The sequence below is a fragment of the Rhinoderma darwinii genome, chromosome 1 (assembly GCF_050947455.1).
Source record: "Rhinoderma darwinii isolate aRhiDar2 chromosome 1, aRhiDar2.hap1, whole genome shotgun sequence".
NCBI lineage: Eukaryota > Metazoa > Chordata > Amphibia > Anura > Rhinodermatidae > Rhinoderma > Rhinoderma darwinii.
Genome location: NC_134687.1, coordinates 445,939,632 through 446,083,810, shown reverse-complemented (window position 1 = coordinate 446,083,810; position 144,179 = coordinate 445,939,632). Strand labels below are relative to the sequence as shown.

General features: G+C 44.4%; 3 protein-coding genes across 4 annotated transcripts; 1 reads left to right on the top strand and 2 right to left on the bottom strand.

The window, feature by feature from the left end:
* The first annotated feature begins 42,014 nt into the window (after positions 1–42,014).
* PLA2G1B (phospholipase A2 group IB) lies at positions 42,015–57,623 on the top strand. The gene is made up of 4 exons (XM_075831220.1): positions 42,015–42,099; positions 46,258–46,417; positions 47,050–47,177; positions 57,468–57,623. Exons 1-4 carry the CDS (start codon positions 42,066–42,068, stop codon positions 57,584–57,586), a joined length of 441 nt encoding a protein of 146 aa, XP_075687335.1. The 5' UTR covers positions 42,015–42,065; the 3' UTR covers positions 57,587–57,623.
* Positions 57,624–76,160: 18,537 nt separating this feature from the next.
* Positions 76,161–88,372, bottom strand: LOC142656309 (hydroxysteroid 11-beta-dehydrogenase 1-like protein A). The gene is made up of 6 exons (XM_075831213.1): positions 88,008–88,372; positions 86,627–86,757; positions 86,036–86,147; positions 80,095–80,283; positions 77,265–77,408; positions 76,161–76,406 (listed from the first exon to the last, which is right to left on the bottom strand). Exons 1-6 carry the CDS (start codon positions 88,090–88,092, stop codon positions 76,192–76,194), a joined length of 876 nt encoding a protein of 291 aa, XP_075687328.1. The 5' UTR covers positions 88,093–88,372; the 3' UTR covers positions 76,161–76,191.
* Positions 88,373–92,349: 3,977 nt separating this feature from the next.
* Positions 92,350–113,536, bottom strand: SIRT4 (sirtuin 4). 2 transcript variants are annotated; one of them, XM_075831200.1, is made up of 4 exons: positions 113,442–113,536; positions 110,571–111,100; positions 109,993–110,287; positions 92,350–92,985 (listed from the first exon to the last, which is right to left on the bottom strand). In XM_075831200.1, exons 2-4 carry the CDS (start codon positions 111,062–111,064, stop codon positions 92,806–92,808), a joined length of 969 nt encoding a protein of 322 aa, XP_075687315.1. In that variant the 5' UTR covers positions 111,065–111,100; positions 113,442–113,536; the 3' UTR covers positions 92,350–92,805. The 2 variants fall into 2 exon arrangements, with proteins under 2 accessions (XP_075687315.1, XP_075687307.1); XM_075831192.1 differs by lacking the exon at positions 113,442–113,536 and adding an exon at positions 112,900–113,414.
* Between the last annotated feature and the right edge of the window lie 30,643 nt (positions 113,537–144,179).

The following is a 144,179-nucleotide window of genomic DNA, read 5'->3' as shown; positions in this document are numbered from 1 at the left end:
GCAATTTCGTTGTTCAGGAGAGTATTTGGAAAATTTACTTACGTAAAATTTTCATTTCCTGGCGGCAGCACATACACAGGGGGTAAAATCTATTGACTGCCGAATAGTAAATGCAAAAGACCAGAGACCCGAATGAAGATGCATAGTTGCAAGCAGTAGAAATTTATTGGGTGGGATATTGTGTTGCCTTGGACTCCAGGAAATAAAAATTTCAGGGAAGTACATTTTCCAATTCCTGCTCGACCTACGGCAACATATACACAGGGGACTTATAAAGCAGTGTATCAAGGGAGGGAAGACTTAGTAGCAGCCAAAGGCTGAACACTCTGCAGAATGGACATCCAGCCAGTAGTGCTTCACGAAGTTGGATAGTGATGCCCATGTTCTTGCCTTACAGATTTGATCCAGAGAATTTGACTTTTCTGCCCATGAGGCTGTGATGGATCTGATTGAATGCACCCTCATATTAAAGGGGGAATCTTGTCCTAGATTTATAGTACTTTTTGATGAAATCTCTAATCCACCTGGCAAGAGTTGACTGGCTAGCTCTATTCTCTTTATTGGGCCCATGAAATTTAAGGAATAATGCCTCGGAACTCCTGAAGGGTAGAGAGTGCTGAAGATATGCCAGGACCGCTCTCACATGAAGTAGGTTCAGGTTTGAGGATAGCTCTGGACTCTAAAGGACTATTCCCTGATTTATGTTTGAGACAGAAGGAACCTTAGGAAGGAACCCTGGCATGGTTCTCAGGATGACAGTCAGGAAGAAATCGCAGGTATCTGACCTTAGAGGACAAGGCTTGTATTTCACCAGTTCTTCTGGCCGATTTTATGGTCACTAGAAAAAGAGGCTTAAATGAAAGACTTCACAGAGGCTTCCTCAATTGGTTCGAAGGGAGGATTACATAGGTGACTCAAGACAGTAGAAAGGTCCCATGCTGGTACGGGTCTATGGAATATAGTTAACCGTCTGATGATTCCCTTGAAGAATCTGGACACGAAGAGGTGATGAGTAAACTTTTCTTCAGAGAAGACATTAATTGCTGTTATATGAACTTTTAAGCGTGTCAGGTTTGAGGCCCTTCTTGTAAAAACTGCAGTGAAGTCACCTCAAAGAGGTCTGTTTCTCTGGAAACACCCAGATAAGAATATGTTCCAGATGCGGGAATAGACTTTGTGTTTCACTGGTTTTATTAAGTTTTTAGAGGAGAACAAATATAAGAACAATTGTCCATAAACATTGGACAAGGTACAACAAGTAATAATAATGCAGTTCGTAATGGGAACAGCATACACTGTAGTAACATCTATTACACAGTTCCTTGAGTGTAGAAGACATTGAGATCATCAATATTGTATAATCGGTGATAATAAAGTAAGTGAAGAACTCGAGATCCTGGAAAAGAAAAGAAAAAGGAGAGAAAAAAAAAGTGGAGGGGAAGAGGGGGAGGGACAAGGGAAGGGAGGTACTCCAGATACCTGACTACACCTCCACAGGGGAAAAGGTACATAAAACAAGAGTCATGGTGGCATATGGGATTTCCATGGATCCCAGATATTATCAAATTTCTCCAGAGAGTTTGAAAGGATACTGCTCAAATGGTCATTAACCATAATCCACGTCAGTTTGTACTGAAAAAGGGGAAATGAGATAGTTGGGGTTTTCCATGCTCTTGCTGTCGTTATCTTAGCAGCCAAAAGGATATACTGTATAAACTTTCTTGTGTATTTAGGGACTAATGATATCGGTCCACTCAAGACAGCAGTAACTACATCAAGAGTCAAGGAATTCCCAGTGAGAAAAAAGATGAAGCTTTGAATTTCCAACCAGAATGTGGACATTCCCACCCTGTATGAACTAATGAACCCACCTGTCCGCTTGTCTAAAGCAGTTAGGGTTGCTGGATGGAAATATGTGTGACAGTCTAAGTGGGATCATATACCAACTGTAACGTCCGTGGTCGTTGACCACAAACTCCTTCCATCCCGTCGACGCCCTTCTCTCCAGAGATGTTTGCACATGCGGCCATCCTGTTCCACAGTGACCACCAGGGTTTGCTCACGAGTCCCTGCAATGCCTGAGCGTTGTTGTCATGCCCTAGTTTGTCTAAGCAAATGGTCTCCTAGTGTTTCCCAGTTCCCAGTGTTTCCCGTTCCTGCTACCTGTAACCTGTATGCCGTGCTATCCGGGTCAAGTACCGTGTTGAGCTGAAGTCGTGCTGTGCTGTATACCACGCCTGTTTTGCTACACCATGCCTGGAGCCTGCCTAGTCCCAGCCGAACCTGTCTTGCTAGTGTCTGAGCTACCACAGGTACACTATACTAACTATAGACTGTGACCTGTGTCCTGTTGGCCAGCTGCCATACCGTCAAGGCGGTATAGCCCAGTGGGTCCACGTACCCAATGTGACAGTACGCTCAGGCCATGGACCCTGCTGGTCAATCCAAGACCATGATTACGTCACAAGAGATGCGGGTGGATATGCTAGAACTCCGGTCTCAACAGGACCAACTCCTCCAGACCTTGAACATTATTGCACGTCGGCTGGAGGTGCAAGCTGCCGATCCGCCTACTACACCTCCTGGCAGTACTGATCCTCGGACTACACCTCCTGGCAGTGCTGATCCCCGATTTTCTTTGCCACTTCCTGACCGCTGTGATGGAGACGCAAGGACCTGCCGTGGATTTTTGAACCAGTGCCAGATCCACTTTAGCCTGTATGCAAGGGAATTTTCGTCTGATGGGCGAATCCTATTTGGGAGAGACAAGGACCAGAGACCCGTGACTTCCAGGGGTTTCTCCGGACATTTCGCACAGTGTTTGAGGAGCCTGGACGAGACTCGTCTGCAGCTGCATCCTTGCTGAACCTACGCCAGGGAGACACCTGTGGGCGAGTACGCCATCCGATTCCGTACCCTGGCAGGAGAACTGTTGTGGAACAATGAGGCCCTGGTGGCTACATTCTGGCAGGGACTGTCTCCTAAGATTAAGGACGAGCTTGCAGCCCGAGATCTACCGTCTACCCTGGATGACTTCATCCTTCTGGCCACTCGGATTGATAGAAGGATCCGAGAACGGCTCCAAGAAGCTCATTGGGAGAAAGGACTCCCTAGTCCAGTCCCTACTTTGCAGAAATCCCTGCTGTTCTCAGATGCCGATCCTCCTAAGGAGTCTGTAAGAACAGACCAGTTTAAGCTATCTACCCAGGAAAGACAACGCAGACGCATCTTGGGACTCTGTCTACATTGCAGCCTCGGAGGCCATCTTGTGCGTCTGTGTCCCCAAAAGCCCCAGAGCCTAGGGTTGGTGGGAGAGACATCCTTGGGTAAAGAAGGACTTTCGTCTAAATTGTCCATTCCAGTGACCATAGTGTCCGGCAAGAAAACGCATGGGGTCTCTGCGTATCTGGACTCTGCATCCGCTGCTAATTTCATTCGTAGAAACATGGTGGATCTTCTCCAATTACCCACTACCCCTCTGGAGAGGCCGTTGACTGTTGCATCTGTAAATGGACTACCTCTGCCAGACTCAATTATAGCTGTAACCAAGCTGCTGAGGCTCCAAGTGGGAGCCCTCCACTCCGAGCTCCTCTCGTTCTTTCTCCTGCCCAAGGCCGTCAACCCCGTGCTGCTGGGTCTGCCTTGGCTCCGACTACATGCCTCAGTCCTGGACTTGAATTCTGGAGAGGTTCTCCAGTGGGGCTCCGAGTGTCTCAACCGTTGCCTGGTACAGATTAGTTCGGCTCAGCCTCCTCTGCCTCAAGCCTTGGCAGGACTGCCTGGTCATTATTCTGCATTTTCGGACATCTTCAGCAAGATAGAGGCGGAGACGCTGCCCCCACAACGGGCATATGACTATCCTATCGACCTAGTTCCTGGTGCTTCCCTTCCCCGTGGTAGGGTATATCCTCTTTCCTTGCCAGAGACTTCATCCTGTCCATGTCCGCCTATGTTAAAGAGAACTTGGAGAGGGGCTTCATACGGAAGTCTTCCTCCCCGGCAGGAGCCGGGTTCTTCTTCGTCAAGAAAAAGGATGGTTCCCTGCGTCCTTGCATCGACTACTGGGGTCTCAACCAGATCACGGTGAAAAATAGGTATCCGTTGCCATTGATCTCTGAACTGTTTGATTGTATACGTGGTGCCAAGATTTTTTTCTAAACTAGACTTGTGTGGGGCTTACAACCTAATCCGGATTCGCCGGGGTGACGAATTTAACACCCGTGACGGACACTATGAATATCTAGTAATGCCCTTCGGCCTGTGTAATTCTCCGGCGGTCTTCCAGGAGTTCATTAATGACATCTTCCACGACCTCCTCTATGTTTGTGTTGTGGTCTATCTTGATGACATCTTGATTTTTTTCTCCAGATCCAATGACTCATCGGAGACATGTCTGTCAATTTTTGCTGCGGTTAAGGGAGAATCGCCTGTACGCCAAGTTCGAGAAGTGCGTATTTGAGAAAGATGCTCTACCCTTCCTGGGCTACATCATCTTGAATCAAGGTCTCAAGATGGATCCTGAAAAGGTAAAGTCTGTCCTGGAATGGCCACGCCCTCAAGGCTTGAGGGCCATACAACGCTTCCTGGGATTCGCCAATTTCCACAGACAATTCATTCCAAACTTCTTCTCACTGACATCTCCTATCTCTAACCTCACCAAGAAAGGCATGAACGCCAAGGTTTAGACTCCAGAAGCAGAGTCCACATTTATTAGCCTGAAGAGTGCCTTCACGTCAGCCTCTATCCTCCATCATCCAGATGTTTCTCGACAGTTCTCGTTGGAGGTGGACGCCTCCTCTGTCGGTGCTGGTGTACTCCTGTTCAAGAGAGGTTCCAAGGGCAAGTCAATGGTATGTGGCTATTACTCTAAGCTCTTCTCTTCCGCAGAACGCAACTACTCAATTGGGGATCGGAAGTTACTGGCCATCAAATTGGCTCTGGAGGAGTGGAGACATCTATTAGAGGGCGCAGTTCATCCCATCTTGATATTTACGGACCACAAGTACCTCACTTATCTCCAGACGGCCCAACGTCTGAATTCTCGTCAGGCCAGGTGGTCGCTGTTCTTTGCCCGGTTCCAGTTTGAGCTCCACTACCGTCCGGCTGACAAGAATATGACGGCCGATGCCTTGTCCAGGTCATTCGAGACAGAGGACACTATGGAGTCTCCACAGAGTATCATTATGCATCATCCCTGTCAACCCTCTGCAAGTTTGAGACATTCCCCCGGGGAGGACTTTTGTGCGTCTGGCGGACAGAAGAAGAATCCTTTGTTGGGGACACAGTTCCAAATTGGCAGGTCACGCGGGCGCCCGTAAGACCCGAGACCTGATCGCTCGTCAGTTCTGGTGGCCCACACTGCCCAAAGACATCACGGACTTTGTCTCCTCCTGCACGGTGTGCGCAGCAAATAAGGTTGCCCACTTCAATTCGGCGGGCCTGCTCCAGCCGTTGCCTGTGCCCGATGCCCAATGGCAACATATTGCTATGGACTTTGTCACGGACCTGCCTCTCTCTGCTGGTTGCAGTACGGTCTGGGTGGTGGTGGACCGATTCTCAAAAATGGCTCATTTCGTTCCACTGACCGGCCTACCGTCTGCTTCACGCATGGCCAATCTCTTCGTCCAACACATCTTCCTTCTGCACAGCTTGCCTCTACACATTGTGTCGGATCGGGGGGGGGGTTCAGTTCACCTCTAAGTTCTGGAGAGCCCTCTGCGTACTCCTTGGTGTGAAGTTGGACTTTTCCTCTGCCTACCATCCCCAGTCCAATGGTCAAGTCGAGAGAATAAACTAGATTATGGAGAACTTTCTACGACACTTTATCTCCAGGCAGCATGATGACTGGGTGCAGCTGCTTCCTTGGGCTGAGTTTTCCTACAACAACCATACTAGCGAGTCCACCGCTCAGAGTCCATCCTTCATTGTCTATGGCCAACACCCTCGTATACCTCTTCCTGTTTCCACTACGTCCCAGGTGCCTGCAGCTGACTCTGCATTCAGGGACTTTCTACAGATCTGGCAGCAAACTCGATCTTCTATTCTGCTGGCCGCATGAAGAGAAAGGCAGACACAAGAAGACGAGAGCCTCCCCAGTTCCTTCCAGGTACCAAGGTCTGACTGTCCTCTAGGAATATCCGGCTGAGGGTGCCATCGTACAAGTTTGCTCCCAGGTTCCTTGGACCCTTCAAGATTCTGCAACAAATCAACCCTGTTTCCTGCAAGCTTCGGTTGCCTCCTACCCTCAAGATCCCCAACTCCTTCCATGTCTCCCTGCTGAAGACGGTGATCTTGAACCGCTACTCCAAGACTTCCAATTCTGCAGTGGCTCCCAGTGGTTCATCAGAGACTTTTGAGGTTAAGGAGATCCTGGACACTAAAAAAGTAAGGGGAAGAACCTTCTATTTAGTAGATTGGAAGGGGTTTGGTCCAGAAGAGAGGTCCTGGGAGCCAGTAGAGAATCTCAATGCTCCTACCTTCATTAAGAGGGTTCTCTCTCGTTCTGGTCCCAAGAGGAGGGGGCGTAAGAGGTGGGGATACTGTAACGAACTCCTTCCATCCAGTTGATGCCCTTCTCTCCAGAGATGTCTGCACATGTGGCCGTCCTGTTCCACAGTGACCACCAGTGTGCGCTCGCGAGTTCAGTCCAGATTTAAGGAGCCAAAGCGCACACAGGTGGGAAATTGAGCTGATTGCTCCCAGAGCACCCTGGGCTATAAGAAGGGCTGTGCCCCTCCCTGCAATGCATGAGCATTGTTGTCGTACCCTAGGTAGTCCAAACAAATGGTCTCCTAGTGTCTCCCAGTTCCCAGTGTTTCCCGTTCCTGCTACCTGTAACCTGTATCCCATGCTATCCTGGTCAAGTACCGTGTTACATAGTTACATAGTTTGTACGGTTGAAAAAACACACATGTCCATCAAGTTCAACCAAGGGATGGGAAAGAGGAAGTGGGATGGGAAAGGGGAAGTAAAAAATTTCTACACATAGGAGCTAATATTTTTTTGTTCTAGGAAATTATCTAAGCCTTTTTTAAAGCCATCTACTGTCCCTGCTGTGACCAGCTCCTTTGGTAGGCTATTCCATAAATTCACCATTCTCACAGTAAAGAAGGCTTGTCGCCTCTGCAGGTTGAACCTTTTTTTCTCCAGACGGAGGGAGTGCCCCCTTGTTTTTTGAGGGGGTTTTACATGGAACAGGATTTCACCATATTTTTTGTATGTGCCATTCATATATTTATATAAGTTAATCATGTCCCCCCTTAGTCGTCTTTTCTCAAGGCTAAATAGGTTTAGTTCTTTTAATCTTTCCTCATAACTTAGATTCTCCATGCCCCTTATTAGCTTCGTTGCTCTTCTTTGTATTTTTTCCAACTCCAGGGCATCCTTTCTATGAACTGGAGCCCAGAACTGGACTGCATATTCTAGATGAGGCCTCACTAATGCTTTGTAAAGTGGTAATATTACCTCCCTGTCCCGCGAGTCCATGCCTCTTTTGATACACGACAATATTTTGCTGGCCTTTGAAGCAGCTGATTGACACTGCATGCTGAAATTTAGTTTATGATTTACAAGTACACCCAGATCCTTCTCAACAATTGACTCCCCCAGTGTAGCTCCCCCTAGGACATATGATGCATGCAGGTTGTTGGTACCCAGATGCATAACTTTACATTTATCTACATTAAACTTCATTTGCCAAGTGGACGCCCAAACACTTAGTTTGTTTAAATCTGCCTGCAATTCACAAACATCTTCCATAGTCTGAACTATATTCCATAGCTTGGTGTCATCTGCAAAAATAGAAATAGTGCTATTAATCCCATCCTCTATATCATTAATAAATAAGTTGAATAATAGTGGTCCCAGCACTGAACCCTGGGGTACACCACTTATAACTGGGGAACATTCAGAGTAGGAATCATTGACCACAACTCTCTGGATACGGTCCTTGAGCCAATTCTCAATCCAATTACAAACTATACTTTCTAAACCTATAGTCCTTAATTTACCCATTAGATGTCTATGAGGGACAGTGTCAAATGCCTTTGCAAAGTCCAAAAACACTATCCACAGCGGCCCCTCTGTCTAGACTTCTGCTTACCTCTTCATAAAAACAAATCAGGTTGGTTTGACAGCTTCTGTCCTTTGTAAAACCATGCTGGCTGTCACTTATAATACTATTTATTGTCACATAATTCTGTATATAGTCCCTCAATAGCCCCTCAAACATTTTCCCCACAATTGATGTTAAGCTTACTGGTCTATAATTACCCGGCGAAGACCTAGTGCCCTTTTTGAAAATAGGCACCACATTTGCCCTGCGCCAGTCCCTTGGCACTATACCACTCATGAGAGACTCTCTAAATATTATGAAGAGGGGGACAGAAATAACTGAACTAAGCTCTTTAAGAACTCTAGGGTGTAACCCATCTGGTCCCGGGGCCTTGTGTACATTTATTTTATTTAATTTAGCTTGGACCATATCTACATTCATCCAATTTAGTATATCAACTGATATATTAACAGCACTGGCACTGGCTACATCAGCTGCTCCTTCTTCTGTTGTATATACAGAGCGGAAGAACCCATTTAGTAACTCTGCCTTCTCTTGATCCCCTGTGACCAACTCCCCATTACCATTATCTAGGGGTCCTACATGTTCAGACCTTGGCTTTTTTGCATTTATATGCTTGAAGAATTTTTTAGGATTTGTTTTACTATCCTTGGCCACCTGCCTTTCATTTTGTATTTTTGCTGATTTTATTACATTTTTACAGATTTTATTAAGCTCTTTATATTTTACAAAGGCTACAGCTGTACCCTCAGATTTGTATTTATTAAATGCCCTTTTTTTGTCATGTATTGCCCCTTTCACAGAAGGTGTAAGCCATGTGGGGTTTAATTTTAGTCGTTTATACTTGTTACCTGTAGGAATACATTTTGCACTATAATTACCCAAGGTAGATTTGAAAATCTCCCATTTATCATTTGTCCCATTATTTGACATTAGTTCTTCCCAGTCTATATCCTGAATTGCAGCCCTCATCCTGGGGAAATTGGCTTTCTTAAAATTAAATGTTTTTGCCCTCCCAGCCTGCGTTTGTTTTTTACAGTATAGGTAAAATGTAACTATATTATGATCACTGTTACCGAGGTTTTCACGAACATTGACATTCCCAACAAGCTCTGCATTATTAGAAATGACCAGATCCAACAGAGCTTCACCTCTAGTCGGGTCTTCCACAAACTGGCCCATAAAATTTTCCTGTAACAGGTTGAGGAAATGTCTCCCCTTTGCAGTTGAAGCCGAACCATGACACCAATTAATATCCCGGAAATTAAAATCTCCCATTATCACAACAGTACCCGCCTGTGCAGCCCGCTCCATCTGTTTATATATTTGACCTTCCATCTCCTCAGTTATATTGGGGGGTCTATAGATTACACCAAAAGTAATTTTTTCAGTGTTTACTTCCCTTTGTAATTCCACCCACAAGGTTTCAACCTCCTCACAGTCTTAACCCTCTAATGTCTCATTTACACTCACCTTCATATCGCTTCTCACATACAGACATACACCACCGCCTTTCCTATTTGCCCTGTCTTTCCGAAACAGTGTAAAACCCTGTAGATTTACAGCCCAGTCATGTGAAGAGTCCAGCCATGTTTCAGCAACACCAACTATATCTATATCTTCTTCCAGTATTAAGGCCTCCAGCTCCCCCATTTTGCTCGCTAGACTTCTGGCATTTGTGAACATACACTTTAACTTGCCTTTAACTGTTTCAATTTCACTATCAGAAATGTGATTATTTGACATTTGGGCCTTTTTATTTTCACTGCTGTTTTGTAACGAAAGGATCTCCTTATCTTGTTGCATAGTCCTCTCCATTGAGGGGTGTAGTTTCCAAAATTGGGTCACTTCTGGGGGGTTTCCACTGTTTTGGGCCCACAGGCACCCAGAAACCAATCCAGCAACATCTGCACTCCAAATGGTGGTCCTTCCCTTCTGAGCCCTGCCGTTTGCCCAAACAGCAGTTTATGACCACATATGGGGTATTGCCGTACTCGGGAGAAATTTCTTTACAAATGTTGGGTTCTTTTTTTCCTTTATTTGTTGAGAAAATGAAAAAATTTGCGCTAAAGCTACGTCTTATTGAAGAAAAAGGACTGTTTTTATTTTCACTGCCCAATTCTAATAAATTCTATGAAACATCTGTGGGGTCAAAATGCTTACTACACCCCTAGATGAATTCCTCAAGAGGTGTAGTTTCCTAAATGGAGTCCCTTTTTGGGCATTTTCATTGTTTTGTCCCCTCAGGGGCTTTGCAAATGTGACCTGGCCTCCGCAAACCATTCCTGCTAAATGTGATCTCAAAAAGCCAAATAGTGCTCTTTCCCTTCTAAGCCCTGCCGTGTGTCCAAACAGCCGTTTATTACCACATGTGGGGTATTGTTTTACTCGGGAGAAATTGCTTTACAAATTTTGTGGTGCTTTTTCTCCTTCAGTCCTTCTGTTAGGGATCTGCCAGGTACTTCATCTAGCTACACTCCTGGGATTAATCAATCCACACCTGAGGCCAGACCTGTTCGATTGACACCTTCTCCCACCAACCAGGGTGGCAGGCTCAGGAGTGGGAGAGCCTATCGCGGCCTGGTCTCTCGGAGTTAGCTCCGCCCCCTGCCCTTTATTACCTGCCCTGTGCTCTCCCTCAGTGCTTGTAATTCTTTTGGATTCCTGGCCCCACTGCTGCTTGCTCCAGCCTGCTTCTGCCGTGCTTCTGCCTTGCTGCAGTTCTGCTTGACCTGCTTGCTTGCCCTGGCTTGCTTCTGTCTCCGTGCCCGGTCAGGTGTACTCACTTCGTCCTGGTCCTGACTGTTCGTTCGCCGCCCCGTTTCCTCGTGGCGTTCCGTGGCTACTGCCCCTTCCCTTGCGTGTTCCCTGTTTGTCTTCCTGTGCACTTAGCCAGCGTAGGGACCGCCGCCCAGTTGTACCTCGTCGCCTAGGGCGGGTCGTTGCAAGTAGGCAGGGACAGGGCGGTGGGTAGATTAGGGCTCACTTTCCCTTCACCTCCTTCCTGCCATTACATAATTACAAGCCCTTACCTAGTCTACCATTTCTCCTACGCTGACGCTATCATAGACCCCCTTGAGACCCTGACCCAGCAGATGCAGGGCCTCTCCCTACAGGTCCAGGCCCTGGCCCAAAGGGTCAATCAGGGTGACGCTGCTTTAGTAGTACCCCTCACCTCACCTCTAGAACCCGACCTCAAGTTACCTGACCGGTTTTCAGGGGACCGTAAGACGTTTCTCTCCTTCCGGGAGAGTTGCAGACTGTATTTCCGCCTAAAGCCCCACTCCTCAGGTTCCGAGAACCAGCGGGTGGGTATCATCATATCCCGACTCCAGGAAGGGCCCCAAGAGTGGGCCTTCTCCTTGGCTCCTGACGCCCCTGAACTTTCCTCTGTTGATCGTTTTTTCTCTGCCCTCGGACTCATTTACGACGAGACTGACAGGACTGCTTTAGCCGAGAGTCAGCTGGTGACCTTACGTCAGGGTAGAAGACCGGTTGAGGAATACTGTTCTGATTTTAGGAAGTGGTGCGTAGCTTCTCAGTGGAACGATCCGGCCCTAAGGTGCCAGTTTAGGTTAGGATTATCTGACGCCCTGAAGGATCTGCTGGTTAGCTACCCCTCGCCTGACTCCCTTGACCAGGTTATGGCCCTAGCAGTACGACTTGACCGACGTCTCAGGGAACGTCAGCTAGAACGCTTCAGTGTGCTCCCCTCTGACTTTTCTGCGATTCCCCCCGAGGTCCCGTCTCCTCGCCCCTCCACGGAGGACTCGGAGGTACCTATGCAACTCGGGGCCTCCATGTCCCCTCGACAACGTAGGGAGTTTCGCAGAATGAATGGTCTCTGCTTCTACTGTGGGGACGACAAGCATCTACTGAACACCTGTCCCAGGCGCAAGAATAAGAAGCCGGAAAACTTCCGCGCCTAAGTGATCATCGGGGAGGTCACTTGGGCGCACAGGTATTTCCCGTTAATGTGAGACGCAATAAAATTTTGCTTCCCTTTCAGGTCTCGTTTGCTGGCCGGTCTGCCACGGGCAGTGCTTTCGTGGATTCTGGCTCATCTGCTAATATCATGTCTGTGGAATTTGCTATGTCTCTAAAGATGCCTTGTATTGATTTACCTTATCCTATCCCTGTAGTAGGAATCGACTCAACACCCCTTGCTAATGGTTATTTTACTCAGCATACTCCTGTTTTTGAACTCCTGGTTGGCTCCATGCATTTGGAGCAGTGCTCTGTACTGGTGATGCAGGGATTATCGTCTGATCTGGTTTTAGGCCTTCCCTGGTTGCAGTTGCATAATCCCACATTTGATTGGAATACTGGGGATCTCACCAAATGGGGTAATGAATGTCTTATGTCATGTCTTTCTGTTAACTCTATTTCTCCCCGGGAGGAGGTAAACACACTTCCTGAGTTTGTTCAGGACTTCGCCGATGTGTTTTCTAAGGAGGCCTCCGAGGTGTTGCCCCCCCATAGAGATTACGATTGCGCTATCGATTTGGTGCCTGGTGCCAAGCTTCCTAAGGGTAGGATATTTAATCTTTCATGTCCTGAACGTGAAGCGATGAGGGTGTATATCCAAGAATGCCTGGCCAAGGGTTTCATTCGCCCCTCGACTTCTCCTGTAGGTGCTGGCTTCTTCTTCGTGGGGAAGAAGGATGGTGGTCTTAGGCCGTGCATTGATTATCGTAACCTGAATAAGGTCACCGTAAGGAACCAGTACCCACTTCCTTTGATTCCGGATCTTTTTAATCAGGTTCAGGGAGCCCAATGGTTTTCTAAGTTCGATCTACGGGGGGCATATAACCTTATCCGCATCAAAGAGGGGGATGAGTGGAAAACTGCGTTCAACACACCCGAGGGTCATTTCGAATACCTGGTCATGCCCTTTGGGTTGTGTAATGCCCCTGCTGTCTTCCAGAATTTTATTAATGAAATCCTGAGAGAGTACCTGGGTAATTTTCTTGTTGTGTACCTTGATGACATACTGGTGTTTTCCAAGGACTGGTCCTCCCACGTGGAGCATGTCAGGAAGGTGCTCCAGGTCCTTCGGGAGAATAATCTGTTTGCTAAGACTGAAAAATGTGTCTTTGGGGTACAGGAGATACCATTTTTAGGGAAAATCCTCACTCCTCATGAATTCCGCATGGACCCTGCCAAGGTTCAAGCTGTGGCGGAATGGGTCCAACCTGCCTCCCTTAAGGCGTTACAGTGTTTTTTAGGGTTCGCCAACTATTACAGGAGATTTATTGCCAACTTCTCGGTCGTCGCTAAGCCTCTTACGGACCTTACCCGCAAGGGTGCCGATGTCCTCCATTGGCCCCCTGAGGCCGTCCAGGCCTTTGAGACTCTCAAGAAGTGCTTTATCTCGGCCCCCGTGCTGATTCAGCCCAACCAAGAGGAGCCATTTATTGTGGAGGTTGACGCTTCCGAGGTGGGAGTGGGGGCCGTCCTGTCCCAGGGTACCAGCTCCCTCACCCATCTCCGCCCCTGTGCTTACTTCTCTAGGAAGTTTTCGCCCACGGAGAGTAACTATGATATTGGCAACCGCGAACTTCTAGCCATTAAATGGGCTTTTGAGGAGTGGCGGCACTTCCTGGAGGGGGCCAGACACCAGGTAACGGTCCTTACGGATCACAAGAATCTGGTTTTCCTAGAATCGGCCCGGAGGCTTAATCCTAGACAAGCTCGGTGGGCACTATTCTTTACCAGATTTAATTTCTTGGTTACCTATAGGGCTGGGTCCAAGAATATTAAGGCTGACGCTCTGTCACGTAGTTTCATGGCCAATCCTCCTTCCGAGAAGGATCCCGCTTGTATTTTACCCCCTGGTATAATCGTCTCTGCCACGGATTCTGATTTAGCTTCTGATATCGCGGCTGATCAGGGTGCAGCTCCCGGGAACGTCCCTGGGGACAAACTGTTTGTTCCCCTGCAATACCGGCTGAGGGTACTCAGGGAAAACCATGACTCCGCTCTATCCGGTCATCCTGGCATCTTGGGCACCAAACACCTCATTACCAGAAACTATTGGTGGCCTGGGTTGCCTAAAGATGTTAGGGCTTACGTCGCCGCTTGTGAGGTTTGCGCTAGGTCCAAAACCCCTAGGTCCCGACGTGCGGGCCTACTACGTTCCTTGCCCATTCCCCAGAGACCTTGGACCCATATCTCCATGGATTTTATCACCGATTTGCCTCCATCTCAGGGCAAGTCGGTGGTGTGGGTGGTAGTCGACCGCTTCAGCAAGATGTGCCACTTTGTGCCCCTTAAGAAGCTACCTAACGCCAAGACGTTAGCTTCTTTGTTTGTGAAACACATCCTGCGTCTCCATGGGGCCCCAGTCAATATCGTTTCTGACAGAGGGGTACAATTTGTTTCCTTATTTTGGAGAGCTTTTTGTAAAAAGTTGGAGATTGATCTGTCCTTCTCCTCCGCCTTCCATCCCGAAACCAATGGCCAAACGGAAAGGACCAACCAATCCCTGGAACAATATTTAAGGTGTTTCATCTCTGACTGTCAATTCGATTGGGTCTCATTCCTTCCCCTTGCTGAATTTTCCCTGAATAACCGGGTCAGTAACTCGTCAGGGGTCTCCCCGTTTTTCTGTAATTTCGGGTTTAACCCTAGGTTCTCCTCCGTCTCCCCTGGTTGTTCCAATAATCCTGAGGTAGAGGAGGTTCATCGGGAACTGTGCACTGTCTGGGCCCAGGTTCAGAAGAACCTAGAGGCGTCCCAGAGCGCACAAAAGATTCAGGCGGATAGTAGACGTTCTGCTAACCCCCGGTTTGTCGTCGGGGATTTGGTCTGGTTGTCGTCCAGGAACTTGCGCCTTAAGGTCCCGTCCAGGAAGTTTGCTCCCCGATTTATTGGACCTTATAAGATCATTGAAGTCCTCAACCCTGTATCCTTCCGTCTGGAGCTCCCCCCATCCTTTCGCATACATGACGTCTTCCATGCCTCCCTCCTTAAACGCTGCTCCCCGTCCTGGTCCCCCTCGAGGATACCTCCTGTTCCCGTTCTCACCCCTGAGGGGGTGGAATTCGAGGTGGCCAAGATTATGGACAGTAGGATGGTCCAGGGCTCCCTCCAGTACCTGGTCCATTGGAGAGGATACGGGCCGGAGGAGAGGACTTGGGTACCTGCCCGTGATGTTCACGCTGGGGTATTGATCAGGAGGTTCCACCTCCTCTTCCCCACTAAACCGGGTCCCCTTAGTAAGGGTCCGGTGGCCCCTCATAAAAGGGGGAGTACTGTTAGGGATCTGCCAGGTACTTCATCTAGCTACACTCCTGGGATTAATCAATCCACACCTGAGGCCAGACCTGTTCGATTGACACCTTCTCCCACCAACCAGGGTGGCAGGCTCAGGAGTGGGAGAGCCTATCGCGGCCTGGTCTCTCGGAGTTAGCTCCGCCCCCTGCCCTTTATTACCTGCCCTGTGCTCTCCCTCAGTGCTTGTAATTCTTTTGGATTCCTGGCCCCACTGCTGCTTGCTCCAGCCTGCTTCTGCCGTGCTTCTGCCTTGCTGCAGTTCTGCTTGACCTGCTTGCTTGCCCTGGCTTGCTTCTGTCTCCGTGCCCGGTCAGGTGTACTCACTTCGTCCTGGTCCTGACTGTTCGTTCGCCGCCCCGTTTCCTCGTGGCGTTCCGTGGCTACTGCCCCTTCCCTTGCGTGTTCCCTGTTTGTCTTCCTGTGCACTTAGCCAGCGTAGGGACCGCCGCCCAGTTGTACCTCGTCGCCTAGGGCGGGTCGTTGCAAGTAGGCAGGGACAGGGCGGTGGGTAGATTAGGGCTCACTTTCCCTTCACCTCCTTCCTGCCATTACACCTTCTGGAAATGAGAAAAAATTAGCTAAACCTACATTTTCTTTGAAAAAATGTAGATTTTTATTTTCAGGGCCTACTTCCAATAATTTCTGCAAAAAAACTGTGGGGTCAAATCGCTCACTATACCCCTAGATAATTTCCTCAATGGGTGTAGTCTCCAAAATGGGGTCACTTGTGGGGGGGTTTCCACTGTTTTTTCCCCTCAGGGGCTTCGTAAATGTGACATGGCCTCCGCAAACCATTCCTGCTAAATGTGGACTCCAAAAGCCAAATGGCACTCCATCCCTTCTAAGCCCTGCCGTGTGTCCAAACATCCATTTATTACCACATGTGGGGCATTGTTTTACTCGGGAGAAATTGCTTTACAAATTTTACGGTGCTTTTTCTCCTTCAGTCCTTGTGGACATGAGAAAAAATTAACTAAACCTACATTTTCTTTGAAAAAATGTAGATTGTCATTTTCAGGGCCTACTTCCAATAATTTATGCAAAAAACCTGTGGAGTCAAAACACTCACTATACCCCTAGATCATTTCCTCAATGGGTGTAGTTTCCAAAATGCGGTCACTTGTGGGGGGTTTCCACTGTTTTGTTCCCTCAGGGGCTTCGTAAATGTGACATGGCCTCCGCAAACCATTCCTGCTAAATGTGAACTCCAAAAGCCAAATGGCACTCTTTCACTTCTAAGCCCTGCCGTGTGTCCAAACATCCGTTTGTTACCACATGTGGGGTATTGTTTTACTCGGGAGAAATTGCTTTACAAATTTTGCGGTGCTTTTTCTCCTTTAGTCCTTGTGGAAATGAGAAAAAAAAACGCTAAACCTACATTTTCTTTGAAGAAATGTCGATTTTAATTTTCACGGCCTACTTCCAATAATTTCTGTAAAAAACCTGTGCGGTCAAAATGCTCACTACACCCCTAGATAATTTCCTTGAGGTGTGTAGTTTCCCAGATGGGGTCACTTTTGGGGGATTTTTACTGTTTTGGCACTGCAAGAGAACTTCAAACCTGACATGGTGCCTAAAATATATTCTAACAAAAATAAGGCCCCAAAATCCCCTAGGTGTTCCTTTGCTTCTGAGGCCGGTGCTTCAGTCCATTAGCACGCTACAGCCACATGTGGGATATTTCCTAAAACTGCAGAAACTGGGCAACAAATATTGAGTTGCATTTCTCTGGTAAAACCTTCTGTGTTATAAAAAAAATTGTATTAAAAATTTATTTCTGCAAAAAAATATGAAATTTGTAAATTTCACCTCTACTTTGCTTTAATTCCTGTGAAATGTGTAAAGGGTTAAGACATTTTCTAAATGCTGTTTTGAAGACTTTGAGGGGTGAAGTTTTTAAAATGGGGTGACTTTTTGGGGGTTTCTAATATATAAGGCCCTCAAAACCACTTCACAACTGAACTGGCCCCTGTAAAAATAGCCTTTTGAAATTTTATTGAAAATGTGAGAAATTGCTGCTAAAGTTCTAAGCCTTGTGAGGTCATAGAAAAATAAAAGGATGTTCAAAAAACGATGCCAATCTAAAGTAGACATATCGGGGATGTTAATTAGCAACAATTTTATGTGGTATAACTGCCTGTCTTACAAGCAGATACATTTAAATTGAGAAAAATGCTAATTTTTGCAATTTTTACGCTAAGTTTTGGTGTTTTTCACAATTAAATACTGAACATATCGAGCAAATTTTGCCAGTAACTTAAAGTGCAATGTGTCATGAGAAAACAATCTCAGAATCGCTTGGATAGGTGAAAGCATTCCGGAGTTATTACCACATAAAGTGACACATGTCAGATTTGAAAAATGAGGCTCTGTCAGGAAGGTCAAAAGTGGCTAAAGAGGGAAGGGGTTAAAATTAAGTGTTTTTGCCCTCCCAGCCTGTGTTTGTTTTTTACAGTATAGGTAAAATATTACTATATTATGATCACTGTTACCAAGGTTTTCACGAACATTGACATTCCCAACAAGCTCTGCATTATTAGAAATGACCAGATCCAACAGAGCTTCACCTCTAGTCGGGTCTTCCACAAACTGGCCCATAAAATTTTCCTGCAACAGGTTGAGGAAATGTCTACCCTTTGCAGTTGAAGCCGAACCATGACACCAATTAATATCCCGGTAATTAAAATCTCCCATTATCACAACAGTACCCGCCTGTGCAGCCCGCTCCATCTGTTTATATATTTGACCTTCTATCTCCTCAGTTATATTGGGGGGTCTATAGATTACACCAGAAGTAATTTTTTCAGTGTTTACCTCTCTTTGTAATTCCACCCACAAGGTTTCAACCTCCTCACAATCTTCACCCGCTAATGTCTCATACACACTCACCTTCATATCGCTTCTCACATACAGACATACACCACCACCTTTCCTATTTGCCATGTCTTTCCGAAACAGTGTAAAATCCTGTAGATTTACAGCCCAATCATGTGAAGAGTCCAGCCATGTCTCAGCAACACCAACTATATCTATATCTTCTTCCAGTATCAAGGCCTCCAGCTCCCCCATTTTGCTTGCTAGACTTCTTGCATTTGTGAACATACACTTTAACTTGCCTTTAAATGTTTCACTTTCAGTATCAGAAATGTGATTATTTGACATTTGGGCCTTTTTATTTTCACTGCTGTTTTGTAACGAAAGGATCTCCTTATCTTGTTGCCTAGTCCTCTCCCCACCGTTTGTTTCTTCCCCCACCAATATAGTCTGACCCCTCTCTAACCTAACTACCCCTTTATTTTCTGTGTTGAGCTGAAGTCGTGCTGTGCTGTATACCACATCTGCTTTGCTACACCACGCCTGGAGCCTGCCTACTGCCTAGTCCCAGCCAAGCCTGTCTTTCTACTGTCTGAGCTACCACAGGTACACTATATGAACTATGGACTGTGACCTGCGTCCTGTTGGCCAGCTGCCATACCGTCAAGGCGGTACGGCCCAGTGGGTCCACGTACCCAACGTGACACCAACGCATAAGGACTTTATATCCTGTCTCAGTTAACGTTGTGTTAATAGAAAGTTTAGAAGTAGTATAGGCCATCTCTCTCCACTGGGACACCTCCAACACTTTTCCCATCTCCTCCTCCCATTTCAACATATAAGGCAACTTCCCTCCCGGGAAACTAATTTATTTCAGCATATAGATAGGATATTTTTCCCAAAGCAGAAGAGGACCAACATAACCTTTTCAAAGGCATCATAGTAGAGATATCGTCATGGTTGGATTTACAAGTTTGGAGAAAGTGTCTATTCTGGTGGTATCGGAACACTTCAGAGGGAGGAAGTGCATGAGAATCCTGAAAGAAATTCCAAAGATCTCATGTCAACCCCCACTAAAAGTCCTTACTTCTATAAAAGCCGTTGTTAATCCACCACCGAAAAGGCCATCGGCTGGAGACCTGGCGAAAAATCTGGATTACAACAAATAGTAGCCAGCGGCATATGAGGAAAGAGATGTTTATGCAGTTTCAGTCGGGTATCCCACAGAGCCAACATCTGTGACAGAACAGGAACTAATATAGTAGTCTATCCTGAGGTGCGGGAATAGACTACGGAGTTACTTTGTTTCCTAGAGGCTGGTAGAGTGTTGAAACCTCTTTAGAAAGGACCTTGGATTTTAAGAAGCTTTGCTCAGCCTTCAAGCTTTCAGGAGCACGTATTCAAGATTGGGATGCAGAAACCCTTGTTAGAACAGTAGATTCTTGTGTGATGGCAGCTTCCCTGATCTTCCTCTTGAGAAAGCTAACATGACTGGAAACCATGCCCCTCTGGGCCAATGGGAAACGATGGCTTCCACCTTTTCGTCCTGAATCTTCCTCATGACTTGAGGAATTAACGGAGGAAACACATAAATAAAAGGTCCTCTCCCAGGATATGGATAGGCCATCTATGGCTACAGGATAGTATCTATTATAAAATGTATTGTAGACAGAGCATAAGTTGATGGTCTTGATGTTGGATCTGGTTGCCATGACATCCACCTGAGGATTTCCCATTCTAGCTGTGATCTGTAAGAATACCTTCTGACTGGGGCTCCATTCCCCCAGACGTAAGGAATATCAGCTTAAAGGTAATGTGTTTTTTTTTTAGTTAAACAATTAGTGTATGGGTGATTAAACATTGTTCTAATTTTTTTAATTTTTTCACGAGTCAGGAAATATTATAAATTAGATTCTAATTTATAATATTTCCCAGCGCTGGTCACTAGATGGAGCAATTCCCAAAATTGCAGCATTGCATGTGGTAAAGCAACCACATTGCTTTATGCTGCAAAATTTGAGAAAACTCACTCGCTCTAGTGAGCTCTCAGAATCCCCCCTCCTTTATCCTGGCTAGTGCCGGGAGAAACGAGGGGATTGAACGGTCAAACCTCCTACACTGTGTGTCGCCATTTTTTGAGCTAACACACAGTGTAGTAGGTTAACATACAGTAGTAAACACACAGTAAAAGTGCACAAGTCCGGAAGCCGCGACCGGAAGTAGTAATCTTACTGTCCGGCCGCGACTTCCGGTCCACAAGAAAATGGCGCCGGACGTCGCACAGTTCAATTTGGACTGTGTGGGAGTGGCGCATGCGCCGTTCCCACACAGACGGCGTACAGCATAGTGGATGGAACGGGCCCCGTTCGCATTCACTATGGGACTGTAGCTGCCGTATTCCATGTCTGTATGTGTCGTTAATCGACACATACAGAGATGGAAAAAAAAATGGCAGCCCCATGGACAAGAAAAAGTGAAAAAATAAAAAAAAGTAAAACACAAACACACAAATAAATTAAAAAATGTTTAATAAAACACTAAAAGCAAATTGATCGAAAAAAAATTTTTTCCGTGACACTGGTCCTTTAACCAGTCTGCTCTGGTGTTGAAGTCGCCTCTGATGTGGATGGCTGAAATAAACAGGAGGTGGTTTTCTGCCGATTCCTTGATTTAACTGCATTCCTGTATCATATAAGCACTTCTGGTACCTCCCTGTTTGTTCAGACAGAACACAGTCGGAAGGTTGTCAGATTAGATCTGGACTGGCTGCTGGTGTAGGAGTTGCTGGAATTTAAACAGGGCTAACTTGACTCTCTGATTTCTTTGAGGTTGGAGAATAAGGACATTTCCCTTCTGGACCATTTCATTTGTACCTAGTGTGTCGCTGCATAGGTACCCAAGCCCGAACCGGAGGCATCGATAGTGAGGGCTATCAAATGGGGAGCCATGAGGAAACGTCCCCTGGAGAAATAATATAGCAGACAAACACCCCTTGAGATCTAACTTGGCCTTGGCCGAGATCAGCATAATGAGATCCAGAGATTGGGCATTTCTGTTCCAGAGCTTTAAGATATTTGACTGGAGAATTCTGATGTGGGCTTTGGCCCACGGGACCGCCTCGATAGTAATTGATAGTAATTGATAAGGAACCCATAACTTTGAAGCATCTGAGGTGTGGTATGAAGTTGATCCTGAAGAACTACCTGAGAAGGGGCTCTGATGAGCCATTCCTCAAAGCCGTTAACCAAATGAGCCGTTCACCAAAATGCCTTTCGTTCTGAGGGCTGCTGATAGTACCACAGCCACCTTGGTAAATACCCTGGGTGCAGAGGCAATCCTGAAGGGTAGGCAGGAAAACTGGAAATTAAGAATTTGACCCTGAATAAGAACTGTAATGCGAAGGAACTTCCTATGAGCTTCAAGGACTGGAATATGTAGGTGCGTATCCATGAGGTCGATAGTAGCCATCATATCGTTGGGCTCAAGGATGTTGATTGGATGTTTACCATCCTGAATTTCCGTTTGATAAACTTGTTCAAATATGTCAAACCTATGACCAACCGCCATCTTCCTCCCGCTTTGGGAACAGAGAATATTGGGAAGTGCACTCTTTGGCCTCTTTCTAGTGGTAGAACTTCTTCCAAAGCCATTTTTTGTATAAATTCCTGTAGGAGCTAAAGGACCATGGCGTTTTTTGTTTTTATTTAACGGGAATCGATCCGGTGGACGAGTTTCTAACTCCAGGGCGTACTCCCACTGGATAGTTGAGGAGACCCAGACGTCTGATGAAGTTTTGAACCACTTACCTGTAAAGGTGTGGAGTCTGTCCCCTCCAGGTGGATCAAGTAGCCTGGCCTCATTGGCAATGACTTTTCTGGTCAGAGGACTTCTTGGTCTTGAAGTTTTGATCTCTGTTTTATCTGGAACGCCTCTGTCTATGTCCTAGGTGGTCTTTTCCTTTAGCCACTAAGGGATCTCAATTTTATCTCCCGGGGGAAGAAGAGAAAGACATTCCTTTGTCTTCATTTAATATTTCAGTATGCCTTTCAGTTCAGTACCCAAGAGGGATAATGGAAAAAAGTAGCGAGCAGAAATTATTCTTTCCTCTGGTTTTCCCTAATCGTTTTTAAAGCAATCGGTGGAATAAAAAAAAAACCAGTTGTCCATCAAAACCAGAAAGTAAAAAATAACAAAAGTGCTCTTTTTTTGATTTGTCTTTGAAAGACTCAATAGATTTTTTTTTTGTTTGTTTGTTTTTTTACAGCCTTAATCAAGTCAGGAATTTTCTCCTTTTTGACTAAGAGGAGTTATTATTAGATGTATCAGCTTGGATAGGAGGGGGCGCTCTTGCTCTTTTCCTGGAGCTAATGCAGACCTCATACCCTGAAAGGTTTCACAGCTGATTTTTAGAACAATGTACCGAGCCCATGTTCTTCAGCAACAGGGTGCATCAGATATACACACAAGGAGCAAATACCATGTTCCCAGTCTTGCTGACAATTGCTGCATATAGTATATTGTGCTTTGCTTCTTCCTGCTTTAAGAAGGGGAGGCCATCTGAACGATAAGGAGGCACAGATTTAATAAAGCAGGGTATTTCACAGAGGAGGACGCAGGAAAAAAATACCATGCAGGCACATTTAGGCTGGGTTCACACGACCTATTTTCAGACGTAAACGAGGCGTATTATGCCTCGTTTTACGTCTGAAAATAGGGCTACAATACGTCGGCAAACATCTGCCCATTCATTTGAATGGGTTTGCCGACGTACTGTGAAATACTGAGGGGAATCTATAAATATGGACAAAACATGTGTATAATTGGACGTTTTGGATTTGAATCATTGGATTCTATGAGTACTTAATGTAATATTTTTACATATGGGTCCAGTTCCCTTTAAATTTGGCACTATAAAGATGCCAGACTTTACTGAACTCACAAAATGGCTCTGAGGAAATCCCGGTTCGGGATGAAACATGTCAGCTGATCAATTAGTCTACACCTGGCAGGTAGTGACGTCAACCTTGCCTCGTCTTGCAGTCTCCAGTGTTGCCAGAAAAAACCAACGTGGATACCAGCATATTACGATACCGACTCTCCAGTGAGGAGTGTGTTCCATTGCTACAATTTGCTCACCTTGGGTGAAACCTCGGCTGCCCCCGAGCATAGGAAGATCCAAGCTATTCAACATAAGGATTGACCGTGGATGGAGTGGATATAAGGAGAACCTTCCATGTGGGAATTGTGATCTGCCAATGATGAGATTGAAGGGGTGAAAAACGCGATTGATATATATAATTTTTTTTAAAATCTGCCTTAACTCTACAATTGCTCCAGGAGGAGGAACATAGTGAAAAAGAGTGAACTTTCAGTCCACCTTGAGTTGCGAGATCAACATAAAGATGAGTATTCAACTCTTTATCTATATTTGCATGGCTATTATATAAGAGGAACTGCTCCTGTTGGTTTCGGACCAAAATTCTAAAAGAAGGAGGAAAAAGCAAAAACTGCAAGTGTGAACTGAGACCAATGGTGTCTGAATAAAAATTTAACGTGGATACCAGCATAGCAGGATTCCGACTCTTCAATGTAGGAGCGTGCTCCATTGCTTAGATTTGCTCACCTTTGGGTGAAATCTCGGCTGCCCCCGAGTATAGGAAGATTTAAAGTTAAATATTTAACTCCTTATATACAATTGCATTGCTATTACACAAGAGGAACTGTTTCTGTTGGTTTCGGACCAAAATTAGAAAAGAAGGAGTAAAAAGAAAAAAGTGCAAGTGTGAACGGAGACCAATGGTGTCTGGATAAAAAATCTTCAGAACCGGTTCTTATAGCTAATCTCTTATATGGGTCTGATTTTGGCTTATGTATAGAACACCTATTACCTAGATATCTCATCATGACATGTCATTGTGTGTAGAGGGGGATAAATTAATGGCAGTAATGTTATAAAAGTCTGTGTTGGTATCCTGGCCAGGAGACATTTTTTTAATTATGTACATCTAGTTTGAAACAAATGTGTTTGCTCAAACCCTTTTCTTTTCCTATAAAAAATCTTTGTATTATGGATAAAAGAGGAAAGAGATATATTTATATATGAAAAATCTTTAAAATATATTTTTATATGGAATTTAATAAAAATTTATATGAAATTATTCTTATCCCAAAGAGTGCCTGGTATGTTTTGGAAAATATTTTTTGTTTTTTTCTTTTTGAATTGTTGCTCTCCGAAACGGCACCGTGCTATATATGGATTGCATATTTTGGGATTTCTATTAGGTATGGTTTATAACCATTTCTTGTGTTTAGCTCGTACTGTGCAGACGACCTGTCATTTACGTGTCGTCGTTTGACAGCTGTCAAACGACGACGCGTAAAAATACAGCCTCGTCAAAAGAAGTGCAGGACACTTCTTTCAGACGTAATTTGAGCCGTTCTTCATTGAACTCAATGAAGCACAGCTCAAAATTTACGGCTGTCAGAGACGCCTCGCATAATGCGAGGAGGAGCATTTACGTCTGAAACGAGGCAGCTGTTTTCTCCTGAAAACAGTCTGTCTTTTCAGACGTAAAAGCCTGCTACCGTGTGCACATACCCTTAGGGTATGTTCACACGCCCTATTTACGGACGTAATTCAGGCGTTTTACGCCTCGAATTACACCCGAAAAACGGCTGCAAACATCTGCCCATTGAATTCAATGGGTCTTACGGTGTTCTGTGTAGACAGGCTTTTTTTACGCGCCGCTGTCAAAAGACGGCGCGTAAAAAGGCGGCCGCCTCAAAGAAGTGCATGTCACTTCTTGGGACGTAATTGGAGGCGTTTTTCATTGACTCCATTGAAAAACAGCTCCAATTACGTCCGTAATGGACGCCGCGAAAAACGCGTGAACTTGCAAAAACGTCTGAAATTCAGGAGCTGTTTTCGTCTGAACATGTGACGTGTGACATGTGAACATACCCTTACACTGCAAAGGATCCTGCTGCCCAAGTAGAGCACGGGATCACATCTGCATAACCGGACCTTTAACCCCTTAACAACCGCCAATACGGATTTTCACGGCTGCCGTTAAGGCCGTTATGCCAGAGCGCTCTGACATAAGCCCAGCACGGGCGTCCTGTGCCGGCTAAAGCGGGTGTCGGGCGGTCTAAAGACAGCCGGACACCTGCACTAACGGATGGGATCGATTTCAACATCGATCTCACCCTTTTTACACCTTAGATGCAGCGCTCAATAGCGAGCGCCGCATCCAAGTGGCTCCCTCTCTCACCCCATCGGCACCCTGCGATTGCAATTGCAGGGTGCCAATGGCTTCTATGGCAGCCGGGGGCCTAATAAAGTTCCCCAGGTCTGCCTGTAGTGGATGCCTGCTAAGCCATGCCTGAGGCATGACCTAGCAGGTGCCTGTCCGTTTTACACTGACAGGTAATAATACGCTGCAATACAGAAGTATTGCAGTGTATTATAGAAGCGATCAGAAGATCGCATAGTGAAAAAAAATGAAAAACCCACTTTTTCCCTTATAAAATACTTTAACAGGTTCCCGACCGCTGGCTGTATTTTTACGGCCAGCGGTCAGGGTCTCTGAAGTCCGCCGTATAGACTAATTACGGCGGCACTTCAGAGACTGCACGCGCGATCGCGTGCACACAGCTCTGTGCCCTGGCTGTTGCTAACAGCCATGGGCACTGGGCAGAATGTCAGGGGCCAATCTTTTGGCCCCTGAACATGTGATCGCTGTGACAACCAATCACAGCGATCACATGCATTTGTACGTATAATACAGTGTGCACGCGATTGCGTGCACACAGCCCTGTGCCCACGCTGTTACCAACAGCTTTGGGCACTGGGCAGACCACATTTGTTTCATTTTGACTTTTCTGGCAGCAAATCTCCTGCCTCTTTTCTTCTCCTCAACCATTGTTTCAGTGTGAGGAGAAGAAGAGACTCGAGAGAATTGCTGCCAGAAGAATACAGTTACAGTTACAAAAAAAATACAGTTACACTCTATAAAACATTCTCTGTATAGATAGATTTCTATCTATCTATACAATCTATCTGTTAAGGATCTGCCAGGCACAGCTTCTGTATCCACGCCCATAGGTAATCAGTCTGCACCTGCTTCTATGTCTGTGAGACTGACTCCATCTTCCACCACTCAGGATGGCAGGCTTAGGAGTGGGAGAGCCTATCACAGCCTGGCCAGACAGAGCTAGCTCCCGCCCTCTGTCTATTTATACCTGCCTTTCCTGTTCCTCCTTGCTTGTGATTCTTCTCTGTTGGTTTCCTGGCCCTGCTGCAGCTTGAACTACTTGCCCCTGCTTCGTATTGACCCTTGCTTACTGACTACACTTCTGCTCTGCGTTTGGTACCTCGTACACTGCTGGTTTGACTCGGCTTGTTCACTACTCTCCTGCTCTGAGTTGGCACCTCGTACTCTCCTGGTTTGACTCGGCTCGTTTACTACTGTTGTTGCTCAAGGTGTTGCCGTGGGCTACTTCCCCGTTTCCCTTTGTTCTGTGTTTCCTTCTCTGGTTGTCTGTCGTGCACTTACTGAGTGTAGGGACCGTCGCCCAGTTGTACCCCGTCGCCTAGGGCGGGTCATTGCAAGTAGGCAGGGACTGAGTGGCGGGTAGATTAGGGCTCACTTGTCTGTTTCCCTATCCCTGTCATTACACTATCCATCTATCTTTTTTTCTATCTACCTTTCTTTCTTTTATTCTATTAGAATAGGCAGGTAGGGAGTATATAATTATATATATATATCCACATATATATAATATATATAGCAATAGCGGTTTATTTTTTTGTTAGCGGTAGTGTAGATATATATACCAGTTAGTTTGTGTGTTTTATAAAAAAAAAAAAAAAAAGTTTGTTGTGTTAGTGTTAGTGACGTTATGGTGAGGAAGTTGTTTAGCGCCGAGGAGGCATACGCCATGCTGTGGTCTGAGTCGGAGACCGCATCAGAGATGGCGTCAGAGATGGAACCTGTTTTGGGCAGTGACGATGATAGCGTCACTTCAGGTTCATCTTCAGGGGACGTTGTCCCTGATGCAGTTGAAACTGCAGAACATGAAAGCGCAGGGCCAAGTAGCGCTGTAGCACGGAACAGCCTGGTCCCTCCAGTTCAGGCTCTTGTATGGGCACCTGCCCCATCTTTTGGGCCTAGAATCCACGGATTTACTGCCACTCCTGGCATAACTGTGGACAATACAAATTTTGTCCAAATGGATTACTTCCATTTATTTATAACTGACGACATCCTAAATATGATTGTCCACGAAACTAATATATATGCCGCTCAATATATAAGGCAGAAACCTTCATCCACCCATGCCAGAGATTGGACGCCCACCAATTTGCAGGAATTAAAAAATTTTTGGGGGCTCACCCTAAATATGGGTATTGTCAAAAAGCCCTCCATTACTGGTCAACAAGACCCGCCCAAGCCACCCCAGTGTATTCTGCAGTAACGCCCAGGTCTTGTTATGAGACAATAATGAGGTTCCTCCACTTCAACGACAACGCACAGGCCCCCCCAAGTACCGATGCAAACCAGGATCGGTTGTTCAAAATAAGACCACTGATAAATTCCCTCAATAATTTATTCCTGCAACTCTACACCCCTGAGCAGAATGTAAGCGTGGACGAATCCCTCCTCAACTTCCATGGAAGACTTAGCTTTCACCAATATCTACCTTCCAAAAGGGCAAGATATGGCGTTAAGCTTTATAAACTGTGCGAAAGTGGGTCAGGATATACCACCGCCATCAGAATTTATGAAGGGCGGGACTGCTCAATAAATGTTCCTGGATGCCCCCTGATCTTTCCACCAGCAAAATTGTGTGGGAGATAATGCAGCCTCTGCTTCACAAGGGGTACCACCTGCACTGTGATAATTTTTATTCCAGTGTGCCCCTGTTTAGGCATTTGCATGCTGCAAGGACTGGGGCATGTGGTACCATGCGCAAAGACCGAATCCGCAGCAATTAGTGGGGAAGCGCATGGTAAAGGGGGACTCCTGTGCTTATGCATCTGAGGAATTGCTGGCGGTCAAGTACAGGGATCGCAAAGACGTGTATCTACTAAGCACAATACATACCGCAGGAACAGTGGCAGTGAGGGAAAGGGGGGCAACATCGGACAAGCACAAACCAGTGAGTGTGTCCGAATATAACAAGTACATGGGGGAGGGGGGGGTGGATTTAAGCGACCAGGTTTTACAGCCCTATTTAGTGAAGCGAAAAACAAAAACCTGGTACAAAAAAGTGGCCATTTATCTTCTACAGGTGGCAATCCACAATTCATTTGTGCGCTACAAAAAAACAGAGGCAGACACACATACCTGGATTTCCAGGAGAAAATTATTGAAGGCCTCATTTTTGATGTTCAGGACACCAGAGAATGCCCCCAGTCTGAGGATGTCATGCGACTGACTGAAAGACGTTTTATTACTCGCATTCCCCCAACACCAACCAGAAGCAACCCCCAGAAAAGGTGCCGCATCTGCAGAAAAGACGGGCACCGCAAAGATTCCCGATATTTCTGTCCATCATGTCCCTCACAACCAGGCCTGTGCATTGAGCCATGTTTTAAAAAATACCACACTGTTCTGCATTATTAGATTTTAGTTCATTAGTTGAAAATATATTTGCCCTACATTACATTTTTATTTTTCCCCTGATTTTACTCCAAGGGTGAGGGAGGGAATTGGTGGGGGGTGGATGTCATGTTTGCATATTTTCTGAAGTTCATCTGCTGGAGAGCTCCATTTGCATAAACCTGCAATTTCTTATTTTAGAAAACCCCAAAAAATAAATTCCCATTATACCCCTAGATGAATATTTTGGGATCTCTGCTTCAAGAGCAGATATTTTGGAAGTGTTAGGCTATGTTCACACGGGGTCTTTTGCCGAGTTTTTTGACGCGGAAACCGCGTCGCAAAACGCGGCAGAAACGGCCCGAGAACGCCTCCCATTGATTTCAATGGGAGGCGTCGGCGTCTTTTTCCCGCGAGCAGTAAAACTGCCTCGCGGGAAAAAGAAGCGACATGCCCTATCTTCGGGCGCTTCCGCCTCCGACCTCCCATTGACTTCAATGGGAGGCAGGAGAAAGCGTGTTTTCTGCCCGCGGCGCTCAATGGCCGCGGGCGAAAAACGGAGCGATCATTGCTATTCACACGGAGTATTTTGGGGGAGGAATATCTGCCTCAAAATTCCGTTTGGAGCTTTGAGGCAGATATTCCTCCCCCAAAATACTCCGTGTGAACATAGCCTTATAGAAACTCTCTTGAGTTTTGTAAAACCAGCTTTGAAAAAAGGGGATTTTTTTTAAATAAGCTTCTTCTATCGTCCGCCCTCCTACATCTCTATGTGATAATAAGGCCCACATATTTGGTATCCCCATGTACGGGAGAAGTGGAAGAATGTGAAAGGAGATGAATTTTGTCCGTGGTCTATACTGTGTGTGAAAAATGCTAGCATAAACTGACGCATTTGCTAGAAAAAGCTAATTTTATTTTCTTCCATCTTATTCAAGAAACTTTCAGAAGAAAACTGGACTGTCTAAAAATATGATAAACCCCTTGAAGCAAACATTGTGGGGTCTACTTGTGTGAATGAAGTCATTTATGGGGTGTTTCTAATGTTTCAGCAGCATTAGGCCCCCCAGAAAACAATAAGCTGCAATAAAAACAAGTGCAGAATTCCTGGACCGAAAAGGCCAAAAAGCCTCCTTTTATGCCAAGCCCTGGCACATGCCCGCACAGTGAATAAGGCACACATATTTGGTATCCCCATACACGGGAGAAGTGGAAGAATGTGAAAGGAGATGAATTTTGCCCGTGGTCTATACCGTGTGTGAAAAATGCTAGCCTAAACTGACGCATTTGCTAAAAAAAAGCTGATTTTATTTTGTTCCATCTTATTCAAGAAACTTTCAGAAGAAAACTGGACTATCTAAAAATATGATAAACCCCTTGAAGGAAACCTTGTGGGGTCTACTTGTGTGAATGAAGTCATTTATGGGGTGTTTCCAATGTTTCAGCAGCATTACGCCCCCCAGAAAACAATAAGCTGTTATAAAATCAAATGCAAAATTCCTGGACCGAAAAGGCCAAAAAGCTTCCTTTTATGCCAAGCCCTGGCACATGCCCGCACAGTGAATAAGGCACACATATTTGGTATCCCCATGCACAAGAGAAGTGGAAGAATGTGAAAGGAGATTAATTTTGTCCACGGTCTATACTGTGTGTGAAAAATGCTGGCATAAACTGACGCAATTGCTAAATTCTTGAATTTTTTTCCAATTTTGCCCACTTTAGAGAAAAAAATAAAAATGAAATATACTGACAAATGCCACTAAAACAAAGCCCTATCTGTCCTTTAAAAAGAGTGTCGACTTCCGGTTCCGGCACTGGGGATGCAGGACGCGAGTGACTGAGCTCCCGCTCCCGTCCAGCCTGTAAGCTCGCAATAGTCGCTACGGCGACGATAATCAGCGGGGAAGTCACCAGCCCTGCACACGGCAACATCATCGGTGGTGCCTGTATGGACAGGTACCTCCTCAGAAGCTAGCAGAAGCCAGCCATGGAGGAATCAGCCGCGGCCGTGGTAAAGGGAGGTAAGATGGCGGCGCTTCCCGCCACTGCGACCCTGCTATACACACAGGAAGATGAGCTGCAGCACCATCAGTCCCAGCTTTCAAGCCCGGCAGAGCATGTACTGTCCGCTCTTCCAGTAGCCATTGACTATGTAACCCTGGCCCGTGAAGTAGCCAAACAGATAGCGCCAGACCTGCAAAAGGCGCTGGAAAAAACGGTGCAAGATTCTCTAAACCGCGTGCATGCGGAGCTGGCACAAGTCACTATCAGAGCTGATGAGTTAGAACAGCGTATGACGCTGTTGGAGGATGAAAATGAACGCCTGCAATCCAAACTCAGAGGGGTGCTGTCTGTTACTGCGCAGTTGGGGGACAAGGTGGAGGATCTGGAAAACCGCTCCAGGAGGAGCAACCTGCGACTGGTGGGGCTGAAAGAAGCGGTGATATCTGCGGATTTGCAACGAGTGTGTGAGAGGACATTGCCGGAAGCCTTAGGTCCACCCGTCCATGCCGGGTGGAGAGGGCGCATAGAGTGGGGCCGGACCCCAGAAACCTCCCAGCAACAGCTGACCACAATTCACATCGTCCCAGACAAGTGATCTTCAAACTGTTGGATTACAATGACAAGGTGGCACTCATGAAAGCTTTCCGCAGCAGATCGCGTCCTTTGGAAATAATGGGCATGAAAGTGCTACTATTTGAGGATTTCTCGGCGGAGGTTGCAAAACGAAGGCGGGCTTTCAGCAAGATCTGCACCGCGCTGTTCCAAGCGAGAATACGCTTTAGCCTGCAGTACCCAGCCATCCTGCGGGTGTTTCAAGAGAACGGGCGGAACAAGGTTTTCACCACTCCACAGGAAGCGGAGGACGTACTTGCGGAGCTTTGTGGGAACAGATCACAGCAAGAGGAGCGTCACAGTCCAGTACATAGTCCGCAGCGCAAGTCAAGAGAAGACAAAAGGAACCGGCTAAATATGGAGCGTACCTGGGCAGAAGCCTTAATGCCCACACCTGGAAGATCCCGGGGGGGTCGAGCCGGAAATAGAGGGGACTCTCCGAAGCCGCAGAGGCGAACACGGGACCGCACCCGATCCACGTCTCCTGATTGACGGACGAAGTCCTTTTTGGCGCATTTTATTTAAGCTGTTGTGATGATGATTTTGTGGACGCTGTAGACCAATTGCAGATTCCGACCAGATACAGATAAGTTTACAGATAATCTGAAAGTTATTGAGGGGGATATTTTGCGGTCTTATACAGCACTATGTATCGGTCAATAGTTGACCTATTGTTACAATGTTACAATGTTATCAAGGTTGAAGTATATGCATTCTGATATTTCCCTGCTTTTTCACTGCAAGATATTTGTGAGGGAGTTAGATCAGGATCTGAGATTGTCCCTGGTGGGCGGGATTGACCGGGAGTGATACAATGCCTCCCCCACGCAAGGGATTAGTGTTATCTGTTACAATGGCAGACTGAGGGAAATTGTGGTAGGAGATAGGGGACACGGAGGTAGGGAAACCTTGAAGCGAAGCAAGGTTCATAGGGAAATGTGAGGATGCAATCCTAACGGACTCTAGGCTGTTAAAGTAATGATAAGGGAATGTACATAAGGGTGCGCAGGCGACAAAGAGGTACTGAGGGGGCAAGGGCAGGTGTTACTTCCTCATGGAAGGAGCCATATAGGCAGGCTGGGGGGGAGGGGGAGGGAGGGGCGCGTTCTGGCATAACAGAAAAAAGTGAAGTCACATACACCAGTGGGTATTAAGGGACTGCTAACCCTTGCCGCAGGTGATTTTATGATTTTGTTAGGTAAGGGATGGTTGGCCTTGTTGGTTCTGGGTTACAAGCCAGGGTTTGGTTATGATGTTAATGTTAATGTTTGTACATGGCTCTTGGGAAAAGACGGATCTGACTCCCTGGACTCCACACGACTTTTAGGCACTTTAGCTCATCTTAAACACGGTCCAATAACATGAAAATTGTTTCTTGGAACGTTAAAGGGCTGAGATCCCCACAGAAACGGACCAAACTTTTAAGGCACATGAAACGATTGCATCCTGATGTGGCCCTATTGCAGGAAACTCACCTTACCGAGCCGGAGTTTAAGTATTTGCAAAAGTTCTGGGTGGGTCAGGTTTTTGGCTCGTCGGCAAGGGAGGGTAAGGCGGGAGTTATAATTCTGGTACATAAAAACTTTGCGTTTACGCTGGTGTCCCAGGAGCGGGATGACGAGGGCCGTTGGATCCATCTAGTGATGGAGCATGCAGGGGAAACCATCAGTATTCATAATGTGTATGGCCCAAATACGGTTAACACTGGTTTTTTTGGTCACTTGGAAACCCAACTCCAGCAGGATCGCACTAGGTTTTTGATTTTAGGGGGAGACCTTAACACTGTAAGGTCTTCAAAGGAGGATAGGAGCGCAGGGACTAGTTCGCAGAGAAATAGAGATAAGATCTTGCCCGACTTTTTAAGACACACGGCCCTAATAGATGCGTGGAGGAGTTTACACCCAGATGCGCGGGAATATACACATTTCTCTCATGTTCATCAGTCATGGTCGCGTATTGATTATTTGTTAGTTAGTGACGCAATGGCGCGACGTTTACTTGAAGCGGCAATTGAAGATCTATTTATTTCGGACCATGCTCCGGTTACCATTACATTGGCTGACACAGTAGCTAGAGGAACGGATTTCATCTGGAGGTTTCCCGCTTTTCTGGCAAAGGATGAGGGCTTTACACAGAAGCTTAAGGGGTGGTGGATGGAATTCGATGGGGATAATGTAGCGCATCGCTCGGAACCGTCATTGTATTGGCGTACAGCCAAGGCGGTAATAAGAGGGAAAATCATGCAGTATATGTCTAATCTTAAACGTAAGACGACCGAAGGATACAAGGCAGCGAGCGACAGATTACGGCGTGCGTACACAGCATTCCTACATTCGCCATCAATGCTATTGGGGGAGGAATGGAAGGAAGCCAAGCGACAGTTTGATCAATGATTAGACAAAAGAGAGAGTATTTACCGGTCCCAATTTGATGCTGATTTAATGCGTTTCGGCAATAAGGCGGGCAAATTATTAGCGCGGTTAGCAAAGGGGAGGTATGCACCGGCACATATTTCAACACTTAAAGAATCAAACGGAACTCCTACCTCGGACCCCAAAAAAATCAATACCATATTAAGTAAATATTACCAAGCCCTTTACACAGAAACACCCATAGATCTCCAAAAAGAGAGGGAATTTTTGGAGAAGGTGAAGTTGCCAGGGCTCACCCAGGAGCAGAATGGTCATTTGAGCGCGGAGATTACACTAGAGGAAGTTTGGAGCGCCATTAAAACATTATCTAACGGAAAGGCCCCGGGTCCGGATGGATTCACAGGGGAGTTTTTCAAATCTCTGAGAGAAGAAATCAGCCCTACCTTGGTGGCATATTATAATACTTTACTAGGAACGGGAGCTTTACCAGCAGAGGCCAAGGTAGCGCATATAAAGGTGTTACCCAAGAAGGGGAAGAATCCTCTTGACCCGGGGTCGTACCGCCCCATCTCGCTGATAGATCAAGATCAGAAATTGCTCACAAAAATTTTGGCCAATCGACTGGCTATGTATCTACCCATACTGGTGGGAAAATCTCAGGTAGGCTTTGTAAAGGGCAGGGCTGCAGTGACAAATTTACGCAAGGTATTGACGGTGCTAGAAACAGTCAGGCACGATCCCCAGCCAGGTACCAGGCCGGCACTTTTAGCGCTAGACGCAGAGAAAGCCTTTGATAACATACAATGGGAATGGCTGGGGATGGTGCTAGACAAAATGAACATTCAGGGAGATTTCCGGGTCTTCCTGAAGGGAGTCTACAATAGCCCGCAAGCACGTGTTCACTCCTCGGGGTTCCTAACAGATCCCTTCCAATTACACAAAGGAACACGACAGGGTTGCCCCTTGTCGCCCCTGCTATTCAATCTAGCACTGGAACCTATGGCCAGATTCTTGGAGGAATCGGATATGTTCAGAGGCATTCAAGTGGGATCTTGTGCAGTGAAATTAGCCCTGTTCGCTGATGATGTCATACTTTTTATGTCAAACCCTCAGGAGCATTTAGGGAAGGTTTTTCAATTTTTGCAGGAATTTGGGCAATGCTCGGGATACAAAGTCAATATAGCTAAGAGCGAACTGCTGGAGTTGGGCAGGCCATTGCCAAAGACCTTTTGGCAATCCTTGGGTTGCGGGATATCACCGGTGGAACACTGCATTACCTATCTGGGTATCAAAATAGGGAGGGTACCAGACACTCTGTATGGCTTAAATTATCCCCCGTTAATTAAAAAAATACAAGCGGAACTCACTAGATGGGGCCAATTGCCGTTGTCCCTCTTGGGAAGATGTCATCTGATCAAGATGGTTAGTTTTCCTAGATTGCTATACCCCTTTCACACGCTACCTCTCTTATTGAAGCATGTGGATGTCTCGAAATTGACGGCTTCATTCACTAAATTTATATGGGCAGGAAAAAGGCCGCGTATAGCACTCACCAAGTTCATGATGGGTAAACAAGAAGGGGGTGTGAACTTTCCGAATGTCAGGGGTTATAACGTGGTCTGTCTTTTGCGTCATGTAGTAGATTGGCTTCATGAAACAAGCAATTATTCCAATTTAGATCTGGAAGGGGAGTATGCTTCACCTTGGAACCTGAAAGCTTTGTTACATTGTAGAATCGCTTCTCTTCCGTGCCGTCTCAAAACCTCCATTGTATTGAGAGATACAGTTCTAGCTTGGAAAGTGGTACGTAAGCAGTTTGGGTTACCCCACCTGGTATCGAAGTATATGCCGTTGAGCGGTCATCCGGAGTTTTTACCGGGAATGGACAAGGGGGACGGAATTGCCTCATGGGGGAGGGTAGGCATTGGTAGCGCAGGGGATCTTATGCATACAGAGGAAAAGAGGTGGTTAACTGGGGAGGAAATCACCGCTAAACTCAGACCCATAGTAGATAGAGTCAATTTTTTGCAAGTACTTCAGGTACGAACATTTTGTACCTCCAGGCTCAGGGATTTGAGTAAGGAAGCTACTACGCACACTCTGGATGAGGTCATAGGTCCAACAACTGGGCGGGCGACCATTTCAGGAATGTATAGAGCATTGAGAGAGGGTTTTGTTCGTCCGCAATTAAGGATTAGTTTTAAAAGCTGGGAACGGTGGACTCAGGATCCAGATATAGGAGAGACCATACTGGGGGGTTGGGAGACGGTATGTAAGAGTGTGATAAATGAGAGCTGCAGGGAAACCTATTTCAAGTTGATGCATACAGCTATATATGGCTTTAATATCTTGCCCTCACAATTTTTCCCTGATCGCATTACAAGTTGTCCCAAGTGCAATACACCACTGACGAATTTGTGGCATGGAGTGTGGGGGTGTGTACATACGAAACGATTTTGGGGGATGGTACAGAAATATATTAAGGACCATTGGAAAACGAATCTCCCAATGACGCCTCAAGCGCTACTATTCCATCAGGCGCGGCCGCCAGAGGAAGAGGGTGCTCGAGGAGTAAGATCACCTCCCGTGTTGGTGCACACGATTTTACTGGTAGCTTTGAGATGCCTCCTGAGTCACTGGTTAGAGGCAGACACGCCGGGGTTAGAATTGATTGTGTCACGGCTGAAACAGTTATTGGTTCTTGAGAGGGTGGAGGTGGAAAGGCGGAAGGAAACGGGAACCAAGAAGCTATTTGATAAGTGGCAAGTATTTATAGAAACGCAATGTACAACAGCCGAAATAGCGGAAATTGTTAGGCCTTTCCAGTACACAAAGAGGTACTGCACGCAGCTCTTGGCAGGCGTTTTAGGGAGGATGCAACTGTGAACCAGCTGGGGGAGAAAGGATGAGTGGAAACTCATTGATGATCTAGGTGGTGTTGGAGTTGGGGGAGTCATGTTTGTTTGGTCCATCTGAAGATCGACAATTATGCCATGTTTCTATGTTGGTGTGTTTATATGTTATGTTGAATTTAATTTAAAAGTTAATCCCATGACAGTTGAGTGCTGCGCACTCATGATGTAACTCTTACGTGAAATGTTTGTAAGAAAATGTGAAAACTGACAATAAAAAGGATATTTAAAAAAAAAAAAAAAGAGTGTCAAATTCAAAGATGAACTTTATTCACCTGCAGAGTTATAGTCATCTAAAGAAGCGCATAGCAAAATTGTGAAATTTGCTCTGGTCATTTAGCTGTAAAACAGCCTAGTCCTTAACCGGTTAATATGAAAAACAAAAAAAAATACTAAAACATTACACATATTTGGTATCGCCGCATCCATAACGACCCCACCTATAAAGAGATTACGTTATTAACCCACACGGTGAACGCTGTATAAAATAAAATTAAAAAAACAATGCTAGTATTGCTGTTTTCTGTTCATCCTGCCTTCAAAAAAATTTGATAAAAAGTGATCAAAAAGTCGCATGTACTTCAAAATCATACTAATAAAAACTAGAAGTCGTCCCGCAAAAAACAAGCCCTCATACAGCTGCATCGGCGTAAAAATAAAGCAATTATGGCTCTTAAAACATGGTGAAACAAAAACAAATAATTTTTTTTAAAAAAAGTGTTTTTACTGTGTAAGGGTATGTGCACACGTAGTTTTTTGGGCCGTAAACGTCCCGAGAAACGGCTGAAAAATCGGAAGCAGAACGCCTCCAAACATCTGCCCATTTATTTCAATGGGAAATATGGCGCTCTGTTCCAACGGGGCGTTTTTTACACCTCGTTTTCCAAAAATGGCACGTAAAAAGACGCCCGCGAAAAAGAAGTGCATGTCACTACTTGGGACGTTTTTGGAGCTGTTTTTCATTCACTCTATAGAAAAACAGCTCCAAAAATGGCCGTAAAATACGCCGCGAAAATTGCGAGTGGCTTAAAAAAAACTTTTGAAAATCAGCAGCTGTTTTCCCTTGAAAACAGCTTTGTATTTTCAGAGGTTTTTCGCCATGCGTGTGAACATATCCTAAAAGTAGTAAAACATACAAAATCTATATACATTTGGTATCCCCACAATCGTAATGACTCGCTGAATAAAGTTATTATGTTTATGGTTTTTTTTTCCCATTACCCTCCCAAAAAAGTTAATCAATAAATTATATATACCCAAAATAGTAATTAAGAAATAAAACTTTTCCCGCAAAAAACAAGACCTTATACAGCTACACTACCGTTCAAAAGTTTGGGGTCACCCAGACAATTTTGTGTTTTCCATGAAAACTCACACTTATATTTATCAAATGAGTTGCAAAATGACTAGAAAATATAGTCAAGACATTGAGAAGGTTAGAAATAATGATTTTTATTTGAAATAATAATTTTCTCCTTCAAACTTTGCTTTCGTCAAAGAATGCTCCATTTGCAGCAATTACAGCATTGCAGACCTTTGGCATTCTAGCTGTTAATTTGCTGAGGTAATCGGGAGAAATTTCACCCCATGCTTCCAGAAGGCCCTCCCACAAGTTGGTATGGGTTTGATGGGCACTTCTTGCGTACCATACGGTCAAGCTGCTCCCACAACAGCTCTATGGGGTTGAGATCTGGTGACTGCGCTGGCCACTCCATTACAGATAGAATACCAGCTGCCTGCTTCTTCCCTAAATAGTTCTTGCATAATTTGGAGGTGTGCTTTGGGTCATTGTCCTGTTATAGGATGAAATTGGCTCCAATCAAGCGCTGTCCACAGGGTATGGCATGGCGTTGCAAAATGGAGTGATAGCCTTCCTTATTCAAAATCCCTTTTACCTTGTACAAATCTCCCACTTTACCAGCACCAAAGCAACCCCAGACCATCACATTACCTCCACCATGCTGGACAGATGGTGTCAGGCACTCTTCCAGCATCTTTTCAGTTGTTCTGCGTCTCACAAATGTTCTTCTGTGTGATCCAAACACCTCAAACTTCGATTCGTCTGTCCATAACACTTTTTTCCAATCTTCCTCTGTCCAATGTCTGTGTGCTTTTGCCCATATTAATCTTTTCCTTTTATTAGCCAGTCTCAGATATGGCTTTTTCTTTGCCACTCTGCCCTGAAGGCCAGCATCCCGGAGTCGCCTCTTCACTGTAGACGTTGACACTGGCGGGTACTACTTAATGAAGCTGCCAGTTGAGGACCTGTGAGGCGTCTATTTCTCAAACTAGAGACTCTAATGTACTTGTCTTGTTGCTCAGTTGTGCAGTGGGGCCTCCCACTTCTCTTTCTACTCTGGTTAGAGCCTGTTTGTGCTGTCCTCTGAAGGGAGTAGTACACACCGTTGTAGGAAATCTTCAGTTTCTTGGCAATTTCTCGCATGGAATAGCCTTCATTTCTAAGAACAAGAATAGACTGTCGAGTTTCACATGAAAGCTCTCTTTTTCTAGCCATTTTGAGAGTTTAATCGAACCCACAAATGTAATGCTCCAGATTCTCAACTAGCTCAAAGGAAGGTCAGTTTTATAGCTCCTCAAAACTGTTTACAGCGGTGCTAACATAATTGCACAAGGGTTTTCAAGTGTTTTCTAATCATCCATTAGCCTTCTAACACAATTAGCAAACACAATGTACCATTAGAACACTGGAGTGATGGTTGCTGGAAATGGGCTTCTATACACCTATGTAGATATTGCATTAAAAACCAGACATTTGCAGCTAGAATAGTCATTTAGCACATTAACAATATATAGAGTGTATTTCTGATTAATTTAATTTTATCTTCATTGAAAAAAACTGTGCTTTTCGTGCAAAAATAAGGAAATTTCTAAGTGACCCTAAACTTTTGAACGGTAGTGTATGTCGACACAAAAATAAAAAAGTTATAGCTCTTCGAATGCGACGATGGAAAAACGCAAAAAATAGCTAGGTCATTAAGGTTTAAGATAGGCCGGCCATTAAGGGGTTAAACGCAGAGATCTCGTGAGAAAAGAAATCCCAGTCATGCTCACATGATGCTGGACGCTGAAAAACAACTGCGCAGTGGACATTTTTTGAGAAGAGAGGCACATACGCCAAACTACCAGTACATTGGCCAAACTGGAATATCTTACCAGGAACTTGAGTGGCGCCCATGTATGTGCACCCGAAGTCAGAAAGGAGGCACAGGTAACCTGGGTCCCCAGGTATCAGGGTAGATAACCTTGATACATACATTTTGAAGGAGTCCAGGAGCCAGATACTGGAGTTCAGGATGACTGTGGTCCGATGCTGAGGGACAGGTATCACCTGTATACAGCATCAGGGGAGTATGGTACATTCAACACTGTGTCCCAGGCCTTAGGGACAGAGAACACTCTGTATAGAGGGCCTGAAGTAATGCTGAAGGCAAATAAAATACATCTTCATTCTGGTCTCTGGGTGCTTTATAGGGGAATGCTGATTGCTTGATTGTTTAAGTGTTTGTTTTTTTGTATGAACTGATTATTAACTCTGTCTCTTCTATCCGGCTGTAAATAGACTTTAACCCCTTTGTATGTGCTGCTGTAGGACGAACAGGAAATACAGATCATATATGTATATATATATATATATATATATATATAATAGCTTCATAAAGCTGTTTATTTCAACCTGCATTCTATTAAAGGCGTGACTTATACTCCTGGCCCCAATGCAAAATTTGTAGCATGGCCCCATGTACCATGTAAAACACTGGTGTCTTCTTTTGTGGCAATCGCATTCCTTATTGTTACACCTCTGACAGCAGTGCTGACACATAGATTTTCAGACAAAGCACTGAATAAACAGATAATCCAGATTTCACCATGTACGTGCATTTATCTGTATGACTCATATTTCCGGCTGTGTATAAGAACTTTAATATGATTATGGCTGGTAACACTTCTGCATTTCTAAAATTGATTGTAAATGACACCGCTGTGATGTTAGACCTGTGAATTCATATTAAATTTCATATGCCATGAGTCTAAAGCAGAGGTCATCAACCCGTCAATTGCCATCAACAAGTTGATTACAGGCAGGTCCCGAGTAGATGATGGACCAAGCACTACTTTCAACTTTACTCGCACCCTCAGGGCGCTGATGAAGTAGATTACTGTGGCAGAGCTTAGGACCCATTGGCTTCCATGCACTGATGCGTCGCACACCCCACTTCTTGAACAATCAACGTGGTGCCAGGGTTATTACGTCACTCTGCGTAGAACGTATTCCCGGCTGCCTGCTCCTACCCCTCCATCTAACTTAGTAATGGAGCGTCTTCCAACTAAGCTCTTCTAATATAGTGGGACAGAAACACTCCATCAGATTACTCAGGATGCGGATGAAGTTGAAAACAGCAGCAGAGCTCAAGAGGCATTGGCTCCGTGTCTCGCTGCTTCGCCACACCCCCTCTTGCCCTACTACTGTGCTCTAAGCATAAGCACATCACACTGGATAGCACATATTCGTGGCTACCTGCTCCTGCATCCACCTGCAGTTCTGATTTGAGGTCTGTCCACACTAGATGAGGACGGACTGTTTTAGCTCTGGTCTATTGGAGGACGATGGGGGTAATTGGGTGTGCTTGGGCAGGAATTGGACGTGGTTAGATACATGGCTTAAAAAAATAAATTGCTGTCTTGCACGCCATCTAATGTTTCCCTCTTTCCTTTAATTAAATGGAAGTATGACTATGTGGACGCTCTGATTGGTTGAATTATTTTGAAGCTATTATGTGGGCACTATTACTGATGGAGGGCAATATCTGCAGACGAGTCATGGCAGCAAGAAGTGTTTATGGGTAGCTGGGCCGAATTGAGATGAAGAAAGAGATTGTCTACAATTAGAGAAGACGTCACCTGTGAGTTACTAGATGCACTTGTGTATTTTGCCTGTGAATGCCTCTCATCTGTGCTGTTCTCCTCTGTATGGTCTGTGATGCTGAATTTAATTTAAAAATAATATTAAGACCCTATCAATGCCCTTAATAACATGCACACCACCCTCAGTACCAAGTAGATCTTAAGACCCTCCCAAGTTTCAATAGTAGATCTCCATGTCTCTAAGGTTTCCTACCCCAGTTCTATAGTAATAAGCAGCAGACTAATTATATAAGTAAAAACTTATCTCCTGTATTTCCAAAGAAAGAGAACTTCTAGTAACAGTAAAAGAAAAAAAAGACAAACAAGTTGAAGGCCATACTGTCACGTTTAAAGTGAGAAAATGTGCACTTGGCAGCAGGGTGTTGTCAGAACTTGACGTCCCTGAAGTGTGAAGGTCAGTGTTTCACTATTTATAGGGGTAGGGATAAACATACACTGAGTCTCTACCACCATGATGCTCCGATTCATTGCTGTTCTCCTGGCAGGTAGGCTTTTACTTTTAATCTGAGATATACAACCAATTATCATCTTTAACTACCATGATTATGGAGAAGTCATCTATGAAGAGTATTTAATAATGCATTGAATTGCAAGGTTCTATATATGTTACAAAAAAGTTTAGTATTTGCGTTCTCATCTGGAGTACTTATCAATACCAGTGCGGTGAAGGAATATGGCTTAATGGGGATATATTCAGTGTCTGGAGCTAGCTCAGAATAGGAGGGACAGTGTGCAGAAGGATGTAGTGTAGATATTGAAATCATTTGTGGGCGCAGGATTTTGCTATAATGAATGTAATTTGGAAATTACATTGGCCGGATAGGGGATTATATTTAACCTTTTAGACCTTCTTTACATCACAATCTATTTTGTGTACCATGACAACCGTGTTTCAAAACTAGATATAAGCCACATGCATTTTTGCGGTTTTGTGTTTATCAGTGTTTTTTCATGTATAGGTAATTGAAGAAAATGTTCCTGGAAAACTGTGATAATGTGCAGTTCTTGGATATTTATAGCTTTTATAGAAAACTACTTGAAAAAAACTGTGATTGTGGTTTCTACATGTAGGTTTCCTGGCCAGCAGGATGCATTATGATTGATAGGTTTAAGCAATGACACAACACATATTTCCAAGTTTATTATATTTAATAGCTGTCTCCCAGGTAACAAATCACAATGTAGCATATTTATCAATGCAATTATGGCAGTTTTCTGGCAAATTTACATAAAAAATAGCATTGAGCACTCCCACCACTATTTTTGGACATCTACAGTTCTAAAAAGCTGGAGTGGCGACATTTGCTAGATGCACCCTGGAGTAGTTTGGTATCTGCGTCATAGATATAAGCATATGCTATACTACTACCCCCAGTGTTTATAAACTGTGTTAAGGGGTCTCTTGTTAACTACTCCATACTCTAGGCACCCTTGATCTGGCCCTGGAAGACACTGGGGCAAAGACTGGCAGGGGGACTTTGGCATTTTGATATGTGCATAGTCAACTAATTGAAAATGTCTTTCTAATAGTACATGTTGGAGGAATGATCTCTAATAACTGATTCATGCGTTTGTGTGGATATCTGTCCATACACTTCTCTCCATTAATTTTTAGGTGTAATCGCAGCACAGCGTGATCTGGCTGAAAGCGATGTGATTCTGAGACTGTTTTTTTTATGACACATCATACTTTGTTAGTGATACATTTTGGTCGAAAAATTAGCAGTTTTCAACAATTTTAGTTCTCTGATTTTAAGATACAGTCATACCACACAAAATACTTTATGTTGGCATCATTTTTTTTAACATCCTTTTATTTTTTTTAATAACATTAGAAGGCTTATAAATTTAGCAGCAATTTTTCACATTTTAAAGAAAATTTCCAAAACCTACTTTTTTAGGGACCAATTCAGTTCTGACGTGACTTTGAGGGACCAATATAATAGAAACCACCACAAAATGACCAGATTTTAGAAACTGCACTCCTCACAATATTCAAAACTGCATAGTGCGCCACTCGACTCAAACACAGTCTTCTGAAATGAAGGAGCACCTTATGGATTTCAGGGCCTTGATTTTATTAGGATATTTTTCAGGCACCATGTCACATTTGCAGAGCCCCTAAAGTACCTGTACAATGAAAACCCCCAAAAAGTGACCCCATTTTGGAAACTACACCTCTCAAGGAATTTATCTAGGTGTGTAGTAAGCATTAGGACTCCACAGGTGTTTCATAGAAGTTATAAACACTGGGCCATGAAAATGATAAATTGAATTTTCTCCAATAAAACTTTGGTTTATCCCCAAATTATTGATTAATACAAGGGGTGATAGGAGAAAGAGCACACCATATATGGTTGTAAACTTCTGTATGGGCACACGGCAGGGCTCAGAAGGGAAGTAGCACCATTTGGCTTTTGGGCACAGTTTCTGCTGGAATATTTTTTGGGCGCCATGTTGTGCTTGCAGAGCCCCTGAGGTACAAGTCCAGTGAAAACCCCCAATAAGTGACCCCATTTCAGAAACTACACCGCTTAAGGCATTTATCTAGGGGTATAATGATCATTTTTACCCCACAGGAGTCTTCCAGAATTTGATGCAAAGAATGAAAAATTGAAAATTTTTCACAATTATGCCATTTTAATGCCCAATACGTTGTGCCGAGCATGTGTTATCGAAGACACTTCCCCCATACGTTGTTGTGGAAAACCCTGAGAAGTAACCCCATTTTGAAAACTACACCCCTTAAGTGAATTTTTACAAAAATGTAGAAAGATTTTTGTAGACAAATTTGTCAATAAAAATTGTTGTGTTAGAAATTTTATGAACAAATTAGGATTTTTTTTGCGGACAATTTAGTTAATAATATTTGTGGCGCACCAATTAGGAGTAAAACTTATGGTGCACCAATTAGGTGGTATAACTTGGCGTGCACCAATTAGGAGTAATGCCTCATGCTTGTGAATTGCGGACCCATTCATATCTATGGGCCCATGCACACGACCGTGGTTTCCACGGTCCGTGCATATGCCGGGAGCCTGGACCGCAAAAAAGATAGGACATGTCATTATATAGTCCGCATTTGCGGTCCGGGCTCATTGAAATCAATGTGTGCACGGTCCGTGATTTGCAGCGGCCCGCAGATGACACTCCGCGGCCATCCATGCTGTGCACACAACTAGGGTCGTGTGCATGAGGCCTAAACCTTATGGCGCAGCAATTAGGTGGTATAACTTGGCATGCACCAATTAGTTGTAAAACTTAGGGCGCAGCAATCAGGAGATATAACTTGGCGTGCACCAATTAGGAGAAACACATATTGCACAGGGCAGCAACCAGGTGGTATAATGCGCTGTGCGCCAATTAGGAGTTAAATTGTATGTTGATGGGGGTGATTCAAGAACCACCACCTCTGAGGAGGGTGGGGGGCAAAGATGAGGGGCACAGGTGGGGTGATACAGGCGTTAATCAACTTTTCTGGGGTGGTCAAGGAGTTAACTGGTGTTTTAGGGCCTATTTCTTCCAATTTTTCAACGGAGCTGTCTCACTAAAGGAAACAAGCAGATAGAGAGCGGCTGCAGTAAAAAAAATGTGCACCCCCCAATCTGCACGTGTCATAATGCTGTAATTGGTCAGTCGCATTGACTGACCAATCACAGCAATTGCCGGTCGGGGACCACCATGATTGGTCCCTTGGCCGTTAGTAGTGATTGGCTGTTGTCGGTGACAGCAGCCATCACTACTGTGTCACCGTGTCATTTGACAAGGTGACAGTTTAAAGCCATTCGGTAACAGTATGGCATGGTGCTCAAACGTGCTACTTGTGATGCCGTACTATTACAGCATGGTGGGGCATGGGGTTAAGCTAAGAAATATGAAATGATGATGGCCAGATTAACAGTATAAATATTTAGTCACACTATGGCCAGCAGATGGCATTGAACTACCACACATCAACATTGTGTAATATTGAAAGATTATAATATGGACATTTTTGAAGGTATGTTTGGGTTTTGCTCAGATTTTCTCTTTTTTATCTCTAAATGACCATGTCAAAAGATGCTTCCCACAGTTTCTTCATTTTGATATATTCAGAGATGATCAATTACAGCACTGCGGAAGCTTCTAAATGTGGCCCTCATAGCAAGGATCAAAGCTATTGTCTCTGCCAACTTTCCTCCTTTAGCATGAAGATGAAGTGTTGGGTTGTGTAGACATATTATAATCTCACAGACACAGGCCTACAGGATTGTGGGGTATTTCCTGTGTATGGATCAGTGATAAGTAGCCATATTCTATCAGGTTGTGTAACCCACTGCAAGCATATACTGTATCTAAAAACATCATGGGCCAAAGTTCTTATGTATCTCACATCTACTGTGTCCACTGTAAAATACAAAATATCACCTCAAAATTCCATGTCCTGTAGTATTTTTACGATCATGGGTCTTATAATATCATTATAATTTGCGTAAGAAGTTACTTTTATTGTTATATATAGAGCACACTTTTTGGTCGTCAAATTTTTTAAATGCATTATATATAATTATTGCAGATTCGTGGCAAAAAAAATTGGAAAAAAAAATAAAATTATCACGGACATGTCTCCGCTCCTTTAGTAACATGTTTTTATTTTGTCCCAGTATCCTGTGCCTGTGCCTCACCTCACAGTCGGGCACTCTGGCAGTTCCACAGTTTGATCAAATGTACCATTCCTAACAGTGAACCCCTGAAAGAATTTAATAATTATGGATGTTATTGTGGACTTGGAGGAGGCGGCACTCCCAAGGATACTCTGGACAGGTAAGCATGCATTGAAGCATATGTGGCGGGTTCTCTCTACTTCTAATATAGTATCCCCGACAAAGGTGTACAGCACGTCCATGGCATGATGCTATGGTTTATTCTAGTTATGTATTTTTCTCTACAGCCAATATCACACACCACCGGATTCTTAGGGCCTGTTCACATCAGCGTTGGCATTCCGTTCCGGGGTTCCGTCAGAGGTTTCCGTCGGGTGAACCCCGCAACGGAAAGTCAAACTGAAACCACAGCTTCCCTTTCCGTCACCATTGATATCAATGGTGACGGAAACATTGCTAATGGTTTCCGTTCGTCACCATTCCGGCAGGCTTCCGTTTTTCTGACGGAATCAATAGCGCAGTTGACTATGCTATTGATTCCGTCATTGAAACGGAAACCTGCCGGAATGGTGACAAACAGAAACCATTAGCAATGTTTCCGTCACCATTGATATCCCGTATAACCCTTTTAATACATGTTTGGATTTACAACTTTTTTGTGATGAAAGCACCATTCTAGTGTCACATTTACTAGTTATCCACTACTTTAAATGCTGAAACAGACAGAAAGATACTCCACATATTGGTGCAAATCTGAATGTCAAGAATTGACTCTGCCTATTATTCTTACAGATGCTGTCAAGTCCATGACAACTGTTATTCACAAGCCCAGAAACACTCCAGCTGTGGTGGATTTGTAGATAATCCATACACCAAGAGTTATCAATATAGCTGCTCAGGAACAAGTATCACCTGTACATGTAAGCAGTTTAAATTTCTAGGAATGATATTAATTTATATGGGATAGTAATGTATTTAAACTAAAATGCATAATTACAGATGTAAGCTATGTGGATTACAGTAACAGTTACATTTCTAATACCTTTCCCACTGAAACTGGCAGGATCTGCTAACAATCGAATGTTTATAGGGCCTCCGGACTATCCACTGATGACCAATTTTAGGGGAAAACGCGTTGAGCCACTGATATCTGGCAGACGCTTATCTCCCTCAGGCGATAAATATGCATACCCAGCCACTGAATTTCTTCTAGTTAACAGAGTGGGCAAATGGGGCATTGGAGTTCTGAACAAGGAGACTGGAGCACTGGCCCCTAGTAAAATGTAATAGTAAAAGCTGCACAACCACCTCTTCTATCACATATTAATACTTTTATACTGTTGGAATTACATTTAAAAACGTTTCAATTACCCATGTCTTGCTAAGGCCGTATTTATTGCTCACGCTGCGCTAGGCCGTAAGTCACAATCCACCCCCCATTAAAGGCCTATTTACACTCGATAATTATCCTCATTACTCATTCGTTTTTGAGCAATTCTAATAATAAGTGGTCAGAGTTATTACTTATTATTGATCATCAATTGTGATGCCATAAAAATATTTGTAATCAGTACCACGATTGATAAATAAAAATGCTACTCATAGTGACATTTACACAAGGCATTGCTACCTGGGGCACAACTAGGATCTGGTGTTCAGTGGTGTGGACTGTGTTCCCCAAGAGCCATGTGCTTTATTGTGAAACACAGGCACTATGTTGTACAAGGATCTATCTACATAGATTAGCCCTACCCAAAAATAAAAATAAATACAGTGAACGAATAATACCACCATAATGTTGCTGAATGAAAAAACACTACAAAAATATCAAAGTTACACACCACACCAAACAGTGTTCATATAGTGGTCAGATACCACAACGGCAGCCTGCTGAGTATCACCACACTAATAATGTGCTGCTCAGTTCTTCCAAATACTGTACTACTGTAATGATGGGGGTAAGGAAACAGACAAGTGAGCCCTAATCTACCCGCCACTCAGTCCCTGCCTACTTGCAACGACCCGCCCTAGGCGACGGGGTACAACTGGGCGACGGTCCTTACGCTCAATAAGTGCACGACAGACAAACAGACAAGGGTACACAGAAGCTAAGGGAAATGGGGCAGTTGCCCACGGCAACACCTTGAGCAACAAGAGTGGTGAACGAGCCGAGTCAAACCAGGAGTGTACGAGGTACCAAACGCAGAGCAGGAGAGTAGTCAGTAAGCCAGGGTCAATATGAAGCAGGGTCAAATAGTTCAAGAAGCTGCAGCAGGGCCAGGAAACCAAACGAGAAGAATCACAAGCAAGGAGGAACAGGAAAGGCAGGTATAAATAGACAGAGGGCGGGAGCCTATCTCCGTCTGGCCAGGCTGTGATAGGCTCTCCCACTCCTAAGCCTGCCATCCTGAGTGGTGGAAGATGGAGTCAGTCTCACAGACATAGAAGCAGGTGCAGACTGATTACCTATGGGCTTTGACACAGAAGCTGTGCCTGGTAGATCCTTTACAACTACAGTTAAAGATAGTGCTTCACAGTAAATAGTGACATACACATAGGGACCCCCAAAATGCCCCCCAGTAAAAAGCATCATACAAATAGTAAGCCATAGTAAATAGTGCCATAATAGTGCCCCATATAAAATTGTACAATATAGTGCCCCCCTATGTGCCCCATATAAAAGTGTGCCATGTATAGTGCCACATATAAAGTTGCACCATGAATAGTGCCCAGGGCCGGACTGGGACTTAAAATCAGCCCTGCCATTTTTAAGTACACAGGCCCACCGCAGGCCATATGCAGCTGCCAGTGTTGGGCTGGGACCACCTTTCAACTATACAAGACATGGGGAGATTTATTAAAACAGGTGTAAACAGGTGTAAATGAATAGAGGAATAGTTCCCGATACCTCCAACTCCAACGAATCCACTGCTTTTCTATGAGTATAATGAACATGCTTATTATTCTAGAGGATTCATTTTCGGAGCCGAAAAAAATTTAAGCAGACTTATTTCTGCTGCACGTGAATGGGGTATAAAATAGCTCATTCACTATTAATGGATGCAGAATGTTAGTAGATTTGAAAGGGATTTAGGCGTAGAAACAGGGACTTAGTCCTAATCAAATCCTGATTGCGTGATCATTGTCTAATACTGACGTATAAAGATTGCAAATTATACCAGTATGCAATGTTAAAATATCACCATACTGTAACTAAATAGTATGTTTTCAATTTTATATTCAGCCATATACACATGCACTCACATGCTGGACACATGACACTCAGATGCAAAACACGGGCTGGACACATGCTGCATTCCTGCTACTCACACCTAGGACACATGCACACACACACCACTCACACCTAGGACACATGCGCACGCACACCACTTACACTTATGACTCATGCGCAGTACATATATACAGCACTAGAACCAAGCTCAGTACATATATACAGCACCAGAACAAAGCTCAGTACATATATACAGCACCAGAACCAAGCTCAGTACATAAATACAGCATCAGAACCAAGCTCAGCACATAAATACAGCACCAGCACAAATACAGCTCCATTTAGTGCAACCCCTGCCGTAAAACTAGAGCTCCCAGCATGGACCGAACAGTGGTAAGGATATGCTGGGAGTTGCTGTTTCCCAAAAAAAAAAACATACCACCCATCATCTCGCTGCAGATCATACAGTGACTACAGTAGTGATTAGAGGCAGAATAAACATTTATATTAAGTGAGTCACCGGTGACAATTTCAGATTCTAGTTGTTCTTATTCTCTTTTCTTCTCCATCTGGTCCAGACCTCTATGATGAGTTCTCCCGGCCACGACCCATTTCTGCAGAGTTTGCCGCTCAGATGTCTTCAGCTACTCACTATTCAAACACTTCTGCACCTATAAATGAAGATAAAATTTTCATGGTGCCCCACATATAGCCCACCCCTGCAGACAATGCCCTACATATAGCCCCCTGTAGCTAGTGCCCCACAGGTAACCCACCCCTGTATATAGTGTCTCACATATAGCCCACCCCTATAGATAGTGCCCTACAAATAGCTCCCCTATAGATAGTGCTCTACATATAGCCCACCCCTGTATATAGTATTCCACATATAGCTCCCCCTGTATATAGTGCCCCACATCCCCACATATAGAGTCCCCTGTATATAGTGCCCCACATATAGACCCCCTGTAGATAGTGCCCCACATATAGACCCCCTTGTATATATGGGCACACATCCCCACATATAGACCCCCCTGTATATAGTGCCGCACATCCCCACATATAGACCCCCTGTATATAGTGCCCCAGGCGCTGAATGGTCGGGTACGGAATATGCCCGGCCATTCAGCGCTAATGCATGTATTTCTACCTGTGTATAGACGCAGGTACAATTACTGCAAGAGGGGGTGGCTGTCGCTAGCCACGGGGCCCCCTTCGGTGCTAGCGACGCCCCCAGGCATGAGGGGGCCCGTGTCAGCCGGCCCATAAATGTTAGAGGCTCGGTGGCGCGGGACCCGTAGTAGCAGCGCCACGGACATATGGGGGGGGGGTGTCGGCTAGCCGCGTGCCGCTTAGCGGCAACTACGGCTGCTACCGCGGTATTTACGCCACTGCCTCAATCATCTGTACAGATCATACAGTAATAATTAGGCTTCGTTCTCATCTGTGTCGGGGTTCCGTTCATGGGTTCAGTCAGACCTTTTCGTCAGGGGAACCCACAAACGGAAACCAAATGGAAACCAAAGCTTTCCATTTGCATTACCATTGATTTCAATGGTAACACTTCCATTGCTAATGGTTTCCGTTTGTCTCCGTTTCGCAAGGTCTCCGTTTTTTTGGTGTTATCAGAGTAGTCGACTGTATCCACCTGTAATCTATCACATCTAACGTAGATGTGATGTATTATAGGTGGATCCTGCATGCCAGAGACACACAGGATTCGCTGACACTGAACCCATCAGTCCCATCAGGATTCAGCGTAAGATACAGCTGCTAGTATGTTTTATGTACTACATCTCTTCTGAAAATATTCTTGCATTATAGTGCCCACCAGATGCCGTGTCATTTGTCTTGTTTCTATTGTTTTATTTACTGTACTTGTTTGTACTGTAACAAATTATAAAAGTTTTAGAAAAATAAAGCCTTTAAAAGAAAAAAGATACAGCTGCTCTGTAAACAGGACGCAGAGCAGCTGTATCTTAAAAAGTAAAAAGATTTTTTAATAAAAACGAATTATAAAGTGGCACAAAATACACTGACTGACATTTTGACATATATATATATATATATATATATATATATATATAAAATCCCTTTCAAAGGTGTACATAACCTTTAATGCAAACAATCAGATCGTAACAACCATTGTCCAATAAAACACGTAGCACATGCAGTTTTACCAAAAGTCGGTGCAGTTCTTAAATGATTGTTAACGTCCGCAAAAAACTGCATGGACATTAAGGACTTATTCACACGAATGTATAATAGGTCCGTGCAACGCGCGTGATTTTCACGCACCTCGCACGGACCTATGTTAGTCTATGGGGCCGTGCAGACTGTCCGTGAGTTTCACGCAGCGTGTGTCCGTTGTGTAAAACTCACGACATGTCCTATATTTGTGCGTTGTTCGCGCATCACAAACCCATTGAAGTCACTGGGTGCGTGAAAATCACGCGCAGCACACGGAAGCACTTCCGTGTGACGCGCGTGATTCGCGCAACAGCAGTAAAAACTATGAATGAAAACATAAAAGCACCACGTGCTTTTCTGTTTACAAACATACAAACAGAGTGTCATAATGATGGCGGCTGCGTGAAAATCGCGCAGACACGCATCATACGTGGCTGACACACGGAGCTGTTATGTACCTTTTCCGCACGCAAAACGCTGCGTTTTTTGCGCACGCAAAAAGCACACACTAGTGTAAGTCCGGCCTAACAATCATTTTAAAACTGCGCTGACTTTTGGGAATTCAGCATGTTGACGTGGTTTGCAGCTGTAACATTGTAAGACAGCAGCTACTATATGTATATACTGTACAGGTATGTTTACATAGGGCGGATATGCTCTGTAAAAGCACACAGCGTATCCGCCCTGTGCGCCGCAGGGAATTCAAGCTGAAAAACCGCACCAAATTTTGGTGCAGTTTTTCAGCCAGGAATGGCCGCTGCGGAAAACTCAGCAGAAAAAAAATAAAAATGGATACTTACCATGGCGATGCTTCCCTCCTACATCCTGCAGCCCTAGGATGACGTTTCATCCCATGTGACCGCTGCAGCCTGTGATTGGCTGCAGCTGTCACATGGGATGAAACGTCATCCCAGGAGGCCAGCCCGGACGAAGAAACAGAATTCTGGGTAAGTATAAGATTGAAAAATTTCTGAGTTGCGTTTTTTTTGCGGCGGAATCGCTGCTTTTCCGCCACAAAAAACAACATCTGCTATTTGTTGCGGGTTTTACCTCCCCATTGAATTAAATGGGGAAAACTCAAAACAAATAAGCAGCATTTACGCAAATACAATTGATATGCTGCGGAATAAAAAACCATACCGCAGGTAAATTTCTGAGCGTTTTTTCTGCTTATAATTTACGCAGCATGTGGATGAGATTTGTTCAAATCCCATCCACTCTGCTGCTACTGTATTAGGGCTTGTCCACACTTAACGGAATTTATTGCGTATTTTCCATCCGGAATTTGCGGATGGAAAATACGCAGCAGAATACAGTAGCAGCAAAGTGGGGGAGATTTAACAAATCTCATCAACACGCAGCGTAAAATTTCCGATCAGAAATTGACCTGCGGTGCGTATTTTTCGTACCGCAGCATGTTAATCCCCGCTGAGGAAAGTGTACAGAATTGCTGCGTTTTTCTGAGGAGATGTCACATGCACACATTATACACATATAAAGTACACATTGTAAGCAGACATGCACTTACTTTTTATGTAGGATATTTGTGAAGGGAGTTCAGAAGGTTGATGGGGTGAGATTCTTCACTCCAGAACTTCTCCTGCTCACAGCCCGACACAGAGCCCGCCGACTGTCTCCCCTCCCCCTCTCTCATGTCCCGACTAGTAAAAGCAGCAGGAGGGGAGTTTGTGTGAATAGTAGGGAAGGGGGGCTGTACGGGGAGCTTTTAAGGTAGCACAGGGAGTTTTAGTAATAGCAGCACAGACCACGGCTGCTATTACAGTCGGACAGCAGTTCTTAGCTGCTGTGCCGCCCCCTTAGAAATGCTGTACCATGCCGTCTGAGACACTGATCATTTGGGGCGGCCAGGAGGGGGCCCACTGTTCACCTGCCCATCTGGCATTTGCCAGAACTGCCAGATGGCCAGTCCGGCCCTGATAGTGCTCCATGTAAAATTGTGCTATGTATAGTGCCCCATATAAAGTTGTGCTATAAATAGTGCCGCCCCATGTAAATCTGTGGCATATAGAGAGTGCCCTAATAAATAGTAACCAGTTTAAAATACTTAACTATTCTCGTTCCCCTTTAAACCTCCAGAACCTAGCACAACATATAGCCCTGATATTGCTGTTGGTAGAGTTTGGGAAGCTGTGGAGGGAACTGAAAGGTGAAAGCCCCTAGGTAGTTAATGCCTAAGGGCAATCACCCCTTTCCCCCTCCCTATAATTCGGGCCTCATCCAACATATTTGGTTCATTGCTTAGAAAGGCAAATAATTGTTTATAGAGGAGATTGAAGGAGTCTCTAATGCATACATTTATTATGAAACTCCAGCTTTCTCTGGTATAGGAATGACATAGTCACACATTTAACTAGTAAAATACCAGAGATAAGCTAAACCAGTAAAAGGGAAATTGACCTAATATTTAAAGGAGTTCTCCGGGACTTAGGATTGGTCATCAATAGAAGATTGGTGGGGGTCCGACTCCCGGCACACCCACCAATCAGCCTCTTCTTTGTTTACTAGGTAGAGCACCGTAGACTTCCGTAGCGGCTGTGCCTGGGATTGCAGCTCAGTTCCATTCACTTGACACGTACAGGAAATGCAATCCCAGGCTGCTTCAGTCTGCAGATTGCTGTGATTCGGACCCCCAACGAACTGATATCGATCTATCCTAAGGCTAGGCCATCAATATAAAATTCCCAGAAAACCCATTTAAACCAAATACTGCTCATTCAAAGAAAATAGTGTCATGATTTGTATTCATCACCAGATAGTCCACTGCAAAAAATGGAAAGATAAACTATGCATTTAAAGGAGACGCAACAGGAAAAAAATAAAATAAAATCAAGGCCCTTTAGTGTGCGTGTGTATGTATGTATGTATGTATGTATGTATGTATGTATGTATGTATGTATGTATGTACGTACGTACGTACGTACGTACGTATGTATATGTGTATATATATATATATATGAATATAATGTGAAAAGTATTTTTAATATCATACTTCTAGGCAGTGATATAATTGCTTTAAGTTACAGGTCCAAAACCTGAAACTGCATTACTCAGAGATTCCAATGACAAAATGTCCTCAGCAGATTTTGTCAAGTTCAGTGTTGTCATATAGACCTTGTGTAAAATTTAAATCAGTAAATAAATCAATGTCCACAGACATCCATAAATACCTTACACTTTTTAAGCCAGGTAGGAAGTATTGATTTATTTGGTGACTTTAATCCACATAAGTGATTATATGTTGGCATAGATGTAATATTATTATTTTATTAGGATGTCCCCTTGAAAGAGTTTAGGCAGTAGGTGTTCACAGTGGCGGATTAAGTAGACCATAGGCCCTGGGCTGTTATCCAAACTTGGGCCCCCCTTCTTCATCGCCGCCTTGTAACTATTGTTAACACTTCCTTTTTGTCCAGACATAAACAAATGGGTGTTACTACTTCCCTTGTCAAAAGGCTGTGTCCCCACATACTGACAGTCTCCAACCATCGCTGACAGTATCGCACCGTGTAGGGACACATTCTCCTGACAAGGGGAATAGTAACACTTATTTGTCTATCAGTCCTGGACTGCACAAAGACTTTGTGAAATACAAGGATTTCCTATAATAAACATGTCAGTAGAGATGACAGATTGTCTATAAATCTAGTGACTCACAGGTGACGACGTAGTTTTTTTCCTCTTTTCTTCTCCATCCAGTCCAGACTTCATGACGACTTTTGCCGGCCATGACCCATTTCTGCAGAATTTGCCACTCAGATGTCTTTGGCTCCTCACTTTTCCAACATTTCCACACCTATAAACAAAGATAATATTATCATGGCGCCACACACTGTGCCCCTAAATATAATAGCACCAAACACTGCGCCCCTGAATAAAATAGTGCCAAACGCTGGGCCCGTAAATATTATAGCACCATAGACTGCGCCCCTGAATATAATTGTGTCAAACACTGTAGATAGCACCACACACTGCCCCCGTAGATAGCGCTACACACTGACCCCTGTAAATAGCGCTACACAGTCCTCCCCCTCTGTAAATAGCATCACATAGCCCTCCCCCTCTTTTATATAGTGCTACACAGCAATTCCCCTTAGATATAGTGATACACAGCGCTCCCTTCTATATAGGGCTATACAACAATCCCCCCTTGCATATAGTGCTACACAGCGTCTCCCCCCTTGGACCTGCAGCTCTTGTAATTGCTCAGTATAATGTCCCCCATAGCTGCCCCCACAGTATAATGCCCTTCATAGCTGCCTCTACACAGTATAATTTTCCCCTTAGCTTACCCTACACAGTATAATGCCCCATAGCTGTGACACAGTATAATGCCTCCATAGCTGCTACACAGTATAATGCCTCCATAGCTGCGACACAGTATAATGCCTCCATAGCTGTGACACAGTATAATGCCTCCATAGCTGTGACACAGTATAATGCCCCCATAGCTGCTACACAGTATAATGCCCCCATAGCTGCTACACAGTATAATGCTCCCATAGCTGCTACACAGAATAATGCCCCCATAGCTGTGACACAGTATAATGCCCCCATAGCTGTGACTCAGTATAATGCCCCCATAGCTGCGACATAGTATAATGCCTCCATAGCTGCGACACAGTATAATGCCCCCATAGCTGTGACTCAGTATAATGCCCCCATGGCTGCGACATAGTATAATGCCTCCATAGCTGCGACACAGTATAATGCCCCCATAGCTGCGACACAGTATAATGCCCTCTATAGCTGCGACACAGTATAATGCCTCCATAGCTGCGACACAGTATAATGCCCTCCATAGCTGCGACACAGTATAATGCCCCCATAACTGTGACACACTATAATGCCCCCATAGCTGTGACACAGTATAATGCCCCCATAGCTGCTACACAGTATAATGCCCTCCATAGCTGCGACACAGTATAATGCCCCCACAGCTGCGACACAGTATAATGCCCCCATAGCTGCTACACAGTATAATGTCCCCATAGCTGCGACACAGTATAATGCCTCCATAGCTGCGACACAGTATAATGCCCCCATAGCTGTCCTACACAGTATAATGCCTCCATCGCTGCGACACAGTATAATGCCTCCATAGCTGTCCTACACAGTATAATGCCACCACAGCTGCGACACAGTATAATGCCCCCATAGCTGTGACACAGTATAATGCCTCCATATGTACGTACCTAATAAATAAAAAAACATAATTACTTACCTATCCCGGTTCCCACGAAGGTGGGGGATGCTTCTCCTCCTCTGCACTGTCCCGTGAGTGACTCCGTGCAGACAAGCGCGATGACGTCACTACATCGCGCCTGCCTGCGCCGAGCCGCTCACGGCAGAGTGAATGCTGGAGCGAGGCTCCAGCATTTAACCCAATTGAATCTGCGTCCTGAGGACGCAGATTCAGTTGGAAGCGGGACAGAGCGGGAGCTAGCAGCGCTGCATAGTTTTTTAAGATTGTGTGCGATGGGCCCCCTGGGAGCCTCAGGCCCCGGGCGGCCGCCCGAACCGCCCATATGATAATCCGCCATTGGGTGTTCACTAATCATGAACCCAAAATCCCATGTCAGTGGGCTCAAACTGTTTCTTCCAACAATTGTTCATCTTATCTGCCATTTTAGAGGATATTTAGTGCACAAAGTACTCATTCTGCAACTTTTTAAGGAAATCTTTAAGATGTTTAGTGATAGATGCATGTTAGCTCCATACGCCAGAATTCCTGTCTTCTGATTATGACATTCCGTATGTCTCCCAACAGCTTATAGTGATGCCTGTGCCCAGTTTATCTGCAATTGTGATCGAGCTGCTGCCATTTGCTTTGCAAATGCTCCATACAACTCAGCCTACAAAGATTTGGATAAAAGCAAATCCTGTTAAGTGACAGTAATATAAAGTGAAATCAAATAAAAGCGTAAAACCAAATGGTCTGTGTTATTGTTTGCCTATACCACTGTTGGTCAACCTATGACATTATTGGGGTCTTAGATGGGGCTCTTGACTGTACCTGAAATTAGCATATTATAGTCAATGTGCTGTGCCCCTGTTTGCATCTGAGAGGCGGCTGTACATACATGGTCCCACTCCCACTATTAAGCTGTGAGCTGTTCCCTTATTTCCTGTTGATTATAATAAAGGGTGACTATGCATACAGGGGAAAGATGGGCGTCTTATCACTAAAACATTTATGGCAGGTAGGATGTTACCTTTTAGGGTCTGAAAATTATATATACACCGTCCAGCCATTACATTAAAATCACTGACAGGTGAAGTGGATATCGTTGATTATCTCATAAAGCAATTCGACTTTACCGCTCTGATGGTAAGTAATGCAAAGCTAAGCTTTTCTCTGGAAGACACTCCTTCTTTCCACACCATGCAGTAGGTGAAGGATGCTACAGATGCTCATCCTGACAGGTTGGACCAGGTGGTTCTTCCTTCACCAGAAGCCAGGGGCGTAGCTAAAGGCTCATGGGCCCTGGTGCAAGAATTCAGCTTGGGCCCCCTACCCCTCCTCAACACCAGTAGACTATTCCCAGCTGCCTTGCCCAACAGACCCCATGAAAGCCCCCACAGTATAATGCCCCCATAGCTGCCACTACAGTATAATGCCACCACACAGTATAATGCCCCTCATAGCTGCCCCCCACACAGTATAATGCCCCCATAGCTGACCACCACAGTATAATGCCACCATAGCTGCCCCAAACAGTATAATGCTCCCATAGCTGCCCCCCCCCACAGTATAATCCCCCCATACCTACCCCCACAGTATAACGCCCCTATAGCTGACCCCACAGTATATTGCCATCCATGGCTGCCACATACAGTATAATGCCCACCATACAGTGTAATGCTCCCCATAGCTGCCCCACACACTAAAATGCCCCATACAGTATAATGCCCCCCATAGCTACCCCATACATTATAATGCCCCCCATACAGTATAATGCCCTTCATAGCTGCCACATACAGTATAATGCCCCCAATTGCTGCCCCATACAGTATAATGCCCACCATACAGTATAATGCCCTCCATAGCTGCCCCATACATATAATGGACCCCACAGCTGTCCCATACAGTATTATGCCCCCTCAGCAGATACCATACGAGCCCCCCTCCCATACCCAGTATAATGCCCCCATATCTCTGTACCTAATAGAAAAATAATAACATAATTACTTCTCCTCCTCTGCACTGTGCTGTAAGTGACTTGGCACAGACAGGCGCGATGAAGTCGCTACATCGCGCCTGGCACAGTTAATACTGGAGCAAGGCTCCAACATTGAACCCAACTGAACGTGCGTCCTGCTGACGCAGATTCAGTTGGAAGCGGGATCAGCGCGGTCAGCGCTGTGTGGCAACGGGGGCCCCGTCGCAGTTGCAACCGTTGCGACCTCTATAGCTACGCCACTGCCAGAAGCCCTTTAACGGGATTCCCTTATTACCCGGCTACCTTGAAGATCTATTAGACATAGAGCAGCACCATAGATATAACGTTTGGATAAAAGTGTTTTAATTATACCAAGAAAAGTATAAACATTACAAGCATATTAAAGAAACACTCCCAATTTTTTTTTTTATTCTCTCGCCCGTTGGAAAGGCATATTATGTAAATTGTGGTGAAAGTAATCTTCATACCCGTGGCTGTATTTGTGAGTTATACACTCCCTTCGGGTCCTCAACTGTTTTTTTTTTTTTTATTGAAAGCCAGAGTCGTGCTTTCTATCACCCAGGTGCATAAAAAGTGCAGGAGTGCCACACAAAAAGTGCACAAGGATACGGTCTATCGCAGGCCTACTCCTAAATAACCACTCCCCGACCCTCCAAACCGTAGGCTCAAAGGATGGAGGATCGATGATCCCCCGTCGCCGAAGCTTAGGGAGACCCAAACACACTCCAAGGCTTCTAACTGGGCTGCCACCCCAGTGTCAACCTAGGAGCCTGCATCTAGGTCGCACCTCCCCTCCGGAGAAGGGAGGCCGGGTTGCAGGGGAAATGGAACCAGAAGGCCACACATTTCCCCCTAGACCTTAGGTGGGACCCAAAATGGCGCCGCATCCTAAAAATCCTGTGACACAAGTGACGAACACACAGTTAAAAAATAAAATTAAATAAGTGGATGTGCGCTGTGATACAGCCTGGACATCTGCCAGGTATAAAAATTCCTCATCTCCCAGCCAGAAGGCCCGGGAGAATAAAGGTGTATGCTCAGGTAGCGTGAAAGACAAGTGCGTGCAAATGTGCCTTCAATCAGTGGGATCCCACCCCAAGTGAGTTAGGGCACCCCAGGGACACCAGCCTTGGTGCACTTAGCAACTCAGGCTTCCAAGCTACCTGACCTCATGACCTTGATCCGGCTGTTGCCTGGTCACTTGCAAATGACACCTTTAAACCAAATGCGTAATGACCGTTGTGGTTCTCTACCCTCACCTCGGCGTCTGTCATCCCTCTACGATAGTCTACACTCCACTGGCAGGGATGATTACTAACCTCAGCTCGAGCAGATACTACACTTGATCTTAGCCAAAAGGCTCAGAAGTGACCTTCTGGTCCTCAACTGTGTCGTGTGACCAGCAAAAAGGCTCTTCAACTACCACAGCGTCTCATGTGTGGACAGGAAGTCAGTTTCTCCATTTATCCCTATAAGACTCTCATCGAGGCTGTAATAGTAATGATTAGAGAAACTGACTTCATGCCCACACATGAGATGCTTTGGCAGTTTGAGAGTCCTATTGCTGGTCACATGGCGTAAAGGAGACCCCAGGTGGGCGCAATATACAATTTACAAAGGAGGGGATTGCCTGCAGACAACCAAGCCCAATTTCCCAACTAACGATTGATAGTAGAACAAACTTTATTAAGCTACGTATAGCAAGACAGACCACATAGAATTGCATTAAAATTGTCACTACCTAAGACCGGACATGAGAGTAGTTTACCTGTGTGGATACAGGCATGTATGGTAATAGAATAGGAGCGCAGATTCCTATCATTAGCAAGTTAAATTGTTAAATTGGCTAATAGGTAGAGAGTAGGTCCGGTCAACGGTAGGTATTAAAATCTTGACAGCCCCCCCGACATGTTTCGCTACATGTTTCGCTACAGAGTAGCGTCCTCAGGGGTACATGGGCCTAGCCCCGTGTACCCCTGAGGACGCTACTCTGTAGCGAAACATGTCGGGGGGGCTGTCAAGATTTTAATACCTACCGTTGACCGGACCTACTGTCTACCTATTAGCCAATTTAACAATTTAACTTGCTAATGATAGGAATCTGCGCTCCTATTCTATTACCATACATGCCTGTATCCACACAGGTAAACTACTCTCATGTCCGGTCTTAGGTAGTGACAATTTTAATGCAATTCTATGTGGTCTGTCTTGCTATACGTAGCTTAATAAAGTTTGTTCTACTATGAATCGGTAGTTCGGAAATTGGGCTATTGCTGGTCACATGACACAGCTGAGGACCAGAAGGGAGTGGATAACTCACAAATACAGCCACCGGTAAGAAGATTACTGTAGCGTCCATGGCCACGGGCCATCAGGTTTACTCACCTCCCGATGCCCGCAGCCATGGATCCGTGAGCGCTGGTTCCCATCTCCTTCCTAGGAGATGCCAGCGCTCACTTCCGCTCCGGACTGATGTGTCCCGTAGGGCCAACGCGCGCACCTGTAAAACAATCATCATCATCAACCACATGACTTCCAGTTCTATAAGAGGGCCCCAGCCCTTCTGATCCTTGCCTGAGCGTTGTTAGTAATTCCTAAGTCTGTCTTGCAAATGGTCCCTTAGTGTTTCCCGTTCCAGTTGTTACCCGTGCCCTGTTACCTGTTCCTGTATCCTGTGCTGTGTTCTTGTTCTGGTGCCTACTATTTGGAGTCGTGTCTACTGCATCTGTGTCATCCGCCACGTCCTGTGTCATCTGCCACGTCCAGGAGGATTTGCCACGTCTGGCGCAACCTGTGGCATCTGTGTCACCCGCCACGTCCTGTGTCATCTGCCACGTCCAGAGGGATTCGCCACGTCTCGCGCAACCTGCGGCACCTGCTTTCATCCGCCACATCTAGCGTTACCTGCTGCACCCATCTCCATCAGTGCCAGAGCTGCGGCCACTGTCTGGACTACTCAGGTACCCTTGTGCGGGACTTTGTATTTCTGGGGTTCCCTGTTGTTTGGCCAGCTGCCTCCCCGCTACGGCGGTATGGCCTAGTGGGTCCACAAACCCACAAACCATGACAGTATGCTCAGGCCACGGACCCCGCTGGTCAACCTGAGACCTTGACGACACAAGCCATGCTGGCCGAGATGCAAGACCTCCAGTCACGGCAAGACCAACTCCTCCTGACGGTGAACGCCATAGCCCATCGGCTGCCTGCTCCAACCACAGTCGTCACCGCACCCATTCCTGCTGTTCCTCCTGCTACACTTCCTGTCTGTACCAGTGCCGACCCCCTGTGTTTCTTGCCGCTACCTCCACGCTATGACGGAGACCTGAGGACCTGCAGGGGATTTTTGAATCAGTGCCTGACCCACTTCAGACTTCATGCCAGGTCCTTCTCTTCGGATGACGTCAGGATTGCCTTCATCATCTCTCTCCTTACATGCAAAGCCCTGGCATGGGCTAATCCTCTGTGGGAACATCAGGGACCAGAGACCCGTGACTTGCAGTGCTTCTTACGGACCTTCCGCTCGATCTTTGAGGAACCTGCCAGGGTTTCTTCGGCTGCTGCATCCCTGCTGACCCTACACCAGGGAAACCTCTGCGTGGGCGAGTATGCTATTCAGTTCCGTATCCTGGCTGCTGAGTTAACCTAGAACAATGAGGCTTTGGTGGCCACATTCTGGCAGGGACTGTCTTCGGGGATCAAGGACGAGCTGGCTGCTCGCGATCTGCCATCTACCCTGGACGATCTTATCCTACTCACCACCCGGGTTGACATGAGGGTCCGGGAGCGTTCCCAAGAGGTTCTCCAGGAGAGAGAACTTCCTAGGCTGGATTCTATGCAGAGTAACCATGTCAAATTGTCTATCCAGGAGAAACAACGCAGAGGCACTTCTGTACTTTGTCTGTATATTGCGTCTGTGTACCCAGAGGCCAGAGAGACCCCACTGCTTAGGATTGGTTGGGGAGACAACCCTAGGTGGAACAGTACCTAATAAAACATTCTGTTCCAAGCTGACTATTCCTGTGACCCTAGTATCCGGCGAGAGGACGCATCAGGTTTCTGCCTATCTTTGGTCTGGGTCTGCGGCAAACTTCATCCAAAAAGAGCTGGTGGATCATCTTCAGTTGCCCTCAGTCCCCCTAGAGACATCTTTGGCTGTTGTCTCAGTGAACCGACTGTCTCTGCCTGATCCCATCGTTTCTAAAACCAAGCCGTTGAAGCTCCAGTTTGGAGTCCTTCATTCTGATTCTATGGAATAGCCTACCGCAGGAGCTGGTCACAGCAGGGACAGTAGATGGCTTTAAAAAAGCGTTAGATAATTTCCTAGAACAAAAAAGTATTAGCTCCTATGTGTAGAAATTTTTCCCTTCTCTCTTCCCGTCCCTTGGTTGAACTTGATGGACATGTGTCTTCTTTCAGCCGTACTAACTATGTAAGCCATCAATCCTGTTCTGCTGGACCTGCCTTGGCTTCGACTACAAGCCCCAGTCCTGGACTGGAATTCCGAAGAGGTTCTCCAATGGGGCTCCAAGTGCCTTGGTCGTTGTCTGTTGCAGATCCGTCCTCTCCAGACTCCTCTACCTCAGTCTTTGGTGGGACTGCCTCCCCCGTTTGCTCAGTTTGCAGCATAAGGGAGGCTGAGACGCTGCCTCCACATCGGACTTATGACTGCCCCATTGAACTGGTCCCTAATGCCTCTCTCCCCGTGGCCGAGTATATCCTCTCTCCTTGCCAGAGTCTCTGTCCATGTCGGCCTATATCAAGGAGATTTCGGGAGAGGGGTTTCACATGAAAGTCTTCCTCCCCGGCCGGGGCTGGATTCTTCTTCGTTAAAAAGAGAGACAGATCCCGTCGACCCTGCATTGACTACCGTGGTCTCAACCAGATCACGGTAAAGAACAAATACCCATTGACACTTACACTACCGTTCAAAAGTTTGGGGTCACCCAGACAATTTTGTGTTTTCCATGAAAACTCACACTTATATTTATCAAATGAGTTGCAAAATGACTAGAAAATATAGTCAAGACATTGACAAGGTTAGAAATAATGATTTTTATTTGAAATAATAATTTTCTCCTTCAAACTTTGCTTTCGTCAAAGAATGCTCCATTTGCAGCAATTACAGCATTGCAGACCTTTGGCATTCTAGCTGTTGATTTGCTGAGGTAATCGGGAGAAATTTCACCCCATGCTTCCAGAAGCCCCTCCCACATGTTGGATTGGCTTGATGGGCACTTCTTGCGTACCATACGGTCAAGCTGCTCCCACAACAGCTCTATGGGGTTGAGATCTGGTGAATGCGCTGGCCACTCCATTACAGATAGAATACCAGCTGCCTGCTTCTTCCCTAAATAGTTCTTGCATAATTTGGAGGTGTGCTTTGGGTCATTGTCCTGTTGTAGGATGAAATTGGCTCCAATCAAGCGCTGTCCACAGGGTATGGCATGGCGTTGCAAAATGGAGTGATAGCCTTCCTTATTCAAAATCCCTTTTACCTTGTACAAATCTCCCACTTTACCAGCACCAAAGCAACCCCAGACCATCACATTACCTCCACCATGCTTGACAGATGGCGTCAGGCACCCATCCAGCATCTTTTCAGTTGTTCTGCGTCTAACAAATGTTCTTCTGTGTGATCCAAACACCTCAAACTTCGATTCGTCTGTCCATAACACTTTTTTCCAATCTTCCTCTGTCCAATGTCTGTGTGCTTTTGCCCATATTAATCTTTTCCTTTTATTAGCCAGTCTCAGATATGGCTTTTTCTTTGCCACTCTGCCCTGAAGGCCAGCATCCCGGAATCACCTCTTCACTGTAGACATTGACACTGGCGTTTTGTGGGTACTATTTAATGAAGCTGCCAGTTGAGGACATGTGAGGCGTCTATTTCTCAAACTAGGGACTCTAATGTACTTGTCTTGTTGCTCAGTTGTGCAGCGGGGCCTCCCACTTCTCTTTCTACTCTGGTTAGAGCCTGTGTGTGCTGTCCTCTGAAGGGAGTAGTACACACCGTTGTAGGAAATCTTCAGTTTCTTGGCAATTTCTCGCATGGAATAGCCTTCATTTCTAAGAACAAGAAAAGACTGTCGAGTTTCACATGAAAGCTCTCTTTTTCTAGCCATTTTGAGAGTTTAATCGAACCCACAAATGTAATGCTCCAGATTCTCAACTAGCTCAAAGGAAGGTCAGTTTTATAGCTCCTGTAAACAGCAAAACTGTTTACAGCGGTGCTAACATAATTGCACAAGTTGTTTTTTTAAGTGTTTTCTAATCATCCATTAGCCTTCTAACACAGTTAGCAAACACAATGTACCATTAGAACAATGGAGTGATGGTTGCTGGAAATGGGCCTCTATACACCTATGTAGATATTGCATTAAAAACCAGACGTTTGCAGCTAGAATAGTCCTTTAGCACATTAACAATGTATAGAGTGTATTTTCGATTAAGTTAATATTATCTTCATTGAAAAAATTTGTGCTTTTCATGCAAAAATAAGGAAATTTCTAAGTGACCCTAAACTTTTGAACGGTAGTGTATATACGAGGAGGCAATTTTTTTTCTAAGCTAGACCTGTGGGAGGCTTATAATCTAATCCGGATTCGCCGGGCTGACGAATGGAAGATGGCATTTAACACCCGGGACGAGCACTACGAATACCTAGTGATGCCCTTCGGACTGTGTAAAGCTCCCGCATTGTTTCAGGAATTCATTAATGATATCTTCCGAGATCTCCTCTATGTCTGCGTTGTTGTTTATCTCGATGATATTTAGATTTTCTACCCAGATCCGACGACTCATCGGCATGTCCATCAGGTTCTGCTACGTTTAAGAGAGAATCGTTTATACGCCAAGTTGGAGAAGTGCGTCTTTGAGAGGTGTTCTTTGCACTTCCTGGGCTACATCATCTCGAATCAAGGTCTCAAGATGGATCCTGAGAAAGTGAGAGCTGTCCTGGAGTGGCCACGTCCTCAAGGCCTAAGGGCCATACAGCGGTTCCTGGGATTTGCCAATTTCTACCGGCAGTTTATTCCAAACTTCTCATCTCTGACGGCTCCCATCTCTACCCTTACCAAGAAGGGTGTGAACGCCAAGGTGTGGACTCCAGAGGCAGAGTCCGCATTTATTAGTCTCAAGAAAGCCTTCACTTCAGCTTTGATCCTCCCAGGGGCGTAACTAGGAAAGACTGGGCCCCATAGCAAACTCTTGACCGGGCCCCCCCCCGGGGTGCCACAGCAGCCCCCATTATAAATAGTGCCCCCTGTAGAATGTGCCATACAGCCCCCCTATAGACACTGCTATATAGCCCCGCCTATAGACAGTGTCACACCCCATTTGTAGATAGCGCCCCCACCTCCCCCTTGTAGATAGTGCCATACAGCCCCCCTGTAGATATCGCCATAAAGCCCCCACTGTATATAGCGCTGTACAGCTCCCACTGTATATAGTGCCACACAGCCCCACTCCCTTGTATACAGTGATCACAACCCCCCCTTAGTAGAAAGTGCAGCACACAGACCCCTGTAGATTGCGCCACACTCAGCCCCCTGTAGATAGAGCCACAGCCCTCCCCCTTGTAAATAGTGCCATACAGTTCCCCGATGTGTATAGTGCCACACAGCTCCCCCTTGTGTATAGTGCCACACAGTTCCCCCTTGTGTATAATGCCACACAGCCCCCCTTTGTGTATAGTGCCACACAGCCCCCCCCCTTGTGTATAGTGCCACAATGCAATGGCGCAGCCGAGAAAGTTGTATCAGCCAGGGAGATGTCACTCAAACATAGAAAGGTGGGTTTGGAGGCCGGACTATGTGACTCTTCAGGATCGCGGCACCGCCCCATGACCCTTTAGTGAGTAATTAGCATATAGTGTGCGCAGTTTTAAAAGTAGATTTTAAGGATTTTGCGGCATCTGAAAAAAAACATACAAGGGAATGTTTGGAAATATTGTCAGGTCATGTATTACCGCATGGTGGCGGTTCAAGGGATTAAAACTACCTGACAGGTTCCTATTAAATTTACAATGTATTGAGAACAATTCCATCTGCCCTGCAATTTTGTTATTATAAATATATCCTATATAAACTACAGATCCAGAACCAAGCTCTGACATATATACAGCACCAGAACAAAGCATTGACATATATACAGTACCACAACCAAGCTCAGTACATAAATACAGTACCACAACCAAGCTCAGTACATAAATACAGTACCACAACCAAGCTCTGACATATATACAGTACCACAACCAAGCTTAGTACATAAATACAGTACCACAACCAAGATCAGTACATATATACAGCACCAGAACAAAGCTCTGACATATATACAGTACCAGAACCAAGCTCAGTACATAAATAAAGCGCTAGAACCAAGCCCATACATATATATACAGTACCAGAACCAACCTCAGTACATAAATACAGCACTAGAACCAACCTCAGTACATATATACAGCACCAGAACAAAGCTCAGTACATATATACAGCACTAGAACCAAGCCCATACATATATACACAGCACCAAAACAAATCTCATACGTATATACAGCATCAGAACCAAGATCAGTACATATATACAACACCAGAACAAATACAGCTCAATTTAGTGCAACCCCTGCCGTATAGGTTTGTACGGCGTAAAACTACAGCTCCCAGCATGGCCCAAACAATGGTAAGGATATGCTGGGAGATGTTGTTTCACTAAAAAATATTATATCATAATCATCTCGCTGCAGATCATACATTACTGATTAGAGGCAGAATAAACATTTACATTACAGATTCTAGTTCTTTTCTTCTCCCTCCGGTCCAGACATCTATGATGGATTTCAACCGGCCATGACCCATTTCTGTAGTTTTCCGCTCAGATATCTTCAGTTTCTCACTTTTAAAATATTTCTGTACCTATAAACAAAGTTAAAATTCTCAACACCTCTAAATATAATAAAGCACCATACACTGCAACTCTAACTATAATAGCGCCATACACTGTGTCCCTGATTATAATAGTACCATACACTGTGTCACACACACCGTGCCCCTTGTAGATAGTGCCCCCATAGCCCCCTGTAGATAGTGACCCCCATAGAGCCTCTGTAGATAATGACCCACATAGAAGCCCCTGTAGATAGTGACCACATATGGACTCCAGAGCTCCAAGGCAATAGTGCTAACCACTGAGCCACCGTGCTGCCCTACATATAGATAGTGCTCCACGTATAGTGCACCTCTGTAGATAGTGTCTCACATATAGCTCCCCCTGTATATAATGTCCCACATATAGCCCACCCCTGTAGACTGTGCACTACATATAGCCACCCTGTTGCTAGTGCCCCACAGGTAACCCACCCCTGTATATAGTGTCCCACATATAGCCCACCCCTATAGAAATTACCCTAAAAATAGCTCCCCTATAGATAGTGCTCGACATATAGCCCACCCCTGTATAGTGTCTCACATATAGTGCCCCACATATAGACCCCCCCTGTAGATAGTGCCCCACATATAGACCAGCCTGTAGATAGTGGCCCACATATAGAGCCCCCTGTATATAGTGGCCCACATATAGAGCCCCCTGTTTATAGTGGCCCACATCCCCACATATAGACCCCCCCTGTAGATTGTGCCCCACATCCCCACATACAGACCTCCCCTGTAGCTAGTGCCCCACATATAGACCCCCCTGTATATAGTGGCCCACATATAGACCCCCCCTGTAGATAGACCCTCCACTATAGATAATGCCACTCACATTTTTATAAGAAAAAAATATATAAACTTGACATACTCACATAATCCCGTTCCCACGCTGTTCACTGGCGATGCAGACATGCTCTCTTCTGAGCATGTCTGCTGGAGATGAACGAGCGTCATCCAATGACGCTGATTAGCAGGGCAGAATGACTTGCCCCGTCAATCAGCACCTTCCAAGCATGGAAGCGGCGCGATGATGTCATCGCGCCGCTAGCCAATCAGTGTCATTGTAAGGCACTGGATGGTCGGGCACGTAACATGCCCGTCCATTCAATGCTAATGCTTGTATTTGGCTGCCGCTAGCAGTGGGGCACCCTCCGATGCTAGCGACACCTACAGGCATGAGAGGGCCTGTGTCGCCCAGCCCATACTTGGAGGCTCAGCGGCGCGGGCCCCATAGTAGTGGCGCTACCGCTGTAGCAGCCATAACGGCTGCTAGCAACGCCACCGGGCATATGGGGGGGCGTGTCGGCTGGCAGCACAGGCCCCCTCAGGCCCCGTAGCAGCCGCTCCGGCTGCTACCACGGTAGTTACGCCACTGGATCCTCCATCATCCTGACGTATCTCGGCAGTTCTCATTGGAGGTGGATACTTCCTCTGTTGGTGCAGGTGCACTTCTGTTCCAGAGGAGCTCCAAAGGAAAGGCAGTAGTATGTGGCTACTACTCAAGACTTTTTTCTTCTGCTGAGCGCAATTACTCTACAGGAGATCGGGAGCTACTGGCCATCAAATTGGCTCTGGAGGAATGGAGACATCTTCTAGAGGGCGCAGCTCACCCCATCCTGATCTACACCGACCACAAAAACCTTACCTACCTTCAGTCCGCTCAACGACTAAATCCCCGTCAAGCCAGGTGGTCACTGTTCTTCACCCGTTTCCAATTTTTGCTCCACTACCGTCCCGCTGACAAGAATGTGAGGGCCGATGCCCTGACACAGTGGAGTCCCTTCAGACTATCATAGACTCGTCCTGCATTGTCCCTGCTAATCCTCTGAAGGTTAGATACATCCCTCCGGGGAGGACTTTTGTGCGTTTGGCAGACAGGAAGACAGGAAGAGAATCCTTCGCTGGGGACACAGCTCCAAACTGGCTGGGCACGCGGGTGTTCGTAAGACTCGAGATCTGATTGCTCGTCATTTCTGGTGGCCAACGCTGCCCAAAGATATTGTAGACTTTGTCTCTTCCTGCACTGTGTGTGCTTCCAACAAAGTTGCTCACTCCAAGCCTGCGGTCTGCTCCAACCTCTGCCTGTGCCCAATGCTCCCTGGCAGCATTTATCAATCTTTGTCACAGATCATCTTCCCTCAGCAGGATGCAATACGGTCTGGGTGGTTCTCGAAGATGGCACATTTTATCCCGCTGACCGACCTACCTTCTGCTCCTCGACTGGCTAATCTCTTCATCCAGCACATCTTCCGCTTGCATGGCTTGCCCCTTCATATCATGTCTAATCGGGGGGTTCAGTTCACCTCGAAATTCTGGAGAGCCTTCTGTAAACTCCTAGATGTGAAATTGGACTTTTCCTCAGCCTACCATCCCCAGACCAATGGCCAAGACGAGAGGATTAAAAAAAATCATGGAAAATTATCTTCACCACTTCATCTCCATCCAGCATGATGACTGGGTACATCTTCTTCCATGGGCCGAGTTCTCATACAACAACCACACAAGTGAATCCACTGCTTCCACACCGTTCTTCATGGTCTACGGCCAACATCCACGAATCCTTCTTCCTGTTTTGGCTACATCCCAGGTATTCACAGCTGACTCTGCATTTGGGAACTTTCTACAAATCTGGCAGCAGACCGGTCGTCTATTCTGCTGGCACTCGATCGCATGAAACGAAAAGCGGATACTAGAAGAGAGCCGCCTCAGTATCTTCCGGGTACCAAAGTCTGGCTGTTCTAAAGGAATATCCATCTGAAGGTGCCTTCGTACAAATTTGCTCCCAGGTTCCTCAGACCTTTTGAGATCCTGCAACAAATTAACTCAGTCTCCTATAAGCTTTGGCTGCCTCCTACCCTCAAAATCCCCAACTCCTTTCATGTGTCCTTCCTGAAGCCTGTGGTCCTGAACTGCTAAACTCCTAGCCCTGCAGTTGTTTCCAGCGATCCTTCTGATGTGTTCGAGGTTAAGGAGATCCTGGACTTAAACAAAGTAGGAGGAAGGACTTTTTATTTGGTGGATTGGAAGGAGTTTGGTCCAGAGGAAAGGTCCTGGGAGCCAGAAGAGAACCTCTATACCCCTACCCTCATTAAGAAATTCCTCTCTCACTCTGGTCCCAAGAAGAGGGAGCGTAAGAGGGGCAATACTATAACGTCCACGGCCGCGGACCGTCGTTCCGACTTACCCCTCGACGGCCGCGGCCATGGACTTGTGAGTGCTCGCCGGCATCTCCTTCCTAGGAGATGCCAGCACTTACTTTTGCTCCACTCTGCTGTGTCCCGTAGGGTGTGCGCGTGCTTAAAGGGCCAGCGCGCGCATATGAAAAACATTACCAATTAGCCCATGATCACCCTGGACTATAAAAAGGGCTCTGCCCTGTCATTCCTTGCCTGAGTGTTGTTGTGTATACTCATGTTAGTCTTAGCAAATGGTCCCTTAGTATTATCCTGTTCCCGTGCCCTGCTACCTGTATCCTGTATTCCGTGCTGTATTTGTTCCTGTGCCTTAGAGTATTGGAGTCATGCTGTGCCACCTGTCACGCCTGCTATCATCCGCCACGTGTGGCGTCATCCGCCTTCAAGTTCACCTGTGCCTAAGCCTCTGCTACTGTCTGGACTATCAAAGGTACTCTTGTACTAGGACTTTGTATAGACTGTTGTTTGGCCAGCTTCTACTCCGCTATGGCGGTGCGGCCTAGTGGGTCCACATACCCACGGATCGTGAAACTGACATTGTTATGGGGCACTGTGGCTGGCATTGTATTGGGGCACTGTGGTACCCTATTGTCTCAATATTACCCAGGAAATGTACAGTTAAAGGCAAAACCTTTTTTTCTCCTCTTTTATGCTACTGAGGTTATGTTACCTGGTATGTTTAGGTTTGAGATGGATGCTGCCCACGATCTGTTATATCCACAGTGGTAGAAGTCTCATTAGGACAGTAAGTGACAGTGCAACACAATTATGACAAACACATGTGCCGTGGCAGGACAATTTTGGATTATCGCTAACATAAGTAGGTTAGCAGTAAAGAATGTACATAATATAGAGAAATTAGCTAAAATATTTGACAATGTTACAGATTATGTGTTTGATGTTTTGAATGTAACTTCTGCATTCACTAGACAATTAATATTAGTAGTTAAAGGGAACCTGTCACCAGCATTTTAGCTATAAAGCCAGCAATACCTGGTGAAAGTGGGTGAAAAATCATTGTCATCTAAGCTATAAATATGTTCTAAGTAAGCTCTGTAGCTTTAGTATTCAGTTTTTCAGTGGTCCCACGCCATATGCAAATGAGCAGAAAAGAGTCAAATCTTCATCCGAAAAGAGTCAGATTTTCATTCCTCCAGCATCTCAGAGTGGACTCCACCTCCTCCTTTTTGATTGACAGCTCCTTAGCCAGTCAGGGCCGGACAGGTGGTGGCGGTGGGCGGGGTTAAGAAGCTGCATCCCAGAGGGAAAAATAATTACCATAAAAGGCGGGAAGAGTTTAAACGACTACATTTACTGACAGAGGAGGACTTCAGGAAAGAAGAGAACAGGAACGAACTCTGGACAGCTGCGGCCATTGAGGGGTCAGGCGAGTTTAACAGGTAAGATGTTGATGACAGGATCCCTTTAACTAATATACATAGTGCTAGATTATTTGACAGCTTCCCAAGGGGTCATGTGCCAAGTAGTTGGCCCAGCACGTTGCGATTATATAGACCCTTCTGACATTATGCAGGTCGAACATGACATAGAGCGAGCTAAGAAAAGAAAGGAAGAGTTCAGGAAAGCCAGATTGGTTGTCATGGCTCAACCCCTTTAACTGGCTTGAGGGTATTGGGGAATGGATAATGGGTTGCTCCAGAGTGCCCTGCAGGTTGTTTTCGGTTCAATCTTTTTATTAATTTTCAATTCTAGGTAAATTAGAAAAAGGAACACGGCGCCACAAAGGACAATTCAGCATCTGATAGAGTATTGAGAAAATGGTCGGTGCGACAATTGCGCTCACCTCGGGTGGTGGACACCAAACGGTGTCAACAAGGCTTGGGAAGCTGCAGCCAGGTCCACATCACAGCCAAACAAAGTTTGCTGTCGGTTTGTAGTACGATTAAAAGTAGGAAAATCGGGACCAACGGCGCTGCTTGATCAGAGATAATACACAACCATCGTGGTAGGTAAGGTGTATAGGGTTTTATTGTTTAACAATAAAACCCTATACACCTTACCTACCACGATGGTTGTGTATTATCTCTGATCAAGCAGCGCCGTTGGTCCCGATTTTCCTACTTTTAATCGTATTAATTTTCAATTGAAATAGGTATGACAGTAAGTATAACAATAAGTATAATTACATCCTATACAGAGTACAAATCCAGTCATACAATACTTTAAGGTAGCAAATAAGAATATAAAACGTAAATTACAAACAGACAAACATTCCACATGGTCCACGAAGCTCAGCATGCAACATGTAACAAAGCTCTCAATTATTATGTCATCAATGCATATGCTATGTTCAAAATACATCTCCATCATCAGTACTAACAACTGCTATTTAATAACATAGTAGTCATATATCAATGGATGTTATTGGGAAGTGCAGATTAAATTATTTCTCCATGCGTCCCAAATTTCCGAAAAAGAATGGAAAGAGTGTGATCCATATGCTATTATTCTTTCATATAAATAGGTGTTGTTAATAGCAGAAATTACCTCCTTTTTCGGGGGAATAGATGTAGATTTCCAATACCTTGTCACTACAATTTTCGCTATGATCATTATTTTACAAATCAGAACTTTAAATCTCGGAGGTATGACATGAAGATCTAAAAACAAGAGGCCTAATTGAGGTGATCCAACAATGGAGCTATTAATAAGATTTGAGATGAGGCTGAAAATCGACCGCCAATAACCATGTATAAATGGACATTGCCAAGGTACCTCTGTGACCGCATCCCCTCCAGCATAGGTAGGAAGAATTCGGAAATATTTTACTCAAGTGATCCGGAGTGTAATACCATCTTAGTATTGTTTTCATTGCCCTGCAGGTTGTTTTATAATGTATCGCATTATATTTGCTTCTGCGCCTCATATTCTAAGGCCTACCAAAACTTTTGCAATGCTTCACAGTATCCTAGATCATTTGATGGGGCATACCTCATGAGTGAAATGAGTATGGGAAGGAATTTAGTTGACATGCCCAAGGGATGAGGTGAAAAGGTTAGGTAAGTCCTCAAGAGGGGGGGGAACTCCTTTAGGTCATTTAAAAAGTCTCCATTGTCTGTTATTGGATAACCTCAAGCCTATTCCCCTTTTGAAAGATATTATTGTAAATAAATTGATACAATAAATTCAGAGGGGTATTATTGGGTATGCAAAGCAGTGTCTCTGTGTTTCTTAGGGTATGTTCACACGGCGGGGGTCCGTAACGGCTGAAATTACGGGGATGTTTCAGCCTGAAAACATCCCCGTAATTTCAGCCGTACCGGCATGTGCGGGCGCTTGAACGCCGCGTCAATTACGGCCGTAATTAGCGCTGCTATTCATTGGAGTCAATGAATAGCGGCTCCAATTACGGCCAAAGAAGTGACAGGTCACTTCTTTGACGCGGGCGTCTATTTACGCGCCGTCATTTGACAGCGGCGCGTAAATATACGCCTCGTGTGAACAGACAAACGTCTGCCCATTGCTTTCAATGGGCAGATGTTTGTCAGCGCTATTGAGGCGCTATTTTCGGGCGTAATTCGGGGCAAAAACGCCCGAATTACGTCCGTAAATAGGCCGTGTGAACATACCCTTACTTTTCTCCGATATATCGATATCACCTATGATTTGGATCTGGATAAATTTACTGGGCGAGTGTCAGTTGATATACTCATCTAAAACTTCAGTCTAATATATATTTTGGCCATGATTTTGGCCACACGCAGTGTTTTCAGGTGTATTTCGGAGCCTAAACGCCCCGAAATAATCCTTGAAAAATACTAGCAAAACCCCTACAAACAGCTTCCCATTTAAATCAATGGGAAATACGGTGTTTACTCCAGACGAGGCATATTTTTACACTGCTGTTTTAAAAAAACGGCACGTAAAAAGACATCGCGAAAAAAAAAGCAGCATGTTTCTTCTTGAGGTGTTTTTGGCGCTGATTTTACGTTGACACTATGAAAAACGCCTCCAAAAAGCCTCAAAAACACTTTCAGCTTTAATCATTTTCAGGGTCAAAAACGCCTGGAAATCAGAGGCTGTTTTCCCTTAAAAAACACCTCCGTAATGTTCAGCCATTTTTTATTGTACGTGTGAACATACCCATAAGCGGGTTCACCTGGGTATGACAATGCATATATGTGGATGTAAACTGCTGTTTGGGCATACTGTAGGGTTCAGAAGGGTCATTTGGCTGTGTTTACAAGGGGCGGATACGCTGCGTATTAGCACGCAGCATATTCGCCTTGTGCGTCGCATGGAATTCCGAGCAAAAAAAGCACACCAAACTATGGTGCAGTTTTTCTCTGACGTCATCCAGGCCAGGGTCCTGGGATGATGTTTGATCCCATGTGACCGCCGCCACAGCCTGTGATTGGCTGCAGAGCTCACATGGGATGAAACGTCATCCCAGGAGGCCGCGCTGGAGGGAGGAACACAGACTTCTGGGTAAGTATGAGATTTTTTTTTTCTGAGTTGCGTTTTTTGCGGCGGAACCGCTGCGAACCCGCTGCAAACAACGCAACAACTACTAGTTGTTGCGGGATTTACCTCCCCATTGAATTCAATGGGGAAAACCCACAACAAATAAGCAGTGTTTACGCAAATACAATTGACATGCTGCGGAATAAAATTCCGCACCGCAGGTCAATTTCTATTATATTTACGCAGCGTGTGAATAAGATTTATTCAATCTTATCCACTTAGCTGCTACTGTATTTGCTGCGTATTTTCTGCAACGAATTCCGTTGCGGAAAATCCGCAGTATTTAGTGTGAACTGACCCTTTGGCTTTTGGAGATTTTGCTTGGTAGTAGTTCTGTTTGGGGTTTTTGCTGGTATTTCAGTTTATAATGTGGGTGCATATGTAAGCTGGGCAGAGCACATCAGGGGCATAATAAGAGGGCCAAATCCTCCTCTGTTGCTTGACGTCTCTGCTTGTCTTCATTGTCATACAAGCAGAGTTGGAACTCAAGATGCCGGACAATTACTGGTTCGGCAGACCCTGGAAAGCTAATTTGCATATGGCGCATGGCAGGATAAAACTTTTTTTTTACCCTGATGCAAGTACTAAGATATTAAATACTGGTATGTTTCTAGTGCTTTACCCTATAGCTAACTAGCGGTTTTATCTAATAATGTGTTCACAAAATAAAGAAATAGAAATTGGAGTATTTTATTAAATCAGGTGTTTCACTTAATATTTTCCAACACATAGAATTTATCTAGTAGATCTCCGATCAGAGTCGGTGCCAAATCTCGCAACAACAGAAATGGCTTAATGCCCCAGTAAGGATAAAATAGCTCTGGCTGTCGTAAGACAGCTGCTTTAACCACCTCATCAGCACATTCTTCTTTGGGTGAGGCTGACATTGTCACTTTGTCACCTACTTTCTTCACAGCATTCTCTGGAAAAATAAAAAAATCATATACCGGTATGTCATATTCTTCCCATCTGATACCAGTAGACATAAAATCATTGATAGTCTTCTAGAACCTCAGAAATGCTGCCCACTGTTTATTATATTAAAGGGGTAGTCCCACCAGGACAACCTCTGTCTATATGCCCTATTAGGGTGTATGGGCCTTATAGAGGGGTCTTCCACTTGGGACCCCCTCTATTATTAGGAGCAGAGAGCCACTTACAAGCCACAACTCTTGCTCTGATGGACTCGGACCGTCCATTTATTTCATGGCATGTCTGAATCTAAATGGCTGCAATGTAATACTATATCAACCAACGGCAACTTCCACCTACAAAATTAGCTATTTGTCTAGGGAATCGGACCTGTGTCAATCAGCTTTTATACTAAAAGGGTTGACTGTGAGGTGACAACCCCTTTAAGACAGACTGGAGTTTGAAACTGTTTTTCAAGTCTGGTAACATGTATAGGACCGTGACCCCTTACCCCTGAGGGTTTTTAGGCCTTTCATGCTGCATATATGCACTTTATATGGATGGTATGTATCCTACACAGTGGTATCTCACTATACAAATGCTTATTTTATATGTTATGTCAGTGTATATTTATATTGTATATACAGCTTTATGTAATCAGTTGTCGTCTGTTAGTTGGTTGGCCAAGTATAGCTTTTTGCATCTTCTACTCTTGTTTTCTTTCTTTACTAGGTGCTCTGATACTCTGATATAGTTTACTGGAACCTATGGATTAAGGACATTTCAAAGACCTTCTCTATAAGTAATTTAAAATAATAATATCTTAGTGTATGACGAGCATTACCTAAGCAGGTGCCATCGACCTTACCTGTATCAATAAATCCCAGAACGGCCACAGTGACAGATACATTATTATTGTTGAGTTTAAATTCTCTGCGGAGGGAACTGTAGAAACCTTCCAGAGCGAACTTGGCTGCACAGTAACTTGTTGTAAATGGTGCCCCAATACGTCCTGTATGGAATGAGAAGAGCTATATTCACAACATATTCCAGTGGACCCACCCTAAAATAAAGTATTCTATATTATATAATAAGTAAATCAATCTGGGTAAATATTTAAACAAATACTAAACACTCAGGGGCAGTTACAGAGATGGAGGCGTCAGCATCTTACTGACATGGAGGTGTAGTAGATAGAGGGGAAGCAACCTCCAGACAATTATAGCACTACAGTTTTAATAGCCGCCAAAGTTCAGTCAATTTGAGTGGAAGCATGTAAACAGCATTGTGGTACAAATGACTAGACCATAAATTATTAGGCCAACACAGATGAATGTTTGTGGCAGTAATAAAAGGAAACAAAATCACTTCCAACTAATGCAAATGTGCTTCATCGCAAATCACTAGATCTTTTGGCAAATTTTTCTTTGCTTGGAATTCCCTATTAGGGCCACTACCGAGCCGCGGCACGTCGGGGGAGGAGCGGGTTGACCGGGAAAGAAGACGCTGCGCATGCGTCAGTGGGAGGAGTTTGGCAGAAGCGCCAAACGGACCAGGGAGAAGGAGTGTTTGCCCTCCCACCCCATCCTGGATTAATGTAGTGGGGGTTTTGCTGCCATCTGTTTTTATTGCACTATGGAATTGTTTTTATGTCATGCTGTTTCAAATTAAAAAAAAACACTGAAAGTGGTTGTCCAGGAATAAATTTTATTTATATTTTAACTTAATTGGACATATATAACTAACTTTTTAATATAATGTCAATTTACCTCTGGCTTCGTTACTCTGTTCTAATTTGCAGTCACGTGACCGCACCGAGAGTCAATTTTTAATTTCCTGTGACGTTCCGTGTCTTTGCTCAGCCAGCACTACCGGCTGAACAAAGGCACGGTGCGTCATCAACTACATTTACAGGCAGTGGGCCGGGCGGATGTTTCATGAGCTCTTCAGAGCTCCGCCTCCTCTGATCCCGCCGCCTGTTAACATAGTTGATGACGCCTCGTGTGCCTACACAGCAGGAAGTACTGGCTGAGCAGACACGGAACGTCGTCTCTGCTTGTACATGCCCCCTCCTCCTCCTGTCCCGGAGTTCCCGCACTGCCTGCCCGTCTACTCTCCTCGCCAACGCCCCCCGCCGACCCCCAACTGCGCTCCCATGGCGGCACCCCCCCCCCAATGGTACATACAGTTATTACAGGGATTATATAAATACAGGGATGATAGGGGTTATATAAATACAGGGATGATGGGGGTTATATACAGGAATGATGGGGCCATCATCCCTGTATTTAACTCTCATTGTCCCTGTGTATAACCCCCATCATCCCGGTGTATTACCCCCATCAACACTGTATATAACCCCCATCATCGCTGTATATAACTGCCTTCATCCCTGTATAGAATGTTTGGGAGTAATGCACAGAGATAATGGGGTATAATACACAGGATGATGGATGTTATATACAGGGATGATGAGGTAAAGATCTCATAGTTGCAGACCAATATTCTCTCTCTAAGCCTCTGTAGCTAGTCAGCGGGGCAGTCAACGACTAGATAAATATTGCCTTATAATGCCCAAATATTTAGCCCCACAGCAGCCAGATACACAGTGCAGACCGCATTCAATTAAAAAGTTTTATACAGTGTCCAGATAAATCAGGGCAGCCCATAGACTTTCTAGGTTCTCTGGCAAGATGAAATATTGTCTTCTTAGTTGTTTATGAGGGTAAGGGGGTGATGGTAATATTCCTGGTGGTCCTGGAGTGAAAAGGTTAACGGTAAGGGTATGTTCACACGGCCAAATTTCAGACGTATACGAGGCGTATTTTGCCTCGTTTTACGTCTGGAAATACGTCTCAAATACGTCGGCAAACATCTGCCCATTCATTTGAATGGGTTTGCCGACGTACTGTGCAGACGACCTGTTATTTACGCGTCGTCGTTTGACAGCTGTCAAACGACGACGCGTAAAAATACAGCCTCGTCAAAAGAAGTGCAGGACACTTCTTTGGACGTTTTTGGAGCTGTTTTCTCATAGACTCCAATGAAAACAGCTCCAAAAACGGACGTAAAAAACGCCGCGAAAAACGCCGCGAAAAATGCGAGTTGGTCAAAAAACGTCTGAAAAGCAGGGTCTGTTTTCCCTTGAAAACAGCTCTGGATTTTCAGACGTTTATGTTGACTACGTGTGAACATACCCTAACAAGTGGTCTTTGGTAATGAAGGGGTTAATGTCAGCCTCCCTGGTGGTCTAGGGTAGTGAAGGGATTAATGTAACATTTCTATTGGTCTAGGGCAGTGAATGGATCCATGTATTATCTTTGGTGGTTTAAAGCACTAAAGGGGTTAATGTCAGCATCCCTGCTGGTCTAAGGGCTTTTAAAAGGAGTAAATATTTCATACCTGGTATCCAGTGGTCTACTTCTCCGCAGGTTCCAACATTGTTCCTGCCTAGCTTCCTCTCTGAGAGAAGTGTAGCGCAGGAATATAAAGGATGCAGAATTTCCCTGAGCAAGGTTGGGGTGAAGGGGGTGGGGTTGAAGGGTGAAGGGGTGTTAAGTGCACACTCTGAAATGTGTCTGTACTTTTGATAATTGTTGAATAATCTGCACTTACCTTAATGTAACTGTTTTGTTAAACCATACAAATAAAGCATAACAAAAAAACATATAGCTGTATAACCAAGCCATTAATATTACCACTCATAGAGGACATAACAACGATGCTTCCTTGAGATTCCAGTAGTGCCTTCAGAGATGTGGAGGTCAGCTGGATGTAACTGAGAAAATTGACAGTGTTGGAGCTCAGCACAGCCTCCATATCACCTTGAAAAGATCCAAATGACCCACTTCCCCCGATATGATTTAAAACCAGATAATCAAGGCCACCTAGATAGAGAGATCAGAAACAAAGTCTTGGTGGATAATTCTGAAAAATGGAATAGTATCACTGAGGCTGTTACACTGTGGGGCGGAATACTATTTTGCCACATGCCAACTCGAGGTCACAATGTGCCAGCCATTTTGGCTCCAGAGATGTGAATGCATTGCCATATCAGGTGGAATAATTGGATAAATAAAATTGGTTAAATAGACTCTGTCACCACATTATAAGTGTCCTATCTCCTACATAATGAGATCGGCGCTATAATGTAGGCGACAGCAGTGCTTTTTATTTAGAAAAACTATCTATTTTTACCACTTTATTAGCGATTTTAGCTTTATGCTTTATGCTAATTACTTTCTTAATGTGTTTTTACTATTGACCAAGGGGGCGTTGTACAGAGGAGTGTATGACACTGACCAATCAGTGACCAATCAGCATCATACACTTCTCTCCATTCATTTACTCAGCACATAGTGATCCTCCGTTGTTCACTATGTGCAGTCACTTACTTACACATTAACGTTACTGAAGTGTCTTGACAGTGAATAGACATTCCTTCCAGCCAGGACGGGATGTCTATTCACAATCCCGACACTTCAGTAACGTTTCTGTGGTACTTACAGCAGAGCAAGCGTAATCTCGCTGTAACCTGTCATTTACAGCGTGATCTTGCGAGATTACGCTTGCTCTGCTGTAAGTAGCACAGAAACGTTACCGAAGTGCCGGGATTGTGAATAGACATCCCGTCCTGGCTGGTAGGAATGTCTATTGACTGTCAAGACACTTCAGTAACGTGAATGTGTCAGTATAAGGGCTTATTCAGACGATAATAGTCTATGGGGCCGTGCAGACAGTTGCGTGATTTTTACGCAGCGCTAGTCCGCTGCGTAAAACTCACGACATGTCCGTTCTTTGTGCGTATTTCGCGCATCACGCACCCATTGAAGTCAATGGGTGTGTGAAAATCATGCGCACCACACGGAAGCACTTCCGTGGGATGCGCGTGATTCGCGCAACAGCAGTGAAAAGGATGAATGAAAACAGAAAAGCACCACCTGCTTTTCTGTTTACAAACATCCAAACGGAGTGTCATAATGATGGCGGCTGCGCGAAAAGCACGCAGCCGCGCATCATATGGTGATGACACACAGAGCTGCTAAGTGCCTTTTGCGCAACGCAAAATGCCACGTTTTTGCGTGCGCAAAACACACACGCTCGTGTGAATCCGGCCTAAGACAGCACATACTGATCTAGCAGGATCCCTATGCGCTGAGTAAATGAATGGAGAGAAGTGTATGACGCTGATTAGTCACTGATTTGTCAGCGTCATACACTTCTCTCGACAACGCCCACTTGGTCAATAGTAAAAACACGCCCAATTGGGCAATAAGAAAGTATTTAGCATAAAGCTAAAATCGCTAATAACGTGGTAAAAATAGATCGTTTTTCTAAATAAAAAGCACTGCTGTCACCTACATTACAGCGCCAATCTCCTTATGTAGGAGATAGGGCACTTATAATGTGGTGACAGAGCCTCTTTAAGGCCTTATTCACACGAACGTGTCCGTTTTGCACGCGCGAAAAAATGCTGCATAAAAGTTCAGTGTGAAATGTGTATAAGGTGCGTGGCTGCGTATTTTTCGTGCAGCCGGCATCATTATGACACTCCCTTTTTATGTGACGACACAGTAAAGAAGGAGGGGATTTTATGTTTCCCTTCTCTTCTTTACCAGCTGTAGCGTGAATCACGCACGTCACCCGGAAGTGCTTCCGTGTGCCGTGCGCGATTTGCATGCACCCATTGACTTCAATGTGTGCGTGCTGGGCGAAACACGGGAAAGTATAGGACATGTCGTGAGTTTTACGCAGCGGACATACGCTGCGTGAAAATCACTGACAGTCTGAATGGCCCCATTCACTAACATAGGTCCGTGCGTTCACGAGCGTATCACGGACGTATAACACGTTCGTGTGAATAAGGCCTGAAAATCACGCGCGTATCACGGACGTATAACACGTTCGTGTGAATAAGGCCTAAGGCCTTATTCACACGAACGTGTTATACGTCCGTGATACGCGCGTGAACGCACGGACCTATGTTAGTGAATGGGGCCGTTCAGACTGTCAGTGTCAGTATGTGCGCTACGTGAAACTCACGACATGTCCTATACTTGCCCGTGTTTCGCGCAGCAAGAACCCATTGAAGTCAATGGGTGCGTGCAAATCGTGCACGGCACACGAAAGCTCTTCCGGGTGCCGCGCATTATGCGCGCTACAGTAGTAATAAGATTGAATGAAAACAGAAAAGCACTTCGTGCTTTTCTGTTTGTAAACATAAACACAGAGTGTCATAATGATGCCGGCTGCGCGAAAATCACGCAGCCACGCACCATATGCTGATGCCACACGGACCTTTTGCGCACGCAAAACGCAGCTTTTTGTGGGCGCAAAATAGACACGTCCGTGTGAATAAGGCCTTAGTGTGAGAAAACATCCTTGCATACAAATATAGTGTAGCATTTAGTTGTAGTCTGGTTGTAGATCTAGTCTGGTTGTAGATCTAGTCACATGAGACACAGTAAAGAATTGAAAAGTATCCTAAGAAGTCCATTAAGACAACCTTTTACAATCCATCCACACTGATATTTATGTATTTCTAATGAGATTGTGGCTATATTCACATCTGCGTTGGAGACTCCTTTAAGAGCCTCCGTTGCAAAACGAATGCCAGAAAAAATAGTGCAGCGTGCTGTACTATTTGTTACGGTAAAACAACATCATGATGGATCCGGCACTTCTGTTTCTTAAGTTTTTCTGTTCTAGTAACAGAATAGAAAAACCAGCGCAGATGTGAACAGAGCCCAAATTGACCCACAGACCAACACGCATTTAGTACCTTGATAATAGCCTTTGACCTTTAAGATATGAGCTGGTGCAGAAGCCATTATACTTATTGTAAAATGAAGCCATTGACTGGCAATACAGCCTATTTTAATGGCATATTGCTAAGATGCGGTTCAGACTTCTAGGACACCCACCGTACCCATGAAGGAAGGCACCAAGGTATCTTTAAAATTTTCTTTGTACACTTCCTCCCACACGTTTTCAAACCCGCCTTGCGGGCAGAGCCGTCCTTAGGGGTGTGCGACCTGTGCCATCGCACAGGGCGCATCACTCCAGCAGGTAGAAGGGGGTGCTGCGCTGGCTCCCTTCCCCAGCTTGTTTCAGAAGTGCCCAGGCCCAGCAACTCAGCAGTCGTCTTTCTTCACTCAGTATCGTTGCTACCGCTGTGGCAGCCATAGCGGCTGCTAGCGGCGACACTGGGCATGAGGGCGTTGGCGCTGCTAGCAGCCGCTGCTACAGCGGTAGCGACGGCATTATAGCAGAGCAGGGAGGTATCTCCCTGCTCTGATATCTACTAGCGCCACTGTAGCTCCCTGAAGGAGCCGAATCCCCGTGTGGCCGGGGATTCCGCTCCTGGAGTGCTCCACTTGTTGTCTCTGTTCATATATGGACAGTAACATCAGGGGAAACTCCTGAAGTGGAATCCCCGTCCACAGCGTTGCAGATGCTATGACCGGGGATTCCACTCCAGGAGAACCCAATGACGTGACTGTTCATAAATGGACAGACGACAGGAGCTTCTCCTGGAGTGGAATCCCCGGTCACAGCGTTGGCAACGCTGTGGACGGGGATTCCGCTTCAAGAGTTTCCCCTGATGTCACTGTCCACACAGAGATTCCGCTCCTTCAGGGAGCTACAGTGGCACTATCTACAGGAAGGGGGGGTGCTAGCTACAAGGGGGCTGTGTGGCACTCCCTACCAGGGGGCTGTGTGGCGCTCCCTACCAGGGGGCTGTGTGGTGCTCCCTACCTGGGGGCTGTGTGGCGTTCCCTACCAGGGGGCTGTGTGGCATTCCATACCAGGGGGCTGTGTGGCGTTCTTTACCAGGGGGCTGTGTGGTGCTCTCTACAGGGGGCTGTGTGGCGCTCTCTACAAGGGGGCTGTGTGGCGCAATCTACAGGGGGGCACTATACTGTGTGGGGGCCACTAAGCGGACACTATACTGTCTAGGGGTACTACAGGGGGAATAATACTGTGGGCACAATTAGAGGACAAAATACTGTGTCCTTGAAGGGGTTGTGATATATTATATTATGAAATATTATTATTATACTGTATGGGGGCACTAAAGGGGCATTTTTTTTTTAATGATGGGGGTGGGGCGCCGAAAGATCATTTCGCACGGGGCGCCATCTATCCTAAGGCCGGCCCTGCTTGCGGGGAACTTTTAAGGAAAAAATTGAAAAGAGCTGCAACGATAGTTAAAGGAGCACTCCACTTTATATTTTTATTGCACCCTCCATTTGTACATTGATGTTTCAGTGTCACACAGGGCAGATCCGGCGGACATCCCATACCAGTTACACCTATAATCAGCGACAGTGACAAAGGCCATGGGACGGCCGAAACGTCCTACCAAGTCGCTTACTACTTCGATACTACCATTCTTGTTGCAATAAAACGTACATTTTGTTTGCATCTGGATCTCTTGTGTACCTTTGTGTGTGCTGGGGTTATATTTTTTCACATAATAATCAACAGTGGGATCCTGTGTTAACAATCTCCAGCTTTATTTCCTTTACGTTTCTCCTTTTTTGGTTCTCCTCTATTATATAGGGGGTGTTTTTGACCAATTTATTATTTATCCCAGGTCAAAAAGTGACAGGAAGTCACTGCAAACTGCAATATTTTAAGATTTGTTTTCACATAGTGACATGGAAAATATATATTTTTTAAAACACATTAATTTAAAAAAAAAAAAAAATGTTTAAATGAATTGTCTCATCAAAGATAGAAGCCACTCCTAGCAAACAGCTGATTTTACTGGGGGCAGCCACAGCCCATCAGACATTGTAGACAAATGTAGTATTAAATGTAGTATTAAATGGCGGCAATTCAGCTCTCCGTTCTGGTCCTGAGTGGGAGATCCGTCTCTATGATGTCTATATGCCCTAATAGGTCTTGATGAGACAAAACTTAATTCAAACAATAGGTCATGTTCTCACAATAGATTCCTTAGGTCTTGTTCCCACATAGCATAAACGCTGCAGAATTTCCGCAACGGAGTTCTGTGCGGAAATTAAAAAACGCAGCGTGAATGTTAATAAGTTGATTTTCGTGTGCGGAATTTAAATCCGCAGCATGTCAATTTATGCTGCGTTTTTGTTGCTTTTCTGTTGCGGGTTTTCCTTATTAAATTCAATGGGGATGCAAAACTCGCAACAGAAAGACAAGTGTTGCGACATTTGTGGCAGAATCGCAGTAATTCTGCCGCAAAAATCTGCAGCGGTCATATTGCCTGAAAGGTCACCTTAGGAGGCTGGATTACACACAAAAGAGAGGGAGGGGGTAAGTATAAACGTTTTGGTTTTCTTGTTTTAGCACTGCTTTCCGCAGCGGAAATTCCGCCCGAAAAACTGCACCACAATGTGGTGCAGTTTTACAGTAGGAATGTGCTGGGTGTTCCAGTTCGGATATGCTGCGCAGTTTTTACACAGCGTATCCGAACTGTGGGGACCCGACCTTATAATGACTTAATAGTTATCACTAAACAGACTAGATTGTCTTTACAAAAATCACCAAAATGCTGCCCACAAGACAAGTTAAACAGCTGGACTTTACCATACTAATATGACTAAATATCACTATGGGAGACACATTGGTTCATTTATAAATAAAGAACAATTTTACCTAGTTTTTTAATTGCTTCTTGGGCCACATTCTGGGCTGAAGTTAAATTACCCATATCAGACACCACGTAAGAGGCAGAGCCTGCCCCTAACTGCAGACACTTCTTTGCCACCTAGGAAACAAATAGCATTAAAAATAAAAGTTGAATGCCACTGGTTCGCTGCTTGACTAGGACTTTGTTTTTTTCTTATATTGACAGTATACTCAGAACCTACACCAAGGTGGCCGTAGACATGAAGATAAATCATTGCTGGAATGTCAAAATTTTCAATAATCACGCTAGTTGTTATTTTTGTTTGGCTTTTTTTTTTAACCGCAAAGTCTGCAGCGCTATTCTTGTTGTCAAAAATACCAGACCCCGTTAAGAAAGAAAGCTGGCATAACTGCATTTACTTTAATGGGGAAAATCATGGCATTAAAAACTGGGTGTGAAAACTATAATAACGTTTTCTACATGCAGTACCACGGTCACAGTTTTCCACATAAATAAGCTTCCCATAGTCATAATGAACTATTGCCACCAATTTGTGGTATGGATCATGTAGTGTGAAATGTATAAATACATGGATAGATGAATCTATCTCAACATACCTCCTGTAGTTGTTTAGCCCTTCTGGCTGTGAGCATCACATGAGCCCCCATTTCTGAAAATGTATATGCAATCTGTTCTCCAATCCCAGTACTTGATCCAGTCACTAGCACTCTCTTCCCTTTTACCATTTCTGGAAAAACCAAGCAAAAATTACTACAAATTGCAGTCAGCACTATGCTCGATAGGGAACTTTACTGGTTACCAACCGCCCTCTGTATAGAAACGGCGATCGGTCCAGGTCCTTAAAGCATTATAGTATATATAAGGCGCAGGCTTTATACGGCTGACAGAGTGAATTGTCAGCTGACTGCCAGGGACCCTGGACAGAAGAAAGAAGCGCTGTGTATGGAATAGAGGCAGTGGGAGCACCACTGCCTCTATTGGTCCCAGTGATCATGCGACTAGTCACATGATTGCCAGGTTGCCGTTAGTGGGAGGCTGCTTCTGGGTCTAACTAGACCCAGCACAGCCCTAATAGTGACAATAATCACTATTACGGAGCTGATCTCCCCTGTAACTGAGTTGTGCAGCCACCAGTTACAGTGGAAAAATATAGCGTAAATAAACTAAAATATATAAATACAGTATATATATATATATATATATATATATATATATATAGGTAGAGATAAGCAGCACTCTGCGACAGATTCCAACACGGTAATGGGTGCAAGCAGGTAATCCAGATACGTGGATTATAAGACATAAACGAAAGAAATCCCACAGAACTCCGATGGTTCCAAAAAGTATGTGATTTATTCCTGTGGTTTCCATCCTGCTATAGGACCTTTTTCAAGCATAATATATATATATATATATATATATATATATATAAAAAAAATGCCTAATAATGAAGACCCCCAAAGCTCTTTTTTGACCTTTGAGGGACGAACCGTAATAGTAAAAAACAAATGAAAAAATAAGAAGCAAAAATAATTTAAATAATAAAAACACATAAAACTCCCTTCCAAAAGAAAAAGTCCCGCAACCAATCATTGTCATAACGCTAGCCCTGACTCAATCACCCTAAATAAGACATGTTATATATCAATAAAATCAATATTATTTCCAGAATAAATGAGCACAAAAGTAAAAAAAAGCATATGAAAATGATGAAAAAATAAACTTGCATTGTTCATGAAAAAAGTTCCAAAAATTGCGTCGCTAGCTTAACAAAGAAAAAAGTTATAGCCGTTTACTAACGCATGCTAAAAATGGCTAAATGGTGTCTGGCTCTGAAGGCTCAAAATAGCCTGGTCCTGAAGCGGTTAATATGAATATAGAAAATGCTCTATAGCATACTATATACTATTACTTCTATATAATGCTACAATTAGCACATCTATCACATATATCAACATAATACATCGACCTACTCACCTGGAGTTATTTGCTCAGTGCTGTAAAAGTAGTAGGCACATAGCCCCATAACTAGAGAGGACAGCAGCAGTTTTACCCCCGCCATTCTGCAGACAGGAGAGTGACAACAGGTCAGCAGTCCGCTTAATTTAAGAGCATTGACTCGCAGCTTCTCTCCCACAATCTGGCCTTGATTCTTTTACAGTGAGGTTAAAATGCTCCTCCCAGGTAAAAGTCTGGCAATCCCTGCAATAAACACACCCATTCTTAGGCTGGGTTCACACGACCTATTTTCAGACGTAAACGAGGCATATTATGCCTCGTTTTACGTCTGAAAATAGGGCTACAATACGTCGGCAAACATCTGCCCATTCATTTGAATGGGTTTGCCGACGTACTGTGCAGACGACCTGTTATTTACGCGTCGTCGTTTGACAGCTGTCAAACGACGACGCGTAAAAATACAGCCTCGTCAAAAGAAGTGCAGGACACTTCTTTGGACGTTTTTGGAGCTGTTTTCTCATAGACTCCAATGAAAACAGCTCCAAAAACGGACGTAAAAAATGCCGCGAAAAATGCGAGTTGGTAAAAAAACGTCTGAAAAGCAGGGTCTGTTTTCCCTTGAAAACAGCTCTGGATTTTCAGACGTTTTTGTTGACTACGTGTGAACATACCCTTAACTTCCACAACAGGTTCTGTGTTTAAATATAACCAGGTAAAATAAAGTTATTGAAATCAGCTACAGACGCCAAATACACTATGAGGATAAAAGTATTGGGACACCTACATATTACATCTACAGGAGCTTCTATGACATCCCATTCTAAATCCATAGGCATTAATATGGAGTGTGTCCCCCTATTGCAGCTAAAACAACTTCCACTCTTCTGGCTCGCAATCTCCGTTCTAGTTCATCCCAAAGGAGTTCGATGGGGTTGTGGTCAGGGCTCTGTACAGTCAAGTTCTTCTACACTAAACCATACCTTTATGGACCTTGCCTTGTGCACTGGGGTACAGTCATACTGGAACAGAAAAGGGCCTTCCCCAAACTGTACCCACAAAGTTGGAAACATACAATTGTCAAAAACGTCTTGGTATGCTAGAGAATTAAGATTTTCCTTCACTGGAACTAAGGGGCCTAGACGAATACCCTGAAAGACAACCCCATAACATGTTTTCGAGAGTTCAGTGGCGGCGTGCTCTACACCACTGCATCTGACGTATGGCATTGTGCTTGGTGATGTAAGGCTTGAATGCATTTGCAAGGCCATGGAAACCCATGTCATGAAGCTCCCGGCACACAGTTCTTGCCATCCTATTTCAGTACCATGTGTCATGTCCATGGCCGCGGGCCGACAGGCTCACTCACATCCTGACGGCCGCAGCCATGTGTCTTCGAGCGTTGGTCCCAGTTTCCTCAGGAGATGCTAGCGCTCACTTCCGTTCACCTCGGCTGGGTCCCGTAGGGTGCGCACGCACGCTCTTGCCCGCTCTGAAAGGGGAAGCGAGCACGCCAGACTTTTATGTTTAATTAGCCATGAGCACCCTGGACTATAAGAAGGGCCCAGCCCCTTCCTCCCATGCCTGAGCGTTGTTATCGTACCCAAAGAACCTCACTATGAGACCATGGGCCTACTACCCAGTACCTAAAAACAAAGACAGTTCATACCATTATGGTTGTGACTTTTACAGGCCTTGCAATGCCTGTCTTCCCCATGCTGGAAACAGTTTATTCAGCTCTACCAGTTGACACATAATTAGGCTTATTAGACAGCCAAAGCATAGACTGTCTGGATGGAGCGAGAGGCCACCCATCTCTCCCCCTACTTCAGCAAACCAGGCCCTATTCCGGGTTTAGGAATCAACATGAATCTCAGAGAAGTGAATTACCTGTCTGTTGTAAACACCCTGGTTTCCTGACATACACCACTTTAATGGCACAAATATGCCACTCTCACATCTGCACTGCCACAGGGCTGTACACCGTTCAACCCCAGCATTAAAAAACACCTGGCTAATATGCTGTAGGTCACACTTGTGCCGCCAAAACATCTCTGATCTATTAAGGCATGGACTTCACAAGACTGCTCAAGGTGTCCTGTGGTAACTGGCACCAAGATGTTAGAAGCAGATCATTTAAGTGGTGTAAGTTGAGACGTGGGGCCCCCATGGATCGGACTTGTTTTTCCAAGACATATCCCACAGCTACTTGATGGGATTGAGATCTGGTGAAGTTGAAGGCAAAGTAAACGTTTGTCATGTTCCTCAAATCATTCCTGAACAATTTTTGCAGTGTGGCAGGACACATTATCTTTCTGAAAGAGGCCATTGCCATTAGGGAATACCCTTGCAATGAAGGGGTGTACTTGGTCTGCAGCAATGTTTATGTAGGTGGTACATGTCAAAGTAACATCCACATGAATGCCAGAACACAAGGTTTTCCAGTAGAAAGTTGCCCAGAGCATCACACTGCTTTTGCAGCGAGTCATCGAAAGGGTTCCCAGATTTCAGATCCAGACAATAAGCTGCTGACATTTTTTTTTTTTTTTAAATCACAGGTACCCTTTAAAAATGCACCCACTTTTGGCCTTGAAGGGGCAGGCCAATTTTTGCTAATTGATGAGTTACTTTATTTGTATTTTGTGACACGTTTTATATTTTAAAAAAATAAAATTCACCATAAAAGATTAACTAATACATAACAATAACTGCACTGTATGTCAACACAGCCATACTGCACAAATAATTAACTAAATAGATTTTGCCATATGTCCTCCTTATTTAGGCAACAATTATTCAACTTTTTGAGATCATAATGCCTCATGTATACGTACTATCTCCAGGTTGGGACAGTGGTCTGGACTGATATCACCATCTAGTGTAAATGTAATAACTTTGATAGTATAAATGAAATGTCTCTTTCTTTTGCACAGCTTGCACATTTTTATGCCAGTTCTTGCTTTCTTATTTGGCAGAAATGAAGTCCCCCCCATTAAAATATACTAGTGACTCATCAACTACTTTACATTCTCAGGGGGTGCAAGCATTGGCAAACTTTCAATTGGAATGGCCTAATTTTGTATAAAAAAAATTATTCTGGACATTTTTTTGCTTTTATTTTGTCTAAGGTCTCATGCACTCGACGCTTTTGCGAACGCAATTTATCCGCATTTTTGTGGACCCATTCTATTCTATGGCCCCATGCACACGACCGTGATTTACACAGATCGGTGCAGGGGCCGCAAATCCGGACCGCAAATACTCAGGACATGTCATTTTACGGTCCGGATTTGCGGATTCACCAACACTGGTGAAGGGTTTTTTGCGGTCCATTGCACTGTATTTAACGGTTTCACAATAAAACGGCCACATCCTATCACCATCACATCACAGTTAAGTATCACCCTCCACGTAATAACATACAATTAGCAATCGTTGCATGCACAAGTGGTGCATGTAGCAATTGAGGTAGTTTGATATTTCAGCAATACCTATAATTATATAATTCTTCAATCCAAGATAGAAAATGCATTCATGTACTTCTTTGTATAATGTCTTCAAACCTTTCTCAGTATACTTATGTATTATTTTTATTTTATTTGCTGTGACTAAATCTTTGTAAATTTGCTTAAAGGGTTTTTTTCCACACCTGGACAACAGGTGACCTATCCACAGGATAGGTAATCAGTATATGACCGGTGGGGGTCCGACTATGGGACCCGGCCTCGATCCGGCTCCGTCCATGTAGTGGTTGAAGCCGGAAGCAGATGGCTCCGGAAACAGAATAGAGGCCGAGCCATCTGCTTCTGGTTCAAACTACTGCATATGGTCCAAAACATCCCGCGCTTGGAGGCAGACAGTGCGGGTGATCGGTGCGGGGTCCGAGTGTCGGACCCGCACTGATCATATACTGATGAGCTATCCAGTGGATAGGTCATCAGTTGTCCGGTCGTGGAAAAACCCTTTAATGTATTTTTAACCATTTTTTTATTTTTACATACACTGCACAATCTATTGACACACTGTTCAGGTGGTCTTACATGGCCCGACGTGGGCCGTGTACACGAGCGCCGATCAGCGAGACAGCTCATTTGCTCCTTTCACAATGGGCTAGTATGGGGACGAGCGCTCGCTTACACAGGGAGATGTGCTGCCCGACAACAATAACATTTTTGGCATCTAAAACGATACAATCAGCCGATAAACGAGCGTTTGCTCGTTCATCGGCTGACCGTTGCCCTGTTTACACACGGCATTAGTCTAGCTAGTTAAGTGATTTAGATCACTTATTCATCATCTTTCTACATGACTTCTTTCTATTTTTGTAGACGTCCTGGAAAATAAAAAGCCGCGATCTGGTTGCTAAGAGCAATAAATTGCATTTGTTTTTATAAATCTCCTCAGTATACTTTGTTTATGAATTGTGTATATATATATATATATATATATAAAAAAGGCTTCGTTCACATCTCCGTCGGGCTTCTGTTCATGGGTTCAGATAGACCATTCCGTCAAGGGATCCCATGAACGGAAACCAAACGAAAACCATTTTGTCTCCGTTCCGTAAGGTTTCCGTTTTTTGGTGGAATCAACAATGTAGTTAACTGCGCTATTGTTTCCGCCAAAAAAGGACGGAAACCTTACGGAACGGAGATCAATGGCAATGCAAACGGAAGCTATGGTTTCCGTTCATGGGTTCCCCTGATGGAAAGGTCTATTGGAACCCATGTATGGAAGCCCGATGCAGATGTGAACGAAGCCTAACACAGCCAGCATTGAATTTTTTAAGCTTGGATCTAAAAACAACAGGATTTAATATTCAGCCCCCCCTTTCTTGCTGCTGCGGATCCATAGCCATTATCTTTGGTAAGACATCTCCACAGCGAGCTTTGACTTTAACCATTGACAGGTGATCTGCTCTGGTGGCTCCAATGTTAAGGATAGCAATAGGAATGTTCTTCTCTTGGGCTTTCATTGCAAACCGGTATCCAGAGTAAACCTGGATAAAAACAAAAATTTTGATGGGGGGGAGTCATTTAATTATATGTTTCAAATTTAATGGAACCCAATAGCAGTTTTGAGTCCTGAAAACTACTGACAGCCCTATATACAGGGTGGGGAGTGCAGCATAACCAAACCTATGTTGCATTACCAAGACATTTTTGATGCCCCTGGCACCGCCATTGCAAGTGCCACTATCTACTCTGATTGCCGGTTCTAGAGGTATCCTGATCAAATGCTAGAGCCATCACTCAGAAGAGAAGGCAGGGCCGGCATGAACATGAAGAGGCTGCCTCTGTGGCACTAGGGACATCAAAACGGTAAAGTCACACTCCACTCCCCACACTGTATATAGCGCTGTAAGACGTTTTGAGGACTGAAAATTGCTAACATGTTCCCTTGAAATATTTATATATATATATATATATATATATATATATATATATATATATATATATATAAATTGTTAGTGTATTTTTTTTCAGTTATAAAAGTTATAAGTTTATTTCAAACTTATTATTGAAGGGAGACAGTTACAATATACATAACTTGTGTGATAAAATCCAGTCTGTAGTCTGACTGTCAGCTGATATTCACAGTTCAACATAAGATCTCTGGGCGTAATACTAGTTATCAATTAACATCCTGTAAAATAAATACCTGCTTACCAGGTTTTAAACTAAACAGAAGGTAGATGCACTCTGTGTCAACGTGCATCAACCTCATATATAACAACCCATGAGTGTAAAGTAAAAGTATGTTCCTACTGTAGCTATCTAATACAGATCATTATAATTATAATTATAATTTGTTGTAAACCTCAAAAGACAAAATTGAAGGGGTTGTAGTTATTCCATTCAAGCTGGTCATAGACATAAATACTATGGTATTTTTCAAATATATGATGCTATTCATTAAAAGGAACATACGTGCAAACAAAACAGTATCTACAACAATGCAGTAAGTCATTACCACTGTTCCATATATTGCACATTATTCCTCCTCTATATGAATCCTGTTTTGTTATAAAATAAACGCCATTCAGCTCGATCAATCTTAAAGGGAACATGTCATCCACATTGAGGGCGCATAATCTAGTGACAGACATGCTGATTGTAGCTTTCTGTCACTTATGTGCTAAAATGTGAATCCTAAAATGAGAACTTACATTCAGAGCCCAGGCAGTGCCGCCAGAGAGGAGTCCAGCGTATTCATGAGCTTCCGCCCACTTTCTGTTGATTGACAGGTTGATCCCAATTACCGTGCAGGGCAGCAGAATGTACATGACATGTCCACTTTGAGGCCTTGTCAATAAAGCTTTGCTGATTAGGAATTTTTAATAACTGGCTGGCCCAGTATAAGGGATCATGCATACTACTGTATTACAGCTCTGAGTTGTATAGAGCTGTAATATGGCACCAATATAAATATGGAACCCTATAGTACCTCCATATACCTCTGATTTCAAATGGAGGCACAAAGAGGTTTTTTGGCAAGAGTTCTTAATACAAAAGAGAAAAACCATTGCATGTTCTATCAAATGCTGTATTACAGAGGTATTCTTACTTAGAAGCATTCCTTCTCCACATTAAAGAAAACCTATACAAAGCCACAATAAAGTAGCACACAGAGTGCCAATGGCTCCATAGGTTGGAGCAGCAGAAACTCCAAGTGCCTATGTGCCCCAAAGGCTAACAGAGGCAAAATCTGTCACCTCCTGATTAAGCAAGCATTTCAAGATCTTTGGTTAACATTTTCTTATATATTTTTTGAAACATTGAATTTTATTATTTTTGCGAAATTGGTGTAAATAACACGCAACAAAACAAAACTGTACATATGGTATGTTGGTTAACATTTTAACAATACACATATGTTGCTACTATTGCTGTGATTTTCTCTTCCAAAACATATAAAAAATTATTTTCATTAGCCCCTTCTCGCTCCGCGCAGTACTATTGCGTCGGGCTGAGCGCGTCGTTCGCACTGAGCTCAGTAATAGTACGTTGGGGACTTAATAGAGCATAATTTTTACCCGGCACGTGTATGAGCTGTGATAACTGCCGTTACCGACAGCAGGCTATCGCAGCTCAATCCCCATAGACCAATTGCCGTGGTCCCGCCTCGGCGATTGCCGCTACTGGTCAGTGACTACTGCCAAAAGTGGTGATCGCTGACATCAGATCCTGCTGTATCCGCCATGTACTTCTCTGTTGGTGTTAGTGAGTCGTTCAGAGTGGGTATTAGGAGCGTTTGTAAAGAAATAAATTGTGCTGTGCTTTGCTAACAGCTTTTTTGTCCTCCATCCATTTCCCACTCCTGTCATCCTCCTCCTTGTGTCCCCCTTGTCACCCCCACATTTTTGTTTAGAGATCTTCTGTCACTGACCACTTTGCAGTCTTCAGGGCCACATTTTTTGGTCTCTAGGGGGCTTTATTTTCTTTCTTTCCTTCTACATAAAACTATAAAAAAATTAATCAAAAAGTAAAAATAGTTACCAGTTAGTTTAGTATTAGGGTTAGTTAGGGTCAGGAAACTGTCAAAAAGCGTAGTTAGGTTTAGTGTCAGGGAATTTAGCGTCCGGAATCAGTCACCGTAGTTAGTTTTAGCGTTAGGAATCCGTCACCGTAGTTAGGTTTAGTGTCAGGAAAGCTCGGAATAATCTAGTTAGGTTTAGTGTCAGGGAATCGTCGCCGTAGTTAGGTTTAGCATCAGGGAAGTTCACAAAAAATCTAGTTAGGTTTAGTGTTAGGAACCCTCGCCCTAGTTAGGTTTAGTGTAGGGAAGTCCACTTGCTCTATAGAAAGAAAAACGTTTTGTGTAGTTTTTTTTTCAAGCTTTCTAAAGTTTTTTTTTTTTGTATACCCAATACCTTACTTTTTTACACGTGTCTAAGCACAACATAAATAACAAATATGTCCCAACAGTCAATTACTGCTGTCACGGAGCGCGTTAGTGGACCCACTAGGCCGTACCGCCGTAGCGGGAAGGCAGCTGGCCAAACCACAGGAAACCCCAGAAATACAATGTCCCGCACAAGGGTACCTGGATAGTCCAGACGGTGACCGAAGCTCTGGCACAGATGGAGATGGTTGCAGCAGACAGTGCCAAACGTGGCGGATGACACAGGAGCCGCAAGTTGCGCCAGACGTGGCGGATTCCTCCGGACGTGGCAGATGACACAGGACGTGGCGGATTCCTCTGGACATGGTAGATGACACAGGACGTGGCAGATTCATCTGGACGTGGCAGATGACACAGGACGTGGCAGATTCCTCTGGACGTGACAGATGACACAGGACATGGCAGATTCCTCTGGACGTGGCAGATGACACAGGACGTGGCAGATGACACAGGACGTGGCACGACTTTATATTAAGGCAAAGCACGGGAAACAGGAACGGGGAACAAGGCACGGGTAACAACAGGAATGGGAAACACTAATGGACCATTTGCAAGACAGACTGGGAAAACTAACAACGCTCAGGCAAGGATTAGAAGGGCAGGGGCCTTCTTATAGACCAGGAAATCGTGGCAGTTGATGATGATGACTTCCTCCAATTTGCGTGCGCTGGCCCTTTAAGGCCGGGCACGAGCGTGCGCGCACCCTACGGGACACAGCCGAACGGAGCGGAAGTGAGCGCTGGCGTCTCCTAGGAAGGAGACGGGGACCAGCGCTCAAAGATCCATGGCTGCGGGCGTCGGGAGGTGCTACAGTATCCCCCCTCTTACGCCCCCCTTTTCTTGGGGCCAGAGTGAGAGAGGAACTTTTTAATAAGAGCAGGAGCGCTGAGGTTCTCTTCTGGCTCCCAGGACCTCTCCTCAGGACCAAACCCTCTCCAGTCCACCAAATAGAAAGTCCTTCCTCCTACCCTTTTGCAGTCCAGGATCTCCTTTACCTTGAATACATCAGAAGGACCGCTGGGAGCAACTGTGGAACTAGAAGTCTTGCTGTAGCGGTTCAGGACCACTGGTTTCAGGAGGGACACATGGAAGGAGTTAGGGATTCTGAGGGTAGGAGGCAGCCGCAACTTATAGGAGACAGGGTTAATTTGTTGCAGGATCTCGAAAGGACCAAGAAACCTGGGAGCAAACTTGTATGAAGGCACCCTCAAGCGAATGTTCCGAGAGGACAGCCAGACTTTAGTCCCAGGAAGATACTGAGGCGGCTCTCTTCTCTTAGTATCTGCCTTTCGCTTCATGCGATCTACCGCCAGCAAAATAGAGGACCGGGTCTGTTGCCAGATTTGCAGGAAGTCCCCATATGCAGAGTCAGCAGTGGGTACCTGAGATGAAGTTGATACAGGAAGTGGGACTCTGGGATGTTGACTGTACACGATGTGAAACGGAGTGGAAGTGGTGGACTCACTTGTGTGGTTGTTGTAAGAAAACTCGGCCCATGGAAGAAGCTGTACCCAGTTATCGTGCTGTGAAGAGATGAAGTGGCGGAGATAATTCTCATTGATCTGGTTGATCCTCTCAACTTGCCCATTGGACTGGGGGTGATAGGCAGAGGAAAAGTCCAAACTCACATCCAGGAGTTTACAGAGGGCTCTCCAGAACTTAGAAGTAAACTGAACACCCCGATCCGACACGATGTGTAGAGGCAAGCAATGCAAGCGAAAGATGTGTAGAATGAAGAGACTCGCCAGACGAGGAGCAGAAGGTAGGCCGGTCAGCGGGATAAAATGAGCCATCTTAGAGAACCGGTCCGCCACCACCCAGACAGTGTTACATCCTGCTGAGGGAGGAAGGTCTGTGACGAAGTCCATTGCGATGTGCTGCCAGGGGGCACTGGGTACAGGCAGAGGTTGAAGCAGGCCGGCAGGCTTGGAGTGAGTCACTTTGTTAGAGGCACACACTGTGCAAGAAGAGACAAATTCCAGAACATCTTTAGGTAGCGTGGGCCACCAAAAGTGACGAGCAATCAGGTCTCGGGTTTTACGGACACCGGCGTGCCCAGCATGTTTAGACCTATGTCCCCAGCGGAGAATTCTTCTCCTGTCTGCCAACCGAACAAAAGCCCTCCCAGGAGGGATGTCTCTAACCTGCAGAGGATTAGCAGTGACAATGCAGGACGGGTCTATAATGGTCTGAAGGGACTCCACCGTGTCTTCCGTCTCAAACGATCTGGACAGGGCATCGGCCCTCACATTCTTGTCCGCGGAACGGTAGTGGAGCACAAACAGAAAACGGGTGAAGAACAGCAACCACCTGGCTTGACGAGGATTCAGTCTTTGAGCGGACTGAAGGTAAGTAAGATTCTTGTGGTCGGTGAAGATCAGGATGGGGTGAGCAGCGCCCTCCAGAAGATGTCTCCACTCCTCCAGAGCTAATTTGATGGCCAGCAGCTCCCGATCTCCAATGGAGTAATTGCGCTCAGCAGAAGAAAACAGTCTAGAGTAGTAGCCACATACTACTGCCTTTCCTTTGGAACTCCTCTGGAACAGAAGTGCACCTGCACCAACAGAGGAGGCGTCCACTTCTAGTGAGAACTGCCGAGACACGTCAGGGTGATGGAGGATTGAAGCTGAAGTGAAGGCTTTCTTGAGGCTAATAAATGCGGACTCTGCCTGTGGAGTCCACACTTTGGCGTTCACACCCTTCTTGGCAAGGGTCGAGATGGGAGACGTCAGAGAAGAGAAGTTAGGAATAAACTGCCGGTAGAAATTGGCGAATCCCTGGAACCGCTGTATGGCCCTTAAGCCTTGGGGACGTGGCCACTCCAGGACAGCCTTCACTTTCTCAGGATCCATCTTGAGGCCTTGATCCGAGATGATGTAGCCGAGGAAGGGCAGAGAACTCTTCTCAAAGACGCACTTCTCCAACTTGGCGTATAAATGATTCTCCCTCAATCGTAGTAGAACCTGACGGACATGCCTCCGATGAGTCGTCGGATCTGGGGAGAAAATCAAAATATCATCGAGATAAACAACAACACAGACATAGAGTAGATCCCGGAAGATATAGTTAACAAACTCCTGAAACACTGCGGGAGCGTTACAAAGTCTGAAGGGCATCACTAGGTATTCGTAGTGCCCGTCCCGGGTGTTAAATGCCGTCTTCCATTCATCACCCCGGCGAATCCGGACTAGATTGTAAGCCCCACGCAGGTCCAGCTTAGAAAAAAATTTGGCCCCTCGTATGCGATCAAACAGCTCAGAGATGAGTGGCAACGGGTATTTGTTCTGGACTGTGATCAGGTTGAGGCCCCGGTAGTCAATGCAGGGCCGAAGGGATCCATCCTTCTTTTTAACGAAGAAGAAACTAGCCCCGGCCGGGGAGGAAGATTTTCGTATAAAACCCCTCTCAAGATTCTCTTTGATATAGGCCGACATGGATAGAGACTCAGGCAAGGAGAGAGGATATACCCGTCCACGGGGGAGAGAGGCATTAGGAACCAGTTCAATGGAGCAGTCATAAGTCTGATGTGGAGGCAGCTTCTCAGCCTCCTTCTTGCTGAAAACATCTGCATACTGAGCAAAATGGGGAGGCAGTCCCGCCAACGACTGAGGCAGAGGAGGCTTGACAGGAAGGATCTACAACAGACAACGACCATGGCACTTGGAGCCCCATTGGAGAACCTCTCCAGAATTCCAGTCCAGGACTGGGGCATGTAGTCGAAGCCAAGGCAGGCCCAGCAAAACAGCATTGATGGCCTTGGGCAAAACAAGGAAGGAAATAAATTCAGAATGAAGTACTCCAACCTGGAGATTCAACGGCTTGGTTTTAGAGATGATGGGATCAGGTAGAGGCAGTCCATTAACTGAGGCAACAGCCAAAGATGTCTCCAGGGGAACTCTGGGCAGCTGAAGATGATCCACAAGCTCTTTCTGGATGAAGTTTGCAGCAGAGCCAGAGTCAAGATAGGCAGAAACTTGATGCGTCCTCTCGCCGGATACCAGGGTCACAGGAATAGTCAATTTGGAACCGAATGCTCTGTTAGATTCCGTTCCACTTAGGGTTGTCTCTCCAACCAATCCTAGGCAATGGGGTCTCTCCTGCCTCTGGGGACACAGACGCACAATATGGCTTCCACATACAGACAAAGTCCAGAACTGCGTCTGCGTTGTTTCTCCTGGGTAGACAATTTGACATAATTACCCTGCATCGGATCCTCTGGTGGGACGACTGAGGAGGATTGCGGGACAGCAGGATCCAGCCTGGGAAGTTCTCTCTCCCGGAGAACCTCTTGGGAACGTTCCCGGATCCTCATGTCGACACGGGAGGCGAGTAGGATAAGATCATCCAGGGTAGATGGCAGATCGCGAGCAGCCAGCTCGTCCTTGATCCCTGAAGACAGTCCCTGCCAGAATGTAGCCACAAAAGCCTCGTTGTTCCAGGTCAATTCAGCAGCCAGGATACGGAACTGAATGGCATACAGTGAGATCTCCCTGGTGTAGGGTCAGCAAGGATGCAGCAGCCGAAGTAACCCTCCCAGGTTCCTCAAAGATCGAGCGGAAGGTCCGTAAGAAGCACGGCAAGTCCCGGGTCTCTGGTCCCTGATGTTCCCACAGAGGATTAGCCCATGCCAGGGCTTTGCCAGTAAGGAGAGAGATGATGAAGGCGATCCTGACGTCATCCGAACAGAAGGACTTGGCATGTATTCTGAAGTGGATCAGGAACTGATTCAAAAATCCCCTGCAGGACCTCGGATCTCCGTCATAGCGTGGAGGTAGCGGCAAGAAACACAGGGGGTTGGTACCGGTACAAACAGGAAGTATAGCAGGCGAAAACGCAGGAACGGGTGCGGTGATGACTGTGGTTGGAGCAAGCAGCCGATGGGCTATGGCGTTCACCGACAGGAGGAGCTGGTCTTGTCGTGACTGGAGATCCTCCATCTCGGCCAGCATGGCTTGTGTCGTCAAAGTCTCAGGTTGACCAGCGGGTTCCATGGCCTGAGCGTACTGTCACGGAGCGGGTTAGTGGACCCATTAGGCCGTACCACTGTAGCGGGAAGGCAGCTGGCCAAACCACAGGAAACCCCAGAAATACAATGTCCCGCACAAGGGTACCTGGATATTCCAGACGGTGACCGAAGCTCTGGCACAGATGGAGATGGTTGCAGCAGACAGCGCCAAACGTGGCGGATGACACAGGAGCTGCAAGTTGCGCCAGACGTGGCGGATTCCTCCGGACGTGGCAGATGACACAGGACGTGGCGGATTCCTCCGGATGTGGCAGATGACACAGGACGTGGCGGATTCCTCTGGACGTGGCAGATGACACAGGACGTGGCAGATTCCTCTGGACGTGGCAGATTCCTCTGGACGTGGCAGATGACACAGGACGTGGCAGATTGCTCTGGACGTGGCAGATGACACAGGACCTGGCAGATTCCTCTGGACGTGGCAGATGACACAGGAAGTGGCAGATGACACAGGACGTGGCACGACTTGATACTAAGGCAAAGCACGGGAAACAAGAACGGGGAACAAGGCACGGGTAACAACAGGAACGGGAAACACTAACGGACCATTTGCAAGACAGACTGGGAAAGCTAACAATGCTCAGGCAAGGCCAGGGGCCTTCTTATAGACCAGGAAATCGTGGCAGTTGATGATGACTTCCTCCAGGACACAGCCGGACGGAGCGGAAGTGAGCGCTGGCGTCTCCTAGGAAGGAGACGGGGACCAGCGCTCACAGATCCATGGCTGCGGGCGTCGGGAGGTGAGTAAACCCGACGGCCCGCGGCCATGGACGCTACAACTGCTGAAGAGGCATAAGCATTTCTTGCCTCCGAAACAGACTTGTCAGATGGTTTGACTCTTTATTTGTCAACCTCATGTAGTGATGAAGCGGAGGGACCGCCTAGGAGACGCCCTAGGACCACCACCATAGTTGAAACCCCAAGAGAAGTGACCCCGTCACAGTTGAAACCCCCGAGCAAAGTTACCTGATTTGGGCCCCCACACCAGATAATTATGAGCCCCAAATCCCTGAGTACACGGGCAGCCCAGGGAACAAATTTAATATGGCAAGGCTCAGCAGGATGGAATTTTTCACGTTCTTTTTCACTGATGACTTTATAGAGCTTATTGTGTCCCAGACAGATTTATATGCCCAACAGTATATCACCAAGAACCCCACGTCATTTTATGCCCAAACCAACAGGTGGACCCCTGTAGACACAGCAGAGTTGGGCAACTTTTGGGGACTGCACTTGAACATGGGACTTCTGAAGGAGCCATCCATTAGGGCCTACTGGAGCACAGACATCTTATATCACACCCTGATGTACCGCATGGCAATGTCCAGGATGTGTTATGAAAAAAATAATTTGCTTTTTACTTTATGCAGATAATGAGCAGTGCCCACCCTGAGACGATCTCAGTTTTGACCGTTTGTATAAACGGAGACCGCTATTAGACTATTTCAGTGCCCGGTTTGCCCAAACATACACCCCCGAGAACTGTATTTCTACCAACGAGCCCCTGGTACATTTTAAAGGGAGGCTTCAATTCTGCCAGTACCTGCCGAGAAAGAGGGCAAGGTATGGAATGAAGATGTATAAGCCATGTAAGAGTGCATCAGGGTATACTTACAAATTTAGGGTATATGAATGGAAGGACACCAGTATTCAGCCCCCAGAAGTACTTACTGGGAGTTAATGCAAAACGTGTGTGGGATTTGGTGCACCCATTGCTGGATCAGTGTTATCATCTCTACCTGGATAATTTGTATACCAGCGTCCCATTCTTCAAGTGCCTCGCTCCCAAAAGTATTGTGGCATGCAGGATTGCTAGAAAAAAATCTGAGAGGCCTGACTAAGACACTGCTTGGGCAAATACTCAGAAGGGGTGAGAGCAGGGCACAATCCTGCAGCAACATATTGTGTGTCAAGGACAAGAGAAATGTCCTTGTGTTGACAACAATACATGGCCACACCAGTACCCATGTACCTGTACAAGGTACCAGTACAGAGACCCCCAAACCAGACCGCATCTTGGACTACAAAAGGTATATGGGAGGGGTGGACTTGTCAGATCAAGTCCTGAAGCCCTACAGCGCCATGCGGAAATTGAGGGTGTGGTATAAGAAGTTGGCTGTGCACGTCATACAGATGGCATTGTACAATGCATACGTGTTACATCGATTTGCAGGGCAGAGGGGAACTTTCCTGGAATTTCAAGAGGTGGTTATCAAGAACCTAATCTTTAGGGACCAGGAAGCACGCAGTACTTCTGGAAGCGGGGCCACACGCATCGTACCAGGGCAACACTTTCCAAGAGAAGTTTCCCAAACTGGCAAGAAAGGAAAGAGCCAAAGATGCAGAGTCTGTTCAAAGAAGGGGATAAGGAAGGACACAATATACCAATGCGACACATGTCCTGAAAAACCAGGGCTCTGTATGAAAGACTGTTTAAACATTTATCATACATCCCTTGATTTTTAGTTTACCCCAGTTTTATTTACCCTGATGCACTCTGCACAGCTTATCCCCCTTCTCTTTCGCTTCTGACCCTGCCATGTGCCCAGGGAGCAGATAACAGCCACATGTAGGGCATTGCCATACCCAGGAGAACCCACATTACAATATATGGGGTGTATGTCTCCGGTGGCACATGCTGGGCACAATATATCGGACACTGAAATGGCATATATGTATTGAAAATCGAAAATCTCACTCTGCCTCATCTGCTGCGCATTACCTTTTACACAATACCTGTGGAGTCAAAATGCTCACTACACCTCTAAAATGGGGTCACTTCTCAGGGGTTTTAACTGTACTGGTACCTCAGGGGCTCTGCAAATGCGACATGGCACCTAAAAACCAATCCAGCAAAAAACACATAGCGCTCCTTCCCTTCTGAGCCCTCCTATGGGCCCAAAAGGCAGTTTATCACCACAAATGGGTATTGTCACACAATATTAATTAGTAACTATTTTGTGTGTTATAACTGTCGGTCTTACAAGCAGATACATTAAAATTTCTAAAAATGGTAATTTTTGAAACTTTTCTCAAAATGTTGCTATTTTTCACAAATAAATACTGAATGTTTCGACCAAATCTTACCACTAACATAAAGTACAATGTGTCACAGGAAAACAATCTCAGAATAGCTTGGATTAATTTAAAAAAATGGGGTCTGAGCCATAAGGCCCAAAAAAGGCTGCGTCATTAACCCGTTAGTGACCGGCCCATCGTGTTTCTACGTCGGTCACTAACGGGCCTTATTCCGATGCCATAGACTTTTTACGTCGCGGCATCGGAACAAGTAAACAGAGCAGGGAGCTGTCAAATCTCCCTACTCTCAGCTGCCAGAGGCAGCTGAGGGCTGGGAGCGTCCCTGCTTTGCCGTGTGAGATCGATATTAGTATCGATCTCACACGTTTAACCCCTCAGATGCGGTGCTCAATAGCGAGCACCGCATATGAGTGGTTTTGGAGAGAGGGAGGGAGCTCCCTCTCTCTCCCACCGACACCCGGCGATACGATCGCCGAGTGTCTGTGTCTCTAATGGCAGCCGGGGGTCTAATAAAGGCCCCCAGGTCTGCCTGTCATGAATGCCTGCTAGGTCATGCCGCAGGCATGACCTAGCAGATGCCTGTCCGTGTTAAACGGACAGGCAGTAATACACTGCAATACAAAAGTATTGCAGTGTATTATAAATGCGATCACAGAATCGCATATTATAGTCCCCTAGTGGGACTAGTAAAAAAGTGAAAAAAAAGTTTAACAAAGTTAATTTTAAAAAAAATGTGAAAAAAAATGAAAAACCCAGCTTTTCCCCTTACAAAATGCTTTACTATTAAAAAAACAAAATAAAGTTAAAAAGTTACACATATTTGGTATCGCCGAGTCCGTAACGACCCCGACTATAAATCTATTACATTATTTAACCCGCACGGTGAACGCCGTAAAAAATTTAATAAAAAACTATGGAAAAATTGCTGTTTTCTGTGAATCCTGACTTAAAAAAAATGTGATAAAAAGTGATCAAAAAGTCGCATCTACTCCAAAATGGTACCAATAAAAACTACAAGTCTTCCCGCAAAAAAAAAGCCCTCATACAACTGCATCCGCGAAAAAATAAAAACGTTACGGCTCTTCAAATATGGAGACACAAAAACAAATAATTTTGAAAAAAAAGCGTTTTTACTGTGTAAAAGTAGTAAAACATACAAAAACGATACAAATTTGGTATCGTTGCAATCGTAACAACCCGCTGAATAAAGTTATTGTGTTATTTATATCACACGGTAAACGGCGTAGATTTAAGATGCGAAAAAGAGTGGCGAAATTTCAGGTTTTTTTCTATTTCCCCCCAAATAAAAGTTAATAAAAGTTAATCAATAAATAATATGTCCCCCAAAATGTACAAAAAATACAACTTGTCCCGCAAAAAACAAGACCTTATACAGCTATGTCGACGTAAAAATAAAAGAGTTATAGCTCTTGGAATGCGACGATGGAAAAACTTCAAAAATGGCTTGGTCAATAAGGTCCAAAATAGGCTGGTCATTAAGGGGTTAAGGGCTTAAACATTTGAAGTAGTTCATATTATGAATTCTCAACTAAAACTAGGATAGCAACAGTAACAGAGAAATAAACAAGAACTTTTTTTAATCATGTCTAATGAATTTTCAGAATGAAACAGATTTTCTTCAGTTTTAGGGTGTATTCAGATGTTGTGGTAAGACTTATGCGGTCTTCAGATGCGGTTTTTCAATGCAGTTGTAACCGCATCTGAAAATTGCAACCATCTTACCGCAATTTGGTGCGTTTTTCTATCCTTTTTTGTTTTTTACTGCAATTGCATCAAAAAACAAATCAAATCGTGGTAAAAACGCATGCGAATTTCCGATGTGGTTTTAACCACACCTCAAACGCAACGTCTGAATACACTCTAAGGGCTTATTCAGACGAACGTATAATACGTCCGTGCAACGTGCGTGATTTTCACGCGCGTTGTACGGACCTATGTTAGTCAATGGGGCCGTTCAGACTGTTTTTAGCGCATCACGCACCCATTGAAGTCAATGGGTGCGTGAAAAGCGCGCAGGCACACGGACGCACTTCCGTGTGCCGCGCGTGATGCGCACTACAGTAGTCAAACTATGAATGAAAACAGAAAAGCACTACGTGCTTTTCTGTTTACAAATATAAAAACAGAGTGTCATAATGATGGCGGTGGCGCATCCACGCATCATGTGCTGCTGACACACGGAGCTTTTATGGACCTTTTGCGCGGGCAAAATGCCGCGTTTTTTGCATGCGGAAAACGCACATGCTCGTGTGAATCCGGCCTAAGACAGGGGTCTCAAACTCGGCTGGGTAAATGGGACACATATAGAAAAAATGTGAAGTTGGCGGGCCGCATTACTTTCAAATTTGATACAATACAAAATTATTGTTAATCAACTACTATAACAATACTACATTACTATAATAATACTACATTACTATAATAATACTACAATGCTATAATACTACACTACTATAATACTACACTACTATAATAATACTACTTTACTATAATACTACACTGCTATAATAATACTACATTACTATAACAATACTACATTACTATAATAATACTACAATGCTATAATACCTCATTACTATAACAATACTACATAACTATAATACATTACTATAACAATACTACATTTATATAACAATACTACAAAACTATAACAGTACTACATTAATATAATACTACATTACTATAATACTACACTACTATAACAATACTACATTACTATAACAATACTACATTACTATAATAATACTACATTACTATAACAATACTACATTACTATAATAATACTACATTACTATAATAATACTATTACATTACAATAATACTACATTACTATAACAATACTACATTACTATAATACTACACTACTATAATACTACACTACTATAACAATACTACATTACTATAATAACACTACTACATTACTATAATAATACTACATTACTATAATAATACTATTACATTACTATAATAATACTACATTACTATAATAATACTACATTACTATAATAATACTACATTACTATAATAATACTACATTACTATAATACTATTACATTACAATAATACTACATTACTATAATAATACTACACTACTATAACAATACTACATGTGCTTATTTCAACAATCCAGTTTTCCAGTTTAAAGAGGCTCTGTCACCACATTATAAGTGCCCTGTCTCTTACATAAGGAGATCGGTGCTATAATGTAGGTGACAGCAGTGCTTTTTATTTAGAAAAACTATCTATTTTTACCACGTTATTAGCGATTTTTAGCTTTATGCTAATTCATTTCTTAATGCCCAAGTGGGCGTGTTTCTACTTTAGACCAAGTCGGCGTTGTACAGATCAGCGTCATACACTTCTCTCTATTCATTTACACTGCACTAGCGATATAGCTATATCGTTATGTGCAGCTACATACACACACTATAACATTACTGCAGTGTCCTGATAATGAATATACATCACTACCAGCCTGGACGTGATGTGTATACACATGATTTACCTAAATGGAGAGCACCAGAAGCAAAAGGATCCCCAAATACATAAATATCCCTATATCATACTTGGTACATCATATCTATAGGGACCTAAGCATAATAAACATGATGGTAACGGTGGCACCCGCTAATAACTAACACCTAAAAATTGGAGTCTGACACACCACAATGAGATATAAAATCATGTAACTTTATTGAAACAATAAAATAAAACACATTAAAAAACAGAGATGATTTCCACAGTGCGGACGACAACCAGATTGATACAATTAATACAAAGGGGATAGGTAATCCTAATGCCACAATGCAGCCCCCAACAGTAAGATTACAATTACAGCATATACAGATGATAAATGACAAGGTAAGAGAAACTACTCAGCAAGAAAATAGATAAATCGATAAATTTTTCAGGGATTACTATACGATCAAACAAATAGTGGAGGATGAAATGTAAACACTATAATAGTATAAGAAATATAGCAAATATATAGCAAAGTATGGCTCACAGGATAAATTGACCTATGAAACACTCAGGATAGTGCCTGTGCTTTTACAACAACATGGTACGGAGTAGTTGCACTATATAATCAACTAAGGGAAAAACCTTATTCATCCTATACCAGGATTTACATGCTAGCAGATAGTATATCCCATAGTGGGATTCAAATGCTGGAAAAGGAACTCTTACCCATCACTACAGTCACCGTCTCTGGTGTCAACCCCGACGCGCGTTTGGGCCCTTCAAGCCTTCGTCTGGGGGTGAATAGGTCAATTTATCCTGTGAGCCATACTTTGCTATATATTTGCTATATTTCTTATACTATTATAGTGTTTACATTTCATCCTCCACTATTTGTTTGATCGTATAGTAATCCCTGAAAAATTTATCGATTTATCTATTTTCTTGCTGAGTAGTTTCTCTTACCTTGTCATTTATCATCTGTATATGCTGTAATTGTAATCTTACTGTTGGGGGCTGCATTGTGGCATTAGGATTACCTATCCCCTTTGTATTAATTGTATCAATCTGGTTGTCGTCCGCACTGTGGAAATCATCTCTGTTTTTTAATGTGTTTTATTTTATTGTTTCAATAAAGTTACATGATTTTATATCTCATTGTGGTGTGTCAGACTCCAATTTTTAGGTGTTAGTGATGTGTATACACGTCTGAATCTTTTCTGTGAGATTTCCAGCAAGGCAAACGTAATCTCGCGAGATTACGATGTAAACGAGATTACGTTTGCCTTGCTGAAAATCTCACAGAAAAGATTCAGACGTGTCAGGATTCTGAATACACATCACGTCCTGGCTGGAGGTAATGTATATTCATTGTCCCGACACTGCAGTAATGTTATAGTGTGTGTCTGTAGCTGCACATAACTATATAGCTATATCGCTAGTGCAGTGTAAATGAATGGAGAGAAGTGTATGACGCTGATTGGTCAGCGTCATACACTACTCTGTACAACACCCACTTGGTCTAAAGTAAAAACACGCCCACTTGGGCATTAGGAAACGAATTAGCATAAAGCTAAAAATCGTTCATAAAGTGGTAAAAATAGATTGTTTTTCTAAATAAAAAGCACTGCTGTCACCTACATTACAGCGCCGATCTCCTTATGTAGGAGATAGGGCACTTATAATGTAGTGACAACACTGTCCATATATGGGCAGCGGTGTCAGGGGATTCCACATAGTCCCGGAGCAGAGCCTATACTAGCGCTCTGCCCGGGACTCCGGCTCTGGGGAAGCCCCAGACATCGCGTGTCCACATATGGACAGCGATGTCAGGGGATTCCACAGAGTCCCGGAGCAGAGTCCGTACTAGCGCTCTGCCCAGGACTCCGATCTGGGGAAGACCCTGACAACACTGTCCATATATGGACAGCGATGTCAGGGAATTCCACAGAGTCCCGGAGCAGAGAATATACTAGCGCTCTGCCCGGGACTCTGCTCTGGGGAAGACCCTGACAACACTGTCCATATATGGGCAGCGGTGTCAGGGGATTCCACAGAGTCCCGGAGCAGAGCCTATACTAGCGCTCTGCCCGGGACTCTGCTCTGGGGAAGACCCTGACAACACTGTCCATATATGGGCAGCGGTGTCAGGGGATTCCACAGAGTCCCGGAGCAGAGCCTATACTAATACTCTGCCTGGGACTCCGCTCTGGGGAAGACCCTGACAACACTGTCCATATATGGACAGCGATGTCAGGGAATTCCACAGAGTCCCGGAGCAGAGAATATACTAGCACTCTGCCCAGGACTCTGCTCTGGGGAAGACCCTGACAACACTGTCCATATATGGACAGCGATGTCAGGGAATTCCACAGAGTCCCGGAGCAGAGCCTATACTAGAGGCTCTGTGTCCTGTGGGCCGCAGATGGCAGACTCAGAGGCCGCAAGCGGCCCGCGGGCCACGTGCTTGAGACCCCTGCTCTAAGACAACCATTTTATTGTCCCTAACATAAATTATCATAATGAATGCTTGATATTGGGTGAACAGACGCTCACCTGAAGTGAGGATCCAACAATGAGCAATGCATCCACTGCATTTAAACACTCATAAAGAGAGTACACCAGTTCTCGGCTTACTGTGTCACCAAAGAAAGTCATTTGTGGTTTTAGGATACCTCCACACTTATCACAAGATGGTACTCGGAAGTGTAACACTTGCTCATCTGTGAGGAAGACATCTCCATCTGGTGCCACTCCACATGCCTGCTCATTCCAAGATGGATTCAGAGCTACAAACTTTTCTTGAAGTTCAGATCTCCTAATCACTGTGTGACAGCCAAGGCAAATCACCCTAAGGAGGCAGATAATCCATGATAAGAATTAATAATACTGAAAATATTTTGTTAAGTCTATGTTCACACCTGCACTATTACATTTTAACCGGGGATGCATCTAGATTTCTGCCAATTTTGACGGCAAGAATAGATCCATCATACAACAGATCCAACATGGCTTCTGTTATTAATGGAAGACATAGCGCAGATATGAACAGAGCCTAAACAGCGTAGCAAAGGATAGATAAGAAAAGTAACACTAGAAACAGAGTAAATAAAGGATTTGCATAAAACACCTACCTATGAGTGCAGCCATGCAACTCAGTAATGCGACGCTGTCCGGCCTTAGCATGTAGGGCATCTACATTTTGTGTCACTAACCAATGCAGTTTCCCAGCATTCTCCCAGTTAGCCAGAGCTAGGTGTGCCAAATTTGGCTTATGTGAAGAAAATTGTGGCCACCCGACAAAGTTGCGAGCCCAATACCGTTTGCGTGCAGCCTGACTCCTGACAAACTCTGCATGCTGGATGGGTCTTCGTTCAGTCCTGGCATATAGTCCTATGCCCTCTGAGCGATAGTCAGGAATTCCTGATTCTGTAGAAATCCCAGCACCTGTCATGACAAACAGTCGCTGGGAATTAAGTATAAAGTCCTGGAGCTTCTGCACTTCATTGGGATCTGTAGGTGGGCAAGCTGGGACATACTCTGACATGCTAAGATGGGAGCTGTGTCTGATCAAACCAATGCTTTGCATTCGAAGTACAGAGGAGCATTTCATAACATAGATCCACATCACTCAGTATCGTGTATAAATCCAGGGACCATGCATCTACAAGGGAAGCAAAGCAGTTGATAAAACCTTCGGAGTAGCCACATTTCATGTTTCTGAGTTAGGAAAGACAGTTAGAAAGTTTTAAAATATTGTATACCCTAGTAATGCCCATAAAATTATACTGTCATAGAGCCATACAGTGCTGGCATAGTACATAGAGTGGCCAGTTAGTGCCTAGTGAATACAGTACTATACATTTCAAAAAGTATCCACATAGTGCCATACTTCCCCACATAGAACCAAACAGTGCCCGTATAGAACCAAATAGTGCTCATGTAGTGCCCACAAAAAGTAATATAGGGCTTACATAGTGCCATGGCCTAGAAAGTGTTACTGTATGATAAGTGTTATTCGGGTGCTGTATGAAAGTATTATTTGGATTTCATGGGGCGACATTATTTAAACATTATTAGGCACCCTGCACACGACCGTAGTGGTTTTGCGGGTAGCAAAACCAAGGATCCGTGGCGGTGCATTCGTGTGTCATCAGGATTCACGGATCCGCAAAAGAAAAATAAATTATTTCACCAGTTTATGAAACTGCATATCCAGACTGTAAAATGACTAGTCTTGAGTTTTGTGGCCCGGATTGTGGCCCCAGCACGGATCTGTGAAAACCATGGTTGTGTGCATGGGGCCATAGAAATTAATGAGTCCGCAATTTATCTGCAAAAATACGGATAAATTGTGGTCACAAAAGCACTGTCATGATGAGGAGGCCTTGTTTATATGTTAATTCTGTACATTTATATTGCCACTTTTCAGGTGTAGAATATGGTTAAACGTTTTCATTTTACTATATGATCACTAAATAGATGTGAAGATTATTAGGAACGATCTGACCCGTAACAATAATCAATTGTGAATAATTATTTTGCCTAAGGTACTAAAAATTATCAGTTCTGACCAATAAAAATCTACTTCACCATTTGGAAAACTTATTGGGAAAGATGTATCAAAACTTGTGCAAAGGAATGGTGGGGTAGTTTCACATGGCAACCAATCAGCTTCCATCTATTATTTTACAGAAGCCCTTTGGAAGCTGAAAACAGTGACGTGATTGGTTACCAAGGGCAACTACTCCACTTTTCCTTTGCACCAGTTCTGACTCAGTTGTTAGTGACATACTACGATTGTAATGCTTCCTCTACTATCGTCTGGGACAAATAGATGTGGAGCAATGCAAATGCGCAATATTTCCCATGATATGAATGATATCCCATAGGAAAAAAATCAAACATATTGGTGGAGATTTATTAATGCAGTCTTTGCAGGAATTTTGAGGCAGATTTTGACCTGCCTGCAAATTCTTGCCATGATCTTCACTGCATTTTTTTGCCCGTGGCCGTTGAGCTCAGCGGGCAAAAAATGCCTTCTCTGACTCTCATTGATTTCAATGGGAGGTGAGAGGTGGAACCTCGGCAAGAAAGAGCATGCCGCTTTTTTTTACCGCGAGCAGCCAAAAACCACCGGGAGAAAAAAAATGCCTCATTGAAACCAATAGGAGGCAGTTTTGGATTTTTTTTTGCCGCGGATTCTGACGTGGCTTCCGCGTCAAGATCAGAATAAAAAAACAAAACTCCAGTGTGAACAGGGCCTTAAAGATAGGAAAAAAACTAGACCCGACAGGCAGAAACTGGGCCAAACGTATCACGATGGTATGATATATTTGGTGCATCTTGCTAGACACGTTAGACAATTTATGCCGCCTCTCGGCTGGCGCATTTTACATTAAGATTTGTGCCAAAAAAAGGCGCTAGCTGTTAATAAATCTGGCGCATTTTACAACCATTCACCTTTTTCTAGAGACTTTTCAAAACTGTTGAAAAATGTGCAAAAATTTTGCAGACGCCATATACAAACATTTTCTGTCCCATTTTGGGGAGTATCTCCTCCATTGTGAGAAATATATTTTTGTATATGTCCCCTTCCTGACGAGCCTTCCAATGCTTGTCGCATCATTGCCTCATCCGCGCGTGTATGGCCATCTTTCTAGGCGTTCTCTGATATTACCACATTTGCTAATATTATGAGGCACAACTCTTATGGCAGCTCCAGTAGGTGAGGGGACATGTAAACCACACAGCAGTATTCCCTGTATCTCCTACTCTGCAGCATGGGCGGATATACGATACAACACACAGAAGGTCACGACCTCCAGAACCAGACATTATACAAGCGGGCTGCACTTTAACCTCCACCCGGGGAACACCAGCAGCCATAACCTGTCCCTATAGCCCTGTTGTCACTTAGTGAGCATCAGAAGGCGAGACGCATATATAAGTTCAATACAACCCTAGCCGCCGCCCCCGACATATTGCCTATAATACGCACTCACCACAGCAACCACAGCTAGTAAGCGCTATAAACTACAGTTCCCACAGTCCTTTGCGCGGCTACAGGAAATTCCCGCATTGTATAAGCCTCGGTACAAGAAGAAGCGTAATTTACAGTAGGACATGAGAGGATCCATCAATGTAGTAACAATGTAGCACTGGACGGAAGAATGGCGGCGCAATGAGAGGCTTGTACATTGAAGGATCATTGTGTGAGGAGAACCAGCTGTCCTTCAGGATGAGTTCATTTCCTATAGAAACGAATTTTAAGTTTGTGATGATTTGTAATAAAAATATGTTCATTAAATAGATCCATCTTAATTTAGACCCACATGTTATGCATATAGTGCTGGGCATAGACATATAACTTTTCGTCACTATGTCAGGCCTATACCTCTATACACTAACACCCCCAGTAACAGGCACGTTTAATAGAGGGGCGAGAGAAGAGCGCCACTTTGGGAGAACTATAGAATAGGACAGGTAAATATCCAGTTTGTCCAGTTTCCCCTGACAGCACATGTTAGGGGACTGACCAGCAGCCCTAAAACTGGCCATACACGTGACCGCTATTTCTCCCAACTCCCTCATAAACAACTCAATGGGGAGAGGGTAATAAGCCCCCGCCAGACCCCACTGGCAACGACTCATATCCTGTAATAACAAAGAATCGTCATGTTGAAAGAACAACGTGCCCAATCCAGTACCCCCCCCCCCCCACATCTGCTACCGTAGGACAGTTGGCCAATCCCGCCACCATCGGATTACATTGTTCACATACCCTGCCGTTTGCGTACTTCTGAAAACCTATACTTTAGAAGATTTTCCAGCCGTGTACGCCAATATTGGACCCCAATGTAGTATGAATTTACGCAGGAGCTGTGCGTGCTTTATCTTCAGCGGCTGTCAGCTGTCATAAACGGCTGACATCCCGCTGCAATGGCAGTTACCGCCGATCGCAGCCATTTAACCCCTTCAATGCGGCTGTCAATGGCGTCCGCCGCATTGAAGTGGTTGACAGAGGGAGGGAGCTCCCTCTGTACCCCCCCGGGCCCCCCCGCGATGGATCGCGGGTGACGATTCTTGCCCAGGTACGGAAGCCTATTAGGTCCTGCCCGAGGCAGGACCTAATACGCTAACTGTCAAATGAAGAATGACAGTTACGATACACTGCACTACATAAGTAGTGCAGTGCATCGTAGCGGGGATCAGAAGACCAGATCTTCATGTCCCCAGGTCAGTGTAATAAAAAAAGTGAAAAAAGTAAAAAAAAATGTGAAAGAAAAATAAATAAATAAAAGTTTTAACTAATAAAAACAACACTTGCCCTGTTTCCCTGATCAAGTCCTTTATTATTAGAAAAAAATGAAGACATGAAAAAAAACTATACATAATAGGTATCGCCGCGTTCGGAACGGCCTGATCTATAAAAATATAACATTATTTTTACTGCACGGTGAACACCGTAAATTTTTTTTATAAAAAACAATGACAGCATTTTAATTTTTGGTCATCTTGTCTCAAAATTTTTTTCATAAAAAGTGATCAAAAAGTTGCAAGTAATGCAGAATGGTACCAATAGAAACTACAAATCGTCACGCATAAAACAAGCCCTCCCGCAGCTATATCAACTAAAAAATAAAAAAGTTATGGCTTCAGAAAATGGCGACACTAAAACATGATTTTTTTAGAAAAGAGTATTTTTATTGTGGGAACGTAGTGAAACGTAAAAAAACGATATAAATTTGGTGTCGCTGTAATCGTATCGCCCCGCAGAATGAATTTAACATATTAGCATTGCTGTTTTTTGGTTTCCTCATCTCCTTAACAATTTATGGGATGTGTGTCTACGGTGGTACAAGCTGGGCACAACACATTGGGCACTAAAATGGCATATCTGTGGAAAATAGCAATTTTCAATTTGCAACATCTATTGTTTACTCATTTTTGCAAAACACTTGTGCGGTCAAAATGCTCACTACACCCCTAGATAAATTCTTTGAGGGATCTAGTTTCCAAAATGGAAAAAAAACAAACGTTTTCTGGGGTTCCACTGTATTGGTACTATAGCTCAATGCAACATGGTGTCAAAAAACTAATCTTGTAAAATCTCCACTCCAAATACTAAATGGCGCTCCTTCCCTTTAGAGCCTTGCTGTGTGTCCAAATAGCAGTTTATGACCACGTGTGGGGTATTTCCTACTCTGGAGAGAATGCTTTACAAATGTTACGGTGCTTTTTCACTTTTATTTGTTGAGAAAATGAAAAATTTTGAACTAATCCTACGTCTTATTGTAAAATAATGTAATTTTTCATTTTCACTGCCCATTTCTAATAAAAATCTATGAGACACCTGTGGGTTCAAAATGCTCACTACACGCCTAGATGAATTCCTCAATGGGTGTAGTTTGTCAAATTGAGTAACTTTTGGGTAGTTTCCACTGTACTGTACCTAAGGGGTTTTGCAAAAGCGACATGGCGCAGAAAAACCAATCCAGCAAAATCTGCTCGCCAAATGGCGCTCCTTCCCTTCTGAGCCCTGATGTGTATTCATACAGTGGTTTATTACCACATATGGATTATTTCCGTACTCTGAAGAAGTTGCTTTACGAATGTTATGGTGCTTTTTCTCCTTTATTTGATGAGAAAATGAAACATTTTGACCTAAATCTACATCTTAGTGGGAAAAAAAATGTCATTTTTCATTTTTACTGCCAAATTCTAATGAAATCTATGAAACACCTGGGGGGTCAAAATGCTCACTACAACCCTAGTTGAATTCCTCTGGGGGTGTAGTTTCCCAAATGCAGTCACTTTTGGGGGGTTTCCACTGTACTGGTACCTTAGGAGCTTTACAAATGCGACATGGTGCCAAGAAATCAATCCAGCAAAATCTGTACTCCAAAAGCTAAATGGCGTGCCTTCCCTTCTGAGCCCTGATGTGTATTCATACAGTGGTTTATTACCACAGATGGGGTATTTCCGTACTCTGGAGAAGTTGCTTTACAAATGTTGGGGTGCTTTTCCTCATTTATTTGTTGAAAAAATTTAAAATTCGGAGGTAAAGCTACATCTTATTGGAAAATAATGTAATTTTTCATTTTCACTGCCCAATTCTAATGAAATCTATGAAATACCTGTATGGTCAAAATGCTCACTACACCCCTAGATGTATTCCTCTAGGGGTGTAGTTTCCCAAATGAAGTCACTTTTGGGGGTTTCCTTTATTTTTGCACCACAAGACCTCTTCTAACCTGACATGGTGCCTGAAATATAATTTAAGAAAAGGAAGGCCGAAAAATCCACTAGGTGCTCCTTTGCTTTTGTTTCTGGCCCGCAGCACACATGTAGGGATATTTCTAAAAACTGCAGAATCAGGGAAATAAATATTCAGTTGTGTTTCTCTGGTAAAAACCTTCAGTATTACAGGAAAAATGGATTCAAATGGAATTTCTGCAAAAAAAATAAAATTTGCAAATTTCCCTTCCACTTTGCTTTAATTCCTGAAAAACGCATAAAGGGTTAAGAAACTTTCTAAATGCTGTTTTGAATACTTTAAGGGGTGCTTTTTTTAAAATGGGTGATTTGTGGGGGTTTCTAATATATAAGGCCCTCAAAGCTACTTCAGATCTGAACTGTTCCCTAAAAAAATAGCCTTTTGAATTTTTTTTGAAAATGTGAGAAATTGCTGCTAAACTTATAAGCCTTGTAACGACCTAGAAAAATAAAAGGATGTTCAAAAAATTATGCAGACATAAAGTAGACATATGGGAAACGTTAACTAGTCCTTATTTTGTGTGGTATTACTATCTGTCTTATAAGCAGATACATTTGAATTTAGAAAAATGCTTAATTTTGCAAATTTTCTCAAAAATGAGGTGTTTTTCAAAAAAAATATTGAATTTATCGACCAAATTTTTTCACTAACATAAAGTACAATATGTCACGAGAAAACAATCTCAGAATCGCTTGGATAGGTAAAAGCGTTCCAGAGTTATTACCACATAAAGTGACACATGTCAGATTTAATAAATGAGGTAATTTGGTCCAGAAGTGGCTGCGTCCTTAAGGGGTTAAAGGGGTTGTCCAGGTTGGGGCCTGTTTTTTATACTGATGACCTATCCACAGGATAGGTCACCAGTATATAACCGGTGGGGGTCCGACACCTGGACTCCGGAAGCTGTGCAGGGGTTGGCACTGGAAGTTTTGTCACTTATGACCACTTCATCCAAATCACAGGCTACAGCGGACTCATCTGACGAAAGGTCATAACAGGAAGCCGGGGGAGAAGGGGAGAGTCGATGCGGGAGGCAAATATAGTCATCTTTTTCTGTTGGCTGATTGCTGCAGCTGTAAATCCACCTGAAAATCTGCACAAATTAGTTCAGACATTTGAGTGGAATTCCCTGCGGAATCTGGGTCTTATTTGCTGCAGAATTTTCCGCAGCACATCCGACCCTTGTAAACATAAACTTACATTTCTGTGGAGGACTTCAAAGAATGGACGAATTAGATGATACTTTGAGGACATACATTGACATATGTCTCCAGAATTCATAATCAAAAATAACACAAATTACTCATTTATACACATAAAAGCATCTATATACAAGACAACACTCAATATAATTCACTTATGGAGGAATTAGCTGCCCAAATATTACATTATTAGAAATATACCATTTTCTAGAAGGTTGTTAACCAAATTTGCGTGGGTATTTTTCTTTTACAACAATGCTAAAGAATAGTTAGGGCTACTGTCTGTCCTCACAAGATGATATTATTTGGGAAGTCAGAAGATATTACACTTTCTGATACACGACCCCAGGGAACATGAGACTTACGGTATGAAACACAATTCTTGCTGGAAGCAATCACAAGAGACATGTGAACTGACCAAGAGTTGAACAGCCGAGATTGTAGCTATCTCCGATCCCGGCCATTACCGTAGGTGTGTGGACTGTCAATCACGGCTGTTGTCTCCATGTGTATTTGCCGTGTGGATTATCCTGCGTACAGTATCATGCGTGAACTACATCCTCCCAATGACGTTCAGTACATGTAAATCATTTTGCTTTAAGGGGTTAAAGGGAACATAACGTAGAGGGTTGTGTGGTATTGCAGCTCAGCTCTATTAGGGTATGTGCACACGTAAACTGCATTTACGTCTGAAATTACGGAGCTGTTTTCAGGAGAAAACAGCTCCGTAATTTCAGACGTAATTGCTCGTCCTCGCATTTTGCGAGGCGTCATTGACGGACTTAATTTAGTGCTGTTCTTCATTGAATTCAATGAAAAAGGACTCAAATTCCGTCCAAAGAAGTGTCCTGCACTTCTTTGATGAGGCAGTCATTTTACGCGTCGTCGTTTGACAGCTGTCAAACGACGACGCGTAAATTACAGGTCGTCGGCACAGTACGTCGGCAAACCCATTCAAATGAATGGGCAGATGTTTGCCGATGTATTGGAGCCGTATTTTCAGGCATAAATCGAGGCATAATACGCCTCGTTTACGCCTGAAAATAGGTCGTGTGAACCCAGCCTAAAAGTGAACCGGACTGAGCCTCAGTACCACACACAACCCGTGAACAGGTGTAGTGCTGTTCTTGGAAGAAAGCGGACATGTTTTTCTAATCCTGGACAACTCTTTTAAGGAATAACTGGAGTAAAGTCAGGTTCAAACTTTGCATGTTGCACGTGCCTGCACTACAACAGCACCGAAAATTAAGTGGCAAAATATTTTGCAGCAAAAGGCGGTGGCAGTTTTTGTTTAGGAATCAGTTTTAAGTAACGTTCCTTGAACTATTCCTATTGAAAACCATAGTACCATAGTTAAGGCCACGTTTAGGGCTTATTCAGACGAACGTATAATACGTCTGGCTACGCGCGTGATTTTCACGCGCGTCGCACGGACCTATGTTAATGAATGGGGCCGTTCAGACTGTCAGTGAATTTCACGCAGCGTATGTGTTCTGCGTGAAACTCATGACATGTCCTATATTTGGCCGTGTTTCGCGCTGCACGCACCCATTGAAGTCAATGGGTGCGTGCAAATCGCGCTCGGCACACGGAAGCAAATCCAGGTGCCGCGCGTGATTCGCGCAACAGTAGTAGAATGAATGAAAACAGAAAAGCACCACGTGCTTTTCTGTTTACAAACAAAAAAACAGTGTCATATTGATGCCGGCTGCGCGAAAATCACGCAGCCACGCATCATATGCTGATCACACCCGGCCCTTTTGCGGACCGTTTGCGCGTGCAAAACGCCGTGTTTTTTGCGCGCGAAAAACGCACACGCTCGTGTGAATCCGGCCTTAGAAATTATTTTATTAAGAAAATCTGGAAGAAACCTGCTACACATAGGCATTTGAAAATCTGCATGAGCAGGAGTTTAAAGAGGCTCTGTCACCAGATTTTGCAACCCCTATCTGCTATTGCAGCACATAGGCGCTGCAATGTAGATTACAGTAACGTTTTTATTTTTAAAAAACGAGCATTTTTGGCCAAGTTATGACCATTTTTGTAATTATGCAAATGAGGCTTGCAAAAGTCCAAGTGGGTGTGTTTAAAAGTAAAAGTCCAAGTGGGCGTGTATTATGTGCGTACATCGGGGCGTTTTTAATACATTTACTAGCTGGGCGCTGTGAAGAGAAGTAACATCCTCTTCTCTTCAGAACGCCCAGCTTCTGACAGTGCAGATCTGTGACGTCACTCACAGGTCCTGCATCGTGACGGCCACATCGGCAGCAGAGGCTACAGTTGATTCTGCAGCAGCATCAGCGTTTGCAGGTAAGATCGACTTACCTGCAAACGCTGTTGCTGCTGCAGAATCAACTGTAGCCTCTGGTGCCGATGTGGCCGTCACGATGCAGGACCTGTGAGTGACGTCACAGATCTGCACTGTCACAAGCTGGGCGTTCTGAAGAAAAGAGGATGTTACTTCTCATCAGAGCGCCCAGCTAGTGAAAGTATTAAAAACGCCCCGATGTACGCACATAATACACACCCACTTGGACTTTTACTTTTAAACACACCCACTTGGACTTTTGCAAGCCTCATTTGCATAACTACAAAAATGGTCATAACTTGGCCAAAAATGCTCGTTTTTTTAAAATAAAAACGTTACTGTAATCTACATTGCAGCGCCGATCTGCTGCAATAGCAGATAGGGGTTGCAAAATCTGGTGACAGAGCCTCTTTAAGGTGGAGCATGAATGGAGTAGGACGAGCATGCGCCCTGACTGTCCTTTTAACGTCTATGGAACTGACAGAAACAGCCGAGCGGTCTACTCGGCTGTTTTCACCAGACTTTAAATGGAGTGTCTTGGCACATGCTCTTCCTCCACTCCATTTAATGTCCCCCTCACTGTGGTCATGCAGTGAGGAGGAACCTGTTTTAGTGATCAATGGGGGTCCCAGTGGTGGGGCCGCCAGCGATCAGACACTTATCATTTATCCTGTGGATGGTGATCAATGTTGATTTTGGGATACCCCTATAAGTTTATTTGGTATCTTGATAAAAAAAAGTATTCATTCTTTTATAAACCAAAGACATTTCTGAGTGATTCTAAACTTTTGCTTGCTATTACAAATACTCTATGTCTATTTCACTACTATATTCCATTACAACCTTGTATTAGAGAATGGGGTTAAGAGGTTCAATACACAATTACGTATATTTCACAGAGTGATGTTGTATTACACCAGGGGCAATTTTGGGTCTATTATTATTACTGATGTGCAAACATTACAGCTTTCGTTCAGCTATGCAGTGGGTGTAATAGAAATATTGTCAGTCCAAATAGCTACTGGGATCCAGCCATCGCTCAAATGAACCGCACTAAATAATGATGTCATGCACAATGCATTCAATAGGGAGTGTTTGTTCATTGTGTTTAATGCTGGACAGTGTGAGATCACCAGCAAATCCTTGCCATGTATGGAAACTCTCCGACACTGCGCCCTGATTAGGAAAATATGATAGTCTAGAGAATATCTCATTTATGTCGCAGATTAGGGGCTTTCCTGACCTAAACTCAAACCTCTCAAATCTTTATTGCACTTTCCATGAAAAATTGGCAACTGGTTTAAATAATAAAAGATTATTAAAAGATTAGAAATTTTGTAATCAGACAGAGCCCTTTAATAAAGATCATCTATATGTTGCTCATAGTATCGTGCTTCAGCTGGTGCTATTGCTAATATGCTATTATGACTCTTCCAGGCCTAATCTTCCTCTGTGTGATCCCGCCTTCTACTACAAATGATGTCCTCGTGTATGCATCTGTCAATCAAACTAGAAGGGCAGGAAGACTTCCCCTCTCACTTTCCCACTACGCATAACCCACACCACGACCACAATCCTGGCAAAAATTTATGGCAGCCCAGGCCAAACCTTATCCCAACGGCCGAGGCCCCCTGCTTCAGATGCACTCTTAGGCCAAATGCACAAGATGGGTATTACGTGCGGATTTTCCGTGCAAATTTTTCTGCAGTAAATCCGCAGCGTAATACAGTACCAGCAAAGTAAAGGCAATCCCAAGTAATCTCATCTACACGTTGCAGAATTTTTCCCGTACATAAATTCACGTACTGTGCAGATATTAAATTCTCATACATGTCAATTTATCTTACTTTTTGTCTCAGAGTTATATCTGACAAATTTCTACAAAAAAATGCACCAAAATACGCAACATAAAATCTGCACTTGTTACCACATTAAAATGTAAAAACCGCACCTAAAAATGCATAGAAAAAACACAATATTAACCAGACACCAGACACTTAACTAGCAACAAAGTAATATAGTGTAGGCTCACCTGAATGTAACGTTATTTTCCTTTTTCACATGGGTGCCTCCTTTACAGAGAAAATCACTTTATTCAATATATGCAAATGAGAATTTTGGAGCAACGATGGTGTCACCATTGCTACAAACCGCTCTGGCTTCTATCCCCCCTCCTTCCCTTCTTTGATTGACGGGGGCCATGCAGTGTAAAAGCTGAGTTCACGCCTGATCCTGTAATCTCCTGAACACACGCGGCTCTGCTTCATAATCTGTGCATGTGCAGTACATCCCTGACGTTTCACCAGTCTAATTAGCTGTACTTGCGCATGCGCCGGTTAAGTAAGACTACATTATCTTCTGCTCTGCGATGCCGAGGTCCGTCTTTTCTGGTTGTAGCCTGACGTCATCGGCGCTTTCAGGAGACTACGGGATCAGGCGTGAACACAGCTATTACACCTCCTGGCCCCTGTCAATCAATGAAAGAAGGGAAGGATAGACTGGGGATAGAAGGCAGAGAGTTTTGGAGCACAGTGACGCCTTCGTTGCTTCAAAATGCACATTTGCATATAAGGAATAAAGTTATTTTCTCTGCAAAGGAAGCACCATGTCAAAAAGGAAAAAAAAAACACGTTCGATTCAGGTGAGCCTACACTATATTACTCTGTTGCTAGTTTGATTTCCGGTGATAGACTCCCTTTAAGTGTGGATGTTACCTGTGGAAATATTTGCGGTTTTGACGCAGATTTTACCTGTCCTGTGCTTCTTCAGGTAGGAATCTGACCCCCACTAATTAAACCTCCCTTTTAAACCCACTGCTACTCTGCATCTACTGCCTCTTAACCACTAGTAGAAAATGGGTGGGCAACCCCTAACCTTTCCTCATCTTCCCTACCTAGACATCCCAGCACCATGAACTATGCGACAGTCTCCATTTTGAACCAGTACTCAATCCGTGGCCCTACAGTGTCCCTTCCTACCGAGTGCTAGAGCCACCTGGCCTCCCTTAAGGATCCTTACACAGAACCCCTTTCCCCGTCACTCATCACTCCCGGTCTCAGTAACCACAAAGTCAAGTCTACTAAAACTTGCCATAGGGCCAAAATGTATGATCATGTGAATAATTTGCCATTGAGACTATCGCAGTATGAAAGGGACGGGAAATTTAACCTATCTTTGATTTTCAACAGTTCAGAGTATGCCAATGTCATGTGTCAAATTCTATTGCCCTTTATGAAGTGTGACATATAGGGGTGTCACAGAAAGAAGACAGCGAACCAGCACTTCCAAAAATAAGTAGCAGCTTTATTCACTCGTGCGACATTTCAGTCCAGCAGGAACTTTCTCAAGCATATAAAACACACCAAATGTCAAGTATATAAGGACTCACAGAGCCATTAACAATAAAATAATCATCAATACAAAAATGTACAGTATTACAATGTGACGTACAGTGACAGTGTTTAAAACCCAATTGATATCTGCAATAGGTGATCATAAATATAAAACCTTCTGGGACTAGTACTAACAATAAATAGTCCATTCTACATCAATACAATAATGGTGTATTAATTTATCACTCACCCAAGTGTGTATGTAACAAAACCAATTCCAATTACATGTCTGCCAAGATAGAGTGGACCAACTCCTCAGCCATGAGCGCTGGATGATACAGTTAGCAAGGCAACTATACAACGCCTGAAAAATATAATTCACATACCATATTCTAATTATTGGGACTCGTGCATGAGACTCTTCAGGCATTGTACTCAGCAATTGCACTTCCTAACGGGCTCGCTGTATCTTTCCATTGCAGATCTCAGTTTGGGTGGGAGAATAAAATAAGGAGCGCATATGCTTACCTCCCCAAATGCTAAACCATGACAGCTCTTCAAAAAGTCAACATAGCACAAGATTTGGTGGAAACATTGTGGAAACATCCATTTATTTTAATGTTTCATATATTATCACAAATACCATTTAGGGGAGCCCGGTCCAAATCACGACACCTCAATCCCACCACCTTGCCAGCAGGACTACGCCGGCACCCGGCTGGGTTTTGGGTTAGCCGCTGGCCGCACGATGAGCATCCGTGGCTACTTGACCCCATGAGGACCAGCCACGCAGCAATGTCCTATTCCACTACCACACAGCAATGCCCAGCCCGTTGTGGGCCCACCAGATACCATTCCATTACAGGTTGAATTGTCACGGTTCTGTCTCACATAAATACAATTTGATCACCATAACAAAAAAAAAACATTAAGTCTGCCCTCTGCGTTTGCCCTAAAGGGCGCATAAATCCAAAATTGTTCAGCCTAAGCCCCCAGCAATTTTTACCTGGTCTCAATAAATATTACTGACCTTCTGGTGTAATGTAACATTCAGATCAACTAAAAGCACGATTCTGCTGTCGCTAAGCAAGGAAACGTCTTTCCAAAACAATAATAATATTTGCCTTTCCTTTGTGTATCAACATACACACTTGAAACATAAAGTAACTGTATAAATATCCCATTAACCAAATATCAAAATATGGTATTAAAGATTCTAAATACATGAAACTCTTTCAATTAGTTTAAAATGAAAAACTCACCTATTCACCAGTCTAGGACGGCTACGTTCACATAGCGGAGTCCAGCCTCGTGCTTCGGTCTCTGTTTGCGTTCCAAAAGATCCAGTCACCTGGAACGCAATCAAGAAACACATGCTAGAATGGATACAAAACCCAGCAAGACATGTCAGTCAAACAAACACAAGCCATGAATAAGGACGCAGAAGGCGTCTGAAACGCGTAGGTTACCTACTTCATTGAAACCTTTCTGCACTCCAGGATATCTCCCTATTTTTTGATCCCGTTTTAAAATGACTTAATAAATCTTGGAAAAAGTTTCCTTTTAATCCACAACAGCGCTGGATCCAATCCTTCCACTTTGCTACAATTGTCTGATCGTGTGCCGACACGAGAACCCGTGCGCGGTGAACAATACAAGTCTATACACAAGGTGAGCTGGAGGCTTCCTCCCTTTCTTTCTACTTATTCGGCCAATTTCCTCACGTGCTCACCTTCAAACACTTCAACAAGGATCAACCTCTTTTTAAAACTAAAAAGTGCACAAATATTTTGCATTTCTCAGTTCTTAAGAAGGGTTATTTTCAATGCATGCCACATTATAGTAAAAGTAGCATAACCTGTTTATGCCTTACATACAAATACATTGGCTGAATCTTCATCACTGGTTTTAAATCACTTCCCCTCCTTTTTGTCATTGGAAACCTTTTGTGTTGAAAAGTTTATAATCTGCAAATATGAATCATGAAGTGCAATCATCAAGAGCAGAAATGGCTGCAAAAGTTTTTGGAAACATGGATATTTCAACAGAATGCAACCATGCTCTAAAAGACATGTTTCAGGACTTGGAAAAATATATGGGTCAGGAAGCCAAAATTTGGTGGGACCTAACCACTCTCAAAAATTATATATCCAAAGATATGATCCCCAGAGGTTTGAGAATCAGGAAGATTCCTACTTTCAATTATTCAGAGGATTTTAATCAAAAGTGGAACCTAACCCTGTCAGATTGCTCCATCAAACTCATGAAATGAATCACTAAAGAGGAAGCAAGCAAACTGACAGAACTAGAGGCCAATATATCTGATATTAGAACCAAATTGGATGCTTTCCCCAGTTCACCAGACTTTGTATTGCTTGACACCCGCACTTCACAATATATTGACAAATTAAATAATCCATAGCCGAAACCAAAAAGAACAAATTCCAATGAGACACACGTGATTACACTGATAATGAAATCTACGATTGGAATAAAAGAGATAGAAGCCGCAACAGACCTAAACCCATTCTAAAGAACCGGAATCACTACAAAAAACACAGAGATTTTTCTAACAGAGTTAGCTTTAGTTCAACAGAACTGGACTCAACAGACGGCCACTCAGAAGAGGAAACCACAAGATCCCGTCCTAAATCCAACTACAGACATGAAAACATCAATTACATGTCAAAAAACGAGGTAAGAGGGGCGGCAGGAAACACAGACAGACTAGAACAGGACCAAAGCCGTCGCCTCTGATCTCGCAAATTCCAGCACCAAACCTGAATGTCGTCAATTTATCATCCATTCCACTCACAGCAGCACAGACAGAAGCGCTCTCATTAGGTCTCAATTTTGCTCCAAGCAATAATTTTGATCCATTCAATACTCTTCTGGACATCAACAGATTCATACGTAACCTCACAATTAAGAGACATTTTCTTACACCAGAAGCACTAAATCATGAACAGGACAACACAATGGAGTTACTCCCTACAACAACTAGACCTACTAATCCTTTTGAAGAAGTATGGAAAGAAAACGTACAACTCCGGAAAAATTTCTCTTTTCAAGATCTTAAAACTGTTGCATGCCTAGAAAGTCTTTGTACAGACACTCCAAACAAACTAATTAATTCTGCAAGTAATTTCCTTACAACCAATCCGAAATTTTATCCCACAATGTCGAGAACAGAGTCCATGGACCATTTCCAAACAGTGATAGAAAAAGAACTCCAAGACTTATCAGATAGACTCAAAGGAAATAAAAATGAGTCCAATCTTCCCATCCGAATAAAAAAAGCTGTTAAATCACTTAAGGAAAATAAAGAACTAATCATCAAAACGTCCGACAAAGGAGGTGATATAGCGGTCATGAACAAAAATGATTACAAGAAATCAATACTAGATTTATTATCAGACGAAAACATACAAAAAATTAGACAACAATCCCACAGAAAAAATACAAACCACGATGAAACACTTATTGAATGAAGGTCTAAGAGGTGGATTCATCACCCTAAAACAGCTGGAATATATTTACATTGAACACCCAATTATGCCAATCATACATGCCCTTCCCAAAATACATAAAAACATCAATCCTCCACCAATGCGACCAATAGTCTCAGGAATTGGGTCCCTCCTAGAGAAACTATCAGAGTGGTTGGATGCTCTTCTGCAACCGTTAGCCCAACAAACACCGGGCTTTCTTAACCCCTTCAGGACCAAGCTCATTTTGGCCTTCAGGACCAGACCCATTTTTTCAAATCTGACATATTTCACTTTATGTGGTAATAACTCCGGAACGCTTTTACCTATCAAAGTGATTCTGAGATTGTTTTCTCGTGACACATTGGACTTTATGATAGTGGAAAAATGTGGTCGATAAATTCAATATTTACCAGTGAAAAACACCAAAATTTGGTGAAAAATTGCAAAAATTTGCATTTTTCTAAATGTAAATGTATCTGCTTGTAAGACAGGCAGTTATACCACACAAAATTGTTGCTAATTAACATCCCCCATATGTCTACTTTAGATTGGCATCGTTTTTTGAACATCCTTTTATTGTTCTATGACATCACAAGGCTTAGAACTTTAGCAGCAATTTCTCACATTTTCAAGAAAATTTCAAAAGGCTATTTTTACAGGGGCCAGTTCAGTTGTGAAGCGGCTTTTAGGGCCTTATATATTAGAAACCGCCAAAAAGTCACCCCATTTTAAAATCTTCACCCCTCAAAGTATTCAAAACAGCATTTAGAAAGTTTCTTAACCCTTTAAACGTTTCACAGGAATTAAAGCAACGTAGAGGTGAAATTTTCAAATTTCATTTTTTTTTGCAGAAATTCATTTTTATTCTATTTTTTTTGTAACACAGAAGTTTTTACCAGAGAAACGCAACTCAATATTTATTGCCCAGATTCTGCAGTTTTTAGAAATATCCCACATGTGGCCCTAGTGTGGTAATGGACTGAAGCACCGGCCTCAGAAGCAAAGGAGCACCCAGTGGATTTTGGGCCTCCTTTTTATTAGAAAATATTTTAGGCTCCATGTCAGGTTTCAAGGGCTCTTTCGGTGCCAAAACAGTGGAAATCCACCAAAAGTGACCCCATTTTGGAAACTACACCCCTTGAGGAAATTATCTAGGGGTATAGTGAGCATTTTGACCCCGCAGGTTTTTTGCAGAAATTATTGGAAGTAGGCCGTGAAAATAAAAATCGTCATTCTTTCAAAGATTATGTAGGTTTAGCTAATTTTTTCTAATTTCCACGAGGACTAAAGGAGAAAAAGCACCACAACATTTGTAAAGCAATTTCTCCCGAGTAAAACAATACCTCACATGTGGTAATAAACGGATGTTTGGACACACGGCGGAGCTTAGAAGGGAAAGAGCGCCATTTGGCTTTTGGAGCTCAAATTTAGCAGGAATGGTTTGCGGCGGCCATGTCGCATTTGCAAAGCCCCTGAGGGACCAAAACAGTGAAAACACCAAAAAAGTGACTCCATTGAGAAAACTACACCCCTTGAGGAATCCATCTAGGGGTGTAGTGAGCATTTTGCCCCCACAGGTGTTTCATAGATTTTATTAGAATTGGGCAGTGAAAATAAAAAAAATCCTTTTTCTTCAATAAGACGTAGCTTTAGCTCCAAATTTTTAATTTTCTCAACAAATAAAGGAAAAAAAGAACCCCAACGCTTGTAAAGCAACTTCTCTGGAGTACGGCAATACCCCACACGTGGTCGTAAAATGCTGTTTGGGCACACGGCAGGGCTCAGAAGGGAAGGAGCGCCATTTGCTTTTGGTGTACAGATTTTGCTGCATTTGGTTTCTGGTCGCTATGTTGCATTTGCAAAGTCCATGTGGGACCAAAACAGTGGATCCCCCCCAGAAGTGACCCCATTTTGGAAACAACACCCTCAAGGTATTCACCTAGGGGTGTAGTGAGCATGTTAACCCCACAGGTGTTTTGCAGAAATTCGTGTGCACACGATGTGGGAGAATGAAAATGGGAATTTTTCCTTAGATACGCCAATATGTGGTGCCCAGCTTGTGCCACCATAACAAGACAGCTCTCAATTATTATGCGGTGTTTCCCTGTTTTAGAATCACCCTACATGTGGCCCTAATCTTTTGCCTGGACATTCGACAGGGCTCAGGAGTGAAAGAGTACCATGTAAAATTGAGGCCTAATTTGGCGACTTATAAAGTATTGGTTCACAATTGCAGAGGCTTTGATGTGAAATAATAAAAGAAACCCCTGAGAAGTGACCCCATTTTGGAAACTGCACCCCTCAAGGCATTTATTAAGAGGTGTAGTGAGCATTTTCACCCCACGTATCTTTTCCATAAATGATTGCGCTGCGGAAGGTACAAATTAAATAGTTTCCCTAGATATGCCAATTCAGTGTCAAATGTCATGCCTAGCTTGTGCCACTTTTTTTTTTATATACACCGTTCACCGTACGTTATAAACTACATGTTACCTTTATTCTGCGGGTCAGTACGATTCCGGCGATACCAAATTTATAGAACTTTTTTATAACTTTTTGCACAATAAAATTACTTTTGGAAAGAGAATGTATTTTTTCTGTCGCCAAGTTGTGAGAGCCATAACTTTTACATTTTCTCATCGATGGAGCTGTGTGAGGGCTTGTTTTTTTTTGCGAGGTGAGGTATAGATTTTATCGGTACCATTTTTGGATACATGCGACTTTTTGATCACTTTTTATTTCAATTTTTGGAAGACAGTGACCAAAAAAACAGTAATTATGGCAGTGTTTTTGAGGTTTTTTTTTACGGCGTTCACTGCGCTGGATAAATAACATAATAATTTTATAGTTCAGGTCGTTACGGTCGCAGCGATACCAAATATGTATGGCTTTATTATTTTTTTCAATAATAAATGACTTATAAGGGAAAAAGGGCGATTGTGTTTTGTGTTATTATTTGAAACTTTTATTGTATGTTTTCCAACTTTTATTTTTACTTTTTTTACACTTTTTTTTACACTTTTCTTTAGTCCCACTAGGGGACTTGAATGTCCAACTATTTGTTTGATGTTCTAATACATTTCACTACCTATGTAGTGCAATGTATTGGAACTGTCAGTTGTTCACTGACAGCAAGCCGATCAGGCTCCGCCTCTGGGCGGGGCCTAATCAGCTTACGTAATGGCAGACAGGAGTCCATTGTTAGGGCTCCTGTTGCCATGGTAGCAGTCGCCAGCCTTGCCATCGCATGGCAAGGCTGCCGATTTTCTACAAACCTCTAGGATGCAGCGATCACAATGGATCGCTGCATCGAAGGGGTTAATGCCAGGAATCGGAGCTAGCTCCGGTTCCTGGCGATAGATCGGGGTGTCCGCTGTAACATACAGCGGACACCCACTGCTGATGACGCCGGCTCAGCTTCTGAGCCGGAAGCTGAGCCGGCGCCATCTTGCCGATGTTACCGGAAGCCTCCTGGGCCCCGCCGACGACGGGGCATAAGAGGATTCCGTTACAGGCTGATCGGGAGGTAAGCATTAGCCCTCCGATCGCCTTTGCAGCCACCGGCAACCCAGCGATCACGTTGCTGGGGTGCCGGTGGCTATAAACTCCTCACATGCTGCGATCTCTATTGAACGCAGCATGTGAGGGGTTAATCGGTCCGATCGGAGGCTAGCTCCGGTCCTGGCCGATACCTTAGGGTGCCAGCTGTAACATACAGCTGTCACCCGGTGGTGATGTCGCTGGCTCAGCTCCTGAGCCAGCTTCATCTCCATGACGTATATTTACGTGAAAATGCGGTAAGCCACCGATTTTAATGACGTATATATACGTGATCCGGCGGGAAGGGGTTAAAGACACACGTGATGTTCTGTGTTCTTTTCAGACCAAAATTTGGAGCAAAAATTATGTGTGGTTAACATGTGACGTGGTTTCACTATACACATCTATCCCACACAAAGTCGCACATGCCGCTTTAAAACACCACCTAAACACACATAGCATTTACAGTCAAGGTTTTCAAACTTACATTTTGGACATATTAATGTTCCTAATGCTGCACAATCATTTTCAGTTTGATGGAAAATTCTATTTACAGTTCACAGGTGTATCGATGGGAGCCAAGTTTTCCCCTTCCATAGCGAATCTGGTTATGGCCTGGTGGGAGGAATCCTTCATTTTCTCCACAAATAATCCATTTGGAGACAACATAGAATGGTACGGGAGATATATAGACGACCTCCTACTTATATGGAGTGGAGACATCTTGGTGATCCCCACATTCATAGAATTTCTGAACAACAATTCATACAACCTTAAATTTACGTACAGTTATGACAAAAAATAACATCACATTTTTAGATCTAGAATTGAAAGGAGAAGAAGGGACAATCATAGAAACGAAAACCCACCGCAAACCCATAACTGCGAATACTATATTACATGCAAGTAGCAACCATTCAAAGCAGACTATCATGTCTATCCCCGTGGGGGAGATGTACCGAGCCAAAAGAAATTGCACCTCACACAATCAATATATCACAGGACAAAAACACATACAAACCAGGCTACATAATAGAGGATACCCTAAGTGGTCCCTCAATAGAGCAGACAATATCACCGTAAAAACACCCAGAGCCAACCTACTTAAACAGTCCTACCAGTCCAAAAAACTAGACTCAAATAAACCTACTCTAGTCTTGCAACAGAGTAATCAATTTCCTGAGATCAAACAAATTGTAAACAAATACTTACCCATTTTGATGGAAGATGACAGTCTACGACATGTACGGCGCTGTCGGGAGGTGCTTCCCGCAAAGCGCCGTACATGTACGGCGCAGTGATTGTGCTGGCTCAGAAGCAGAGCCGGCACCATCACCGCGGGGTGACAGCTGTATTATACAGCTGGCACCCTCCTGTAACTGCCAGGACCGGAGCTATTCTCCGATCCGGCAGATTAACCCCTCAGATACTGCGCTCAATAGAGCGCAGCATCTGATAGGTTTTCACCCGATCGGCAACCCAGTGATGCAATCGCTGGGTTGCTGTGGCAATCGGACGCCAGAAAATGGCGTCCGAGTCTGCCTTGTACGGGAGCCGATGAGGACCCGCCTTCAGCGTGTCCTCATAGGCTTGCTGTCAGTGAATAACTGACAGCGCTAATACACTGCACTACGTATGTAGTGCAGTGTATTAGAGTAGCGATCGGGGCATCAGGCCCTCATGTCCCCTAGTGGGACAAGTCAGAAAAGTAAAAAAAAGTTAATAAAAATGTGGTAAAACAATAAAAACACACACATTTCAAATAAAAATAAAGCTAAACTGACTTTTTTCCCATAGTAAGTCTTTTATTATGGGAAAAACCGTAAAAATTAAAAAAACTATACATAATTGGTATCGCCGCGTCCGTAACGACCCAAACTACAAAACTATTATGTAATTTATCCCGCACGGTGAACGCCGTAAAAAAAAAAACCATGAAAAACAGCGCCAGAATCTTTGTTTTTAGGTCACATCTCCTTCCAAAAAATGCTAGAAAAAGTGATCAAAAAGTCACATTTACTCCAAAATAGTACTAATAAAAACGACAATCCGTCCCGGAAAAAATAATCCCTGACACCGTTTAGTGCACGCAAAAATAATAAAGTTATGGGTCTTAGAATATGGCGACACAGAAAACAAATGATTTTATAAAAAAAGTGATTTTATTGTGCAAAAGCTGCAATACATAAAAAAAACTATATAAATTCGGTATCGCCGTAATCGTATCGACCCGCAGAATAAAACTAACATGTAATTTAGGGCGCACTGTGGATGCCGATAAAAAAAACAAAAAACGATTCCAGAATTGCTTGTTTTTGATAATTTCCTTTACCAAAAAATGAAATAAAAAGTGATCAAAAAGTCGTATGTGTTCTAAAATGGTACTAATAAAATCTACAGCCCGTCTCGCAAAAAACGAGCCCGCACACTGCTCAATCAACTGAAAAACAAAAAAGTTACGGCACTAGTAGGGCATGACCACACGTGGCGGATTTCCTCCGCAACTGTCCGCATCAATGCCGCACAGAATCTGCGTTGCAGATTCTGCTGCGGATCTGCACAAAATGTGCAGAAAATTGATGCGGACTAGCTGCTGCGGACTGCGGGAAAAGTGCTTCCCTTCTCCCTATCAGTGCAGGATAGAGAGAAGGGACAGCACTTTCCCTAGTGAAAGTAAACGAATTTCATACTTACCGGCCGTTGTCTTGGTGACGCGTCCCTCTTTCGGCATCCAGCCCGACCTCCCTGGATGACGCGCCAGTCCATGTGACCGCTGCAGCCTGTGCTTGGCCTGTGATTTGCTGCAGCCGTCACTTAGACTGAAACGTCATCCTGGGAGGCCGGACTGGAGACAGAAGCAGGGAGTTCTCGGTAAGTATGAACTTCTATTTTTTTGACAGGTTGCTGTATATTGTGATCGGTAGTAACTGTCCAGGGTGCTGAAACAGTTACTGCCGATCGCTTAACTCTTTCAGCACCCTGGACAGTGACTATTTACAGACGTCTCCTAGCAACGCTCCCATCATTACGGGAGCCCCATTGACTTCCTCAGTCTGGCTGTAGACCTAGAAATACATATGTCCAGCCAGAATGAAGAAATGTCAAGTTAAAAAAGCAAGACGCATCCGCAGCACACATAACATGTGCATGACAGCTGCGGACTTCATTGCGGAAATTAGAATCTCCATTGAAGTCAATGGAGAAATTCCGCCATGAGTCCGCCACTGCTCCGCAACAGACAGAGCATGCTGCGGACACCAAATTCCGCTCCGCAGCCTATGCTCCGCAGCGGAATTTTACGCATCGTCTAAACGAACACTGCTAAATTAAAGTGAAAGTCAATGGACAAACGGCTCCGCTGCGGATTAACGCTGCGGAGTGTCCGCAGCGGAATTTAAGTGAAATTCCGCCACGTGTGAACCCAGCCGTAATGCGGTGATGAAAAACATCTCAATGCGCAGGCCGGAGGGGAACATTCCTGCAGTTTCAGGGCCCTAGTATTTAGTGACTAGGAAAGGGAATGGACATAGCACATCCGCTGGAAGCGAGGGTGCCCGTATTATACCAGCGCAAAACTTTCCCAGTAATATTTCCCAAACTACGAAGGAGAAAAAGTCCCCAAAAGGTGCAGAGCGTTACACAAGGGGATAAGAAAGAAAACCGTTTATCAGTGTGACACCGGCCTGCGCATAACGGATCGCTTCACAGCGTAACACACTTCTATGGATAATTGTATTATTTACCCCATTATTATACCCTCTTATTATGCCCTCATGTATTCCGCACAGATTACACATGCCACCACATTATAAACGGAAATACCAGCTGTGGAGGATCTGCCAGGCACTGCTTCGGGGTTAATTCCCAGAATTAATCAGTCAACGCCTGAGTGTACATCCCTGAGACAGACACCAGCTTCCTCCACTCGGGCTGGCAGGCTTAGGAGTGGGAGAGCCTATCGCAGCCTGGCCGGACTCAGCTAGCTCCCGCCCTCGGTCTGTTTGGGCCTGCTCTTCCTGTCCGTCTGTGCTTGTGAGTTCTTTCCTTGAGGTTTCCTGGCCCAGCTACAGCTCCTGCTACTTTTTGATCCTGCTCCATACAGACCCCGGCTTACCGACTACTCTTCTGCTTTTCGCTTTGTACCTCGCACTCTCCTGGCTTGACTCGGCTCGTTCACTACTCTGTTGCTCACGGTGTTTCCGCGAGCAACTGCCCATTTCCCTTGCTTGTATTCCCTTGTTTGTTTGTCGTGTTTGTCGTGCACTTGCTGAGCGCGGGGACCGCCGCCCGGTTGTGCCCCGTCGCCTGGGGCGGGTCGTTGCGGGTGGGCGGGGACGGAGTGGCGGGTAGATTAGGGCTCACTTGTCCGTTTCCCTACCCCCCCCACCATTACTAATTCACAAGCCCTATACCTAGTCTACCCTGGTCCCTGACACCATTATGGAACCCCGTGAAACCCTGGCTCAGCAAATGCAGGGTCTCTCCCTACAGGTCCAGGCCCTGGCTCAGAGGGTCAACCAGCCTGATGCTACCTTGGTAGTTCCCCTCACTGCACCCCTTGAACCCCACCTCAAGTTGCCCGACCGGTTCTCAGGTGACCGGAGGGCTTTTCTCTCCTTTCGGGAGAGTTGTAGGCTTTACTTTCGCTTAAAGCCTCACTCCTCAGGTTCTGAGAGCCAGCGGGTGGGTATAATTATGTCCCGGCTCCAGGAAGGGCCCCAAGAGTGGGCCTTCTCCTTGGCTCCTGGCGCCCCTGAACTTTCCTCCGTTGATTGTTTCTTTTCTGCCCTCGGACTTATTTATGACGAGACTGACAGAACTGCCTTTGCCGAGAGTCAGCTGGTGACCTTACGTCAGGGTAAGAGACCTGTTGAGGAGTATTGCTCTGACTTTAGGAAGTGGTGCGTAGCTTCTCGGTGGAATGACCCTGCCTTAAGGTGCCAGTTTAGGTTGGGTCTGTCGAATGCCCTGAAAGACCTGCTAGTTAGTTATCCCTCTTCTGACTCCTTAGACCAGGTTATGGCTTTAGTGGTACGACTTGACCGACGTCTCAGGGAACGACAACGTGAACGTTTATGTGTTTTTTCCTCCGACTCCCCCATGATGCCTCCCGAAGTCCCGTTGCTTCGTTTCTCCCCTAAAGACTCAGAAATACCTATGCAACTCGGGGCCTCCGTGTCCCCTCAACAACGTAGAGAATTCCGCAGGAAGAATGGTCTCTGCTTCTACTGTGGGGATGTCAAGCATCAAGTAAACAACTGTCCCAAGCGTAAGAATGCTGTCAGAGAGCTCCCGCGTCTAAGTGATCATCGGGGAGGTCACTTGGGCGCACAGGTATTTCCCGTAAATATGAAACGTACTAAGATATTGCTTCCCTTTCAGGTCTCTTTTGGTGGTAGGTCTGCTACCGGCAGTGCCTTCGTGGATTCAGGGTCCTCTACTAATATCATGTCTGTGGAATTTGCTATGTCTCTCGCTATGCCTCTGATTGATTTGCCTAAACCTGTTCCGGTAGTGGGTATCGACTCCACTCCTCTTGCTAATGGTTATTTTACACAGCATACCCCTGTTTTTGAACTCCTTGTTGGCTCCATGCATTTGGAGCAATGCTCTGTACTATTGATGCAGGGATTATCGTACGATTTGGTTCTAGGTCTTCCCTGGTTGCAGTTGCATAATCCTACGTTTGACTGGAATACTGGGGAGCTAACCAAATGGGGTAATGAATGTTGTACGTCATGTTTTTCTGTTAATTCTATTTCTCCCCCTAAGGAGGTGAATACGCTACCCGAGTTTGTTCAGGACTTCGCTGATGTTTTCTCTAAAGAGGCCTCCGAAGTATTACCGCCTCATAGAGAATACGATTGCGCTATCGAATTGGTACCAGGAGCTAAGCTTCCTAAGGGTAGGATATTTAACCTTTCTTGTCCCGAACGTGAAGCCATGAGGGAGTATATCCAGGAATCCCTGGCCAAGGGTTACATTCGTCCCTCTTCTTCTCCGGTAGGTGCTGGCTTCTTCTTCGTAGGGAAGAAGGATGGGGGTCTTAGGCCATGCATTGACTACCGTGGCCTGAATAAGGTCACGGTAAGGAACCAGTATCCCCTTCCTTTGATTCCTGATCTCTTTAATCAGGTTCAGGGGGCCCAATGGTTCTCTAAATTGGATCTACGGGGGGCGTATAACCTTATTCGCATCAAAGAGGGGGATGAGTGGAAGACTGCGTTTAACACGCCCGAAGGCCATTTCGAATACCTCGTCATGCCCTTTGGGTTGTGCAATGCCCCTGCGGTCTTCCAGAACTTCATAAATGAGATTTTGAGAAATTACCTGGGGATATTTCTTGTAGCGTACCTTGATGACATATTGGTGTTTTCCAGGGACTGGTCCTCCCACATAGAGCATGTCAGGAAAGTGCTCCAGGTCCTTCGAGAAAACAAACTGTTTGCCGAAATCGAAAAATGTGTATTTGGGGTACAGGAGATACCATTTTTAGGTCAAATCCTCACTCCTCATGAATTCCGCATGGACCCTGCCAAGGTTCAGGCTGTGGCTGAATGGGTCCAACCGGCCTCCCTGAAAGCGCTACAGTGTTTTTTGGGGTTCGCTAACTATTACAGGAGATTTATTGCTAACTTCTCGGTCGTCGCTAAGCCTCTTACGGACCTCACTCGCAAGGGTGCTGATGTCCTCCATTGGCCCCCTGAGGCCGTCCAGGCTTTTGAGACCCTCAAGAAGTGCTTTATCTCGGCCCCCGTGCTGGTTCAGCCCAACCAAAGGGAGCCATTTATTGTGGAGGTTGACGCGTCCGAGGTGGGAGTGGGGGCCGTCTTGTCCCAGGGTACCAGCTCCCTCACCCATCTCCGCCCCTGTGCTTACTTTTCTAGGAAGTTTTCGCCCACGGAGTGTAACTATGATATTGGCAACCGCGAACTTTTAGCCATTAAATGGGCATTTGAAGAGTGGCGCCACTTCCTGGAGGGGGCTAGGCACCAGGTAACGGTCCTTACCGACCACAAGAATCTGGTTTTCCTAGAATCTGCCCGGAGGCTAAACCCGAGACAAGCCCGATGGGCGTTGTTTTTTACCAGATTCAATTTTTTGGTTACCTATAGGGCCGGGTCTAAAAATATTAAGGCGGATGCACTGTCGCGTAGCTTCATGGCCAGCCCTCCTTCGGAGGAAGATCCTGTTTGTATTTTGCCTCCAGGTATAGTCATTTCCTCTATCGAGTCCGATTTAGTCTCTGAAATTGCTGCTGATCAAGGTTCAGCTCCTGGGAACCTTCCTGAGAACAAGCTGTTTGTTCCCCTGCAATTCCGGCTAAGGGTACTTAGGGAAAATCACGACTCCGCACTATCTGGCCATCCAGGCATCCTGGGTACCAAACACCTCATTACCAGAAATTATTGGTGGCCTGGTTTGCCTAAAGACGTTAAGGCCTACGTCGCCGCCTGTGAGGTTTGTGCCAGGTCCAAGACTCCCAGGTCCCGACCAGCGGGCTTACTGCGTTCGTTGCCCATTCCCCAGAGACCTTGGACACATATCTCCATGGATTTTATCACCGATTTGCCTCCATCCCAAGGCAAGTCGGTGGTGTGGGTGGTGGTAGACCGCTTCAGTAAAATGTGCCACTTTGTGCCCCTCAAGAAACTACCCAACGCCAAACTACCTTGTTTATCAAACACATCCTGCGTCTCCATGGGGTCCCCGTCAATATTGTTTCTGACAGAGGGGTACAATTTGTTTCATTGTTTTGGAGAGCCTTCTGTAATAAGTTGGGGATTGATCTGTCCTTCTCCTCTGCTTTCCATCCTGAAACCAATGGCCAAACGGAGAGGACTAATCAGTCTCTAGAACAATACTTAAGATGTTTTGTCTCTGACTGTCAATTTGATTGGGTTTCTTTCATTCCCCTCGCCGAATTTTCCCTTAATAACCGGGTCAGTAACTCGTCAGGGGTCTCTCCCTTTTTCTGTAATTTTGGGTTTAATCCACGGTTCTCCTCCGTTTCACCTGGTTGTTCCAACAATCCCGAGGTGGAGGTCGTTCATCGGGATCTGTGCACAGTCTGGGCCCAGGTTCAGAAGAACCTAGAGGCGTCCCAGAGCATACAGAAGGCTCAGGCCGATAGAAGACGTTCTGCTAACCCCCTGTTTGTGGTCGGGGATCTGGTGTGGTTGTCATCCAGGAACTTGCGTCTCAAGGTTCCGTCCAAAAAGTTTGCTCCCCGGTTTATTGGGCCGTATAAGGTCATTGAGGTCCTCAGTCCTGTCTCTTTCCGGCTGGAGTTACCCCCGTCTTTTCGTATACACAACGTGTTTCATGCCTCCCTCCTGAAACGCTGCTCCCCGTCCTTGGCCCCCTCGAGGAAACCTCCTGTTCCCGTCCTCACCCCTGAGGGGGTGGAATTTGAGGTGGCCAGGATCGTGGACAGCAAGATGGTCCAAGGCTCCCTCCAGTACCTGGTCCATTGGAGAGGATACGGGCCCGAGGAGAGGACTTGGGTACCCGCCCGGGATGTTCACGCTGGGGTATTGGTCAGGAGGATCCACCTGCGTTTCCCCAGTAAGCCAGGTCCACTTAGAAAGGGTCCGGTGGCCCCTCATAAAAGGGGGGGTACTGTGGAGGATCTGCCAGGCACTGCTTCGGGGTTAATTCCCAGAATTAATCAGTCAACGCCTGAGTGTACATCCCTGAGACAGACACCAGCTTCCTCCACTCGGGCTGGCAGGCTTAGGAGTGGGAGAGCCTATCGCAGCCTGGCCGGACTCAGCTAGCTCCCGCCCTCGGTCTGTTTGGGCCTGCTCTTCCTGTCCGTCTGTGCTTGTGAGTTCTTTCCTTGAGGTTTCCTGGCCCAGCTACAGCTCCTGCTACTTTTTGATCCTGCTCCATACAGACCCCGGCTTACCGACTACTCTTCTGCTTTTCGCTTTGTACCTCGCACTCTCCTGGCTTGACTCGGCTCGTTCACTACTCTGTTGCTCACGGTGTTTCCGCGAGCAACTGCCCATTTCTCTTGCTTGTATTCCCTTGTTTGTTTGTCGTGTTTGTCGTGCACTTGCTGAGCGCGGGGACCGCCGCCCGGTTGTGCCCCGTCGCCTGGGGCGGGTCGTTGCGGGTGGGCGGGGACGGAGTGGCGGGTAGATTAGGGCTCACTTGTCCGTTTCCCTACCCCCCCCACCATTACACCAGCAAAACTCAAACAAAACTACCAAGCAAAATCCATGCTCAAAATGGCGGTCTATTCCTTCTTAGCCCTACAGCGTGCCCAAACAGCAATTTATGGCCATAAGTAAGGCATTACCATACCCGGGTGAACCCGCTTAACAATTTATGGGGTAAGATTCTCTAGGGGCACAACATCTTGTGCGGTGAATGGGCAGATCAGTGGAAAAATTGCAATGTTCACTTTGCACCATCCACTGCGTATTCATTTCTGAAAAACACCTGTGGAGTCTAAATTCTCACTACACCCCTTGATAAATGCCTTTAGGGGTGTAGTTTCTAAAACGGGGTCACTTTTGTTTGGTACATCAGGGGTTTTGCAAATGCAACATGGCGTCCGCAAACCATTCCAGAAAAATCTACGCTCCAAAAGATAAATACCGCTCCTTTTCTTCTGAATGCTCCCATATACGTAAACCGCTGATTATAACCACATATGGGGTGTTACTGTACTCGGGAGAAATTACTTTACAAATGTTGGCGTGCTTTTTCTTCTCTATTCCTTGTAAAAATGAAAAATGTGTCTCTAAAACGACATCTTGTTGGAAAAAAAAATTATTTTTCATTTTCATGGCTTAATTCTAATTAATTCAGCAAAAAACCTTTGGGATCAAAATTTTCACTATACCCCTAGACGATTCCTCAGGGGTGCAGTTTCCCAAATGGAGTCAGTTTTGGGGTGTTTCCACTGTACTAGTACTACAGGGGCTCAGCAAATGAGACATGGCGCCCAGACACTATCCAAAATCCAAATGGTGCTAGTTCCATTCTGAGCCCTACCGTGTGTCCAAACAGCCGTTTATGACCACATGTGGGGTATTGTTTTACTCGGGAGAAGTTGCTTTACTAATTTTATGGTGCTTTTTTTCCTTCAGTCCTTGTGGAAATGAAAAAAAAACCTAAACCTACATTTTATTTCAAAAAATGTAGATTTTCATTTTTACGGCCTACTTCCAATAAGTTCTGTAAAACACCTGTGGGGTCAAACTGCTCACTGTACTCCTAGATAATTTCCTCATGGGGTGTAGTTTCCAAAATGGGGTCACTTGTTGGGGGTTTCCACTGTTTTGTCCCCTCAGGGGCTTTGTAAATGTGACACGGCCTCCGTAAACCATTCCTGCTAAATTTGAGTTCCAAAAGCCAAATGGCGCTCTTTCCCTTCTCAGCCTCGCCGTGTCTCCAAACAGCCGTTTATTACTACATGTGGGGTATTGTTTTACTCGGGAGAAATTTCTTTACAAATTTTATGATGCTTTTTCTCCTTTAGTCCTTGTGGAAATGAAAAAAAATTAGCTAAACCTATATTTTATTTGAAAAAATGTAGATTTTCATTTTCATGGCCTAGTTCCAAAAATTTTTGCAAAAAAACTGGCCGGTCAAAATGCTTGCTACACCCCTAGATAAATTCCTCGAGGGGTATAGTTTCCAAAATGGGGTCACTTGTTGGGGGTTTCCACTGTTTTGTCCCATAGGGGGCTTTGCAAATGCGACATGGCCTCCGCAAACCATTCCTGCTAAATTTGAGCTCCAAGAGCCAAATGGCGCTCTTTCCATTCTAAGCCCTGCTGTGTGTCCAAATAACCGTTTATTACCACATGTGGGGTATTGTTTTACTCGGGAGAAATTGCTCTACAAATGTTGTGGTGCTTTTTCTACTTTAGTTCTTTTGGAAATGAAAAAAAATTAGCTAAACCTACATTTTATTTGAAAAAATTTAGATTTTCATTTTCATGGCCTAGTTCCAAACATTTTTGCAAAAAAACTGGCCGGTCAAAATGCTTGCTACACCCCTAGATAAATTCCTCGAGGGGTGTAGTTTCCCAAATGGGGTCACTTTTGGGGGGTTTCCACTGTTTTAGTTCCACAAGACCTGTTCAAAGCTGACATGGTGCCTAAAATATATTCTAATAAAAAGGAGACCCAAAATCCACCAGGTGTTCCTTTGCTTCTGAGGCCGGTGCTTCAGTCCAGTAGCACACTAGAGCCACATGTGGGATATTTCCTAAAACTGCAGAACCTGGGCAATAAATATTGAGTTGCATTTCTTGGGTAAAACATTCTGTGGTACAAAAAAAATGGATTGAAAATGAATTTCTGGAAAAAAATAATGAACTTTGTAAATTTCACCTCTACTTTGCCTTAATTCCTGCGCAATGTCTAAAGGGTTAAGAAACTTTCTAAATGCTGTTTTGAATACTTTGAGGGGTGCATTTTTTAAAATGGGGTGACTTATTGGGCGTTTCTAATATCTAAGGACCTCAAACCCACTTCACAACTGAACTGGCCCCTGTAAAAATAGCATTTTGAAATTTTCTTGAAAATGTGAGAAATTGCTGCTAAAGTTCTAAGCCTTATAACGTCCTAGAAAAATAAAATGATGTTCAAAAAACGATGCCAATCTAATGTAGACATGTGGGGGATGTTAGTTAGCAACATTTTTGTGTGGTATAACTGCCTGTCTTACAAGCAGATACATTTAAATTGAGAAAAATTCAAATTTTTGCAATTTTTCGCTAAATTTTGGTGTTTTTCACAATTAAATACTGAATGTATCGGGCAAATTTTGCCAGTAACATAAAGTCCAATGTGTCACGAGAAAACAATCTCAGAATCACTTGGATAGGTAAAAGCATTCCGGAGTTATTACCATATAAAGTGAAACATGTCAGATTTGAAAAATGAGGCTCTGTCAGGAAGGTCAAAAGCGGCCAAAGAGTGAAGGGGTTAAAGGAAGGATGCAGAGTAGTGGCCCGGAAAGCACCGTCACTCGGTAGTCTCCTTTCCCCTTCTTTTTTCAGCTCAACCGAAATCAAAACTACCTGGTTGGAAAACAAAGGCTTTTTTAAATGCGGACAACACCCATGCAAAGTATGTTCCTATATCAATACCACCAAAACCTTTTCCAACTCAAGCAACTCTGATACATTCACTATACAAAATTACATAGACTGCAACACTGATTCTGTGGTTTATGTAATTGAATGTATCGAGTGTAATCTAAAATATGTAGGATGCACCAGTCAAAAATTCAAGACTAGAATATTGGAACATTTGAGTTACATCAGAAACCCCAATATCAGCAATATCTCAAACGCGGCTAAACATTTTATTTACCATCATAATAGAATAGCAAAAACATTAAAATGCTATGCAATAGAAAAGATTCATACCCCCAAAAGAGGAGGGGACTTAAAGCACAAGATTCACCAAAGAGAAGCATACTGGATCTTCAGGTTAAAGACCCGAGTCCCTGATGGTCTCAATTTAAAAAAGGAACTGATGTTCCATTATTGAATACATCAAAAGAGACATCTCATTGACAGTGACTAACCTAAATACAAGCCAATACAACAAAAACCTCTTCAGTAAGCATCTAAATAAGAGGTTACACAAAATCTTATACATTCAAGACGTTATTACATAAATTTTTAATAAATGTCTTCCTCCTTCCCCCCCCTCTCTCGCCATTATAAGCATGATAAATATTTTCGGAGTACATGAATATATGAAGTCAATAAAAATTATATACACACACAATTACCTTATCTTCTCTTTGTTTTGGATACATTTCAAACATGACTTTGCAAATATAATGGAAATCGTTTAAATGATCAATCTCTCACAAGGTGTTTCCCTCTGTTTACCCATCCATTTTTAAACCAGCAACACATACAAATAATTTTTGATATGTTAGCTTTTTACCCTCTCTACTCCACACCCCCTTTTAATTTTTTACTTTTACCTGGTCTCAATAAATATTACTGACCTTCTGGTGTAATGTAACATTCAGATCAACTAAAAGCACGATTTTGGTGTCGCTAAGCAAGGAAGCGTCTTTCCAAAACAATAATAATATTTGCCTTTCCTTTGTGTATCAACATACACACTTGAAAGATAAAGTAACTGTATAAATATCCCATTAACCAAATATCAAAATATGGTATTAAAGATTCTAAATACATAAAACTCTTTCAGTTAGTTTAAAATGAAACAACTCACCTATTCACCAGTCTAGGACAGCTACGTTCACATAGCGGAGTCTAGCCTCGTGCTTCGGTCTCTGTTTGCGTTCCAAAAGATCCAGTCACCTGGAACGCAATCAAGAAACACATTCTAGACCGGATACAAAACACAGCAATACATGTCAGTCAAACAAACACAAGCCATGAATAAGGACGCAGAAGGCGTCTGAAATGCGTAGGCTACCTACTTCATTGAAACCTTTCTGCACTCCAGGATATCTCCCTATTTTTTTATCCCGTTTTAAAATGACTTAATTAATCTTGGAAAAAGTTTCCTTTTAATCCACAACAGCGCTGGATCCAATCCTTCCTCTTTGCTACCCTCAGCAATTATCGGGGA

Bases quoted from the DNA above. Each gene is read 5' to 3' on its own strand.
- PLA2G1B (XM_075831220.1), top strand. From the start codon at position 42,066: ATGATGCTCCGATTCATTGCTGTTCTCCTGGCAG. The intron at 42,100-46,257 runs GTAGGCTTTTAC...ATTTTGTCCCAG, and splicing joins CATTGCTGTTCTCCTGGCAG to TATCCTGTGCCTGTGCCTCA. The intron at 46,418-47,049 runs GTAAGCATGCAT...TTATTCTTACAG, and splicing joins CCCAAGGATACTCTGGACAG to ATGCTGTCAAGTCCATGACA.
- LOC142656309 (XM_075831213.1), bottom strand. From the start codon at position 88,092: ATGGCGGGGGTAAAACTGCTGCTGTCCTCTCTAGTTATGGGGCTATGT. The intron at 77,409-80,094 runs GTAATATTAATG...CATTCCATACAG, and splicing joins TGTTATGTCCTCTATGAGTG to GACGTATTGGGGCACCATTT. The intron at 76,407-77,264 runs GTAAGGTCGATG...TTATTTTTCCAG, and splicing joins TCTGGGATTTATTGATACAG to AGAATGCTGTGAAGAAAGTA.
- SIRT4 (XM_075831200.1), bottom strand. From the start codon at position 111,064: ATGTGGATCTATGTTATGAAATGCTCCTCTGTACTTCGAATGCAAAGC. The intron at 110,288-110,570 runs GTAGGTGTTTTA...CTGCCTCCTTAG, and splicing joins TTGCATGGCTGCACTCATAG to GGTGATTTGCCTTGGCTGTC. The intron at 92,986-109,992 runs GTGAGCGTCTGT...GTTTTTATCCAG, and splicing joins TTGTTGGATCCTCACTTCAG to GTTTACTCTGGATACCGGTT.